Genomic DNA, 144,179 nt, shown 5'->3' on the forward strand with positions numbered 1-144,179 from the left:
TATCTATAGCTTGAAGAAGCGTTTCTTTGGCAAATCAAAGAGTTCCAGGGAAGATTCAAACATCATCCAGCTCAGGTTTGTTCTTCTTCACCACAATGATTAAGAATGTAATTTAGCATGTTATTTGAACAGATATGCTAGGTTCATTGTTTACCTGGTACTGTATATAGCCTATATATCATAGTTTACTGAGGCACTACTCTCTCCATTCTGTGTCACTGATTACCTTGCTTAGAAGCAGTGGTGGGAAAAGTACTAAAAAATTCAAAGTTACCTTCAAAAAGTAGGCTATTGGTATAAAAATGTACTTAAAGGATGACTTCACCACTTTTCAACCTATCTTCATGTAATTGGTCCTCACTAATGTTCATGATAAAATAGCACAATTTATTTCTACTCTGCTTGTGCCCGAGGGCTGTTGGCAGTTCAGGAACCTGTCTACCAGGGTTTCTGTACTAGATTTCTTTGTGCTTTTTCTTTTATTTAACTTTTTTGCTATTTTATCAAGAACATTAGTGAGGACCAATTATATCATATGAAGATAGGTTGAAAAGTGCTCAAGTTGTCCCTTAAAGTACCAAAAGTAGAAAGTATTCATTTTGCAGAATGTCCCATTTTACAATTTTTTACGATTTCAAATGTAAAAGTATAAAAATCTCTTGACAATAGCAGATCTACAAGCTCGCAATGGGCAGCATCACAACGCATTGTGAGCTTATAGTGTGGATCTGCTATTTCGAAATGGGTAACGTTGGCCTATGTTCGTAATAACAATCAAAACCTACAAAGTAACTAAAGTTTTTAAATAATTGTAGTGGAGTAAACGTACAATATTGTCTCTGAGATATAGTAGTGGAGTAGAAGTAAAAGTACAGAAAATTGGAAATACTCCAGTAAAGTTAAAATACAAAATGTTAACATGTACTGACTGTACTTACACCACTGCTAGAAACTGTAAATACCTACATTGTAATTGTGATTTGTAATTGTACCTTTTCTTTCATCAGCAGCACTCTACCAACAGTACCTCGGATCATCATCCAGGATGATGAACAGCTGGTTAAAGATGCTGCTAGTCCTGTCACAATTATTAAGCCTTCCCATAGACGTTCCGTTTCCTGTAAGTTATTTTTCATTTTATTTTATTTTTTGAAATGGTTTAAGTAGCTGAATTACAAGCTCTACGAGCTTGTAGATCTGGTATCAGATATGCTAGACAAGTATATACCATTATTATTATCAATCATCACTCATTAATGGATTTATTTGTCAGTTTCATAATCATTATTATGATTTCATTTGGTTATGTTGGTTGTTTATATATTTGGTCATTGCACAATCACTGGGGTACTGGTACATGGATAACTGGGTCAGAGGAATATAGGGTGGACACATGGTTACCTCAAAAGTATCACATGCACACATGCTGAGAACAGACAGAGAGGGGGGCGGGGGGGGGGGGGGGATTTGTTGTTGACTGCTTTAAACGCTTTATTTATTTTACTTTACTGTTTTGATCGCTGTGATTATTACTATAAGTTTGAGCACCCTTTAACTAAGTTCTTTATGTTGCTTTAAAACCACTTAAAACACAATTGTTTGGATCCAGTGGAGTACGTCAGACAATAGACAATGGCCCACCCGTTATTTGTCATATCTTCTCTGTGCAATTAAGTGTAAAAGGCAAACTCAAATGTAATTTCTTTTTTATATATTCAATGTTCAATGTCAAAAAAGTAATTAAATCGTAATTATCTGTGTTGACAACTAATCATCAACTTCAATTTACCAGCGGGGAGCTTCTTCTGCCCAAAGCAAACTCCGAAGAAGAAGAAATTCTTCTTCAAGTTTGCAAGTGTGAGGATGAGGAAGAGCAGGGATGCTGCCGCTGCTGCATGGATAGAGCGCATCGCGGGTGACAATTTACAGTAAGTACAAGTACTATCTGACATGTTTACTGTGTGTTCTCTTATTAGCTACTTTGTATTGCTCTATATCAGGGGTTTTCAAAGTGGGTGACGGGGCACCCTGGGGTGCCGTGACGGCAGTCCAGGGGTGCCAAGAGATCATTTGATAATATTTGGAATTTATTTAGTATAATTTTAAAGTACAAAGTTATTTTCAGTCAGTTCTAACCAAAATGGCTATTATCTCAACATTTTCCTTGCAACATAATCACTAAAATATCGTCACTGTCGGGCAGAAACCTCGTATCTCCAAGTTTCAAATGTGTACGTCTTTTGGTAAAGCAAAGCCCTGCTTCATCATACAAGACTGTCGATGCGAGCGTTGTGTGCTTGTAGATCTGCTGTTTTCACTAGTTTAGTACATTTTATAGATGATAAATACAAAACGAACGGTTTTGGACAGTCAAGGTTTCCTATAAATATAAGGTGCTGGGAGTGAAAATTATAATGTAGGGGTGCCTCGGATTAAAAAAAATATTTATGGGGTGCCCTGAGACAAAAAAGTTTGGGAACCCCTGCTCTATTTGAAAGCACTGTTGACAGAGTGTTATGTTTTGTTCGTTATTGGTGTATCTTTTGATGTGTAATGTCTTTAAACAGGCTGTATCTACAATATTTGTCTTTGTCCTACAATAGAGGGTATGCGTGTGACATCATTGTCATACCCGGAAGTTATGCGGGAACGCCTACTGAGTGGCAAAAAAAACGACTTTCTGGCCTTGACAGCCCATACATCCAAATTCCAAACAGAAAAGAACTATCCGATTAAATGACACTAAACCACGTTAAATGACATTAAACTCACTTTGCCACTCGATTTTCCATTCACTTTATGCATGCGCATACCCTCTATTGTTTTAGCTAAAATCAACTTAATCTTCTCTTATCTTGATGTGTTCAGGTGTCCATGGACCCAGCTGATTGCATCAGCCCATGAAGCTGAGCTGTCCACCTCCACAGACCATGACATCACGGCTGGGAGGAGGAGGAGGACGACAGACCATCCAGACTCCACAACTCCTCCACCAACCTCACCTCATGTGGATGAACAGCCGCTTGAAGAAGTCAACAATCTGTTGGTTGCATCAGCTCACACAACTGAGCCATCCTCCACCACAAGCAACAGTTCATTACAGTAAGTACACTATACTGACATTTGAGGTTTACCCTCATCTGCAGCGCTGTCGAGATTACCCACACAAAATCAATAATTAATACACATGCAGATACAAAACACATAGCAACAACAAATTGAGACCAATATACAGTAGAAAACTATAGTTGCAGTTACAACACACACTTACTTGTGTCTTGCACTATGCATGCACTCAGAGGTGTCATTTCAGATAGAAATAGGGGTGGCAAAAATAAGTTACCATACTGTAGCCCCATTTCTAAAATGTCAAAAATAGTCTGGAATTCATTATGAAAAAAATAATGGAAGCATTTTTAGTGGCCCCAGAATATTGTGTTCATTATTGATGGTGTTTCTTTTTGAGTGTGATGTCCGTTACAGGGCAAGATGTCTCTTGCCCTGTGTGATCTTAAGCTGCTGCGCTATCTTTGAATTTCCCTGGCAGGATCGATAAAGGTATTATCTTATCTTGTCTTGTCTTATCTTCAGCCCTCCACCAACATCATCCCGAGTCCAGAGTGATGAGCAGTGGCTTGAAGATGCAGGGAGCTTCACCTCAGAGGAAACTTGGCTTGATGCTGGATGCAGAGAAAACATCATAATATATTGTTTCTTGTGTAGTTTTATTCTTTTACTTTTACTCTAGTAGATTCCTAGTAGATCGTGTTAGGCCTAATTGTAAAAAATCAATAATGTAAGCCTATGTATATAACTTGTAAATATCAATGCAATGCGACACATTGTGAGCTTGTTGTTCGTCTGTTTTTATACAATTTTTTATACATTTTATACATTTGAAAACTTGTGAAATGGGAAATTCTGCATAACGCGTACTTTCTACTTTTGGTAGGCCTACTTTAAGACATTTACTTGTAATAGAGTATTTCTACATAGCTGTAAAACATGTGAGTAGCCTACTTTCCCACCACTGTGTGGCATAGCTAACGGTAATTGTATGCAGTCAACCTGCCTGTTGCCTGTTCAGCAGACATATTCCAAATAGCCTATATTAATATGTAAGACTACGGGTAATTAATCATAATTATGCAGTGTTGAATCTAAACTTAATAGTAGAGGATGTAATATTTAATTTGTGTTGTTTATGAGATGTGTTATTAATTTATTTTATCTGTTTTTCTCCTTTAAGTTTTTTATGTCAAATAAATAAAATGTATCAATCAATCAATCAATCAATCAATCAATCAATCAGTGAAGAGGGCTTCCATGATCAGAGACAGTCATAATGCGACAATAAGGCTGGTGTGGTTCATGTGTGCATATTTATGAGAAATTTAAACCACCACACACACGCGCATGCACACGCACGCACACGCAAGCACGCACGCACGCACGCACACACACACACACACACACACACACACACACACACACACACACACACACACTCACTTTTCTGAGTGAAACAGTTAAGAGGAGTTGTCACGTGACGTCAGAGATATAAAAACAGAAGTCACATGACTGTGGTTATTTTCCAACATGGCGACAACGTTGCAGCAGCTGGTTTCTGCTCTCCTGCTCTTTCAAAGTGGTGTTTTATGCTTTCCCCTCGGCCAAGATGTTCACCATACCTCGTCCTGTGGATACCAGGTCAGTCATTAGTATTCAGTGTATATAGAGTTATTTTGGAAGAAGAAGGCAGAGTTTCTGACGCGTGAAATGGAATCTTAACTGCTGAGAGTTAATGTACTGTACTTTCATTTTCATAGTGGTAGGCTGGTAGCACAGTTTTCTCATATGCTGTAGCATATTACAGTATAATGCATTACTTACTGGTTTTCTTGCCATGTTGGTAGTGTACTGTTATTAACGCCAGGTGTCTTATTTACTAAGGTGTTTCATCCTGTCAGTGGTGTCTGTTCATTAAGAAAAAGAAAAAAAAAACATTTCATGCAAAGAAACTGCCTTCAAGTGCCTTGATAGCGACATACCGAAATTGCTCACTTAAGGGATACATAGAAAGTTTACTTTCTATTTCGCAAATAAACTTGTTTTGTTTTATTCTTAATACTGTAATTCTATATACCCTCACAGTTGATATTGAGTGTTTTAAATGAATAGCTAGCTGCAACGTTTTATAAAACTTGTAGATGCCGACCTATGGCACCTTCATTTTCTGTGATAAAGTTTATTTCATGACTGAAGAAAAGAGGGAATTTCAGATTTTCAACTGGTTTCTATGTCAGTAGTGTTTGGAAAGTCCCTTGACTTTCTGTATGATGTATTGTGTTGAATGACCAACCAAGCAGAGAGAGTTCAGCCACTGCTTAGCATTCAGAGAGACTCTTTGCACTTGCAAGTTAACACCTGCAAACAATTTTTCTGCAATGTTTTTGTGCTGTTTTGGTGATAGCTTTCTGTGTGTTGTCACTCCATTTATAACAACATACCAAAACACTTTTTTCTAAATCTGAATGAAGCATTCTACTTCATACTGATATCTCTTTCACTTCATATCTTTCTCTGAAAAGTTGTTAAAATTAGAATCTAGAATTGATCTTTTACAGTCAGGCAGTGACAACATAGTGACTATAGTACATGAGATGTACTCTGATTTTCATATAAATAATAAACAAAATATAGTGCAAGTGTGTAAGACGATATCCAAAATAGATATTCCTGATGTTAGATATTTTTTATATTGGGTCAATCTCACAGGTTTAGGTCAAAGTTAATGTTGACCTCTGGGAGAACAACACATGGAAATAACTTGATGCATTCACATTCATGGTTCACTTTAGTCATGATTTCTTTTTGTGAAACTGTCATTAACATGTCACAAGAACCGATATTCATAATAACATATTAAGTGTAACTAAAAAATATAAAATAAGATGAAAATGTTTTATATTTTGCAACTACTTTCAATATCTGTATGCTCCAACTCATAATCAGTATCAGAAAGTCCACCCACCACATCCTCCTGGCCCTTCCCCTCCTGATTGGCACGCACAACATTATCATACCCACATCCTGATCTACCACATCCTCCTTATCGACATCACTCCTCATCTGTAGCTTGAACATTATCGTCTGTAACCATCTTCACCAGAGCACTTACCATACGCTTAGGGCTGTCACGATATGACATTTTAAATGACGATTAATTGTCACTCAAATAATTGGCGATTAACGATTTAATTGTGTTTTTGTCGTTGATAATTACATTTCTGTTTGGCTTTTAGGCTTTGAAGTCACATAACCTAAATATACAAAGAAATTACTGACATATTTGACAACTTAATACTTAAAAGTAAGTTTGATAGTGGAAATAGCCGATCTACAAGCTCACAACGCGTCGCGATGCGACGCGTTGTGAGCTTGTAGATCTGCTATTTCCACTATTTCGGACATTTTTCAACATTCACGATTATGACGATTATGTCAAAATAATTGCGATAATGTCAAATAATCACGATTAGACGATTATGTAATAATTGTGACAGCCCTACATACGCTCTTCTTACTCTGTGCCCTAAATGAGATATTGTCACGTAGCTCTGGCGGTGCCAGGTCACCCTTAGCAATGACAGGAACAGAGATACTATCCTGATCTCCAATCCAAATTTTGTGACATCAAATGTTTTGTCAGTTGGAGCTTGGTGGTCTGCCTCTTTCCACGACATCCCTTGTAAATGCCCCTAACATGTGGAGCAACAGGTTGCTCGTTGTTGGAGGAAGTACCTGACCCAGCACATCACCCTCAGGGTAGCCTGGGAAGTTGCACAATTCTGCCTGCACAATTCTGTACTGGCTGGTTCCTGCATACTGCTACACTGTAGGTTACAACAACAAACAGCTGCATGTCAATGGTGAGGTGATACTGTAAATGTCATTCCCATGTCAACCAGTGACAATATATGCTGCCTGCTTGGACACCTGGTTGGATGAGAATGTGCGAGATAGACCTTGACCTGACCTGAGCACATAGGCCTAAATCTGACCGGCAATTGAAAATATATCAAACTTCACTTTTTCTATTTTAAATCAGATGTGGCAGATATTGTGTTAATTAAAAAAAAGAAAAAAGGTTTGCTGTTTTTACATACTTTAAATTAGTACAATGGAACATCATCTTGGGGTGGACGGCTGGACAGCCATCTTAAATTTGGCAATAAATTGTTAACTGATTGTAATTTCACTGATTCAGCCACATTTGAACCCTAAATCAAAATCAAATTACTTGACTTGATATACTGACCCATGCATGACAGCACCCATAAAGCTACCACTGGTGGAAGGCTATCACGTATTTTCTAACTCTAGACATGTACAGTATACCTTAACAAAAATCACTATAAGCATCCCTCAGGTGAAACCAACCAACCCCCCCCCCCCCCCCCCCCCCCCTCCTAGCTTCCTAGTGAGCGCGAGGACACAGGTTTCTGTTGCTTTTCTTGTGACAATTAAACATGCCTTCGTATACCCGACACTACACTGACCTTTGTAATGGCATTCAGAGTGGTACTGTAGATGACGTGTTAAATGGTGTATATGTGTGTGTGTGTATTGATCGTCTAGTCATGCCATGCTACCATGCCCGACATGTTGAACGTCCACCTGGTACCACACACCCACGATGATGTAGGCTGGCTCAAGACCGTGGACCAGTACTTCTATGGAGGTCAGTGTGCTATTTTATGCATAAGGGTGAAATATAGTTTGGTGGTGCTCAAACGTGGAATCAATGCTCAATTAAATTAACTGTTTAACTTAAGTTATCTTAAGACATCTTGTCATCTACTGAAGAGTAAGAACTCCTGATCCTGATTTGAAACTAAACTCAGCGGTGACACCCAGGACACAGCAACTTGTATGATCAAGTTCACTTCCTCACACATAGTCAGTCATGCATAATAAGAACATATTCATATTGTGTCCAGTCACATCACATGCTTTTTTGTGTGGAAAAGAACAATTGTAAAAAACAGCCTTTGGTGGTGTTAAAACACATGTTAATGTATAAAAGGTTTTACATGAGCTATTGTCCTATGAAGATGGTCATTAGGCCTATATAACTTGCACCTTGACCAAATGGCCCATGGTTGTGAAAAGAAAGCAGAAAGCCTCCATGTGTGTATCCGTTTGTAGAATTGTGTATAATCTCTCTTCTTGAGTATGCATACCGGTATTTAATTTCTTGTTTTTTACATGGGCTATGTATTTTAGATGCAGAAAATCGTAATAAAATTGTGATTTTCTGTCACATCCTGGATGTTTAACAGTTGTCTTTAACTCCTATAAAATATTCAGTATGCTTTCGTGAATGCACGCTTAAGAGCACTTGGAGCACACAGTGGCTGCTCGAGTGGAAAGCCAGGTTGTTAACAGAGCATCTTCTATTGGTGACTAAAGGAAGCCATCGCAAAATGCAATGGTTGCGGCTTGTTTGGTAACATTTGAGTGAATTTAAAAATGTGGAATTGGCAACATTAGTAAATTAACTGATATGGGAGTACCGTATGACGTCAACACCAGAGAGCGCTACTAAATCAGCATTCTCAGAGGGTATTTACCTTATGGATGACTGTAAATGACACATCGATCATGTGATAAATTGCATGGTATCGGAATGGCATAGACTGACATACTCGCTGATACCAGCACTTTAGGCAGTATAGGTAGCTTTTCCGATACTGGTTTTGGTTTGGGCACAACTCTAATAAAAATAATGGTGAACAGAATCGGGCCTGAATCAGAATCTGTGTATGTCTTTGTGCGTGCTCCAAATGCATACGTGTGTGTATGTATGTGTGTGTGTGTGTGTGTGTGTGACTGTGTGTGTTTGTACACCCATGCAGACCGTAATGACATCCAGCACGCGGGGGTCCAGTACATCCTGGACTCGGTGGTGGACCAGCTGCTGAAGAACCCAGACAGGAGGTTCATCTATGTGGAGACGGCCTTCTTCTACCGCTGGTGGAAACGGCAGAGCTCTACCATGCAGCAGACTGTCAAACAGCTGGTCAATGAGGGTACTGTACATAGGCCTGCATGCATGCATACATTGAAGTCCCTAGATTACGTTGAACCAAAGATTATGATTTATTCTATCTTGATGTACCCCTGTTATATTCGTATGATTTAATTTTGTTTTCAAAGTGGGGTCCAGGGGGACCCACAGGGTTCCTTGAGGCGGTTGTCCTACAGGTCTGTAACTCTTGAGAACCAAACAGAAACCATTTGGTTCCATCACTGAGAACCACTGATTTATTTAGATAAACTAGCCCTTACCCGTTCAAAGATATGAGCTCCGAAATGATGTGCAGTGTGTGGGTTATGGGATGTGCACTGTGCACACAGTATATGAGGGATGGAAAGTAACTTTAACTGGTGCTTGCATGCTAATATGTAGGAGCATCAATGTAAGAAATACCCGTTCCATTTAACGGCTACAGAGATACTGTGTACCGATCTGCATGATTTTTGGACAACATCTGTAACAGGGCCAGAACCCCCCCCCCCCCCCCCCCCGTGTGTGTGTGTGTGTGTGTGTGTGTGTGTGTGTGTGTGGGTTTGTGTGTGATTGTGCATGGCCTGAACAACAGCGCCCCTCCCTTAACATGTGTGGTCACAAAAGGTACTGTAGGCTAATATAGATACACCATAAAAATGCTAATATACAGCATACGATTTGTGAAAGTGACAAACGGGCTTCACAGTTATGTCAGGTGTGTTCATATGCTAATGGTGATGCGATTTCAGATCAATTGCTCCAGCCACTGAGGAGAAACGCTGAGACAGACAGACAGACAGACACACACTCACTCACTCACTCACTCACTCACTCACTCAGACATTCGCAAAATTATAGTATAGATAGGTTATAATTGCAGACGTGTAAAATAAGAGATGGAGGAATAAGTCAGAAAGAGGAAGTTAGATAGAGGAAATGTGGTCTCGTAGACAGAACAGATTTATTCATGTATAACCTTACCCGTCGTGACTCGTGATTTATTTGCAGTGCTTTTATTGCTGTCGTTTTGACTGGACCACGGCTCCCTACTTGCCTTTCATTGCCCATACTGTATTTACAAGACTTGTGTAAACCTTTGGTTGGTCAGGTGTAGTTGCAGATGGCTGTCACTGGATACAACCACACATTTCAGCCAATGGACTTAGTAGTACCAGGCCAGCCAGCACCCACAACAGTAACCGTGGACTTATATTTTGCCTTGCTTTATGATTGTAGTTACTGCTGACTGTGCAAAAAAAAAGACCCCTCAGGGATAATAAAGTTACCTTGACCCCAACATCCTTCATTATCTTACATTTTTTATGTCTGCCCTTTGCTTTCCCCTCCCTCCCCTCAGGCCGTCTGGAGTTTGTGAATGGTGGTTGGTGCATGAGCGACGAGGCAGCCACCCACTACAGTGCCGTCATTGACCAAATGACCATGGGCCTGAGGTTCCTCAATGACACTTTTGGGCCGTGCGGCCGCCCTCGCGTGGCCTGGCACATCGACCCCTTTGGACACGCCCGGGAGCATGCCTCCATGTTCGCACAGGTAGCTGTGAATGTGTTCATTATTCAAAGGGGACTGAATGTTTCATGTGAATTCAGAGTGCACGCGAGGCAACATACTCAGAATCTCTGCTGTCTATCGCCATGATCTCTTTATCGTTAAGTCTGCAACTTCCCCTCTAACAGTTTGTCTTTCCTTCCTCGTTTCAAACAGATAGGAATCATCCCGTCCTACCCTGTTATTTGGCAACATTTAGCATAGATTAAAGGATTAAAGGAATTCAGTCATAATAATAATATGGAGGCAGGTTAAATAATCATATTATGATTACAGGTATATGGAGAGGTTGTTTTTGTGATCTGGGGGCGGCTGTGGCTCAGGAGGTAGAGCAGGTTTTCCAATGATTCGTGGGTCAGCGGTTCGAATCCCGGCTCCTCCTGTCCACATGGCATAGTGTCCATGGGCAAGACACTGAACATTGCCTCCAATGAGTCAGTCTGTGCTTGCTTGCCACCATTGGTGTGTGAATGTGGAAAGTGAGAATGCTGGCATCGACTGTTCCCCGCTTCACCTCCCAATGTATGAAGTTATGAATGAATGGACCATTGTACAGCGCTTAGAGTCGCAATGTGCTTAGAAAAGCACCATAAACATGAAATCCATTATTATTATTATTGATCAGTGTAGACTGAGAAATGATTGGGGCACGTCAATGAGGAGAGAATTGCACATTCTTGAACCCTACCAGTGTTTCTCTCTATGGTCCTGGGGTTTGAACAACAACCTTTTGGTCTCAAGCCCTTCTCTTTTTACTGAAGGGTAACAGGGTTTTTATTTTTTCTAGATGGGGTATGATGGCTTTTTCTTTGGCCGCCTGGACTACCAGGATCGGAATACCAGGATAATGAATTTGGACCAAGAGCTGTTGTGGAGAGCATCTGACAGCCTCACACCCCCCATGGCGGACCTCTTCACTGGTACCCTAATATGCCCATTAAACTAACATATAACCCTAGATGTTTTGTCTAATACCTGATCTTGAATGACTTACCATTAACCTTTATAACATAAAAACCTTTGCCTTTACCATCTAACCATTTAAAAGGAGGGTTTCTCAAAGTGGGTGCTGCCAACAGTTTTGTTTGGACATGAATCCTCAAATTAACTAACGCTATATTGTTAAGATGATAATAGGCTGACTTGTTGACTTGATGTGGCTATTATATGTGAACCCATGATTACTCCCAAGATTTCTGGCATGCCCTTTTAGGCTTCAGAGAGTCAAAGTTCCTTGGCAAAGTTCCTTGGCACCAAAGACATTTGTCTCAGTTTTTGTAGCATTTTGTAAATGCACTTTTCAAATGTGTGTACCATTAATTGATTGACCTTTCCATCTTCCATCTTTCCTCCAGGGATTCTGCCTAATGGATACAACCCCCCAGAGGGTTTCTGCTGGGACCAGTCCTGTGACGATCCACCAATCAGAGACGACCCAGACCTAGAAGATTATAACGTTGATGACGTGGTGATGCGCTTCCTCAAAATTGCCACCCATCAGGTCAGGCATCCAGACAGACATGAAACGTAATAATACATACTTGCATGCGAGGGCATTCACAAATACAGATTTTTAGTATTCGGCTTTGAATACCAAAAAGTATTAGAATAGCTGAATATTCGTGGGTGATATATCATATTTCTTTCATCCAATAAAGATGCATTTCTCATTAAAACGCTGCATTGCAAGGGTAGAGCCTTTTTATCTTTCTGGCATGAGTGCTGCTGTTTTAGAGCCCCACCTGCAAATGTAATTATTTAACCATGTTAACTTATGTAACAGTTAACCACGGATTAGTAGAACTACTCAACACCAGAGCCCACTCCAGATATTTCCATTGCTTTATACAAATATTTTTGTACAGTGTCAAATGGTGGTTTTGATCACTTTTGAATAGTCAAATATTAAATTATTCTGTGAAACTCACATACACACACATTAAATCTAAAATATGTTTTGAAAATTGCTAAATACGTTGCGAAAGTCATAGAAAATCTGCCCGAAACAGGGATTCCAGGGTTAATGTGGTTCATTCTCCTTCCTACAGGCCTCTATGTATAAAACCAAAGACATCATCATGACGATGGGCTCAGACTTCCAGTACGAGAACGCCAACCTGTGGTATAAGAACCTGGACAAATTGATCCTCTACGTCAACGCTCAGCAGGCCAACGGCAGCAAGATCAACGTGTTGTACAGCACCCCCTCCTGTTACCTACAAGAACTACACAGGGCCAACCTCAGCTGGTGGGAGGACCATCATCTCTTATGCTCTTATTTATTACAGTGTCACGATAAAATAGCTGATCTACAATCTCTGGACGCAGGAGCTTGTATATTTGATCAATCTTTTTAGGCTTTTTTCCTATAATGACTAGGGATGTCCCGATACCACTTTTTTGCTGACCAAGTACAAGTACGAGTACTTAATTTGAGTACTTGCCGATACCGATACCGTAAGTTACGTTTCTGTACAAGTGCTTAAATAGTGTGTGGCGCTCCAAAATAAAATGCTTTAAATAATTATGTTGTCATGCCTAGAGTGAGAGAAGCCCAAATTAGGAACGCCAAGTTGACAGTTGTTAAGAACTTGGCAACTAGGTCCAGCTGCTTGTGAATTCACAGCCAAACCAGTAAAACATTGACTGCAGTTATAATGATTGGGTTATATCTTTGCACTCCAAACTCTTTATTTTGATCCGTCTGTCTTCCCAGGGCTCTGAAGACGGATGACTTCTTTCCCTACGCTGATGACGCACATGATTTCTGGACGGGTTACTTCACCAGCCGGCCAGCCCTGAAACGTTACGAGAGACTCAGCAACAGCCATCTGCAGGTTGTCCCTCATTAAATATACTCTCTGACTGTTTGACCCGCACTCAGAATATTACAGGGTTATTGGAGTAATTGGAGTAACTATTTGCTATTATGTTGCAACAGGAAAAGAAAAGTGTAACTCTGAACTTATTTTTTTAAAGATTTTGTGTAGAGGGCCAAGTATAGATCCCTGGGGGACCCCAGTCGATGAAGGAATTCTTCTAAACCATCAGCTCATGGAATTCATTGTTTAATTTTGAAAATTCAGGGTGGTTAGTCTAAAGATGATTTCAGCCAATCACTGGGCAAGTGCAAGTTTGTGGCTTTTTTGTTGTAACTGTGTGACTTTGCTTTTGGGTTGTAACTGTGGAACTTTGTGTTGTAAGTTAACTGTGTGTCTTTGTGTCTTTTGTAACTTTGTGACTTTGCTGTTTGTAGACGTGCAACCAACTGGAGGTGTTGGGTGGGCCAGTGTCCAGGAATGGTGTCTTTGGGGAAGCAGACAGCCAGACCATGAGTAAGGCTTGAGTTTAACTTTGCCTAAAAGTCTGTTCTTTAGTCCCAAACAGTTTGATGTTTGCCCGAGACCTAAACTAGTGAAAATAGCAGCTCACAATGAGTCATGTGAATTGATGTTTCCTGTGGAAATAAGTCTTTAAGCTCCTTAATCTCCTTTTAGTAGATCTTGTACCAGTGAACTGTACCGTCATGACACTGTACCTTTTCCTATGCAAACTTCTAATAAAGTCTTCAATCAATCAATCAATCAATCAGTGTCAGTAGCTGACACCAATACCCTGTCTCTGGTCATCAGAAAAGGCTATGGCCGTGGCTCAGCACCATGACGCTGTGTCAGGAACATCGAAGCAACATGTTGCTGACGACTACGCCAGGAGACTGGCCAATGGCTGGCAACACTGTCAGGTAGGGCAATATACGTAATTTGACTTTTAACACGAGAAGTCTGTCCCTCTTTTCTGGCTCCCAAAATGTGAAATGACTCGTAAACCCCAGTCAGAACTGCAGACTCACTCTTGATGCAGCCTACAAACCCACCTCTTCATATTCTACCTCATCCCCTACTAGCACTCCTCATTCATGGTATGACTTCTTGTCACCTATAGCTGCTATTTATAGGATGCAGATGTATCTGATCTTTTCAGTTGCTCTTGATAAGAATGTCTGCTAAATGCTTAAACTCTAAATTGTGGGGATGCCCTATTGGTTCATAGAGTACCATATAAACGAGGCCATTAATGCAGCTGACCCCAGTCCAAATCCTACCTGAACTACTTCACTGCATGTTATTCCTCATCTTTCTCCTGCCTTTCCTGTAATGTAATTCCTTGACATGTCCCACACACTAAGACTACTGTTTGTAACACATTTTCATTGCTATTTATCTACACTGCATAAGGACGCACAATGCTTTGATATTGTGCACCGGTAGAACCATGCCTTTTCCCCGTCCTCCTCAGGTTCTGGTCAGTAACAGCCTTGCTGCCCTCACTGGCTCATCTGCCCCAAGAACGTTCTGTGAGAAGCTCAACATCAGTGTGTGTCCTCTCACTGAGACCAGCAAAAAGGTATTACAGTAGAGCAGGGGTCTTCAACAGGGGGTCCGGGAACCCTAGGGGGTCCTCAGAGTTACTACAGGGGGTCCTTCAAATCGCGAGCTTATAGATCGGCTATTTTCAAAGAGGTTTGGTGTAGAGGGGAAAAAAGAGCACACTAAGTACAGAGTGAAAGGTCAAGTTTATTAAGTATTGACGGTTCAAGTGGTTAAATATCTGGAAACACAAATTGACATGAATCCAAAATACAAGGGGTCCTTGGCCTGAAAACGTTGAAGACCCCTGCAGTAGAGAGACACATACTGTATAAGACCGGTTCCCAAACACTGGATCGGGACCCATTTGTGGGTCGTGGACACATTTTTATGGGTCCCTTGATCTTTGGTTTCCTAAAAAAAATACATAGATTTTATTTTTATTTCATGAATAAATAAAATAAATCTCCAAGAAATTCCATAAATTAGAAAACAAATCTTTAAGAAGTACTGAAAATAGTGATCTACAAACTCACAATGCGGCACAAAGTCTTAAAAGGTTAAGGAACGTGTACTGTATAACATACTATGCACACTAGCCCTGGACTGAGGTGTACACGTCGAGTCACTAAATTAAATAATGTTAAACTCTACCCCTCTCTTTCAGTTCTCAGTGAATGTGTACAACCCCTTGGCTCGCCCCGTCACAAGGGCAGTTAGGCTGCCAGTCAACGGAACAGTGTATTCTATATCAGATGCTAACGGCAAACCTGTGGACTGCCAGGTCAGTGTGTGTGTGTGTGTGTGTGTGTGTGTGTGTTTGAGAGAAATAAAGAGGGATTTTATCAGTGTACACAATAAATATAATACTGGTGGTTCTTTACTATCTGTCTGCTGCTCTACAAAACATCAAGTGAATAACAAGCTGGTAGAAATCCAACAAATATCATAGATTGCTGAAGATCACACTGGTTTGCATGTGATTTCTTATGCACAGGTGCTCACTGGAAATGGGAATAACTTGAAATTCTGCATTGTGGGTGTATGCCACTGCCAACCATTTGCAGTTTACATCCATTTCTGCCTAGATTCTGAAATGCATTAAAGAACTTTAAAGCAAGCATTAAAGCAATTTAATGACACATGCTTTGTGAGATCACAGTGTCCTTGACATTTGAGCACCTACTTTCTAATCCTTGAGTCCAAGAGGGTGTTTGTGCCAGACATCATTATGTTCCCATAAAGCGTTCCTGAGTTATCACACTCACGAGGTTGGGACGGGCAGACAGACCTGAAAACACAATGCTTTCAGCCACAGCTGCCCACTGGCAGAGGCATAAAACTCTTGAAGCATGAACTATGGCGTCCGCTCATCTCAACACCTGCAGGAATGAGGGCAGACGAGCCAGGACCACAGCGCTAAAAATGACAAATAAATGGATAACCCTTGGCATAGCTTGTCAATGGACAGTATCAACCTAACAGGTCTTAATCATTAGGACACACAGGTTATTATATCCTTAATATTGTCCACAATAAAGTATAGTTTATAATGTGCCAATATTGGGTTTAATTTAAAACGTCTCATTGTGGAAACGGATAATTATTTACAGTGAGTACGGCTGCTAATTACAGCTGTTCCACATCTGTCATTCAGGTGCTTAGCAGAAATGGGTGCACCGAGCATCTTGCTGGAGGGATAGACTGATTAATAACTGTGCTCACAATATGTGACAAAATAATCATTTAACAACAGTATAATTTTTGGTAATACCATTTCATCCCTACCTTCTGCTTGTAACACACAGTCAAATCCTGAGTGTTAAATGTTCATTTGGAGTGTACATGTTACCAATTGTCCATTTGTTTTCCTTTGTACACTCTCAAGAGTTAAACTCAGGAAAGCTTAAATTGCATGAGAGAGTAAGAGTAAGTTTTCCAATACTGATTGTGGTGTCCTGTCCCAGGTGGTCCCTGTGTCGGAAGCAACCAAGAAGGTGAGGGGAGGAAGGGGGCATGCGGTTAACGAGCTGGTGTTCCAGGTCCAGGCTCCTCCACTGGGCTACAGCACCTACTCTGTGTCCCTGCTTCAGAGCAGGCCCCCACCGGCCCCCACACAGCCCCGCCCCCTGGCTGGAGTGGCTGCCATTGAGAACAAGGTATGCTACAATAGATTATCAAGGGCATAATACCATGAAAGTTGTCGATACTTAAGAGCTCAGCAGCACAGTATGAAAATGGATGGATCGTATTTTTAACGTGGTTTGTGTGCATTGCACGTCACCAGTTCCTGCGTGCAACCTTTGACCCAGAGACGGGACTTTTGAGCAGCCTCAGCAACCTGGAGACTCGACAGACCATCAAACTAACACAGAACTTCTACTGGTCTCTGTCTCACACACACGCACACACACACACATACACACACACACCTGCATACACACAACACTTGTCGTGTTTGTCAGTCTAATGACTGCGTTTTGTTTGTGTGTATGTGCTGCGTGTATATTCCAGGTACAATGCAAGTGATGGTAACAACTCGGCCAGTATCCAGATGTCAGGTGCTTACATCTTCAGACCCAACTCTTCCACCCCATTCATCATCAGCAAGACGGCCAAAACTGAGACAATACAGGTACAGACAGAAACACACTGACACATGACTACCTCCATATACAGTTGTGAACAAAAGTTCACATACATTTGTAAAGAACATGATTGTCATGGCAGTTTTGACTTTCCGATAATTTCTAAAACTCTGGGTTAATTAGAGCAAATACTTCTTCTGGAATTTTACAATGTGCAGTATGTAAACCGTTGTTCACAACTGTACATATCGTTGCTCTCGTCTCGGGTACAAACCTTGTATCTCTTTTCAACCTAAAAAGAATTTGAAAAAGCCCTACTAGCCTAGGCTATCACGATTACAAATTTAAGTTCACCCACCGAAGCCATGCTTTTATAATAATAATAATAACGCTTTATTTGTATAGCACCTTTCATGACATGAAATGCAGCTCAAAGTGCTTTAGAGAGCAGAAAATGAAGCACAAGTGCTTAACAGAAAAAATACACATGATTACAATAAAGCAGAAAATATTAAAACATAAAACATTTAAGAACTTTATTTAAAACATCAGTAAGGACTCTACCATAAAAAACATTTTCAGAACAGTGCAGACTTATATAGCAGCACAGAGATTAAAAAAATCAGCTAAAAGCAAGTGTAAAGAAATAGGTCTTGAGATGTGCTTTAAAGCTATCCACCACGTAATACATTTTCACTTAACTCCCCTAAAATCATTACAGTTCAAATATCTCTTCATATCAGATGCAAAGCAAATGGCCTTAGATCTGTGTCCAATACCCAGAATGCCACCAAAAAAGATTCTGCACTCTTGTCACATCCAGAGAAATGTGAAAACGCTCACTGAAGATTGGCCAGTTGGCCGATATGTGTCTCTGGCCAGTTCATAATCACATCCGTGGATCACTGCGTTTTGATCTGGGCAAACAGTTTGATACTTGAATCAAAGATAGTTAATTTATGAAGATCCACCATCCCAATTGTAGCCAGATTAGCCACTAGAGAAAAAATGGTACTCAAATCCCACAAATTGTCTCCTAAGTTTGTGCCAGCGTCTTGACGCTGACAGCAAACCTCGCGAATGTCCTACAGTATGTTTACTGCTGCTAGATCCCACGAGAGTGTGTTGCTTAACTCATGGGATGCCCACGAGGTGTCTACACGCCAATCTCTTTAGGCATGTTTTCACTACAGTTCCGGAATTTTTCCTGCAAAATAATTAGCATAATCATTTTCAACTTGCCGGGAGTTTTGTTTTTTGGGTGTTTTCACATGAGCAAAAATGCTGGCATCGCCATAAAATACATCGTTTTCACTACTAAACCGTCACGGAATGAAAATCCGTGTTGCCAGACTTTGCGAGAGAAATAAGCAACCAGGTGTACGAAAATAAGCCCCAAAAAGTGATATTATCTAGGCCACAAAAGCAATTTAAAACTATAAGCATCGCCACATCATCAGCTACTTGACAATTACCGATCTAAAAGATCACAACAAATAAAAAGCAGCCAGAAACGATCAATACATACAAGCAACTTTACGGAAATCAAGACCATAGTCGCTTATAATTAGCAAACATGGCAACCAGTGCTTACCACACCGTCTGCGTCTGGACGCTTGGTCGCTTGCTAAAGCAGCAGCGATGGATATGGATTTAACAAATTACAAGAAATATTCTTCATGAAACAACACATGTGAACCTTATGTGTGTCACATAAGGTTCAGAAAGGATGGCTTATGCAACGTGTTGCACATGTGGGATTGTGGGCTTGTTTTTTTTTTTTCTTCAGGCGTCACCGATGGATGCTGGTCATCCACTCGCTCGCTGCTCAGTAAAACACTTTACAACGAGAAACTATTAACTAATGATGCCGCTCTTTGAGTTGGTAGCTTCCAACTTTCATCACAGCATAGGCCAAATGAGCGCATTGTGTCTCACTCAGACAAAAAATAGGCTATAGCACCGTAAAAAAAGTTGGTAAAGATTCCAGCTTTTATCACATTACGAGCGCATCGCGCTCCTGTCTCCAGAGCGGACTTGTATCAAAACCCACACAGCTTAATTACAAATAGGCTATAGAATAATTTTGAACCATGCATTGATCTAGCATTAAGCTTGCATTTCTCGACGTCTGTCTTCTGTGTTTGGCTGGCTTACATATGCAATATGGATTCTGAAGCTTTCAATCCCAATTACAATGCTTTAACTGTTAATATTGTCTCCTTGCGTGCACCTGCTTGTCCGAAAAAAGTAAAAATCACGGTATGCCGTTTTCACTGTGGGGATATTTCTATTCTGCCGGGACTTTAGGCAAAAATTACTAGGTATTTTCCCGTCCCGTTTGGGACACCAAAACTAACGGAAGACAAAATGAGTGGCCGTTTTCACATGGCGTGAATTTCAAAATTGCCGTCATTTTGGAAAAAACTTCCAGAAGTTTGACTCAGTGAAAACGGGGCTTTTGATGTCTCTGGAGGCCCACGACGCGTTGACGTGTTTACTGTATTTACAGTATTAACTTTAAATCTCACCGTTAGGTTGAGGCTACGCATGGATGTAGCCCATTAGCCGCTAGTCGCTTCGAGTCGACGCTGAGAGCATCGCGCGGCCGTTTTTCTCCATATACTCCAATGCATTTCCCCATCTTTAACGCCCTTTATCTCTGATGTTTGTTTTATGGCTAAAACTGAGGCGGGGTGCTGCAAAATGTCATAATTTTGATCGGCAATGTACAGTTATGATCAACACTGGTCCATACAGAAAGTTACACAACAACATCCTGTCTGCGCTCATGTGACCAAGTGACGTCATGACGCATGCATTGACGCAGCAGGGCCGGATTCAATACAATGGTGGTGGGCCTGGGCAGCGAGAGGGGATAAATGGGGCAATCCAGGGGCACCCGATGTGTTAATCAATTTTAGTATGAAAATCTTCGATTGGGTCCAATATCTAGTTCAGTAACCATGGGGCTAAAGAATCGGTCAGAAGCGTTCACTCTTCCATTGGAATGAATAGAATCCAACCTGCTTCCGTTCTCCTAAAAAGGCAGCTGCCTACTTCATGCAGATACTGTACATGAAGTAAACCAGAGATGGCAAGGCTTAAACCATTCATGTTGACCATACCAGCCCTGATGAAAAAGGTTAAGTCATTTTGTATTTTAAAAGGCCAGAGAGTACTGAGGTTAGCATGCTTCTGATCCAATAACATGTTTCCCCTTTACAGTATGTTATTTTTTTCCCTCTTTCCCGATCCCTTTCTTTGACGTTCTTCATCTCCTGTCCTGTCCCTCCTGGGCTGGCTCAGAACTCAGTGGTCCAGGAGGTCCGACAGTGGTTTGGTCCCTGGGTGTCTCAGGTGGTACGCCTCTACGCCCACAGCAGGTCTCTGGAGTTGGAGTGGACCGTTGGACCCGTACCCATAGAGTGAGTACACACAGTGATGGGCTATAGCTTCTGTTTGTGAGTTATGACAAAAAACAACTGCACTCACAAGTACAGTAGAAGTCTTTTAAGCATTTAATATGCAGCAGCGATCACAGAAACAGAACGTGTTTCGGGCTATTGGCCTTTGTTTCGTGTATTTGGGCGTAAACTCCCCCATCTGAAAATATTTTGTGCGAGGGACCTGCATAAGAGAAGATGAAAATTTTGTGAATAACTTAGTAAAGAATTCACTATAAGAATTAAAAACAAATAGCAGATCTACAAGCTCACAAGCTGTGGGCTTGTAGATTTTCTATTTTCAAACAGCCGAAGTTTAAAATAGAATTCAAGTGGTTCAACTTCTTTTTACAGAGACAGGGAACTGGGTTAGTGTCGAATCAAGACACTGAACCCCTAACTGCTCCCAATGAGCAGGTTGGTGATTTGCATGGTTTCCTTCAACGTTTGTGTATGAATGTGTTTTGAATGGGTGAACGTAATGCACAGCACTTTAGATTAAGGCGCTTTAAATGCACCATTTACCATTTCATTAGATCTGATGTGAGGCAAGATATCTGGCGATAGAAACAGAAGGGGGCAGTCATTAGCCGCACTAAACGTATAACTCACAGTTCTCTGTGCAACTCTGGAGAAACTGGCACTCTCTGTCTCTACATTTGTTTTTATTTCCCCCGTCATTACTCAGCCTTTTATTCTCTTTTCCTTCTTGTTGTTCGGTTGGGACTGAATGCGTTGGCAGACGTAGGCTTTGATTAAAGAGGTGGATGACTCACAGAGGAGCCATAGAGAGACGTCCGTTGCACCAAAGTCTATACAGGTTCTGATGAAGGTGTATTTGTTAAAGATAAGAGGAACCATGAACAATGTCTGCATTCATTTATTCCTGTTCCCTCTAGGTCACATTATACTCCTCTAACACCGCTGTTTCTCTCTCTGTCTCTTATATTTTCATTCTCAGTGACGACCTGGGTAAAGAGGTAATCACGCGTCTAGACACCAGTATCGACTCTGCAGGCATCTTCTACACCGACTCCAACGGCAGAGAAGTGCTGCAGAGAAAGTAAGCTAGATTAGGATCGAAGACCTGTGTCCTTTTCTGGTTTTCTCATCTGATTGTAAATCGTAAGGATTTGTGTGGTATAAAGGTACGGCCCATTCCCTACTATTTACAATTTAGGCATTTAGCAGACGCTCTTAATCCAGAGCGATTTACAATAAATTCCCTAGTCAGCATTTCTGTTGGGAGTCTTGTTAACCACACCCCCACAGCCTCAATGAGCATGACGTCGCTGTCGAGTGGAAACCTTGTATGTCCAAAACCGTTTCTTTTTTTTCTTCCTTTTTCTTTTTTTTACACATTTAAACTGTGAAGTGTGTGTGTGGTGAATTGTGTGTTTGTGCTGTTGTTCTGTCCCAAAGGAAAGACTTTCGCCCAACATGGAATCTTAGACAATCAGAACCCATCGCTGGCAACTACTACCCCATCAATTCCCGCGCGTACATCAAGGTGTGTGTCTGTGTATGGTTCTATCCTGCACCTGCTGTAGATTAATTTGTTTTTACTTAATTGCCCATGACAATATTGATCATTATTTAGAATGATTCTGCAACAAAGAAGCCCCACATGGTTTGTTGTAGTTAATCACCCCTTTTACAGGAGAGGGAACAAGTAACTATATTAATAGAAAGTACTGTTTCTATATTACTAGAAAGTACTGTTTCTTTATTATAGAAAGTACTGTTTCTATATTACTAGAAGTACTGTTTCTACATTACTAGAAAGTACTGCTCCTGAAGAAACAATGTGGGATTGCTAAGAATGTTGATAGTGTCAAGTATTCATGGGTTTCAAATGGTTGAGGATCAAGATTTCAGATTTTCTCTTTTGAAAATGTGTGTGCTTGCGTGTGCAGGACAATGACGTTCAACTGACGGTGGTGACAGATCGCTCTCAGGGTGGGAGCAGTATCAACAACGGCTCCCTGGAGATCATGGTGAGATAAACACCACACTAACACACTTCACTCCATCCCACATGTACTGCTGAACACTAACACACTTCACTACATCCCACGTGTACTGCTGAACAAACTGGGGTTTACTTCAGGAGTCTGGGGGTTCAAATCCACCGCAGCGTATCCAGCTTTGTGGAGTGCCTAGTGGGGGGTGGGGATAATTGTTAGAGCACGTAATCCTACACGGGCTGGGGGGCGACGCCTGTCAGCAGGGAGTGTTGGCTGGGGGGAGTACTCCGTCCTCCCGGTTGGGGCTCCTCACTGGCAGGTGAGTCAGTACTACTGACTCACCTGCCAGTACTGACTCACCTGCCAGTGAGGAGCCCCAACCGGTAGGACGTACTGTCGTATCCTACTGACTCAGTAGGATACGACAGTACATACGAGTACATCGATCTTGTGCGCCACGCGGTCAAATCTGATCATAGTCACATTTTGTGAATGAGGTTTATTGTCTTCCTAAACATACACAAATAAATACACTCAGCCTCTTAGTCGTCCCACTTCCATTCCTCAGCTCCACCGACGTCTGCTGTACGACGATGTGCGCGGGGTGGCCGAGCCCCTCAACGAGACCTCTGACGAGTACCCACAGGGTCTGGTGGTCCGCGGCAGCCTTCTCCTGTCCCTGGAACCCCCGCAGAGTGCTGCCGATGCACACCGGCCCCTGGCGCAGGAGACGGTGCTGCAGCCGCTGGTGACGTTCACCGATGGAGACCTGCACCCCAACACTAGACTGGAGGTGAGAGAAAGAGAGAGACCTGCACCCCAAGGTGTGGATTATAGTCTCATATACCACAGCGATTAAAGGGAAACCAGTCAGAATCAAGGAATGGAACTACTAGTTTTGTACTTTTACTCAAGTAGATTTTGAATTCCTGAATTCTTGTAACGTAGTATTTCTGCATTGCACTATAAAACCTCTCTCCCTCTCCCTCTGTAGTTCTCTGGCCTCCAGGCTGCGCTGCCCCCTGCTGTCCACCTGCTGACGGTGTCCCAGTGGGACAGAGAGTCGGTCCTGCTGCGTGTGGAGCACCAGTTCCAGGCCAGCGAGAGCAAGGAGCACTCACTGCCTGTCACTGTGGACCTGCGGGTCTGTCACGCCTTCCATTAAACACCTTGTAACGTTAGGACTTGTTAAAAAAGTTTAAATGGAAAATACGTTTTTCTTTTTGACTTTCATTTTGAAAGTAAGCTTGGTGGTTTGGTTTTTATTTTGCAAAGTCTTAGTTGTAGTTTAGTTTGTGTTCGTTTTAGTGATGGCTTTTTAAAATTATAATAATATGGGGTAGTCGGGTGAGATTAAAGAGCCAATCTATAAGCTCTCAAGGCATTGTGTTGAGCTTGTAGATCTGATCGACTACTTTTGAAGATTTGTCAACAGAGCTGTAAACCATTGCAGCTCAAATAATGAAAGATTTAATTCCCTCCCATAATATTTGGCTTACAGTATGTATGAAATATAGATAGACTACAGAAACTAAAGTCATGTTCTCTTTTGTTCTTATTTTAGTTTGAACACACAATACGGTTTAATTATTACATAATCCTCTAATCGCATTGTGAGCTTGTAGATCGGCTATTTCCACTATCAATGTCCGTTTTTAATTATAAAGTTGTCCACTATGTCAGTAATTTCTTTGTATATTTAGGTTACGAGTCATATCTGCCATGTTGTGCAACTTCAAAGCCTAAAAGCCAAACAGAAATGTAATTGTCAACCACAAAAACACAATTAAATCGTTAATCGCAATTATTTGAGTGACAATTAATCGTCATGTAAAATGTCATAATCGTGACAGCCCTACTGTTCCTCTGGATGTTGCAGAAGCTGTTCTCTACTCTGGAGGTGCTGGGTGTCTCTGAGCTGAACCTGTCGGCCAATCAGTGGAGGGATGAGATGAAACGTTTTGATTGGAAGTCACAGACAGGTACAAGACCCCTCTGAATGGTTTGGGATTAAATTCCAGTCAAATGTAGTCCTTTTATATAGCACTTTTTAAAATGTTTACTCAGCAGCACCTTTCGTGTTCTCAGACAACTCGCTCGCCACATTGTTGGGAAATCACAGTGGTACTCCCTTTTTGTTCCTTGATAATAAAGTTAATTGATCGACAATTTCCGTCTTGTAAGGCTATGGGTATGTGGGGAAACTAATTGTCTCCACCAGCCGAAAGACATGGGAGAGACTATGTTTTCGTCTCCGTCTGTCCGTGGCGTGTGTCCATCCGTCTGTTACCAGCTAATCTCCGGCGCCGTGGGCCCAGTCGCTGCCAAACTGTGCACACACTCCCTGGATACCAATTCAGAACCTCTGCCCCAAATGTTTCACATGGGCCTGTTCTAGGCCACCAGGAGGCCGATTTTTGCAAAACTAACTTTTGCCAGTACTCCTACAGATTTTGTCCAAAGGTCACGCAAATTGGTAGATAGTATCTCTACAGTCATTTGATCGACATGGATCTGTCTGATTTTCCATATTCCATCCTGATTTGCTAAAACTGGCTTCCAAAGTTTGCAGGATTGGTCCGTTTTGAATACAATGCCTGAAATCATGAATGCAGTGTGCAATTTTGCTGAAATTGTGCATGCACATTCCCAATAGGCTGAGGAATAAATGCCACTTAAAAAAATTATATCAGCCTCATTGTGGTGCTATAACAGGCCGATTCGTGTTTTTACCTACAGTATAACTCCACTGATCAGTGTACAACTATGTGCACTCCTTAGAGGCCAAGGAAAAACCTTTACCCTGCATTTTTCATATCTGCCTTTTATAGCGCCACCAGGAGGCCAACTTATGTAAAACACATTTGTTCCTATTATTCCAAAAATTATTATCCAAAAATCATGCAAATCAGTACACAGTATCTCTATAGTCATGAGATCAAGACAGATCTGTCCCATATTTCATATTCCATCCTAATTGGCTAATATTGGCTTCCAAAGTTTGCAGGATTGGTCCATTTTGAACAAAATGACTTAAATAATGAATGCAGCTTGTGATTACAGAGAAATTCTGCACGCACATTCCCACTTACAATCTGGGTGATTTTATATACAGTGTATCTCTATATAGCTTAGTACTGGTTATTATTACCCTAGGCTTGGATGAAGAAAATGCACATTATGCCTTCTTTTCCCCCTAGGCTAGATAAAAAGGGCCACTGTCTAGAAAATGTCTTAATGTGCCCGTTTGTTTTTCAGGTGAGAAGCCCCTACCAAACCGGTCAAGAGACTCCTCAGTGTGGGAGGTGACATTGAAGCCCATGGAGATTCGCACCTTCCTTCTCCGAGTCAGCTACTGATAACCAATCACACTTTTCAAACCAACGTTGATTCAGCCAATCCCTGAGGCCTCACTGTTAAAGGGCAATTTATACTTTGTTGCGTGCCGGTGTCGCGGACCAAAAATAGCTGATCTATAAGCTCACGTGGTGACAGGATAAAGGATCCTTTTCTTTGCTAATGTAGGAGGCTTACATAGCAAACACTACCCACGGCACAAAATCAATTCATATCCGCTGGCTGGATTTACACTGGCACACAATCTACCCGCTGGATCTCCCAAAAGCATCCTGAAAGCAGCTTCATCTTTATGTCCAAAGACAATTTCATATTCCAGCTGTTTGTTGTGTGGAAACATCTCACCTGGCAACAAGGACACTTTGTCGAATGCTACCCGTTTAGATACAGTAGCTCTGTAAAGATCAACTCAAGGACTCAATGGAATACCATACCACTGGATCATGTTGACTGGCCTTGTTTTTACACAAATGGACATTTGCACAATCTTATAGTGCCATAAACATGTTTCTGAAGTTCTGCCAGGAGGTGCATATATTGTGACAAAGCTGCCTTTTCTATTGTACAGTATTATGAATCAATCCTTCACTGCCAAAGTTCACATGATACACTTTTCAAGCTCAACATTTCTATGGGTTGGTGGGAGTAGGACTGACAGTGTGATTTATTTTCTATTTCTCCAATGTGGTTTATTTTCTATTTCTCCAATGTGCCTATGTAAATAATTGTTTATAATTAATCATGTTGATTTGAAGCAAATGCCATAATAAAGTGCAGTTATTTATCTTTGTTACCTGTGTATCCTTACAATTACTGTTCTAGTGTTGGATTTTTCATTATATTTTAAGTTTGTTTGACAATTAATTCTAATTCAGTTAGTTTTAATTTGTTTGCTAGTTGAACATTTACATTTTTGTGAAGACGTTCTAGTGTTTGGGTTATTCGGCAGGATTCAGAAAAGGTCATAGTATTGTGTAATAACTCAACAAAAGATACCATTTAAAATGTTTCACCTAGTTGGTTTCTTTTAATACTCTCTAACACATGGCTGAAATTCGTCCCAACATGGCAACCCGCGTCTAAAGCGAGATGCCACATTCGGCCACTAGGGGCGCACTTTCCTAATTACATAAAATGTAAATATAGCCCGTTTTTCTAGAAAAAGTTGACTATAGCTCCTTTAAGACATTTTACAAATAACCTTGGTATCTCACCACATTCAAACCGTTTCAGACAAAAGATCAAGGTAGTCAGAACTTTTGGGGTTGATAGGAACTTTATTAGACTGTCAGAAAAGTAGAAATTAAACCAAAAGGCCAATGTTCCTGATGCTGCCTTGGGCACAATGGGCAGGCAGAACTCCCAGTCCCAATACTGTCCTTGGGCTGGTTCCCATCTCAATGCAACCCCATATTCATTACACAATGATTGCTTAGTCCAGACATCACTAGACCTGTACACGATTTGTTCTTCAAAAGAATAAAGTGGATAAAGTAACAACTAAAATGTAATGAGAGATCATCATCACTCCATCTTCTCCCCGTCCTTCTGCTCCACATCATGTGAGTAGCAGCATTTGTCTCCGTGGGTGCATGTTCCCTGCAGGAGAGAGGAACACATTGTTTTGTTTTCTGTAAGGAACCCCCAGAGAGGTCAGGGGAATATTTGTTCCCTCGCATTAGCTAATTTGTGCCCTCAATTTAATAACTGGTGCTCTTGAATTACTTTAGAGTAGAGTGCTCCGTTACTTTTTCTTTTTTTTACAGTATCAATAGTGCAACTCGTATAACTTAAAAGTTTACATCAGCTTAATCCTGCATGCTTTCAGTTTCTTGTACACAAATTGTTTTACCATATTTACCAAACCAAAGCTGTACGGTAAATCTCGAGAGATCCAAGTTTAACTTAAATGTTGTAGATTGATAGAACTGTGCAAAGACTTCTTTATAGCTTGCCTATCAAGTTGTGTGAATTGACCAACCTGTTTTTATACTGTATTGTATTTATATGGCCTATTACTATGATTTGGCAGTGAGCTTTCAACGCTCATTTCAGCTGCCTGGCACTCTGAGGCTCTCTGCCCACCTATATGGGTAGACAGGTGGTCTCCCATTCACACAGTCATTTACAACTCAATGTTTATTCACTCACTGACAGGTCAAATGAGATCCCATAGCCAGGAAAGCGCATATAAATTCCACAAATCTTTTAAAAATAAATACACTTGCTAATTTGAGGGCAAAAATTATTTAATTTCAGGGAGTGGAATCATAATTAAAGGGAACAAATGTCTTCATCTGACCCCTGGGGGGCTCTGTACTTCTGAGACAAAAACAGACTTAGGTAACCATTATGGATTATGTATATATATATTATTAACATTCCCATTAAAGCGGCAGTTCCTTGGATCTGCCACTGATCAATCCCACTTAATCCTTGGATCAAGTGGGATTCAAATGTGCCCTTGAAAATGAGGCAGAGTTGAAAAGGTTTGTCAAACTGATTAGAAAAGAAAGAAATCCGGTACTTGCATATCAGAAATTGTAGCCACTAGGATACAAATGTACCTGAATTTTCCCACCGTGTATAGAACCCACTTGAGCCAGTCCCTGTGGACTCACTGTTAAAGGGTGATTTATTGGTGTTGCGTGCACCAAAAATAGCTGATCTACAAGCTCACAACATGTCCCAGAGATGCGTCAAATTTCCCAGAATCTAAAATTAATTTCTTCAAAATACTAATCATATTGCCATTTCCGCCATTTGTCTCATGAAGTACAGTATATAGGGCTTAAGTCAGGGGTCTTCAACAGGGGGTCCTCCAAATCTTTGTGGGATAGAAGCTTTTCTCCTTTTCTATATTAACCACTTGAACCCATAGAGTCCACCTTTTCTATATTAACCACTTGAACCCATAGAGTCCATATTCTGAGAACTTGAGACAAAAATTGCAGATCTATAAGCTCACAACGCCTTGTTGTGAGCTTGTAGATGCTTCGTCTCTCAACTAAGGGGTCCTTGGCCTGAAAACATTGAAGACCCCTGGCTTAAGTGGTTAACTTTGGGATGGGGACGGGGGGTTTCCTCCTGAGAGGGGGACTGACCTTCTTGAATCTCTTGCAGGGGTGGCTTTTGAGCTGTGAGGAATCTGTGATCTGGTTCTTTCTCTTGTTCTGAAGCTGTTTCCTCTTGTCCTGGAGGTCCGTGGAGATCTTCCCACTGGAGGAGAGGATGAGACAGACGGAGGGGAGGGGGTTGGAGTCGGACATTGATAAAGACCTGAGGCCGATTCTATGAATGCCTTTTAAATCCCAACAGTTTTCTGCAAAACATGTGTTTCCTTGTCCGTGGTTCTCAAAACGTTTACCATGTCAAGGACCCCCCAAAAAATATGTATTTGGCCACGGACCCCCATCTCAAATAAAAAAAATGTTCGCTTTAAAATATTCAAAGGTTTGCACACATTTTCATGATCTTTTGAAATAAAAAGCAGATGTACAAGCTCGTAGCCTCGTACTGCGGCACAAAGTGACACGATATGAGCTTGTAGATCTGCTATTTTTGAATATAAAAAATATATAAAATATGGTTAAAGTGGTTAAAATGTTAAAATGACACAACATTTTACCCATTAAAAACCCAGTTTGAAAAACATGAGAGCGAAGAAATATGGAAGAAAAGGGCACAGAGGACGGGTAAATAAACCTTGTGAGCTACAGAGTAACTTTTAGTCTGAATGCACAACATTGCCAACTTCTTCCATGGAACTAGATTATTGGACTAATATTGGTGCTGGTTTCTAGGTCATAACTACGGCTTCTCTTCTCTCACTTGCTGGAGTGAGATATCATTTATTCCAAGGTTGATGAAGATAGTGCCAACACGTTTCTATTCAGAGTGCATATTGCCCTAGAATACGAACAAACACTACTTATTCATTTGCGAACTGTCCATGCTATAAGGGAGCTATCCCACCCTACCCACCCTATGCGTACTATAGGAAAGTGTGTCTAGTGGAGATAGAGATCTATCTACCCGGCCTTGGCACGAGCCTTGGGCCCCCAGTAGGCCTGTGGGTTCTCCTGGAAGCGGGTCAGGTGGCGTTTCCGGGACTGGGGGTTGGCATCCTCCCTCACAGTGAAACATGCCTCCAGGCTATGGAAACACAGCATCGCAAAACAAAAACATTTATTGTGAGCATGAGGACACACACATTCTTTCACATCGCTGCTGTCGGCCAGAAAACTCTCTCCATATTCGAACTTTTTGTGTTTTTCCGTAAATTAACGGCCTACTTGATCACATGACAGCGTCACACAAAAACATCAAAAGTAGCAGATCTGCAAGCGTAGCAGACTGTCGGCCTGCTACTTTTACCGTTTTTGAATTTCAATCCTGAAAAGTAACAGTTTTGGACATAATGAGGTTTCCACTCGACAGAGACGATATGATGTTGATATGCGATCCATGTCATGTCCCAACATTAGGGACAAATGTGACCATTTGTGGTAATTATGGTCAAAAAGTGTTGAACACGGTTCAAATTGTTGAACTAGTTAGAATGGGTGTTAAAATTACACCAACGGCATTATGCATAAAAAAAAAAAAAAAAAAAAATGCTTATTTTCTTAATTATTCAAGAACAGTCAACGTTGCCCAGCTCTATACAACAGCTAAGAGTTAAAGGTGTTTGACGTGTAGACTGACCTGGGCTCAGTTGAGAGGATCTTGAAAGCAGGACTACTTTCTGACAGCTTCTCCCTCTTTACAGGATTGGACTTCTCCTATAGTGCACATGGTACACAGTCACATTCAGCAGAGATATTACTATAAAATACTTTAAGTCCATTCAAAACATTTAGGATGACTGAATGCGTCAAGCATTAGTGTGTTTAAACTAAGCGAGGGTTACCCAGCAGCGCATGACGTCCCAGATGACAGCAGGCGGGGCATCTGTCTTGATGGCATTTTTGGAGGCGTGAGAGAGGGAGACCCTGTAACCTGCGTGAAGGAGAGCTGACCTGGGGGGAGGAGAAGGAGAAAGACATCCCATCAAGAAAAGAAACAGAGAGAGATGGTTTCCCCCATCAGCAGTGCATCTGGCTTGACCAGGCGCTGCCTCCAAAGATTTACTAGTATTCACGGGTGGGAATCCAGGAGGGTTTGTTTGTATCCTTGTCGCTGGGTGCTAGTGACTCCTAGTTGTTGGTCGGGGTGCCCGTTCAGCGGGAAGGGGAACTGGAGGTAAGATACGCTCTCAAGCTGGTTGCAAACTGCTGCGGTTTTTTTCGTTGCATTTTGGAAATCCGAAATCCGTTTTTCAGGCCAAGAAGAGCGAGAGAAGAGAGAGAGAGAGCGCAAAGGACCCAGTGGCGACAGTTGTGAAAATCGGGGGGGGGGGGGGGGGGGGGGGGGGGCGGGGGAATCAACCCTGGTCCGAAAATAAATACGAAATGGGCGGCAGTGTGCAATCGTGATTGACATAACGTGAGGTTGATTTATTTATTTACGTGCTCCGATATTCGTCCGAAAAAACGCAGCAGCGTGCAAAGACCTTCACAGTGAAACTCCTGGCTGTCTTCATGTGTATCAGCGAAGGCATATGTAGTCATCTATCTACAACACCCTCTCCCACTGGGGGTTGATTGACAGCGACAAGCACATTATTTTTGGCAATGACTCAATTTGGGGAACAGATCTAAATAATTATATACTAGAGTAAATAGAGCAAGAGCAGAGCGGGGTTAGTCATACTCACATCCTTGGTACAGGATCAGTGTGAGCACATATTTGGTAGCATTTGTTTTAACATGCTCCGAGGCTAAATCATGAATCACGGCTGGTTAATCATCACAGCAGAATAATGTCTTTATGTGTGCGAATGAATGAGTGTGTGTGTGCATGTGTGTTCCAACCTGAACTGCAGCAGAGGCGGGGTGTTGCAGTGTATGGTGCTGCTCAGATTATCCACAGTGTAATACAAGGGTACGTCCTCCAGTTCCTGTAACGTATGCCAATGCTGCCTGTTAGAACCTGCCGGCGAGAAGCTGACAACTACACAGCTACTGCCGGTTTAATGCACCGCCATCACAGTTCTCTGTGACCCTGGGCGACCTTCTGGTCCCCCTGTGCCCTCTCACCTCGGTGACCATGCTGAGCATCCCCTCGATGCGCCTGGCGGTTCCGAAGCGGGAAGGGTTCCCCGACACGGCCGAAAGAACCTTCTGGACGAAAGCTGTGTCGTGGAGGGGCTCCGCCCAGACAGGACCACCCAGCTATAAAGGGAGGACAGACAGACAGACACATAAATAGCGACGCAGAAAGACAAAGAATGTGAGCCAGCGAATAATTACCGGTAATTTAGCATATCGTTGTTGTTGGGCAGAAACCTATTACCTTTTGGTGATTTTTTTTAACTGATCTACAAGCTTGAAACACGGCGCAAAGAGATGTGTTTCAAGCTTGTCAATCTGATATTTTTTTATTTGAATCCTGAAAAGTAACAGTTCTGGACATATGAGGTTTCTGATGGATTATATGTTTGTGTGAAAACTTGACAGTGTGTTATAATGTGTATATTCAATGATGTATATACCTGATGTGTGAGTCCACAGTGTTGGCACTTGGGTCCTACTGGAGGACCAGTCGCGGCTGAGTATTTCATACTGGAAACATGATAAAAACAACTTTACTGGAGGAAAGGCATTAAAGAGGACCTTATTACTTAGCAAGAATTATGTGATTCTTAATAAGTAAATACTAAGTAAATATTGAGGAAAAAAGACAATACAATTTGTTTCAATCTAATGGCTTTTTTGCATGAGAGAAGCCTGTGGTCTGAATGAAAGTGGAGATTATTGGTTCCTTGGTAATACAATCTGCTCATAATCTAAATGTAGCCACCACTGATGGAGAAGTCAACTGGAGTCCTGCAGACAACCAAAACACAGCCTCCAATGATGTTCAGATACATTAACATGCAATCAATACGGTCAAATCTGTATGACTTCCATTCATGAACCATGTTAGCAGTAGCTAAATGTTGCTATTTGGTGTCTATATGGCCACCAGAAGAGGCCGACACAAACCCAAGCATTCCTGCTTTTTAACAGTGCCCTGAACACCCAAAGTTTGCCATGGCGGTTCGGAGTACGTTGCTTGACAGCAGCCGTGTCAGTTCAGAGCAGGCTGATTGTGTGGGCCCTGGGAATTGCTAACAACTGTTGAGAACAGTGCATAGGACTGACTTCACACTCGACACAGCACTCCCTTGGATCCTTGGCAATACACCCCATGCGCCATTTCACCCAAGTGTGAAGTCGATCGGATGACCGGTTCTCGCGATATGCAAAGGACCGGTATACAGACAAGACAAGAGATTCCTGGAATTTATAGATAACCTCAAGCAGTCTTGCACAAAAATACAGTGCGTCCCGCAGTGAATGAAAATAGCAATAGTACCTGCAATGCTACTGTAAGTTCTATGCTATGTTCATTACACTTCATCCATCCATCACATCGAATGTACATTTTATTACTTACGCAAAATATACAAAATTAGGAGGACATAATAACCTTGCTAAAACATAAAGAAAGAAAGAATCATCACATGAAGATGAACCCTACTTCAGTAGTTCCCAACCTTTTCTGGATCGGGGCCTACAGTACTTGAACATCTCGAAAGCATCCAACGGAGACTTGAATTCATGGATTTTTTTTTTTTTTTTTTTTGTTTTTGTGGCATTGCTAAGCCAATACTTTGATAACCAGCAGTGGTTTCTTATGGAGACACAAAGAGTCTGCTTTGTTCCCTATGGACACACAAGGAGTCTCCTCAAATTATTGGCTTAGGAATGCAACAAAAACTAGTCTGCATGAGGCGAGTAATCAATAGACAAAAAGTCATTTTGGGGGTGAGATTAAGTGGCCAGATGGGCGGGCCGTGTGCATTTTCAGAGCACATTTTAATGATACATTGATTGTGTTCTTGCTTGGATCAATGGAACTAATGTAGTAACGGCACCCTTATCACATTATATTTTACATTAATTGTTTTTATTGTTATCAATAAAGTCTTTGTGTTTGGCCAATTATTTGGGGGCCCACTTGTAATATCCTCTCGGCCCACCAGAGGTTGGGAATGACTGCCCTAGTTTATTCATTAGGCCATGGTGGAGTTGCTTACTTCTTTCCTTGGGGAGTTTTCTTGCCCATCCTCTGTAAGTAGAAAGCCCCGCAGCCAACACAGTTATATACCAGAGCCTGCTTGCTGCAACACACAAGCACAACGCCATGTTATGAGGAAACATGTATGACATACCATTTGAGCACCATCATTATGCAATTTGATTACGGTATGTGAATGCCCTCGTCCAAAGCGTTCCCAGCACAAGTGATTTGAATGCTTTAATGGAGATGAACACTTTAATCCTGGCCATGTTTGTGCCAACTTTGTACAGTACATGTGTGCATGCATGTACCTACCATTAACATATGTATTTTGTGCTCCTGCTTTCATGTACACTTATAGTAACATCTATGAGATGTATGTGAGTATGCCGGTAAGGGTCAAATGTAGCCATTAAGGGTTCATTTGGTTCCATTTGTACACTCTGAATTAAAGCAACACTGAGGATTTTACTGTTATGCGTGTACAGTGCGTGGGCCACACCTTGCTGAGTTCTTGACCATGGCCTGTCCTGTGTGGACGCGCACAAAAACGCGGATATAAAAGTCAACGCTGACGGAGAGGAGAGGCTGGATGTAGCGTTGGTACACTCCGGCCCTCTGGTCCAAACTGTGGAGGATGATACGCAGAGCCTAGGGGAGTGGGAGGGACACACACACTGAATTAACCACATGAACCCTTCATGTGAACCACATTCTGTGAAAGTAGCAGATCTAGAGCTTGTATCAACAGACTTTTATTTTATGATTGGATAAGGAGTGGTGGCTCATTCATTTATACTTTTGCCGGCAAATGCAACAACAAAAAAAAGGGGGGGGAATTGAAATGGAATTGAATCTGCCTGTCTATCACGTAGTAGCAGGTAACATGACAATATTGACTGATGTTTTTTATTGACAAAACAGGCATATACATGATCAGATATTTGTACATGTACTTATGAGTCAAACGGATGAAACCTCCTGGTCCCGTTTCTTTTTTTTTTTTTGCGGTATTAGATACATACAGAATAATACAATCCATAATAAGTACTCATACAATTTTAACACCCTAGAATGATTGCAAAAATCAACATGGGTACAGTAAAAGGAACCTGTTACAACTCTAATAAACATGTAATACCTAATTTATATATAGGGTGCGTTCGGAAGTGCGCACCGGGTGTGTGCTCAGTGTGGTGAGTGCAGTGGGCGGTGACGTTGAGAGTGCATTCTGTGTAGCAACCAACCAATCAAAACACCGCACCGACACACCACACCGCCAAACCCCATCTTCTGAGTAGGGTCGGTCAGTGCATGCAATCAGCACACCGGTGCACCGCACACTGGATTTCCGAACGACAACGCACCAAGGGCACAGAATAAACGAACTACAACATGGCACACCAGTGCGTTGAGTGCGTTGGCAGTGCCCCACGGCCAAAATAGCAGATCTACAAACGCTATGTTTTGTATAAACGTATATGAATCCTTCCCTCACCATCTCATGGCAGTATTTGGCCTTGATGGATATAGAGCCGTATTTGCTGTAGCAGGTCTCGCCGCTGTTACCAGCCATCACTGCCATGTCTGTGCACGTCACACACAACAATCCTAACAGAGACGGAGAGAGCCAGGGAGAAGACCAGAAGAGAGAGGTGAGTGAGGGATGCAATGAAATCCCATTCCAGGAAATGTTCAGAATATTATTGATCAAGTTGCATAAGGATATACTCGATCTCAAAAGCCTCTTGTCAGCAGCAACTTGCATGCAGTGGCATTTCGGAGAAGAAAAAAAAACTTTGTACTGTTAACAGGCATAATATATTTATGATCTTCTTAAGGACTCTTAAAAATGCAATTTATGGCCGCAGATCAATTGGGAGAAATCATTAGTAATATGTCAGTAGTACATAATGCTACATTGGGGAAGATATATTTTTTAAATGACAAAACTAGAGAGAGCAAAGGCCAATAGATTGGCTGATTCTACTTCATAAATGCAGGTATACAAAAAACAGGATCTAAAGACCTATCATAAGACCAACAAAGAGAGAGAAGTTACCTGTACTTTGATTTGTGATCAATACGTCATAAGCATAACGCCCCAAAAATACCAAGGCACACTACTTTATTAAAGGTTTTTAATAAATGGGCTTAGCCGAGTTTACAGCATGAGTAATGACTTTAATCAGATTGATTGTTTTGGACCTTACCATAATGAAACACTGTGATGGACACCTTCATACTACTGCTCTTCACAAGTAAACTGTTACTTAATTGCTTTAGGCAGATTTTTTAGGCTTTTCATCATCCCGACACATTCGACATCTTAAGAGGACCTGTGATCAAGAGCCAGATTGTGAAGCTAAGGCTAAATAAACGCAAACACGGTTTCTTCCAAGCCAATGTTATTAATGAGGCCTGTACTAAAGCTAAGAAACTGAGAAGACAGCGATCTCCTGCAACAGAAACGAAAGGAACCCGGAGAACAACAAAAGCAGGGGTCAAGTTCCTGGGGTTCAAATAAATAAACAATACATAAATTATAGTACAAGCTATATTGATTAATTACGACGGATTTACTACAAGATATTCATGCCTTGGTAGAATCTACCAACAGTAGCCTATGTTGCCCAATGCCCAGGCTAGGCTTGGGATAAAACTCCACCAATCTTTGTCCACATAATGTTGTATATTTATTTTTATATATAACTAATAAATGGAACCTGGAAGACTATGAGGCTTAGATCGTCCACACATAACGTATTATATTATTGCTTCATCAGCTATATTCATTCAGAGTTGCGCTGTCTATAAGAGGAAGTGACCGGCAAGTGAATCAGGCTGAAACGTCAACCAAATATGTAGCAATACATCATAACTGGCATCATACACTGGCCACATGAGGTCATGCTGTTATTATTAGTTGGTGATCTACAGTTAGAAGCTCCATAAGGAAGGCAGGTGAGTACACGCACCTCCTTCACTGACAGCCTGCACGGCAGCATCCAGGAAGGAGGCGGGGCTGCCGTACGGGTCCAGATCGATGACATCATAGCGCTCCTTCTTTCCTCGCTTTTCGTACATCAGCATACTGGAGAGGGATAGGGTTAGAGAGCAAAACGTTGTACCATGTAAAAGGGATGGATGAGACAAGAGTGTGACAGACAGGAATGGTGAGGTGAGGAGGAAAGCATTGAGACATTCAAGTTGGCAGCATACTTCAAAAGTTCACATTTGTTTTTCAGATCAAATTCTCTATGGATTGTTTTATAATTGATGCGGCTCCCTCAGAGTGCCAGGATGTTAGACCTTGCCTACTGTATACAGTGCTGGAACTGTGATTTGAACACCCGGATAAAATAAATCATGACCACCTGGGCTTGAATTTATGACCAATCACACACTGTTTGCATACTGTAGGTGTCTCTGTGGTGGTGTTCTGCTATTTAGGAAATGTGCAAGAACTTTGGCAAGTCAATGCATTTGCTTGATTTCTCTGCAAATACTTTTTCTAATATCAAATTTCGCCTAGCTTTGTTTCCGCAAGAGGTCTGCTGCAGCATTCGACCAGGTAGAGAAAAAAAGAGAAGGCAGGCGAGTTAAGAGTCTATGTGAATGCACAGTGGAAGTTAAGTGCACCTGGCATCCTTGCAGCTGGCCTGGAGCAGGTGCGTGACCCCGTTGTGCTGGGCATTCCTGGAGATGAGGGCCGCTGCCTTGGCTGAGAAGTCGTTGGCGGTGATGGAGCGCAGGCCAGGGACCTCCAGGGCAAAACGCACCGAGCGCAGGCCTGATGCTGCCAGCCCCTCCAATACATACAAGCCATTCTGAGTGTGAGTGGGGGGGATAATAAAGTAAATGCCTTAATTTCACTTATGAAAGCTGTTAGAAATTGACTGAAATATGATACGTTTTTCAATTTTTTTTAATAAAAGATTGCAAAATTAAATTGTCAAAACGGGAATAAAACTCACTATAATAAAATAAAGAGATAATTCAGACAAATGCTGCCACACATTTAGATTTCTGTTGGCATGTCGATTACCAACATTTATGTTGCCACTAAAATATTTTTATAGCAGGGATTACTGATGACTAGCAATCAGCTCGTATGGCTCTTTTAATGTTCTGGCAGAAAATACATATTTAGTTAAAACTTTTGATGAGATTCACACTGACTTTGTATGTGATGGGATAACATTTACAGCAGCAGCAATAAAAAAAACAGTCAACTTCCATCAGTGAGTGTTTATGTAATCACATATTGCCAGCGTGATTACACAGTTACCTCAGTCCAGCCTATACTGGAGTTACCATGCCAACGCACCTGGCAATTTGTGATTAAGTACATACAGTCATTGAAGGTTTACATAATGTTTAGTGCTGCTGTGAATGCCATCCTTTGAGCTTTGAGCGTTCTATAGTTTTATATGGAATACACAAGTAAGGAATATAAGCCGTTTTAGGGCCGATTCTACACCCTGTATGGAGTCATGTACCTCACATTTCTCCCCCACATTTGCGGTCACAACTGGCTGTCCATTTTTCTCTTCGGCTTGCTTGCCCGCCTCCCTGTCTTCCTCTGGCTCGGTTTGCGTGTCGATTTCCTTGTTTTCCTTTGACAGAGAAACCACCACCCTCTCTTTCTCTCCTGGCACCACCACTTTCACTCCTCTCCGAGCCATCTGCTCCCTTGCAAACTCTGTGACCACAGCACACCTGGAGAGGGCAAAGACGGAGGAAGACCCAGATATAACCTACCGCTGGCAGAGCCTCCAACTGCGGGGACACACAGTTCACTAGGTTTCATGTGATTAATGTTATGACAGAGTGCTACAATGCTCATTTCTTTATGCTAATTTGTAAACAAGCCCCATTCCATATTAAGGACAGGCTTTCACGAGGTTATCTTCCAGTTAGGAGGTAAGGCCACTGGCTCAAGAAAACGTTTGTAATCTACCTGTAATCATCTCTATAACCCAGGGGTGTAGTTGTCCCGATTTAAAATGGAGCAACACAGAACAAAAAGTTCCTATGATTGGCCGCTAATTGCGGTGTTCTGGCACCAGAAGCAACATGTTCTCCAACTTCCTCCACAGGATTCCATCCATTTCCCCTGAACTTTTACATTTGATTTTCTTACCTTAACAAACATTGTCATAAATACTTTATGGTTCCTGTCGCTAGTTTAAAGCCTCGTTTCAATCACCATGATATGCATTTTGTGAAAATATGGTCCAATTTAAGTTATATTACAATGTCCCATGTATCTCTGCGGTTGCACGTGACCGTTGGCAGCCAAAAGCATTCGAGATGGTACCATTTCTATTACCAATGAACGTTGATTTCTACAATGATGGCGTCACCCAATACAACGGCCAAAAAAGCTTAATTTGCAAAGCATAGAAACCAATGGCTTTCCACCGTCCATATTTTTTTACAGTCTAAGCTATTACCTTATATAACAGGAGTTTGTATACCTCAAGAAGGAGTTACATAAATCAAAACATTTGATCAATTCTACCTCCACATACGTCATCTCACAAGCCCATGTCTATGTTTTTACCCAGAGCATACCAACGCTGGTGATCATCTCAACAAATTACATCAGAGAGAGACTTTGGGGATGTATACATTTGATACTTTGGTGGATCCAGGTCTTGTTTAATGAACAAATTGATTTCGGAACATATAGAAATAATTTGTACACACTGTCTTACACTGTCTACTCAGTATCAGTATGTACTGCTTATTTTTGTATGATGGTGTAATTAGTCCTCCTGGCCGGACTGAACGTACGCGGACTATTCTTTTGAGCCACGTACAAAGGAAGACCCAGATTGTTGACATTCTCCTTATACAGTATGCCTTTTTATTATTTTTTTAATTGTCAACGTTATGCCCTAAACAATAGAGGGTATGCGCGTGACATCATACCGAAAGTTATGCCGGAACGCCTACTGAGTGGCAAAATAAAAAAAAATAAAAAAATAAAAAACACTTTCTGGCCTTGACAGCCCATACATCCAAACAGAAAAGTCCTACCTATTGCAGTAAATGCTGTTAAACTCACTTTGCCACTCGATTTGCCATTCACTTTATGCATGCGCATACCGCATACCCTTTATAAAGGCTTTTTTTCCCTATATCCATGGCTCAATATGAGTGGGCCTTGAGTAAGTTCAAGGGCTTCCTTTTTTTCTGTATGTAATATTGACTTGCATTCACTGGGACTTGAGTGTACCATCTCTGAAATCCATGTCAAAGATTAAAAATAATGAAATGCTACATCAGATCAGGTTCAAGTGCTATATATTCTTGGCTAACGAGAGCGAAGTGTCAAGCGGAACCCACTTAGACAAGAACTGAATCAGTGTTTACTTACGTCAAATCTCTGTTAAACTCCTGGACTGGGTTATAAAAAACTTCATTGGCACTGGGAAACAAGATCGCCGCCTTGCCCTCTCTGACCACCGTCTCTCCGGGTAACAGTTCAGTTTGTGGTCCTTCCCCTTCATTGTCTGTCAGACTCTGCCCTTCCCCATGTGGTGGTAAGATGGTAGGGGGCTGAGACTTTGTGTCCTCCAAAGCCACAGTGTTTGGGTCCTGAATAGCTCGTAGGGGCTCCATAGATCTCAGTCCCCTGTTGGCAGCAACAATGCCAACGGTCCACCTAGTACGTCTGCAGGACTGTCTCCAATTATGGCCAATGAAATGGGGCAGTAGTTGGGCTGTTCGCACCAGCATAAAGGATAGATTTCCTATCAACAAACAAGACAAACATCAGCACTCAAATCAGATCATTTGGTGATTCAAGAGTTTTGGTTCATATGTGACTGCCATAGCCTTGGATCAAGACTAGACTATCATATATTTATTTTATCGAGTCTGTCTTGACACTACTCCGAAAGTCGATATGATACATCAATGATAGTAGCAGCACTATGATTGCAGGAGATGATGACAAGGCAAGCAGATGCAACCAGACATTTGCATGGCAAACTGTTGCTGCATCTTGAGCGAAATGTGACACAAGCGACCCAGAATAAGCACTATCATGGTGGCATAATGTAGAATGACTTTATACCTTCATTAAAGAGGTCCGTTGGGTTAGCTTTAGCTTTTTAGCAAACGGTTGTTTAGGTTTTAACAGTGAAAAGGTAGCCTACAGTCAAGAGATAGACAAAGTACTTCAGTTGCATCATATAAAGATGGCTAACTCGCTAACTAGGACACATCAGATCAGATAAATACCTGCGGTGCTTTCTCCCAGACGGACACGCGTATTTGGTGTTGATTCTTTTCTTTTCTTTTCTAAAAAGTGACAGGTGTTAATGTTGGAATGTTTACTGTGCTGTGCAATGATTCAAGTGGCCGCACGTTAGCACATGGAGGCAGACATGACGGTCGGACCACAACTACGGAAGCCGCCCAAGTTCCAAATGAAAACAAGTGTGGAACAGTGTTGCCCGTTTTTGCGAGAGAAATAAGCAACCCGACAAAAATAAATAATAAAAGGACAGAAAGTACAGTTCAATACAAGAAAAGAAAAGAAAAAAGGATTGAACCCCAAAAAGCACCATGATTAATTTCCATTGGGGTCCTGTGTATTGAATTCATTAAAACCATGCAAAAACATCATATAAATGAGTAGTAATCAAAAAGAAAGTATTTACAGTCAACAGTTGGGAGGGGGGAGGGCATTTCTGGTGATAGGCTTGGACTTTAATGGTTGGTTTTATGGGAATAAAAATAGCAAATCTACTTTCAAAACATTTCAACAACACAAATCTGGTATGGGGGTCCCCATACAACACACCAAATGAAGGTATTTAAACACATGACTTCTGATGTAAACACTGCCTGCTCGTCGCTCGAGCAGCCCTCAATTCAATTCAATTCAATTCAATTCAATTCAATTCAATTCAATTCAAAGGAGCTTTATTGGCATGAGAAAACATATTTTTACATTGCCAAGTACGTGTCGAAATAAAATGAAAAACAGTTGAAAATGGGGAACATAAAATAGGCTATACAGTTGGAGGGGGTACAGCATTGTGTAAACAGCAGGAACAAATATAAGATAGATTTTTTTCTCAATAGGCCTACAATTAAAAAAATAGTATAAAAAAAAAAGAAAAACTCAGATTTAAAATGCGTTTAAAGGTAGCAGTTCTGTTTCATACTGTGTGTACAGTAGGTCTAGATGTCAATCAATGGTTTGTAGTCCTTAGGGTGGTTGTGTTCAGTCTCTAGCCATTTTATCGAAACAGTTCACAAATCTTGCTGCTGTGTTTAGCACATTGTTGTATGTAGACTATTTCTCCCAGTAGTTTTTTTTTTCCCCTTTTTTTTTGATTGGTCATGTTTTCATACTCACTATATCGTGTGTAATCTGTGGGAAGTATGTGTCTCTGATGTCTTGGGCTTGGGCAGGTGGTTAGAAAGTGTAGCTCTATTTCTTCAACCACATTTTGTGTGCAGTGGGATTCTCACAGTCGGATGTTGGCAGGCCTGTAATAAGCGAACATGGCAACACCGGTCATGGAATCGCCGTGTTGGAGAGAACGCCCCTCTGGGCGACGCAGCGTAAGGTAATGCAACTGGTGTAATGTAAGGACACGCAGGACAGAGGGGGTCATTCATTCAACACTGCACACGCACTCTGGCCTACTTTTAGTGCGCAGATTGAACGTGCCAGAACCAAAACATTTAAAACAATGTTAACATATACATAATCTAATTTCATCTGATCTCCTCCTTGTGTAATTATGGTGCATTTGGATATTGCCTTAATGCCTGGCTGGACAATATGGACTTGGGCCAGGGCCACATGTTCTAATTATCACAGGCCTTAAATGTATGCACGGATATTGAGGTAGAACTGCGTATTACTTTGTCACAGAGACATATAAATTGTCCATCACAAACGCATGACCTGTACAATTAAACAACAATTAATTATCTCATTGTACAATTATGCAATATTATCTATATATATAAATGAGGTATTCTTTTTTACACTATGCAGCAGCTTCGTTTAATGTGGTTTGCCACCTAGATAAGATTGCAATCAAAATGTAATGGATGTCTATTGTCTGTCTATCATTTATATTACCCTCGTTTATGATATTTCTATCTATGTGTGTACATTCGATCATCTGTAGGGGACGAAAAAGATGCCAACGGGAACGGAGCAGCAACAACAGCAGCATCATGCCATACATTTTGACATTGGAGAATTATAGAGTTAATAGCATTTGGCATGACAGAGGAGGAGAGGAGGGAGAGCCTCCCCCTCCTATCGTGCTTGAATGCAGTCACATCCTATTTAGTATTCTATGCGCGCTGCTATCTATAGACCCCTGAGGGTTCACCTGCCCAAGTCTAGACGCACACTAATAGCTCACTTTTCAACACAACCACGGCTCTGACTGTCCACGCGGGTAACACCGGGGCACGCGGGCAGAAAACACCGACAACACCCCGGGTGAGTGGAGTGTAAAAGGACTGGAGGGGTGTGTGGGGTGGGTGGGGTTGACTTGACAGACGGATCGGCCGGGGACGCCGTCTGTCTGTCTGTCTGTCTGTCTGTCTGTCTGTCTGTCTGTCTATCTATCTGCTGTCTGTCTCCACGATCGGTGGCTCTGTGATCTGTCGGGGGGGGAAACCAAACCGCTTTGCGCCCCCTCTCGATCGCTCTGCGCTCCGCGTGTCTCGCCTCGCCTCGTCTCTCCCTCTCCACTGTGTGCTCTGTTGTGCGTGTGCGCGTGTGTCTCCTCTGTGTGCACACATTCACATCACAATGAATGGCTGCCTGTAGCGAGGCGGAGGGAGAGAGAGAGAGAAAGAGGGAGAGAGAGAAGAGAGAGAGAACGCGTCCGCTCGCTCCGCTGCTCCTCCATTGAAACGCGCTGCTCTCTCCTACGGAATACAGCGAGGGGTGAGTTGAGTCGTTGCCCGGGTTCACTTCAGTCTAGCGGGGTCACGGAGGACAAGCGTTCCGGGGGAGAGGGGTCGTCTGGAGCCCCGCGATGCGAGCGGCTCGCTGTCTATAACGGATCGAATCGTGGATCGGTTCGTGGGGTTGTTGATTTTTTTTGGGAGTGTGTGGGGGGTGAGCTATTGTTTTTTTTTTTTTGGGAAGGTGTGCTGTGGGGGATGGGCTCGTAGGGACAGCACCAACAAAACTTTAACCACTACTTCGCCGACTCTTCACGCCGTCATCGCCCGCGGGCTGGCTTTTTCTCTCGGTGAGTGACTGTTGAGTTTTTAACGCTCTTTTCCCCCTCTCTCTCTCTCTGCATTCCTCAACTAAAAAAATGAAGAAAGGTGAACGTTATTATTATTATTATTATTTTACATTGTTAAAGACTTGATGTGCCCGTTTGTAACGGAGGACGATCAATAATCGCGGATTTGGTTAATTCAACAACTGAGTTTAGATGGATGGATGCATATCATATGATGTGATTGCGTGCTGTGCTGTCGTCGTTATAAACGGGTTAAGAAGATGTGCCTCAGCAGTCAACCTCTCTCGCCATGCTGGATCCATCCGTCTGGCTTCGCCCACAGTTGCAGAGCATTTTGTGTCCCGGGATGACCTGTTGATGTCGGTGTGAGCTGAGGAAGGATTACAGCCCACCGCCGCTAACGCTGCTGCTAGACTGTAGACCCCCACCTCTCCTTACCACAGTGGAAATAACACAACAATAACAACCTGTGAAATATGAATGTGGGGGGAATGGATGTATTAAATAGATAAATGGCTGTGATGGTAGAAAGATGAGACATCGGACGATGGGGGGCGAAGCCGAAGTGTTTTTTTTTTGGGTACAGTGTGTATCTGTCTGTCCCGTAGCTGCTAGGGTACAGCGTGTGTCTATCCTTTTGTCGGTGGCTGCTGCTAGGGTACAGTCAGTGTCTGTCTGTCTGTCCCTTGTCGGTGGCTGCCATAGCCTAGGGTACAGCACAGTGTGTCTGTCCCGTATGTCGGTGGCTGCCGAGGGTACAGTATGTGTCTGTGGTTGCTGCTGCTAGGCCGGGGACGAGGTGGTAACTCAAGCTACCCCGACATCACATCGCACTGGCAGTGGCGTCAGTTCGGCAAAAGCTAAGGTATGGCAACATGACAGGTCTTGCACGCGCGCCCTCGCCCATGTTGCCATACCGTAGCAACAGGCACGATAGTACTATTTCCCCCCTGAAGCCAAGGCATGGCAGCTGCCATAGCTTGCCATACCCAATTGACGCTTGCCATACCCAATTGACGCCTCTGCGCACTGGCACAGAGGGAGGGGAGGGAGGGGGGTGTGACTGAACTGCTGAATATTTTATTTGCTCGACTATTTTTGTGGCAGATTTCGTGCCCTGGTGCTGTGTGTGTGTGTGTGTGTGTGTGTGTGTGTGTGTGTGTGTGTGTGTGTGTGTGTGTGTGTGTGTGTGTGTGTGTGTGTGTGTGTGTGTGTGTGTGTGTGTGTGTGTGTGTGTGTGTGTGTGTGTGTGTGTGTGTGTGTGTGTGTGTGTGTGTGTGTGTGTGCAAAAAAAGGCAGTGCTGGTCCGTTGGAAATCCATTCCAGTTGCTATCATTACGCGTCGTTGTCTGTCTGGCAGTGCCCCCCCCCCCGGCCCGTGCCAGCCCAGGACTCCAAATCCTAGCGGGCATTGAGGCTGGCACACAGCGGGGCACGGAGCTCTCTCTGTCCGCTCTCTGACCAGACTGCCTCTCCTCTCCCCGCTGGCTGGCGGCGGTCGGGTCTCTCTCTCGGGGCGGCTACCGGCGAGACGTCGGCTTGGCTCCGTTATAGACTTCCATGTGAGATTAATTAATGTCTAATTAACATATTCCGTTTGAAGTTTTTTGTTTAATCGCGCTCAAGGGAGGCTAAATTATAGCTACATTGGTCAATGTGTCGCTGCTACAGTATAAGTCGCCAAGATACTTATGTTTCTAAAGTTGTGCTTGTCCTGTGAGGTGGGCATTTCTGTATGCATAACTATGGGTGAAATGTACAGGCTGCTGGTATTTCATGAATGTCCCTTTTAGCCTTAGCTTTAGCCTGCTACTTGCTAAGAGGCTACCTTTAACCTCCTAAACCAGGAAATTGAATATCAGACAGTAATCAGACTGTCTCATTCATATAGGGCCAGACTATATTGTGTGTATTGTATGTATGTATGTATGTATGTATGTATGTAGTATACATGCATGTATGTATACAATATACATGCATGTATAGTCTACATATGGTGTGTGTGTGTGTGTGTGTGTGTGTGTGTAAGACTCTGATATACTATTGATTATCCTTAATATTAAACACCTGTTTTCACAAAGTGTTAGTTACAGCAAGTTTAAAATGTGTGGATTCGAATGAGATTACATTTCATGAACTGCTCAATGTCTAAATGCCTTCCAGGCAGACCACTAGAAGAACAAGATGTCACTGAAATGTTATCCATCTTGACACATAGGCTGGCATTGTTGTTTCATGTCAGAACATAATGGGGCACATGGGGACAAAAGGCTAAAGGTCAAGTGGGGGGAAATTAACTGCCTTTCTGTTGCCTGGAAGTTGTTTTGAACCCGGTGACCTTATAGGAAATGGTAGTCCGTGTTTATACTTGCGGTGTTTAGTGACATGACATCCCAGTTGGAAATTTAAGCAGACTTAAATCTTATCTCACTTTCGAGGCATTGGCTGTCAACTCGAAACTCTTGCCTGTGTTGCCAGTTTTCATTTGACTGTGCACTATGTGCAGTGGTGTAGAGTAACAACTGTAAGTACATTTACTTAAGTGCTGCACTTAAGTACGATTTTGAGGTATTTGTACTTTACTTGGGTATTTTCAATTTCCAATCCTATTACTTCTAATCCAGTAAATCTTGGATCCAAATATTGTACTTTTACTCCACTACATTTATTTGAAAACTTTAGTTACTAATTGCATTGTAGATTTGGATTATTATTACAAAACATACATTAACCACTTCAACCCTATATACATTCTGCCATTTGAAAATAGCCGATCTACAAGCTCACAATGCAATTGTTTTCAAAATATTTGCACTTGAAAACTTCAAATAGGACATTCTGCAAAACGAGTACTTTCTACTTTTGTACTTTAAGTACATTTTGATACCACTACTTTTTTACTTTTACGCAAGTACATTTTGAATTCCAGACTTTTACTTGTAACAGAGTATTTCTACATTGCAGTATTGATACTTTTACTTTGAGTACTTTTTCCACCACTGACTATGTGTTTGTTTGAGGGAAGTTTTACTTGATTGTCTCTCTACACTGCTGCTAGTTAATGTATTATATCATGAATTTACAAGTGGGAGAGTTGAGCGTTGACAGTCACAGTCTTGCATTGTTTACCACTGAGCAAGCCACTGCAGCAATTGCTGGTTTTTCTGATTAAGGGCACCACAAGGGTAGCTGTTGAGAGAGCAGAGAACATTACTCATTCACTTTGAATGCCTCTCTCGCTATGTCTCATATATGAACCAGCAACCTTTAAAGCACTAGTTCCCAAACACTGGGTCGGGACCCATTTGTGGGTCGTGGACACATTTTTATGGGTCCCTTAATTTTTTGTTTCCTTTTATTTTTATTTTTAAGTAATTTCATCAATAAACTAGAAGCAGTGCTCTTCCGAGCACAGGTCTCCACCAGGTCAGGTATTACTGTAATTATTGTGGCCTCCTGGTGGCGCTAAATGTGAAAAAGTTGCCATGTCTTCTTTGGCCTTTAACGACAATGTGATGCTGCATGCATGATTTGAGGCATTTTGTTGCAAAAGTTTGTTTGGCAAAAGTCGACCTGCTGGTGGCGCTATAACAGGCCAATGTGAAAGGAGTGGCATTTGTTCCTTGACCGAGTGGGAATGTGCGTGCAGGATTTCTCTGTAATCACAAGCTGCGTTCATAATTTAAGTCATTTTGTTCAAAATGGACCAATCCTGCAAACTTTGGATGCCAATGTTAGCCAATTAGGATGGAATAAAAAATATCGGACAGATCCATCTTGATCACAGGACTTAGTATAGATATACTGTGTACTGATTGGCATGATTTTTGGTTAAAATCTCAAGGAATAATAGGAGAAATTGTGTTTTGCATAAGTCAGCCTCCTGGTGGCACTATAAAAGGCAGATATGAAAAATGCAGGGCAAAGGTTATTCCTTGGCCTCTAGGGAGTGCGCTTACAATGTTCGAAACTGATCGGTAGAGTTATAGGTAAAACCACAAATCGGCCTGTTATAGCGCCACCATGAGGCTGATTTAAAAACATTTAAGTGGCATTTCTTCCTTTGCCTAGTGGGACTGTGTCTGTGTGATTTCACGATAATTGCACTTCGTTTGTGATTTTAGGCATTTTGTTCAAAACGGCTCAATCCTACAAACTTTGGAAGCCAATCTTAGCCAATCAGGGTGGAATATGCAAAATCAGACAGATCCATGTCAATCACATAACTGTCGAGATACTGCCTACCGATTTGTAGGACTTTTCTACAAAATCTGTAAGAGTAGTGTACAGAAATGTGTTTTGCGAACATCTGCCTCATGGTGGCGCTAGAACAGGTCCATTTGAAAAATGTGGGTCAGAGGTTCTGAATTGGCATCCTGGGAGTGTGTGTGCTCATTTTGGCAGCGACCGGGCCAACGGCGACTGAGATTAGGTGGTAACAAACTGCGAGGACGCACGCACGGACGGACGGACGGAGGGGAAAACATACTTTACTCTCCCCATGCCTTCGGCTGGTGGAGACAATAACGGAACAATCTAAGAATCCCATAAATTAGAAAACAAATGTTTAAAAGTAGTGAAAATAGCCAATCTACAAGCTCTCAACACGGCGCGAAGTGAGCTTGTAGATCTGCTGTTTTCACTTGTTTGGGTCCTAGGCAAAGGTCTAATTTCTCTTTTGCGTCACAAGCTAAAAGGTTTGCAAACCACTGCTTAAGCTGCCCCTTGAACTGCTTTGCTATTGCCACTCCCAGCTCACACCATTAATTCCAAACCTTTTTTGGAGAGCTATGATATATTTAGGCAAGGCATGATTATCCATGGCAGGGAGAATTATTTATTATTGCTTATTCTTTTTCTTTTACATTTTCAGTTATGTAGTGCTAATATATGCAGATTCATGTTGGACTAAACTCAACATGGTTGGCAGAATCAGAATGAAGTTAATGACATTTATTGCAATTTCTTTACTGTAAAATTAATCGTCACGGCACACTGGCTGCAAACGAACAACTTGGTTATACCAAAACATTTTATATTTGATTGAACCAGACGAAAAGAGTAATGCAAACCTGGAACTTTGTTCATTTCCCTAATCAAATAATTTTTTTTTATTGCCACACAGTTGTTGAATATACTTGAATACATATTAAACTGCTCTGACATTTACACATAGCCTATTTCGGTACAAAATTGGATATGAACACAAGCCATGGACAAAGTGTAACTGCACCACAAATATGCAGTGTACCGACAGTGTATATTCAATTCAATATATTATACAATCCATTTGGGGACTTAAGTTAATGTTTTGAATCGATCTGCTGTGGATATATATCAGGTCAATACAACTGTGCGGAACTCTGAATGCTACAGGCTTGGCCACAGTTTGAATTTTAGGTGAAATTAAATTCAGTTATTGGTAATACAATGTGTTGGAATGAAATATAAGTAGCTATATAGGCTTTACTGCTGGCCGGTGGCTTACATTAATCTGCATAACCATCAGTAAAATGAAATGAATGAGTTGTCATAAAGAAGCAAACTTCATTGATTTGAATGAAGATGGCTCAATGGGATTGTAGTATTCAAACCAAGTGCGGTTTCTGTGTTGGAGGAATGCACTCCAATAATTTAGCAACTTTCCTAGTGTTTATGTGGAAGGACTGTGAGTAGGGATGGGAATATACACGATATTATCGTTTATCGTGATATAAAACACTCACGATAATCGTATCGTGGAGATTTAATTTATCGTGATATCGTCCTCCGTCATGCACTGGGATCAATTCACCTTTTATTTGCTGAGCTGCATATCCGGTACCACTTAAACCCTCTACAATTGGTAAAAGGTACCTACTTATAATATACATACTTGATTCAGACTTTTTTTCACTCTCTATCAAATGTCTTTGCCAAAAAATAGCTGTTGCGACGCGCGTTGTTAGCTTGTAGTCTAGATAGGCAATCTTTTGGCAAATGTTCTGCCCCAGGATAATGGATTTTGATTATCGCGATAATATCGTAAATCGTGATTTCTTTTGTCACAATAATCGTGATATGAAATGTTCAAATCGTCCCATCCCTATCTGTGAGCCTCTTTTACGGGTCACAAAGTTGAGTTTAGGAGTATTTTCTCATTCACTCAGCCTCCGGAGTCCTCACTCAGCACACCAGTCTAATTACTGTCATATTGTTTCCTATCTGCCCCCCCCCCCCCTCTCTGGACTCCAGCCAGTCTAGGAAATTACCACTAGTTACCAGCCAAATGCTGCTAAATCTTTGTATGTAGTTGGCTGCTGTATTCGTCTGTCATCAACTTTTTTGGCACATAACCAGACATTGCTTGGTACTGTCTGTTATGTATATTTAAAAAAAACTGATGTACTAGCCACTGTAGCCGTGTGGACAACAAAGCTAGTCTCTCTTTGTGCGTGTTGGACCACATAGAATAGAATGCAGCTTATATTTGCAACTGATTACAAACAAACATAAAAGACTGCATGCTGATGTGATGTGTTGATTCCAGAGGAGAGAAGAAAAAAAATGTAAAGCTTTCCTTCTATTTTCCCTTTGGCAAGTTTGACAGCTTCTCCCCTTTTGATCACATCTATTCTTTTTGCGAATGGTGATAAAGTCACAAAATGGGAGCGTTATATAAGCATTTAAAAACTAAATCAGATAGGAGAGAAAAGAAGACAGCAAAGTAGGACAAAAGCCACAAAAGTGCCTATTAACAGTGAATTAGACATAATGAAAGGAGGCTTATATAACTGCCGCTGGTAACCCAAAAATCGCCTTTGATTTGGTACATAGATCAGTCATTAAAGCTGTTAGTGAAAGGCTTAATTAATTAATCACACATTTCACTTGCCCTCTCTTTTTGACCTCTCGCTCTCTCAAATTTCATCTCTCCCTCGCCCTTTCCCGTTTCATTACCAACCTCTAAAATCCCGCTCTGTTTGTCGCAGTACCACACTCCTTTCATCCTTCTGTCCATTCCTCCTTGTCATCTCTATCCATCTCTCTCCCCTCTTCTCCCACCAACTGCCATCCCTCCCTTTTTTCCTTTCATCTTCCTCCGGTCCTCTGCTTCCCCCCGCCAACCTTGTAACCATGCCTGTTCCGCCCTCATCCACCCAGCCCTCCTTCACCTGCTACTACCGACTCTTCCTTCCTCTCTTTCACCGTTGCTTCCCGATCAGGGTTCATCAATATGTCCATACGCCATACACGTGTCGTAGACAAATTTGCCCATGGCAAGACTCAAGACGTGTCCTTGTCTGTGGCAAATCTTAGATTTACTTTTTTTTACATGACAGTCACACCCCCTGTTGTTTTGATCATAAGACCCAATTACTGAATGTCAGGTATCCAGGTTTTCTGATTTACCTTGCCACTATGGCACATTAGGAGTCCACTAGGACAGTGGTTCTCAAACTTTGTATTTTCAAGCACCCTCATAATGTGTACAAATGGAACCAAATGGACCCATACAGGGGGTCCTCATTTACTACAGGGGGGTTGCCAAATCGTTGTGTAATAGGGAATTCTTTAATTTACATGTACCACTTGAACTCTAGCATCCCTAGTATTCTGAGCAGAACATTAGCCAAAAATAGACGATCTACAAGCTCACGTGCGCTTGAAGATCGGCTATTCTTGGCAAATAGGTTTGGTGTAGGTAGGGGGAAAAAAAGAGAAGACCAAGTGCACGTTTCGAGGGTTAAGTGGCTAACTGTCTGAGAATACACATTAACACGAATCCAACACAATACTACAAAATGATAGAGCTGTCAAACAATCTATCAATGAAATCTATTGAGAAGTTTAACCTGCAACACAATTTGATACAATATGTATTGGGGGTCCCGGCTTCATCTCCACCTCTCAGCTAAGGGGTCCTTGGCCTGAATTAAACATTGAAACCCCCTTCTGTAATGTCTGGCTCCCCTCCATTTTATGCATGTTTTCTCCATTCGTACCACATAAGCTTGTAGATCATCTATTTCTCCAATTATTTTATGTATAAAATGATTATATACGGTATGTCAGTGTCAGTCATCTCTTTGTATATTTCAGTTATTTGACATATCTGCACTGTGCAACGTTTGATTACGAAGCCTAAAAGGCAAACAAATTGTTTTTATATGTTTCAATGTTCAATGCCAAAAACGAAATTAAATCATTATTGCCATGTCCTTTGTAAGGGTGACAGCCCTGACATTAACCCCATGCTCTCTTGTGTCCTCCCCGGTGCGTGCAGATTGTTTGGCGCTGGGTGGAGCGTAATGGCTCAGACCCTGCAGATGGCGATCCCCAACTTTGGCAACAACGTCCTGGAATGTCTGAACGAGCAGCGGCTTCAAGGCCTCTACTGTGACGTGTCGGTGGTCGTCAAGGGCCACGCCTTCAAGGTCTCCATAATAATATATACATATTTGTTAGTGTCGTTGGGCAGAAACCTCTTATACCCCATGTTTAAACCTTTTGTGTTTTTTCTTTCTCCCCACGTAATTGAACGCACTACTTGATCAAACTACAGCATCAAAAGTAGCAGATCCGCGGTACGAAGAGATGCACTTTGAGCTTGTAGATCTGCTACTTCTGCTATTCTTTTTTTAATTTAAATCCTGAAAAGTAACTGTTTTGGACATATGAGGTTTCCACCCGACAGAGAAGATATTTTAGCCCTTTATTTATCCAAGGTTGTTGAGCACATGGCCTAGTATTCCCCCCCAGTGCTGTTCTCTATCATATTAATGCAGTCATGGCCACTGAACTGTTGAACTGGTGGTGTTACTTATGGGTTAAATGCCTTGCTCAAAGGGACATCTTTGGTAGTTGATAGGCTTTACTTAAAATTAGGGCAAGTGATATTTTTGTGGTTAAACAAAAGGTTCTTTGTTAAAGTACTGTAATCTGATCATAATAATTGCTATAGTGTGTTTGTTCAGTAACGGGAGTCTTCCCGTCTCTCTAGCTCTTTAATAAACAGAAAATACATTTTCAGTTCGGTGACAAAATGTCAGCCAATCAGGAGAGCGTACCCATTTATCAGCTTCATTTTTATAGTGTTACAGTTCCAATTTTGTCTGCTCATCTTTGTAGCATCATCACTTCCAATTTCACTTGTTTAATAGTTCACTAACCTGTATTTTGGCCATTGTATCATTCAACTCCAGTGCAATGAAAGTAGTCATGAAAGGAGTAAAACACTGTTCCTGCTCTGCTCAATTAAGCCTGTAATTAGGTCCTGTCATGACCCACTGAAGCCGAAGGGCATGTAAGACTAGACGTGAAGTAAAAAGATCATGTTGTTTCATCTTTAGCCATTTAATCTTTAGCCATTTAATCTTTAGCCATTTAATCTTTAGCCATTTAATCAAGCCCTCCACTCCCCCCCCCCCAGGCCCACCGTGCAGTGCTGGCGGCCAGCAGCTCGTATTTCCGGGACCTGTTCAATGCCGGGGGGAAGAGTTCGGTGGTGGAGCTGCCGCCGGCGGTGCAACCGCAGAGCTTCCAGCAGATCCTGGCCTTCTGCTACACGGGACGCCTTAGCATGAACGTGGGCGACCAGTTCCTGCTCATGTACACCGCCGGCTTCCTCCAGATCCAGCAGATCATGGAGAAGGGCACAGAGTTCTTCCTCAAGGTGAGTGAGTGCATATTAGGGCCTGCTTTGTACTTGCATGCATTCGTGCATTTTGATGCACATAAGATAATGTCTGTGGTGGCAGTCCTTGGTGCCCTCTATTTTTAAATAATCTTAGCTGTTCAGTGCCAGCGTTTTCTGGTGATTTTTGTCTGGTGATGTTTTCCAACGCTGATTACGCGCACGCACGTCGTGGGTGCGTGTGCACGCTGTTCTGTTCTGCAGCACACTATAGGTGTAGTGGCTCAGAGTGAGGCGAAACATTTTTGCTCCTTGCCGTGTAGCTCCTCCCAGGCACCACTACACACTGTGTGAAGTGTTTACATGAATGAAAGGTTTTTGCATTTTAGTTATGTCTGAGGCCTGAGCACCCAGTTGATGTAAGCACAGGCTTTTATGATGTGTTTCATCCATTAGTAGAGAGCTCTACCATCTTTCAGACCAGACTGCTATTTAGGATTAAAGAAACATACTGTGTAAAACCTTCAAGTGGATGAAGATGACAGTGCACTGCAGATGGAGAATTATTTCTTTGATGTAAAGGACAACATCCTCTCAAAATTCAGAAATAGTTGCTACAAATGGATGGTGATGGCATGTGATGAACGGACTGCACTCAAAACTCATCTGTTGCTACATGGCTACATGAAAAAAAATATAAAATAAAACAAATGAATTGAAAATTACATAATTTATAGTAAAAGTAGACAACATTTCTGGCTGTTTTGTTTCTTTGTACAATGAAAAAGGTCTTTATTAGGCCGGTGCAAAAACATCGATTTACTATATTATCGTGATGTTAATGCCGGCGATTCAATTAATCGATTTTCAAAGTTCAGAATCGATTTTCCCAATTTTATTTATTATTATTTTATTTCTTTAAGGCGAAATTAACCTGAAGGTGAAATAACCACTTTCAGTCAGAGTAAGTACAGGTCCTAAAGGAACAGTTTTAGGTCATGAGGATGTCATGGTGTGGCTAAAGCTAGCACAGTGCTGTAGGCCTGCAGCTCAGCGATTTTTTTATTTTATTTTTATGACTGTTTTGTTCTGTGTTTTCTGGCATCTTGACCAGGAACATGTTGTTGTAATGTTGTACCACTGGCACTTTGGCTGAAATAAATGTCAGAAAGATTGACTGACTTTATTTGGCTGCATTGATTTGAAGTATATGATTCAACTTTTAATGTTTTATATTGTTTAGAATTGTTTTAAAATGTTTCAATATAAAAAAGCTGTAATTTTTGGGGAAAAATCGCAATAATCGTGAAAATCGCAGGAAAACATAATAATCGTGATATAATCGAATTGTCACCCTATGAATCGAAATCGAATCGAATCGGGAGGTAAGTGAATCTGTCTTTATACTGTAGTTTTGATACTTAAAGCTGTACTGTGGAAGCTGCTCAACTAGTGGTCAGTAGCGGTATTGCTTTTTTTGGCCGGAGTTGCCGCGGACCACCGCGGCCGTCGCGAGCACCTCCGCCTTGCCGATACGATTCCGTAGAGCCGTCTCCCATCATTTTTAGACCAGAATTGAGGGAGTAGCAAGCAAGATTCCTTCACCAATGTAAACACAGTTGCTGAGGGAAGCTACTTCCTTTAGAGACAGCAAGACTCGCTGTGATTGGCCGGTGGTGTATGATCGGCGCTGTGATTGGCCGGTAGTGTATCATGTGGGAGATGACATCATTTTGCCGGGAAATTCTCCCCCCCTCACAACTCATAGAAAACATATAAAGAGAAGGCTTCAGAAGCTGAAAATAACAGAGTGGGGGTTCTAAAACTTTAGCGATTTAACAGTTAGGACAATTTTAAGATTTGTTTTATAAAAAAAGTTACATGGTATAACTTTAAATACATTTTAACACCAGATACCTTTCTACGTGTGAACTGCAACACTTTGACCCAAGTTATTTTCTTATGGAAGAGTTTATCTTTTATCTGTAAGATATCTGTACTGTACTTTTACTCAAGTAATTAATGCATTTCAAGTATATGTGCCACTGTTTTCACCATGTTTAACGTGTAAGAAATAATGAAGCAGTTGCACCTGGAATCTGGAATGTGGCCACAAGAAAGCTCCTCAGGCCAGGGGCCGGATTTGGCCCACAGGCTGCCAGTTGAATATCACTGATTTAAACCCTCTATAATTGGTAAAACGAACCTGGAAATAACCTACTTTATACAGTCTTTTTTTCACTCTCTACCAAATCCCTTTGCTAAGAAATTGCGGATCTGGGGGCACCCGCTGGCCTATCGGTCAAGGCGCATACCACATAGGCTCAGTGTAGCCTGACAGCGTGTCGCTGGTTCGATTCCCGATCCCAACCAACCTTTGTTTGCTGCATGTCATTCCACACCTCTCTCCCCATTTCCTGTCAGTCTACTGTCCTATCAAAGGCATAAAGGCAAACAAAAAAAATAAATTGCTACAAGCTCGCAATGCGTCGCATTGCAACACGTTGTGAGCTTGTAAATCTGCTATTTTTCAGAAGTTTTATCCGCAATGGTGAAAGAAGTACTCCCAAGTAGAAGTACTGCAATGCAGAAATACTCCGTTACAAGTAGAAGTCTTGTATTAAAAATGTACTTACAAGTAGAAATTTCAAAATTTCAAATGTATAAAATCACGACGCATTGTGAGCTTGTTGATCGGCGATTTTCAAATGGCCAAAATGTATTATGGAGCTGAAGTGGTTAATGTATGTTTTGTAATAATAATCAAAATCGAACTAGTAACTAAACGTAACTAAAGTGCTCAAATAAATGTAGTGGAATAAAAGTACAATATTTGGACCTGAGATGTAGTGAAGTAGAACTAAAGGTATTGAAAATACTTAAAGTAAATAATCGTAAAAGTACAAATACCTCAAAATCCAACTTACACCACTGTTTTGTCCGTATCCCCAGGTTTCGTCTCCGAGCTGTGACTCCCAGGGCCTCCACACCGAGGAGACCCCTCCCTCGGAGCCCCAGAGCCCCGTCACTCAGACAGTGGGCGGAGGGGGCGGAGTGGGGGTGGTGGGCACGGCGGGCGGCAGGCCCACCTCCTGCCAGACGCCCCTCCCCCTGGTGTCCAAGGTGAAGACGGAGGCCACGGCCACCACTCCACAGACCCCGCAGACCCCCCCACAGCCACAGCAGGTACGGGCTCTCAGACCCCCCCACAGCCACAGCAGGTACAGGCTCTCAGACTCCCCCACAGCAGGTACGGGCTCTCAAGCCGCCGGACAACTATTCCAGTGTTTCTCAAACTTTTACATTTCAAGGTCTTCCCTTAACTCTGACAGTGTACAAATGGAACCAAATGGACCCGTTAGGGTCCATTTGGTTCCATTTGTACACTGTCAGAGTTACAGACTTGTATGGGTCAATTTAGACCCAACAGAGTACTTGGAATCCACTTTGAGAAACACTGAACTATTCCACGACCTCTGAACGCTACGTAGAGACCTGTAACTAACTACGCCTCCTGAAATCAGAGAAGAACGGACGAAACATTTTTTTTAAATGCATTTCAGAAAATCAGTTTCTGCTAAAAGGCAAGCCTGATAGTAGGACTAATGTACGTGACTGCAAAGACGAAATGGAAGATCTATTGCTGATCTGTACCTGCCCAAGTGCAGAAGGATAAAAATCCACCTTCAGTTAATTGGAACATGCTGTCACACTGAGCATCAGCATTCATAACCTGTTTAAGAAAAAGGTCAAATCTCCTAGATACTGTTGCCAGCGTCACTGGCACGGCTGTCTGTTTAATTTATTTATCTATGCTGTCTTAGTTTTATAAATAAAGAACAATAGGTTGCGCATCAACAATGGGGTTTCCCAGTGGAGTGATCCAGTATAAATATAAAAATAAATAGGAATTGAACAAATGCCCAAAAAGGTAGCACATCTCATAGTTCAAATCAATGGAGGACAAAGTACTCGCATTTCCACTTCTTTATTGGCACACACCAATAAATGTACGCTTACGCGTTTCGGCTAAGAGCCTTCATCAGAGATCTTAGTTTTTTAGTTCATAGAGTTGTATAGATTTTAGAGTGGGCTTACAGATCAATGTCTGTTCTTTGTTGTTCCGTATGTCTGTCTGTACAAGACCAAGGACCACAATAGAAATACGTCTCTTCTTATCCTTGATGTGTTATTTCAGTGAATGCATTGTATTTTACTTGAATCTCTTTTTTAACATAACATTCAAATCAATCAATCAGACTGTTTGGAAATGGGACCGAAAAGCACCATGCAAAAAAAAAAAGATTCAATAGGTTTCAATGCATGTAAACGAGCACAGTTCACGCTTTTCCTCAGCGTCACGATGCTCTACGCCAGGGGTTTTCAAAGTGGGTGACGGGGCACCCTGGGGTGCCGCGACGGCAGTCCAGGGGTGCAGCGAGATCATTTGATAATATTTGGAATTTATTTGGACACTTGAAAAAATATTTAGTATAATTTTAAACAGTACAAACGTATTTTCAGTAAGTTCTAACCAAAATTACTATTATCTCAACGTTTTCCTCGCAACATAATCACTAAAATATCGTCACTGTCGGGCAGAAACCTTGTATCAAATGTTTCAAATGTGTACGGCTTTTGGTAAAGCAAAGCCCAAGTTTCAAATGTGTACGTCTTTTGGTAAAGCAAAGCCCTGCTTCATCGTACAAAAACTAGACTGTCGCACAAAACTAGTGAAAACAGCCGATCTACATGCACACAAAGTACATTTTATAGATGATAAATACAAAACAAACAGTTTTGGACATACAATGTTTCCACCCGACAATGAATCGTCATTGCTATAAATATAAGGTGCTGGGAGTGAAAATTATAATATAGGGTGCCTTGGATTAAAAAAAAACATTTATGGGGTGCCCTGAGACAAATAAGTTTGGGAACCCCTGCTCTACGCGGCAACACGCGTGGCTTCAAAGAACCTCATTCACTCCACAGACCACAGCACCACTAGAATCAGAATCAGCTTTATTGTCACATCACAGGTTTACAGATGTAAAAATGTTCCCATCGTAACGTTATTTCCAAAGAAGGAAAATAAATGATCTACATATTATTTACACATGGTACTTGAGATAACAGCTGATGTATACTGTCTGTGCATGATATACATAGACGTTAGTTAAGGTGCTAGAAAAACAAAAAAGACAAAAAGTATGTTATACCGTGCAAAATGTCAGGGCGTGTCGACCGCATAATCCATATAAAGTAGACTGACACCGGTGTAATCTGCAAGTAGGTCCATGAGGAAGAATAAAGAAAAAAAAGCTGGTAGATTAAGCTTCTTTCATGATTGGTTGCACAACGGTTTAGAGCACAGAAAATAGCAGCCCTACAAGGGCTTGGAGGTCTGCTGTATTCTGCAAGCGAGTGACAAAGTATGAATGGGCCTTTACCCAGGACTGCAGAATGCATGTGCCTAAAGGCTCAGTCAGTATAGATTTTTAAGGGATGTTGACATCACAGCTACAGCATATAGCCTACAGATTCATTTATTTGCTTACTAACTGGACGTATATAGTGTTTCCCGAACACTATACGTCCATTTTGGTGGGAGGGGAGGGCATTCGTCGATATTCCTGAAGTGTAATTATTGCACTTTAAAAGTCCCATAATTTGTTATACCGGTAACCTTTTAAGCCATAACAAATCCATATTCAGGAGTCTCACATTTTGACACAAAAATGTAGATCTTACTTAATTGTACTATTATTGCACGGCTTGGTTGAGTGCTCGATTGCGATTGGTCAATCACAGCATTCTGTGGTCTATTGTTTGTCGATAGCAAACCGCTGCCAACAGATCGTTGCTATGGGCATAGTTCTGATCAATGTACTCGGCCCCTGGATCATATTAATCCACAGAAAGAAGTCTTGTCGATTCAGTTGCTATAGTAATAAGCTAATTCGCAACACCTCTAGCAAATCTAACAGAATATTCTCTTTAGTGGCAGCAAGTAAATCCTTTTTAACCCATTGAATCCAGGAAAGCAAATGTTTCATTTTAGATTGTTAGCAATTCAAAAATAGCAGATATACAATTACAAACTCACAGTGCATCACTTCGTGCCCTGCTGCAAGCTTGTACATCTGTTATGTAAAAAAAAAACACTGATTTTAGAAGTATGTAAATAATAAATAAATACAAATATTTGTGTTATATTTGAGAGCGAGATGAAGCAGATGCAAATGTGTGTGTCCAGACATTTAACGACTTAAACCCTCATATCAACACCTTTGGCCTGCTCTTTTCTCCCTGTACACCAAACCTCTTGCTTGCTTGTAGATCTGCTATTTTCGGCTAATGTTCCCCCCAGGATTGGGATGCGAGGGTTCAAGTGGTTAATGTAAAAATAAAAATAAATAAAGTCCCTATCACACACAAGATTTGGCAGATGTGGCTTTTCTGCTTTTATTGATAGTTCAAGTGAAAATGTACAGGAAACGGGGGAGACACGCAGCGAAGGTCGTCGGGAACAGGACTCGAACCTGTGAAACGCTGTCAGGCATTAGAGCCTATGTGGTATGCACCTGGACCGCTAGACCAGTGGGCCCTCCCCCTGCAGTATCTTTGAATAAACATCAGTAGAAGTCAGTGTAAACGTGGTTAACCAGTCCATGTGTTGTGGACTCTCCATCCACAGCCCGAGGCCTCCCCGTACTCCGTGGTGTGCACGCCCATGGCCAAGCGGCTATGGGACGGCGGCAACCGGGGCGACGGCGGGGGGTCCGGAGGGGGCGGGATGAGGAAGGCCGCGCGCTACTCCTCCGCCGCCGCGGCCGCCGCCACCCAGGACTCGGCCTCCTCCGGGCGGGGGGGAGGAGGAGCCACTGTCTGCAGCGTGTCCAACAGCAACCACAACCACAACAACAACAACAACAACGGTGGCACGCCCGAGGGCACCAGCCCCGGCACTCTGAGCATGTACACCAGCGACTCGCCCATCAGTTACCATGACGACGAGGAGGAGGACGACCTGACGGACGACAGCGCCGAGGAGCAGTACAGGCAGATCTGCAACATGTACACCATGTACAGCATGCTGAATGTAGGGGCTGCAGGTGAGACCAACACGTACTGTATATACTATACCATGTACAGCAGGGGTCTTCAACGTTTTCAGACATAGGACCCCTTGTTTGAGAGAGAGAGATGAAGCAGGGACCCCCCACAACCTTATCATAGATTCCATATAGTTTCATTTTTTGACAGCACGATCATCAGTGTATTTTGGATTCATGTTAATGTGGGTTTTCAGATGTATAACCACTTGAACCGTCAATACTTAATAAACTTGACTTTTCACTGTACTTAGTCTGCTCTTTTCCCACTCCAAAGATCTTTGCCAAAAATAGCCGAGCTCACAACGCCTCGCAGCGCGAGGTGTTGTGAGCTTGTAGATCTGCTATTTTTGGCTAAAGTTCTCAGAATATGGATGCTAGGGTTCAAGTGGTTAATATAAAAAAGGGAAAAAACAAGTTTCTATGACACAAAGATTTGGAGGACCCCCTGTAGTAACTCTGAGGACCCCCTAGGGGTCCCGGACCCCCTGTTGAAGACCCCTGATGTACAGCATGCTGAATGTAGGGGCTGCAGGTGAGAACAGCTTAACCGCCGGACTTTATTACCTTTGATAACGTGGGCGCTTGCGTGGCCATCGTGCACGGATCATGCACCGCGCGTGTGCTGTGCACGCCGTTCACAGCTTCCAAACGAGAAAAATAAATAAAAACGCTTGCAAATCGGTGCCTCCGTTGCCGAGTTAGCCGCGGCTGTGTTTACACAGTAAGCAAACGCAAACAGGATCAGAAGCCGATAATCGTCTATGTCCGCCTCCGCCGGAAACTGAATTAAGTCCGCCCGTCAAATGGGACCGGAAGCACTGTCTCTGGAGTACTTAGAAACGGCCCATCGGCGATCAGATTTTTGATTGTTTTATATCAATTAAAGCATATTAAATTCTCAGGTTTCTCAGTGCGTGGCGGCCTGGATCAACGGCTTTTTCTCTGGATTCTCGGGTTGGGGAAGTAAATGAGTTAAGATCAACATGTACTGTACAGCATGCTGAATGAATGAAATAGGGGCTGCAGGTAGGATTAACGTGTGTATATACCATGTACAGCTTAAGATCAACATGTACACCATGTATGTAGACTATGTACAGCATCAACATAGGGGCACATAACACAGGGTAAGCTCATGGCTGTCGTTTGGATTTCATAGAAGTCTGCATGTCTTCTGTGGAAGCAGCGAGAGTAGCCTACAGTATCTACAAGCTCTCAATGCGCTGCGGATGCATTGAGAGCTTGTAGATTGGCTGCTTTCGGTTATAAGATTAGAGCGTATTTAAAGTGGTCAAAACTAACACCCTAGGCCTGTGGTGGTCCGGACACCCTAGGCATGCAATGCCAGCCTGACAGCGTGTCGCGGGTTAGAATCCTGATGACCTTTGCTGCATGTCCCTCCTCATCTTTCTCCCCATTTCCTGACCGTCGACTGTCCTATCAATAAAAGCATAAAAGCCCTAAAAAAAGCTACTAAAAGTTTAGAGAAGCGTGTTTGTGAACCAAAAAGTCCCCCGGTTCGCACTCCCGGACCGGGAGGAAAGATCAGGTGAATGGCCACCGCTTCCCCCTTCCCCCAACACAGCTGAAGTGCACTGAAGCAGGACACTGAAGCAGGACACTGAACCCCCAACAAGGGGGGCTGCTCAGTGGGCAGCAGCATAAGACGGTGGTTGTACACTGGGCAGTTCCCAGGTTTCAATGTGTGTGTGTGTGTGTGTGTCTGTGTGAATGTGAAGCAGGGCGTTGCTGAAAAAGAGCACTCATGCTCAGCCAACCTCCTCTGAGTAAATAAAGTCAAAAACAAAAAAGGCAACCCTGTATTTGGGCACTTCTGCGGATCCTTGAAAAATTATAAATTCATTTATTAAAAAAAGAAGCCCTTAAAACAGAGTCACAAAAGTCCAAAAGAGGAATTAGACGTTTGCCCGGGACCCAAACTAGTGAAAACTATTTTCACTACTAAATATTTGTTTTCTAATTTCCTTTATTAGAATGTTTTGATTAATGAAATTACTTGAAAAAATCATTGCATTTTTCTTTTATTCATGTGAATCTTAGCTTTTTAGGAAAATGTTTTGAAAAAACCTTTTAGGAAACTAAATATTAAGGGACCCATAAAAATGTGTCTGTGACCCACAAATGGGTCCCGACCCAGTGTTTGGGAACCAGTGATGTACAGTATATAGCAAAAATATTTTTTATATTTCTATATTCTATAGTCTATATTTCTATATTCTATATTTATATTATATTTTCATATTTCATTTTTCAGAAAAGATTTAGAAGGCGTTTTTTGAAACGGCCTCAGGTCTTAATGTCAAACCTCACTCTCAAAAAAAAAGTTTGAGCACCAGAAAACCATTAGGACAGGAGGAGTCAGCAACCTTTTTAAAATTAAGTGCCATGTATTTATTTTCTAGATAGTCAGTGTGCCATGTCAATTTTAATGACACCCCATCAAAATTCTGACATATTTTGATTGTCAGGACATTGTTATACCGATCATTAGACTCACATATCTCCCCGACCCCCTCCCCAGTCAAAGTTCAGATTTTTAATGAATGTAGAATTATGTGCAGGATGTAATTTGCTGCAAATTAGGTGACTCAATTTAATTTACAACGTTTAAAACAATATCCGATTTGAAAATATAAATCCTCTCTCTCACACTTCTGTCAGTGTGCCACTGTGCCAGTGATCACCCTCCCCTGTGCCAATGTTGGCACCTGTGCCTAAGGTTGCCTACCGCTGCGTTAGGATTTAGTAGACAAGGTATTTTCAGGTCTTTATAGCTCTCTCTCTCTTCCTTCCAGTGGCGGGGGAGCGTGTGGAGTCCCTGCCGGACCTGGCGGCAGAGTCGGGCGGCGGCGGGGGGCGGGGCAGGGGCGGCCGCTCGCGGCAGGAGCTGGCATCGCTGCCCGCCGAGCTCATCAGCCAGATAGGCAACCGCTGCCACCCCAAGCTGTACGAGGAGGGCGACCCGGCCGAGAAGCTGGAGCTGGTGACGGGCACCTGCGTCTTCATCTCCCGCGCCCAGCTCATGAACTGCCACGTCAGCGCCGGCACGCGCCACAAAGTGCTGCTCAGACGCCTGCTGGCCGCCTTCTTCGACAGGTGAGGCCAGAGGGGGGGGGGGGGGGGGGGGGGTGTGTGTGTGTGTGTGTGTGTGTGTGTGTGTGTGTGTGTGTGTGTGTGTGTGTGTGTGTGTGTGTGTGTGTGTGTGTGTGTGTGTGTGTGTGTGTGTGTGTGTGGGGTACGGGTGGGGGTGTTTGAATGGATGGTGCTGAACAGAGCCCAACCGATGGCAGATTTAATGGGTCCAATGCTGATCGCAATTTTGGAGAGTCCTAGACCAGTGGTTCTCAACCTGTGGGTCCAAATTATTTTGGGGGGGGGGGGTCCCCAGATGATTAACTTAATGTGCAACATTGTTTTCTCACTCAGCAGTAAAAGTTTAAGTTTATAGAGGGTATATGCACGTTTCTAAAGTGACAATTTATGGACTTTTTAAATACCTCTTAAATTACAAATTAAACATTGACCAATTAAACATTGACCAATTTGTCAAATATTAGAAGCAGAAATTGTGAGAATAGCAGATCTACATGCTCACAACTCCTCACAATGCGTCACAGGTCAGTTAATTTCCTATTGTGTTGGTACCGTTTTGCTCAGTGGTGGTTAATGAAAAGGTGGGTCAAATATAACCTGCAGTCAGCGACTGTGGTGGGATTCTGGAGCAGTCACCATTTGTTGGCAAATGTAGTCAGAGACGGTTCTTGCCCTGACGAAGACGTTAACTGGTCAAAACATGTTGGCAATTCTTAGAGTATTCTTATTTGTTTTAACTTTACTTGTTCTCCTCCACATTTTCTGAGTGCTCGGATGTTCACATCTCCTCTCCCCTTAAGTCTACTTTCCTGATCCCAGAAGCACCCTCAATACACTTTAAAGATTTGTTTTGGGGTTTTTATGCCTTTATTGTTAGGACAGTAGACTGACAGGAAACGGGGGGGGGGGAGATGGGGAGCGACACGCGGCAAAGGTCATCTGGTTTGGGAATCGAACCGGCGACACCGCTAGGCATCCATGCCTATGTGGCAATGCCTAAGTGGTATGCGCCTGGACCAGTAGGCCAGCGGGCGTCCCACCCTCAATACACTTTTAATACATTTTTATCTCCTGTGAGCACCTGGTTAACCTCAGTTTTTTTTAAAGAGTCAGAGACACTTTAGTGTTAGAGGTTTATGTGCATCAGGCACAGGGCACGGAGGGCAGTGTTTCTCCCTTGAAAGAGAGATCAGACCATATTTATACAAATAGGGGAACCTTATGTTATAGCCACAAGCTGTAATTATCTCAATTAATGTCACACAGTGCCTGGTCAAAATGAAGTGTTGGCGTCTCGTCTGGAGTGTACAATATTCATATTGTTGGGCCATACTATTATGAATAACACCCTCATGTCACAAGACAGCCCCCTGTCCCTAACCCCACACAATGTCCCTCTTAAGGAGATGTAAAAGTGGACCAGTACTTGCTAGTCAGCAGAACACACATGACTGGAAAGACAAACAAATTCCACCCTCTTTGATTTGAAGATCAACTATTTAAAACAACGTATGGGAGGGGGGATGAAGATTAGGAAGATACAAGGCTTCTGTCTATATGCATGTATACATTAAATACAACTAGAAGCTCAAAGGGCGCCGAGCGTCTATGTTGGAGACCGGCATACTCGGGAACGATGTAAATGGGGAATGAATGCCCCACCTTTTTACCTGTTGTCATAGGACCCGTTTTAACCATCTGTTTGCCTGTGTGAATTAATGCCCATATATGGAGATATCTGTATCTGTCTGTGTGTGTCCATTTTATGCCCATATATGGAGATCTCTGTATCTGTCTGCCTGTGTCCCTTTTATGCCTGATATGGAGATCTCTGTATCTGTCTGTGTCCCTTTATGCCCATTATCCTAAAGGAGTTCGCTATGAAGAATGTTCTCAGTAATGCCCTTGTCATTATCCACAATGAAAACTTTTTCCTCTGGAGAAGGCTGTGTAGAGTTGACCATGAGCGAACACAGGTTGAGGCAAGTAGATGCCAACTCGTTCATTCTCTTGGCCCTGACACTTATTGATGGTAACAGAGAAAGCTAAACGGATAGGGAACTGTCGTCTAATGAAGGTGAGGGGAAGCTCACCTCTGTCATAGTAAGGTATTCTTGGTAGGAAGAATACCTACCCCTTCTTCTTCTTTCATGTATCATCATCCTTGATGATTGGTTGACAACATTTTATTTCACAACATTTCTTGTTACTTAGGGGATGCCATGGGGCTGGCTGTTTGTGCCTACTGCAATCTCACACTCAATGACTCTGTCCATCATTTGCATTACCACCATTCTGGTGCCATTCTTGAGAGTGCGTTCGGGACCTGCTTGCAGGTTTCTAAGCAGCATGACTGGTACGCCTACTTTCAACTTGAGGTTATGATCAGGGATTCCAGAGGGTGTCAGTGAATTGAGGAATTCCACAGGCACGTAATTCTTGTGGTCGTACTCTTGAATTGAGTCGGCTGAAAGGTAGACTCTCTTCTGTAGGTAAGTCAGCCAAGCATATGTTGATGATTTCTCGGTGCCATTGTTCAGAGGAGTGTATACAGTGCCTTTGAGAAGGTTGTCTTTGTCGATACATCCATTTTGGGTCAGGAAAGGTGTTAGAAATCAGAGTATTCAGATCCTTAAACAAGTGTTGTGGTGGAATTTGGATTTGAACTTATGTGTCCTTGTGAGTGAGTTTTCCGTCCCCTAAAGCAAGGAGATAGTTGGAGAAGTCCTTTTCAGCTGTTGTTGTCCTCATGTTGATGTTTAGTCCTCGTCCCCTTTTATGGGCATATTGGTTGGATCAGCGGTTCTACTGAAAAAAATGTTCTTTTGTGCAACTGTACATCATGCAAGTACAGTAACGACAGGGGAAATAGCTAAGAAATTAGGCAAAGATCTGAGCTATCTGTGTGCGAAATATCTCCATATATGGGATCTCTGTATCTCTCAGTCCTTGTCAGAGTGATGTCAGGGCATATTGGTTGGATCGGCGGTTCTACTGAAAATGTTGTTTTGTATAACTGTACATCATGCAAGTACAGTAACGGCAGGGGAAGCTAAGAACGTAGGCAAAGATCTGAGCTATCTGTGTGCAAAAGTTGGAGTCTGTAGAACCAACCATGTGCTGTGAGATCTGTTTCATGCGATTCGGGCCAATTCGGCCTTGGCTTCAATTAGTAGTCAGGAAGTAGTCAGGATATACAGTATATTAATAATAATATAATATATTGTCATCCGGTCCATCCAGTCACCAAATTTCCTTTTTTGTAGTCTCATATAGGAGTGCACAAGTGCAATTAGTTGGTTTCATATAGCTAAGTATGTACTGTACATTCATCCTAGCACACCTGAACCTTTCAGGAACCCAACGCCCTTGGTCGACGTTGGCATCAGAAGTCCATGGCTGGAGTGCTTAGGCCCTACACAGGCTGTAGACTGTCCTGTATATTTAAAACTGTGTGCTGTTCTCTCTCTTTCTCAGGAGCACCCTGGCCAACAGCTGCGGAACAGGGATCCGCTCTTCCACCAACGACCCCAGTCGCAAACCCTTGGACAACAGAGTACTGCATTCAGTGAAGTGTGAGTCCCGCTGACACCAAGCCATAGTCTAGAGCAGGGGTCTTCAACAGGGGGTCCAGGACCCCTAGGGGGTCCTCAGAGCCACTACAGGGGGTCCAGCAAATCTTTGTGCGATAGAAACTTTTTTTCTCCTTTTTTATATTAACCACTAGAACCATAGTGTCCTTATTCTGAGGACTTTAGCCAAAAATAGCAGATCTACAAGCTCACAACGCCTCGCGCTGCGAGGCGTTGTGAGCTTGTAGTTCGGCTATTTTTAGCAAAGAGCTTTGGTGAAAAGTGGAAAAGAGCAGACTAAGTACAGAGTGAAAAGTCAAGTATGTTAAGTATTGACGGTTCAAGTGGTTAAATATCTGAAAAACACACATTGACATTAATCCAAAATACACTGATGATTGCGCAGTCAAATGATGAAACTATATGGAATCTATAAAAAGGTTGTGGGGGTCCCTGCTTCATCTCTCTCTCAACTAGGGGGTCCTTGGCCTGAAAACGTTGAAGACCCCTGGTCTAGAGAATTCTTCTCATTTACGTCCAAGCAGTGCAAATAACGTTTAATAGATGTCCCCTCCAAGCTTCAAAAAAAGTGCTCAATAGCTCTCTCTCTCCCATCTCTCTCTCGCCCCTCTAGTCTACTGCCAGAACTTTGCGCCCAGCTTCAAGGAGAGCGAGATGAACGCCATCGCGGCGGACATGTGCACGAACGCGCGGCGCGTCGTCCGCAAGAGCTGGATCCCCAAGCTGAAGCTGCTGATGGCCGAGGGCGACGCCTACTCCGCCTTCCTGGCCGACAGCGTCAAGATGGAGGCGGACGCCCTGGGTGCGGAGCACGGAGCCTTCGACCCCGCCTCCCTGGAGGCGGCGGCGGCGGCGGCGGCAGCCGCCAACAGCGAGGTGGCGGCGGGGGGAGGAGGCGGAGCCACGCCACAGGACGGCCTCCAGGCGGCGGGAGGAGACGGCAGCACTTTGTTTTAGAGTGAGTTTGGACGACGGGACAGGCGGACGGACGGATGGGAGGAAAGGACCGAGGTGAGGGAGGGAGGGAGGGAGGGTGGGGGAGGGGAGGGGAGGGGAAAGTCGTCACTCCTCCCCATAACAGTCATGTGTGTGTGTGTGTGTGGGGGGGTGTTTTCCCCCCTTTATTCCACTTACACTTGTTGTTTCTTTTGTTCTCCTTTTTGCTTTCGTTTACCCTATTTTTATTCCTTTTATTGTTCATCCATCTGTTTCTCTCTCTGTCTGAAAGAAATGGAGAGAGATGGATGGATAGAGGCGCTGAGAGAAAGGGGGCGGGGCTTGACGGTCATAATGATGGCACCTGCACCGCTCTCCTCTCACCTTTATGACTCCTCGTGTCAAGGTTTTATTTGTGTCTACATCGCTTGAGGCCCTGTTTTATTTTTTCTATATCGAGTCACACACATTCCCTTGGGGAACGGGACGGGGATGAGGGGTGGGGTAGGTTCTTGGGTGGGTATTAACCTTTTTGGGGGGAAAGCGGGGTTTTTGACCCTCCCCCCCTAAAAAGAAAAAAAAAAAAAAAGTCCGATAACACTGTCGTTTTGATAATGAATGTATGCGTGCTGAAGCGTCTGGACCGCAGCGTGAGAGTCAACAGACGTGCAACAGATTGTATGGAGTGGGTTTTACAAAGACGCTGGAAGTCGGGGAAACCCCGCGGAAAGGCTGCCGCTGAGGGAGCAGAAGGGGGGTCGAAGGGGGTTGGAATTATGTAATATTGATGTATAATAAAAATGATGTATATTTGCACGGTTTCTAAATCGCCACTTCCCCTTTTTTTGTATCCCCTCTCCCCCCCCCCTCCCCAAGCATCAGGGTGGCAACCGACTAGGTGACCCAGAGGCCCCCGTTGTGTTTTAGAAAAATGTTTTTGGATGGTAAAACTTGGCCATTGGAGTGGATGTATCAGCCACTGTGATTTTTAGATGTTGAAAATAGATTGTTCCTGCCCTGCTGAGCACCTTCTTGTTTTTTTTTTTTCATTTATACGCCCACTCTCCCTTAAACATATTTGATTCTTTCAACAAAAAAAAGACAGTTTGTTCTTTGTATGCTTCCCCCCCCCCTTTTTTTGTGTGTTTGATTTGCCAAGGCTTCCGCGCGTGAGAGGGAATGTGTTACCAATGATTGTCAGAGGTAGCAAGGGATGGGTGGTGTTTGCGGATAAATGCACTGTGTTGTTATTACATGCGGTATGAGTACAATCGAATCACCTTTTGTATCAGTAAAGAGAAGAGCGGCGAGATAGGTTAGGTTAGAAGTGAAATGAAGAATCTTGCTGAAATCCAATTGATATCCATCACCCTTTTTTATAATCTGAAGGAGTTACAAAAATTCCAAATATGTTTCTGCCTGTTAGTTAGGCATCAAAGTGTGCTTGCATGCATGAGGACAGTGACATTTAATGTTTTCGCTGTGCCCATGTCTGTATTGTTCTCCCTGAGAATATATATATACTGTATTCTTTGCCATATCCAGGAGAAGCAGAAGCACTATCAAAAGGCTCTGCTCTTTGGATGTATGCGTGCCTGGCTTGGACAAAGGTACTAATTCACCCGTTGGTGCGAGCCGAGGCATGGATCACAGCAGTGTTTGTGTGTATCTGTGTATGGATGGACAGCCTAATGGCTTGCGTGTATAAGTCATCACGTGTGCTGCGGCAGAAAAGGAGAGAATGGGGAGAGCTAGGCCAGACGGTGTATTGTCACACACGCACGCACACACACGCTTGGCCAGATTATTCATCCGTCAACGTATGCACAGAGTCACGCACACACATGAGCAGGCGGACTTGTGTGCAGCGAATGGGCTACACTACAGTAACCAGGCTGTGACAACCTTTAGTTAGGTGCTCGGTCTAATAGAAGGCTTGCCTTTCAGATAGGGGAAGCAGCACATAGACATTGATCTGGTATAGACATTGATCTGGTATCAGTTGTGCAGTTAGCGGAGTGATTTTGTCTCACCTGTTCTGATGGCTGGAGAGAAGCGCCACCGCCTTCCCACAGCTAGGGCTGTCACCATTGCTAATTGAAGTTGACGAGTTGATCGTCACGCAAATAGTTGCGATTAATGATTTTAATTGTGTTTTTGGCATTGAACGTTGGAACATGTGAATACAATTGAGATTTCTTCTGTTTGGGTTTTAGGCTTCATAATCACAAATTGCACAGGGTGGATATGACCAAAATAACTTAAATATACAAAGACATTACTGACTAGTTTAATCATTTTATATCTTTAACAAGCTTACAACACGTCAATCTGCTATTTCCCCTTTTGAAAATATTTCAACATGCGAAGTTAATTTGCTTGTTTGAGATTATCTCAAATAATTGTGATTAGACAATTTTGTACTAATTGTGACAGCCCTGCCCACAATGCAGCTGAAACTAAATCAACTTCCTTTTGAGATTCATCAGATGGGTTGCCTGCTTTAACCCTGCTGTCGGTGCTGAAGTGAAATTCTACTGAGTCGTTGCGAATCTGCCTTCTGTGTCTGTCGGATCTTAAGTGCTTACAGTACGTGTCGGTGGATGCTATGGGAAACCACAAGGGATGAGAAAGAGATGCCTGAAAATGTTGTGGTTCTGTGCCCGTTATACATGCGACTAAAGAAGGACCTGCCGTCTTAATATAGTGACTGTTAAAAACAGCCACGATGGGCATATGTTGTTTTGAAAAATGGCCAAAGTCCAGCTGAGAAACTTGAACACTGATGAGTCTGGAGTTTTGTAATAGAATTGTTTTGTTTATGTCCACTGCATGTGTGGGGGCTGTGGTGAGAGGTTTAAGCGTGAGTTATGCTTTGTTGCATGATGGTGTCACGTGCTAGACATAACAGATCTACACGCTCACAACACGCTGCATCCGCGACCCGTTGTGAGCTGGTAGATCGGCTATCTTCAGCGTGCGACGACGTCGTGCGATGGAGCACAGATTTGGCATAGACATCAGCGATCATTTTAGTAATACATTTTGTGATAAGATTAATGGCCTTGCCACCTTCGAAAAAAGCACACACATTATGGTCTTAACGAATGAATTACCGAAAGATAGAAATACTATAATTGAGTGGAAATCTACCCTTTATTACACATACACAATGTTAAAAATATACATAATATCGCCACTGTCGGGCAGAAACCTTTTATCTCCAAGTTTCAAATTTGTACGTTTTTTCACAAGTAAAGCCCTGCTTCATCTCACAAGGCCGTCGCACAAAAGTAGTGAAAACAGCCGATCTACAAGTACACAACCCGCGAGGCGTTGTGTGCTTGTAGATCTGCTATTTTCACTTGTTTAGTTCATTTTAAAAATGATAAATACAAAACGTCTTGGACATACAAGGTTTCCACCCGACAACGACGATATGCATAGAATTAAAAAACTAAATCCAATAACGACAAAATGTAGTAAAAGAGAGAAACTCAAAGAACTCCACATCCACAGAGTATAGTTGAACTCCTGATCCATGAAGGTCTGATATGAACCAAAAGAGCCCAGCGTAGCACCGCCCCTGGACTGTAAGTCCAGAGGCACAATAGAGTGAACATGGCTTCAGGAGTGTCTGTGCTTGTGTGTGTGTGTGTGTGTGTGTGTGGGGGATGTTACATGTTGGCGTTGGCCTGCTCAGTGTCAATGTAGGTTTATATTGATGCTTGGATTGCCAGATGCCTGTCTGTGTGTTTAGGACAGAATGTCACACACGTGTGTCCACGTACACACACACACACACAGGTGAGGGTTGGGGTGGGGGTCGGTCATAAACCCCTCTCTGGATCTCTCAAGCTAAACACAGGAACAGCATAGCATAGCAGAGATGTGAAATTATTGTTTGTTACTCTCCCCGGCAATTTAACCAAAAGAGAAAGCCATCAAGATGTTTTATAACAAATTATTTGTGTTGGTTGGTTGGTTGAGCGGTTTTTCTTAGGTTTTTCTTTCGTTAGTGTTGTTTCTCTCCCACGACCAGTGTTATTAAAACTGTTGGCTTTATTGGGGCCATGCTTTCAAGAGAAGGCGAAATTGTTTACGTAAATATTTTTTTTCTATTCACGTATATGTAATATCATTTTGTTTTATTTCATTAATAATATCAAAGGGTCAAAGAGGAAAGCATAGGCCTAGAGAGAGTGGCAGAGTGGTCTGTGTGCACAGGGCTGTAGTGGGTGGCCAAGCTTTGTTTCTCTCCTTAGTCAACCCCCCCCCGGCCCCTTCCCATCCACCCCCCGTCAGCGTAGCTCACTGCTGGTTCTCATACATTTTAATGTCATGGACCTCCAGTTAGGTATCCGTTTAGAAGTCAAATAAGCACGCACATCTTTGCAAAATTCTCCGGGTGTTGAGCAAAAATACGTACAGAGCAAGAAAGGAGTAGGCTCCAAGACCCATATGGGGTCGAAACATTGCCAATAATTAGGTATCCGTTTAGACCACCAACCGTAGCCGGGGAACCGTCTGGAATCCTCTAAAGGACCCCTGGGTCGTCCCCCGGACCCCACTTTGAGAACCCGGCTGGCTTTGGCCGACAGTGGTGGAGGAAGTACTCAAATAATACTCTGTTACAAGTAAAAGGCCCGTGTTCAAAATGTTACTTGAGCAGAAGTACGAAAGTATTGTCCTCAAAATATACTTAAAGTACCAAAAGTAAAAGTACAAAAATGTTTGAAAATAGCAAATCTAACAATGCGACGCGTTGTGAGCTTGTAGATCGGCTATTTTCAAACAGCCTTGGTATGAAATAGGGCTAAAGTGGTTTATGTATGTTTTATAATATCATAATTTATATCTGCAAAGTAAGTAAAGTTTTCAAAAAAAAAATAGTGGAGTAAAAGTACAATATTTGGATCCGAGATGTAGTGGAGTAGAAGTAAAAGTATTGGAAATTGGAAATATTCAAGTAAAGTACAATTATCTCAAAATTGTACTTAAGTACAGTACTTACTGTAGGTAAATATACTTAGTTACTTTCCACCACTGCACTGAGGACGGGGAGAGGGAGAGAGAGAGAGAGAGAGGGGAAAGTGGCAAAGCGGCAAAGCAAGGAGGAGAGATTTGCACATATTGTTGAATTGTTTTTTTTACGCGTTGTTTAAAAACTGCCGCCTTAAAAGAGAAAAAGAGCTTAGAGTCTGTGCCTGAACGAGAGAGAGAGAGAGGACAGTTACTGTCTCCCCGGGGAGGAGGGAACAAGCCGGAGGGGAGGGAGGGAGGGAGGGAGGGGTGTGGACGGGACGCTTGGATGATTCGGTGTGAATGCATGCATGCGTGCTGGTGTGTGTCTTTGCTTCGTCGCTGTGTGTGTGTGCGTGCGTGTGTCTGTGCAGGCATATATAAATGTGCACATGTGTGCGTGTGGTATGTATAATGTGTCCCCCCCCCATATCTTCCCTCCATTGCCATTTATGGAGTCATGCGTGTTAATGTTTGCTTCCTCACATGAAGGGGTTTTGATGGGAGCACAAGTGTGTGTGTGTGTGTGTGTGTGTGTGTGTGTGTGTGTGTGTGTGTGTGTGTGTGTGTGTGTGTGTGTGTGTGTGTGTGTGTGTGTGTGTGTGTGTGTGTGTGTGTGTGTGTGTGTGTGTGTGTGTGTGTGTGTGTGTGTGTGTGTGTGTGTGTGTGTGTGTGTTTAATGCGCATGTCTATGCCAGGCTGACTCTGCGTCTGGATGTATGTGCTGTATACGTGTGTGTGTGTCTGGCTCCAACTGCGCATGCCTGTCACTGTGTGTGGGTGTCTCAGTGTTCATCTCTGCACAGCTATGCTGTGTGTGTGTGTGCGCGCGGGCATATGCGTGCAAGTGTGTGTGCGTATGTGCATGCAACATGCATGTGTGTGTATTTCAATCAGTGTGCATATATGAGTGGGTGGATGTTGAAATGAGAAGCTGTTGTTTGTTTTTGTCTGAGAGAGAGAGATGGAAAGAGAGAGAGAGACATACCACACACACGCTCACGGGCGCGCGCACACACACACACACACACACACACACACACACAGTCATCTGCAGAGTCACATATCCATTGTATGCAGCCCCGTACATCTGTGGCATATCAAAACTGCATGCATATGCGCTTTCAGTCGACGGCCATATTGCAGAGTTAAACCACAGCAAGGCAGGAGGGCTACCATATTTAGTAGCATACACGTTGCAGCGGTTGCACACATGTACATGTACACATACACGTACGCCGGTTTTAATCTGCATGAGTGCATCGCGGGAACCGAGTGACACTAGTCACGCTTACGAGCACTTTAACAAAAAAACATGTCGATAGGCTTGTGCTTCAGTCGTTTCTCCTTCCGCACACGTCCACGATGTTCCAGACGAGCACACGTGTGTACTGTGGCAATCATCACGGCACCGGAGACCCCTTGAACGGGACACTGGAAGAATGAATATGTCTTTCCCCTGTCTCTCGCTTGTTTCACTGCACACACACTCGCTTGCGTTCACTGTCTTGCGTGATTTCCCATCTTTTTCATTCCCCTCATTTTTAACCACTTGAGCCTTATTTTATAACTTTTTTTAATTCTAAAATAGACGGCCCACAAGCTCACCACGTGCCACTGCCGCAACACGTGAGCTTGTAGACCGGCTGTTTTCAAAACACAATGTTCACCCATAATGACATGCCCACAATAAGGACACCAGGGTTGAAAGGGTTCAAATAAAGAACTCTCTCTCTCCCCCTGTGTGTGTCTGGTCTCTCTACCACACACACACACACACACACACAGCTCGCTGGCTGAGAGGTAGACAGTGTCCAGACAGTCATCATCACGCAGTCACGCCTTCGCTAAACAAACCCATCAAATCCCATTCAGTCTCATTGTTGGGCAGCCTCACTGTTTTTGGGTGGGCTTTGATTGACACCGTTTGTCCTTAGGTTCCCAAATCTCTGCAGAACGTCTGCCTCAAACCCCCCCCCCCCCCCCCCCCACCCCACCCCCGACCTTGTGGTGAAAGTGAAGTTGAGCGCATGCAGGTGTGTGTGTGTGTGTGTGTGTGTGTGTTGTGTGGGCGAGAGTGTTATTGTGCGCCTCAATTTCGGGTGTGTGTGTGTTTACTACAGTGTGGTTACTGTGTTAAACAACAGATGGGACTGTGTGTGTGTGTGTGTGTGTGTGTGTGTGTGTGTGTGTGTGTGTGTGTGTGTGTGTGTGTGTGTGTGCGCGTCTCCTGCAAGTATTAACTGTGTCAGTGTGTGCATGCATGCATATCACAATGCACATCTGTGATTGTGCCTCATGAGAATGCAAATATATGAGTCAGTTTGTGTGTGTGTGTGTGTGCGCTGGCGTATGTGAGAGATGGATTGCGTGCGGTCCACACCCCTGGGAGACAACAATGCTCTGGCTCTGACAGTGTGTTCTGCAGCACCTTTTTAAATAATCAGATACAGACGATCATAGATAACGATTATAATGCTGATGATGATTATGATGATAACGTTCCAGTCTCTATATCCACCCCTCCCCCCAGCCAATCAGAGTAGCCTAGCCAATCACAACTTGAATATCGATGGAGACTGTTGTTGAACCAACTTCAAAATCGAATTATAATCTTTTTATATATATATCGTCGTTGGCGTGCAGAAACCTTCTATCTTCATGTTTAAAATGTGTACGTTTTGTCATAAATTACAGTCCTGCTTCATCATACAAAAGTGTCACACAAAAGTAGTGAAAATAGCCGATCTAATGCGAGGCGTTGTGTGCTTATAGATCGGCTGTTTTCACTATTTTAAATAGTTTTTTTAAGTAATAACCTAAAAGAAAGGTTTTGAACATACGAGGTTTCCATCCGACAATGACGATATATATACAGTATATATAAAATTGTAATTATGTTAGGACTTGGGGTGCAGGGTGGGGGTTAATGATGAAGGAGACGGGAGGGGAGGGGAGGGGCGGCTCTCCTCTTTCCAAAGAGGAGCAGACCTGCTTGTTAAGAATCTCCCAGGACAGATGAGGCATTGCGGCACTGTGTTGTCACATGAGCGAAGCCGCAATCCAGACAAAGAGGCAGAGAGAGAGGAGGCAGCGTGAGGGGGAAGAAAAGAAATGACAGGACAAGGCGGTCTCCCTGGACCCCTGCCATCCAGATAAATATGTGGGTGTTTGTTTATGTAGCGTGGAGAGAGAGGGGATGGATGGAGGTATGAACTGGCTGGAGGGATTTTTTTTTGTAGGGATGCTCTTGTGTTGCATCCTCAGATACTTCCAAAACCCCCCTCTGTTGATTTTTAACCCATTTAGGCCTGAACACATTATTACACAATATTTTATGCTTTAAATATTTAAAAAAATAGAAGATATACTGCGAGCTTGTAGATCTGCTATTTTTGAAAAATCTTGAAAATTGAAATTTTGACCCGAAGTGTCTTTTTTTGAAAAACCTATGTTTCTATGTCAGCAATCTGGCCAGCCATCATCAAAGAAAAGTTCCTTTTCACTTAAATGGAGCTCAGTTAGTCTGTTCTTGAGAGACTACCATGTCAGTGGTTCTCAAACTTTTTCATGTGAAGGACCCCCAAAATATTATTTGGCCACAGACCCGCAACTCAAAATATTTAGTTCCAGGGACCACCCAGAAGCAAAATTTGAGTTACAAACGTTCGCTTTGAAAATACATATATTCAAAGATTTGCACACATTTTTGCACAACTTTTTCAAAAATAGCAGATCTACAAGCTCGCAGCGCGGCACTCGGTGCCGCGCTGTGAGCTTGTATATCTGCTATTTTTCACTGGTTAAAGCAGTCAATAATTCTAGGCCTAAATGGGTTTAATAACACAGACTGACATGTTTATCTCTAGCCGAAAGAAAGATTACGGTCCAGAGAAACCGCATGCTTGTTTCAGACTTGAAAGGTTACGTTTCCCTGTCCTCCTCGGTCTAGCTTTTGTGTGCTAGGGCCTGTGTTCCCCCCGGGTGCATTCATTGGCTGGATAAGTAGTGTTGAACGCAGGGAGGCTACTCTGCCTCAAACAAAGCTTTCTTTAACCACTTTAGTCTGCCCCTACGCACAGTAATATACATCATCGTACGACAAATGGCGAAAATGCAAACTCACAATTTGTGGCATTGTGTGTGAGCTTGTCATTGTGTTATTTTTTGCTATTTTAGGAAAACTTTGCGAAACGCATTTGAAATTGTTGAAAGTGGTAAAGAAAAGCTCTTTGTCATCTTCTTTTCTCTCTCTTTTAAATTGTGAGTGACTGAAAGACCAGAAGAGCACAGTGCTACTGAACTGTGAGAGAAGAGGTGCAAACAATTTGAGTGTGCCGGTTTATGACTTAACCCATTCAGAACGGGTAAACATTATAGTGTATTGTTTTTTTAGGCTTTAACTATTGAAAAATAGCAGATATACAAGCTCGCAGCACGGCAACGAGTGCCGCCCTGCGAGCTTGTAGATCTGCTATTTTTGAAAAATCGTGAAAATTTGAATTTTGACCCGATTCTATAAGTGTCTTTTGAATCCTTTTAAGACTTTTTTGAAAAACCTATGTTTCTGTGTCAGCAATCTGGCCAGCCGTCGTCAAAGAAAATGTCCCTTTCACTTAAATGGAGCTCAGTTAGTCTGTGCTTGAGAGACTACTATGTCAGTGGTTCTCAAACTTTTTCATGTGAAGGACCCCCAAAATGATATTTATTTGGCCACGGACCCGCACCTCAAAATATTTAGTTCCAGGGATCACCCAGAAGCAAAATTTGAGTTACAAACGTTCGCTTTAAAAATACATATGTTCAAAGATTTGCACACATTTTCACAACTTTTTCAAAAATAGCAGATCTACAAGCTCACAGCGCGGCACAGTGAGCTTGTACAGTATATCTGCTATTTTTCACTGGTTAAAGCATTCAATAATTCTTGGCCTTTAAACGCTGTGGGAGGACTGGGAGGGTCAGAGAAGGAGTTTTTAAAACGATACAAGCTAGATGATGCTTCTAGAAAGAGCTTTGTAGACATTTCAGAAGAAAAAAAACGTATATCTACAGACTTGTTTTTGTTACTTAACCAAGTCCTATTTTCTGTTGCTGGTGGGCTTTTTGTTTTTTTTATTTTGTATTATTTTTTTCTACAATTGAACTAATGTACTGTAGTTGTTGAAAGTTATTTTTTAAAAGAGATGCTACTAATAATTCAAGCATTAATGTGTACCAAGAGTTGCCAAGTTATGTTTAAAAAAAAGAATTAAAAAAAAAGGAAAAAAATAAAGAAGAAACCAGAAAATTGAGAAACCAGGAGCTGTAAACTAGTTTAGAGAAAGAGAAAGAGAACCACATATTTTTGCATTGTGATTGTGTATGAGGTGCTGGGGGGAGGGGTGGGGGAGCAGTTCTGTTGCTGGACCAGAGTGTGGATTACTGTACTGTTTATGGGGAGGGTTATAGATCTCAGACAGATGATGGAATGTCCAGGCAAGACGAACACTGTCAGGCTCACTTCATTTAAGGCTGTATGCCTGAATGTCTGTCCTAAACATTCTTACCGGGCAAAGTGTGACTATCCATGTACGCTGTCTTGTGAAGATTTTTTTTTTTTTAAACCTAGACTTTTTACTCATCTTCCATTGGAAATCAACACAAAGAGTTAGAAGTTTACTTGACCAATAATTGATAACAAAAAAAAAAGAAGTTTACTTGACCTGGCTTCCATGCCAGCTTTTCCATACAGAATAAGCTACTGGAGGGTTGACTCCATCCATCCATGGTCACAATGTGACTGGGTGGGTCGCCATCTGGTGGCGAAATGAAGCTACTACAGCTTGTGCGAGAGGAGGACGCACCCACTCCGCAGCTGCAGTAACTGCACATGGCCAACAGAGGGCACAAAAAGACCAAGAATCAGTGATCTCAGACTGGTCTAAAGATTGTAAATTCTGAGTCTTGATCACTGTATTCATCCAAGCACCTTAGGGTCAGGCCGAAAGAGGGCACTGCTCCTGATTTTACCCATCTGACACCAGACTAAAGAATCCATGCGTTTGCCAGCAAAGGCTGTCTGACCTTTAAAGCGCCAAATAAAGGCGGTCGGTTGATTGAAACTACTGACCGAAACTTCCTAAAGAGAGGGCACTGCAGTGGTTCTGTGCTTAAAGTGCTTTTGCCTCTTCCATCCATCAGTCTGTCTGTCTGCTGATCTCGCTGTTGACCACCGTTTTGGCTGCCATTCCCACAGGCAGAAGAAGTGACAACGGGGGAGGGTGGAATAATCTTTCTAAACGAAACAAAAAGCACCTTTGGGTGAGTGCTCGCCAGTCCCACGCTGTGTGGAGACGCCACGAGCCAGAGCCTCTGCACCTTTCTGAGCACGCTCCCTAGGTCACTTCTGGTCTGCGTTTTTTTGTTTTATTTTTTTCTTTGGGGACGCCGGTGTCAACAGTGGGATTTGGGGGAAGGGGAGGGACTTTGGGGAACGGAGTTCTAAATGTGAGGGTTCTTTTTTGTAGTTTTACTTATTTTTGTTTTGTTTTTTTTTTTTATCCTTTTTTGTACTATTATTCCTTTTTTTATTTTGTGTTTTGTTTGCTCACACTCTTTGGCATTTGAAAAAGAAAAAGAAAAGGATTATTTTATTGTAAACTGTTGATGTGCCCGTGGGCCCCCCTTTCCCCCCAGGCAGGAACTGGGAGTGGAGACTGTACAAACTCTTCTGCATGGGGGGTGGGGCTGAAGAGGGGTTCAGATGGAGTTGGGGTATTAAGGTGCAGGGTGGGGGGCATATTGGAGGGGAGGGGGCATGGGGCAAAGAGAAGGATAAGTCCGTTCAAACAAGGTTCCTGCCCAGGCAACCCTCTTCCATACAAAAACCTGTTCAGTTTCCACAGGTGATTTGACGTGATTTGTTACTGTAGAACAGCCATTCCCAACCTGTGGGCCTCCCCAAATAATTGGCAAGACTTAATTAATAAAAAATAAAGGTTTTCATAGGGATACCAAGCCGGAACACAATCGAATGATTGATCATTAACATAAACATTCCCTGAAAATGCACACACAGCACTTTTCAACTGTTCTCCAAGTGGGCCCTGGTCCAGAAGAGGTTGGGAAGTGGTGCTGTAGAACTAACCATGCGCTTTAAAGTCAAGTCCACAAGTTAAAGTCAAGTCCACAAGTTAATGTCTGCTGGAGAGAACAGAAACACATTGAAATGGTTGAAAATGAGCAGGAAAAAAAGGATGTTAACTGGATGTTAACTGCTGATAGCTGTCAACATCCATGTATGTGTAATGTAGTCCATAGCGTTGATTTAACTGTTGAGAGTGTAAAAGTAAAAAGAAAGAAGAAAAAGGAACCTGGGTGTTTGTTTTTTACACTCTCTGGATTGACTGAACACTGAGGACTTTGACCGTGTACTTGAGAACAGAGGAGGCGAGGGCTCTGAGGTGGGATGTGTGTATTATTATTATTATCCACAGTCCCCTGGAGAATGGGTGTCTTATCTTTATCCTATAATAAGCTATCACTCTGCATCCGTGCTCAGCTCTCCTCTCCTCTAGTTTGACAAGAGGACAACCCCTCACCCCTACCTACCCACCCCTTACCCCATCCCAGCTCCTCCACCTTGCCCGGGTCATCGTTGTCTTCTGCGCTGCGGCCTAAACTTTTTAACTCCACCACGTCGCGTTGTTTTTTTTTCCCCCCGCGCTCCCGGAATTCTGTGCGTTCTGTGCATGCCGCTGAAAGGCAGCAAGCCTTGTAGTCTTTCTATCCAGAAACATTTTACTTCTTCTAGTACTCCTCCTCTCCGCTCTTTTCAAAAGGCCCCACGCACCAGAGACAAAAACAAACAAAAGGAACAGGCACACACACACACACACACCACATTAACATGAAACACACGCAAAACCTCTGAGATAAACGCACACTGGGAGCACACCCAGTGTGCGTGTCACTGATGCAGTAAAAAAAACGTTACCAGTTACCTCGGGAGCTTTTCAGCCATAGCAGACCCTAACCCTCACGCATACCTTCTGTCAGTTAGGCTAGTTGGGTCTCAGAAGGGCTTTTAGGCTGTTGTTGTGGCTGTTGTTTTTAAGCAGGTACCATTTCTTTCTTCAGGAACAATGGGACGAGCTCAGCAGAGCTCGCTCCGAACAGTGTATGTAATACTGCAGGGTATTTAGCAAAAAGGACGGAAGACGAGAGTCAATGTCAACTCAAAGACACTTTTACCTCAGAAATCATATAAGAAAGGAGGGGCGGCGCTTACATATTAACCATATAGCAACCGTGAATGACTATACTTTTTTTTTTCTCTCTCTCTCTCTCTTGTCTCTGGTGTCGTAGGGTACAAATATACTCTGCAGAACTATTTTTTTTCTTCTCCTCCCCCACTATAAATATATAAATATATAAACTGTACATTCTTACATAGAAGCACTATCGAAGTTTGATTGTTAGATGTGCACTCGCAGCATGAGGTATTATTCTTATGATTATTATTATTCATATCCCAAAAAAACAGAAAGAATTAAAAAAATGAAAAAGAAAAAAAAAACAGAAACACAGCTTTTGGACAGACACCCCACCCTCCCCCAAAATGCAGTAGCGTCTCCTGATGTCAAAGAAAATATCCACCCCTCTCAAACCCTACTGTGTTTCTCCCCCCCCCATTCCCCCAACCACTTGAACCCCAGCATGCCTATTCTGGGGGGGAACATTCATCCCAAAAATAGCGGCTCTACAAGCTCAAGGCGTATTTTTTTTTCTTCTTTTTTTTTAGCTTGTAGATCGGCTATTTTCTGGACGAAGACATTTGGTGTAGACGGAAGAAAGCGGCCCGAGGACCGTTGTTGTAACTCGGGTGGGTTTCTCTCGAGACTAGAGCAGGGGTCTTCAACAGGGGGTCCGGGACCCCTAGGGGGTACTCGGAGTTACTGCAGGGGGGGCAGCCAAATCTTTGTGCGATAGAATCATTATTTTTAAATGAACAACTTGAACCCACGCATGCCTATTCTGAGGTGAACCATAGCCAAAAATAGCAGATCTACAAGCTACTCGAGCCGAAGCGTTGAGAGCTTGTAGATTGGCTATTTTTGGCAAATAGGTTTGGTCTAGAGGTAAAACAAAAAAAAAAGAGCAAACCAAGTACAGAGTGAAAGGTCAAGTTTACTATGTTTTGACAATTTAAGTGGTTAAATGTCTGACAAAATACATTATTATGAATCCAACACGGACTGACGACAGTGCTGTCAAACAAGTCTATGTATCTATGGAATCTGCAACACAATTTTATACAATATGTAGTGGGGGTCCCTGCTTTATCTCTCTCTCAGCTAAGGGGTCCTTGGCCTGAAAACGTTGAAGACTCCTGGACTAGAGGGTTTAGTTAAGTGGTTGACCCTTAACCCCTCCTCCCCCACCTCCACACATCCCTGCCCATCATGTACATGCCAGTGTTTCCCCCATGTGTTCCAAGTGCCAATAACTTTGTGAAATCCTAACTGTGACCCGGTAATAAAGATAATTGCACATTAACTACTGTAAAGAAAAAAAGAAAACAGACTGAAAATGAGAAGAAGAAAAAATCTGAATATCTTAATAAAAGGTTTGTAACAAAAGAATGGGTTTATGGCTGTTTCATTCTCTCTCTCCTGAGTGTAAATCCAGAGGGATTTATTTGTCACTTAACAGTGTTGATTTCGTCGACTAAAACTATGACGAAAATTGTTTGTCGACTGCGTTTCTTTCACTGACGAAAACCAAATAAAAACTAAATAAAAAGTAAGCTGTGATGACTAAAACTAAGACTAAATATATTGACAATTTCGTTAACAAAATAAAAACTAGACTGAAACATTAGGGAGAGAATAATTTTATGTTTGGTTGCTCTCAGATGTGTGCTGAAAATAGCCGATCTACATGCTCACAACGCGTCGCGCTGCGAGCTTGTAGATCTGCTATTTTCAAACACACATCCAAGTGTAAAATCAGTCATTATAAATGCAATGATATCTCTCGGATAACTTTAAGGATTGTGCTCATTCAAATCCAGTCACTACCACCTCGAGTGAATATAGATAGAAGGGCAAATCAGGAAAAAAAACTGCTACGTGTGTGTGTGTGTGTGTGTGTGTGTGTGTGTGTGTGTGTGTGTGTGTGTGTGTGTGTGTGTGTGTGTGTGTGTGTGTGTGTGTGTGTGTGTGTGTGTGTGTGTGTGTGTGTGTGTGTGTGTGTGTGTGTGTGTGTGTGTGTGTGTGTGTGTGTGTGTGTGTGTGTGTGTGTGTGTGTGTGTGTGTGTGTGTGTGATACGTACGTACGTACATACATATACATTATGCGTTTTTATTTACATCAGAGATGCCTGACAGAGCTGTCTGACAGATTCACACAGTATTCTGAGTGACATACATTCATCAGCATGTTTGTGTGATTTTCCAGGACGAATGGCTGCCAGAACAACTGTCCAGCAGACATTGTAGTCACATGCATGCTGTAACTATGGTCAGATAGGCACCAATGGCATCCAGTACCAATGGGTACTGGATGTTTAAGATCAGACTCTCAGTGCAGAGGTTACATGTTCAAAATCAAATCTCAGTCCTCCATTGCTATATTACTCCTATTATATAGGAAATCTTCAAGGTTATAATACAAAAGGAGTACTCAAAAGCTCTGGGAAACACCTGTATTGAGAGACAGTATAGTGGTCTGAGGATCAGACTCTCAGTGCAGATGTCCCATGTTCAAATCTCAGCAGGGCTGGATTAACCATTGGGCCAGTAGGGCCATTGCCAGGGGCCCTTGGCTCTCAGGGGTCCTTGGGGGAACTGGGCCGCCTGGTCATTGACAATTTACTATTACATTTCTACGTTAATTAAAACGTATAAAAGTGTGGGTCCGTCCTCGGTGGTCTACAGGTGCTTTCTTGGCCCACAGATGATCATCGTGGCTTAAAATCCGAGCTGGGTAGTGCGCGTCACGAGGGAGGTATGCATGAGTAACTCAAAATGTCTTTGAAAATGCACTGGGCTCCCAAAGTCAGGGCTGCCAACATTGGACTGAAGAAGAAGATTAGAATTTTAATTTTACAAACTGACGGTTAAGATAAAGGGACATATTTGTAAAGTGTTGTAATGATGGTGTGGTGGTCTAATCATCAGACTCTATGCACAGAGATGTTCATATCACAGTCTTCCTGGAGTTCACTGTTGGAGTCTTTCAAGTAACTTAATAATTGAAGGGTAACATACAAATAACTATTCAACCATGCTAAAGCCCACACCAATGCGTGTCATGCAACTCCTCCAACAAAACTATTTTCAAGTCAACAGCACTTGATCATTATCAGACTCTCAGAGATGTTCAAATCCCTGTTCTACAGTTCAATGGTTTCAAGAAAAAAAAACTAAAGAGCGCTTCAACAGTAGTATTAACAGTAACAGACATGGGTCAAACGTGACTGATGGTATAGTTCCATTTTCAAATCAACAGCTTAATTTAATTTGAATAATTGAAGACTAACATACAAATGAATAGTAGGCTACTAAAATGAAACTGAGGAATGTGTCTGAGTGATCTGATTTTATGTGCAACCAGTCCTTGTTCAAACCCCACGCCTCCTATTATTCAATGCTGGAGTAAGTGGAGTTTCAACTTAACTTTACTAACTGAAGACAATCATACAAAATAACTCTTGAATAGTAAGATACCATTGCATTAAACAAACTGAGTTATTATAGTGATCAATGATCAGGCATCATGGCAATTAATTGCTATTTTTGGCATAACATAGAGAAGGCAATATCACTTGTTTTCATGAGTTATCTAGGCTACAGCCATCTAAACACTTCAATTTCAATCCAAAAGCCATAATTCAATCACTTTTCTCCAGGTGTTTCGCCTTGATGGGACTCACTTTTCTCCGGGTGTTTCGTCTTGATGGGGCTCACTTTTTTCCAGGTGTTTCGCCTTGATTTTGGGACCCACTTTTTGGGGGATTTTGGGACTCACTTTCCTCCGGGTGTTTCGTCTTGATGGGACTCACTTTTCTCCGGGTGTTTCGCCTTGATGGGACTCACTTTTTTCCAGGTGTTTCGCCTTGATTTTGGGATTCACTTTTTTGGGGGTTTTTGGGGATTTTGGGACTCACTTTTCTCCAGGTGTTTCGCCTTGATTTTGGGACTCACTTTTCTCTGGGTATTTCGCCTTGATGGGACTCACTTTTCTCCGGGTGTTTCAACTTGATGGGACTCACTTTTCTCTGGGTGTTTCGCCTTGTTTTTGGGACTCACTTTTTGGGGGATTTTTGGGGATTTTGGGACTCACTTTCCTCCGGGTGTTTCGCATTGATGGGACTCACTTTTTTCCAGGTGTTTCGCCTTGATTTTGGGACTCACTTTTTTGGGGATTTTGGGACTCACTTTCCTCCGGGTGTTTCGCATTGATGGGACTCACTTTTTTCCAGGTGTTTCGCCTTAATTTTGGGACACACCGTTTGGTTTTTTTTGGGGGGGATTTTGGGACTCACTTTTCTCCGGGTGTTTCGCCTTGATTTTGGGACTTACTTTTTGGGGGATTTTGGGACTCACTTTCCTCCGGGTGTTTCGCCTTGATGGGACTCACTTTTGTCCGGGTGTTTCGCCTTGATGGGACTCACTTTTTTCCAGGTGTTTCGCCTTGATTTTGGGACTCACTTTTTGGGGGATTTTGGGACTCACTTTCCTCCGGGTGTTTCGCCTTGATGGGACTCACTTTTGTCCGGGTGTTTCGCCTTGATGGGACTCACTTTTTTTTTGAACTCTGAGGCACTGTACCACTGTGGTTCTTATTTAATCTGTTCTCTTGCAAGCGCTATGATTCTGAATTTCTATAGATCAGACTCTCAGTTCAGAAGTTCCATGTTCAAGTCTGGTCCTCCTACAGATCATGGCTATATTATTTGGACCTTTTCAAGGTTAAAATACAAGAGAACTCAAAAGCACCAGGAGATACCTGTTAAGGGCCCAAAGGTGCCTTGGCTCAATGGTACCTCTGTGTCTTATTTTTAGACCACTATACCATCTCTGACTGCAGGTTTGTTCTGGTGCTTTTCAGTAGTTCTTTTGTATTTTAACCTTGAAAATGACAAAGTACTACTTACTAGAACATTGGAAGAATGAGTTTGAACATGGAACCTCGAGAGTCTGATCTTCAGACCACTACACTAGTCTCTCAATGCAGGTGTTTTCTAGAGCTTTTGAGTAGGCCTATTCCTTTAAATTTGTATTATAACCTTGAAAATGTCAAAGTAATATAGCATATCAGGGCTTAAATATTTTCTTCAGTAGTATATCTCTTTAAAAAATGCCCGCTAATGTTAGTCGCCGAATTAGTTACATTTTCACCAGAAACAGATGAAAACAATTATCAAATATGAGTGTCTGACTATCATAAACGATACAGACACACCTCGCCGACAATATTGCTGAGACAGTTTGTTTATTTTTGGACCACGATACTTATATGAGAGGATTTTGAGATGACTCAGTGTTATTCTCCATAGAGAATTACTTCTGTGAACCATGGGATGAGCCAGCAACACACTGCTCTCACTGAAATATAAACGGGAACAGACATCAGTCATTGTAAAAGTATAATGAGATTTATTAACAATTGGATTTTCAACCCAAGAAAAGTCCAATAAAAGGCAACCACTTCATTATATTACAGTATTTAGAGTATAACATTTACAAAAAATGCAGGGCATTATACAGACAGAAGCTGGTGCGAGTTGTGCAACAGCAGAGCAATCATGACCAGGATATTGTATTTATGTTGGGTTAAAATTTTACAAAAAGGAGAAAGAATAATTTATATTTACACCATACATTCTGGGCAGTAAAATATTTAGTAGAATACAGTAGCTAGTACATTCCGAATCCTACCATTTATCCTTCCAAGTTTTACTAACCAGGTAGATTTTTGTGGTAGTTACTGAAACAGTACTTGGCTAGTTGGCTGGTAGAAGAGACATTTCCCATAATTTGGCTAGTAGATAGCATTACTTTTCCACATTCATCTGTAGTGGTGACAACTAACTTCCAACTCCAGTCTGTACTGTATAAATACAAATACTGATCATTGGCCCTGGAGTGCATGAGAGCCAACCTTAAAGCTGCAGTTCTCTACCTAATGGCCAGAACAAACCAGACTCAACCAGATTTGTCACAGAATGACACCATCTTGATCGATGTCTATAGCTATCATAAAGCTCAGTTGATTGTAGGTAGGCCCAATATCTAAGGGGTAAGGAACATGAAGGAGGAAACAAAGATTTTTTAACCAATTTAACTTGTTTTAGTTACCAAACAGTAATGGCAAATAACCCATCCATTTGAATATCTTTTTATGAGACTGAATGTATCCAACACTGAGAACTAAAATGTAACTTAAAACCGTGCGTGCGCTAGCTGTAACATTCTCTTAAGCCTCATTTGGCAAAATTAGGTGTTAATATATGCACAGGAAAGCATACCGAAACCGCACAAATGAACGCTAGAGTGAACAGCAATAGTGATGGGAGGCTTTCTTATGAAAGCTCCGACTGGACGCCTCCTGACCTTTTAACTAACCTAAGGAAACTGTTCATCCTGACAAGTCCCAGATCCAAACACTTCCTCAGGTTAAAGCATCCGTCACAACGTACTAGGCCTGGTTAGAGACCAATCCTTAGGGCCTTAAGGTCTAGGTGTTCACCTGACTCCAAGGCTGCTGCTGTTCAATGTGGTGAATCATGTAACGACAACAAACCAGCAATAAACTGTTAAAAATATGTAGTTATCTCCGCCAGGCCTAAGGCAAGGATGGAGATGTTTTCACCCGCCTGTCTTACTGGGGCATAATCTCACATTTCTTGTGGACACTGGCACGGCAGTAGGCCAAGGAAGTACCTTTTCATATATTGTGTCTTTTTCTTAAGTATTTAACAGTCATTTTATAACGGAAGTCAATGGTGGTCAGAACAGGCTGAACCCTTGTCCAACTATGGACTCATCATATGTCGTAGCTGACTGACATCAAAGACTTGTCCAAATATGGAGTTCCGCCTGGCCTGGCGGAGATACCTGTTCAACTGAGAGCACCGTTCTAGTTCCTGATAAAAGCACAGCCTTAGTAGAAGCATAAAATCAATTTATGCAATAAATTCAAAGTAAAAGAAAATAGTCCTATTTACACAATCTTGCAACATACTATGTGAGCAATGATAACCTGACATGACACAAGGAAATGCATGACCTGCACACTCCACCAGAGGGAGCTTGGAACCCAAATCAACAGCAAGGCTTGGAGGTCCTGCCCAGCAACCGTCTCCACCTCCTCCTCACATCAGTCATGATTAGACAAAACCCATTCAATCAAGGACACATCGCTCAAGGTCAAGGACACCACTAACCATCCAAATGGTTCAGCAAGCCTCAGGGCCTGGGGGTTACCGCATCGCTCCCAAGACTACCTGGCTGCAGACACTAGGGTCCTGTTGATGTCCACGGGAGACAGGAACATCAACAAGTGGCAGGAAGTGACCTCACACCTCTTTCTTGCTCTACCCCATGGAGGTTCTGTTTAGGGTTAGGGGGTAGAGTTGGGTTGTCTAAAAGATAAAAGATAACATGTACACATAGCGACAATGCGGCTCAAAGGGACTGTAGTGCCTTGGACTGCAAGGCAGAGACGTCACGTGACCTCCACAAGCGGCATGAAGTCACTTGACACTGTGAGGTCACTTCCTGCCACTTGTTGATGTTCCTGTCTCCCGTGGACATCAACAGGACCCTAGTGTCTGCAGCCAGGTGCTGCTCCATCATTCTGAACACAGTAGTAGACCAGTGGTTCTCAAACTTTTTAATTTTAAGGTCTTCCCTTAACTCTGACAGTATACAAATGGAACCAAATGGAAAGGGTCCATTTGGTTCCATTTGTATACTGTCAAGAGTTACAGACTTGTAAGGGTCAATTTAGACACCCCTAACGGAACCCACAGTCTCTGGAATCCACTTTGAGGACCACTGTAGTAGACGGTACCCCGACCTGATCGAATGTGATTCATAATAATGGGGGAGGGACATGGGACTCATTTGTCTACTGGCTTGACAAAGCAGAGAGAGGACAAGCTGAACAGCCACAGCCACAATTTACCAGCATGTGGCAGCTGGCTGGGGTTACTCTCCCCAACCCACCCACCCCCGATCACGATACAAAGATGTAGGCACGCGACATACTGCACTTTACACAAAAGGTAGAAAAATATACTTAAGGCAACACTGACGTCCCCGCCCCCTTCTCGTGTTCTCTGAATCTCCCTCTCTATGTCTGCGCTGACGCGCCAATGAGTACCATCATTCCAGACAGTTAAGAGGAAAACACGTGCGCGTGAAATAACAGAAGTGTCATCTATCTATCTCCCCATTGTTCAGCCCTCCACCCCTCCACACAATAACTATGAAGGCTGCGGCGTACGTGCATTAGAATCACTGAAAGAAAACAAGGAAGAAAAACAAAAACATTTCACTCTGTGCGATTAGAGAAAGGGATTTTGGGAGGTGGGAGTGGTGAGGTGTGTGTTCTTCGGTAATCCGCTATAATTCTGTGCATCTTGTCCATTCGTCTGTCCGTGGATCATTTCCATTCTCCTCCGCCCTGGCTCCCCGGGGAGCGATGGAGGGCCAGGTGTAGAGGAGACCATCAGAGAGCAAACAGCAGGATGAGGACCACCGTCATGACAGCCACCAGGATACCGATGGCACACCACTGTCTCCGACCTGAAGCGCACGAACACACACACACACACACACACACACACACACACACACACACACACACACACACACACACACACAATCAACTTTCATTGTCACACCACAGGTTTACAGGTGTAAAAGAAGTGGGTGATCGCATAACGCATAATCAGCCAAATGCTGCAGATTATTCGAGGGTCACATATTTTCAAAAAGGCTGCATAATCGCACATTTCCGCCCTGAACTACCCACATATTTCACCGCATAAAATTGCATCTTTTTGCATATTTCGTGTTTATTTCGCAACTTTCTGCATATTTTGCATGTCACATATTTCTGAACTTTTCGTATATTCCGCAACTTTCCGCAATTTCACTGCATAAAATTACATAAAAACCTGCATATTTCATTGCAAAATCAATGATTTCTGCCCGCATAATCAATGATTTTAGTCCGCATAATCAAGGATTTTTGTCCACGTTTTTCTGGAGGGTCTAATTTAATGTGGGCATCATTTTGTAGGCTTCGCTGAGGAGAGAGAGTAGTAAGAGTAAGAGCAGCGGAGAAAAGAAAAACTGACAGAACTAAATAAAATAAATCAAATATTTATACATGGAAATACAGATAGCATTGCAGGAGGAGCAGGTATGTACATTACATTAGGGTTCAAAATGGTGTGTGCGTGCATGTGTCCATGTGACCGCTGGGTCCTTTATTTCAGGTTAGAAAGAAAAGGACTTCCAGATTAAATCACACCCAGGTGTGGGTAGATGAGATCATACGCATTCTTAAGAACATCTCAATGTTCTTAGCTAAATTAGGCAAGCTCTTAAGAGACTCGAGTCTCCAATGCAGTATTTCTATCCACCGCAGTTGCATTAAGGCTAGTCAGGTACAGTGCTGGCCTGGGAAATATTACTCAGGAGAGTAATATGTTACTTATTACAAGTAATACTATTATATTACTTGTTACTTGGAATCAAGAGCAATACATTACATATATTATATGATATTACATATTACTTTTTCCCCACGACCAGCAAAAAAAAAGAAGAGACGTACAACAACACAATCTGTTTAGCCAGCTCCTTTTAGAACTGAATCCAAATGTTTTTAAATAATAATCATAGTCACCAATCAGCCAAAATGGCAGCCAACATAATATAGCAGTAATCTCTCTTGAGCTCTTGAACGAAATGTTAGCCAGCCAACAAAACCAGAGTAATATGTAATATCTAATTTTTATACATAGTAATATGGTATAATATTACTGTTTTGGCAGAGTAAACCCTTACACTACTCGTTACTTGGTAAAGTAATAATATTACAGTAATTACAGTAATATATTACCAGTAACTATTTAGTTACTGCCCAACACTGGTCAGTCATATATACTTGGTATTATTTCGTTGCTGGTGGGGCAGAAACCTCTTATCTCCATATTTAAAGTGTTAGTTCAGCTATTTTTTATATAAAGCTGTGTGAAATACTTTAAAATAGTAATTTAAAATAGCCATTAAAATAGTGGTTACAAATGTATTAATTCATTACCAGAGTCCTGTGATCAGAGTTCTGGTCAGTTTTAGATGAATATAAAGTAGTTCCAGTGATTTGGCAGGGATTCATCATTAAAAATAGATGAATCCACAAAACTAGCGTCATTTGTATTGTTGACATATTTCTACCAAATAGACCAACTTTCGTTCAACTTTGACCCCTCTGTCACATGGTACTATTCTTTGTGTCCAGTATCACTACACCGCTGCAACGTATTTCCCCAAAACAAGGTGCTTTGCAGTCAGCTGATCAGAACGAAACCTCGCTCTATATGGTAGAATTAGGCCAACAATACAAATGACGCTAGTTTTGTGGATTAATCTATTTTCAATGATTGTGCCACGCCAAATGGCCCCCACCCCATTGGAACTACAGGTACTTAACTCTCCCCACGCTTTGAACGTTAACGTTCGCCCCATTTTTTACAGAACCTCGATGCCAATACGGCGCTCGTTCGGTTCGTTCGTCTGATGACTGTAAGCTGATGAGGGGTCGCGCGGCCGTGTACTATAAACACATTTTCCGCGGTGATGGTGTAAAAAATCCATTATGCGTTAGATCAACGGAGAACAACTCACTTCCTTGTTGATTTCCTCTGGCTGTAAGGCTCTGTGGCCAGTGACTGGTCTTCTTCTTCTTCAACACATAACAGGCAAATTCACATTCATTCTCGCATGACGCCGCCCTCTGCTGCCTGGCAGACCAAAGTGCACTATTGCACAATTAAAAAAATAAATAATAATAAATAAATAAATGTCTGTCTATCTGCTATAACGTCGCAAAGGTAAGCCGCTTTTTGATGGCACCAGACCCAATAAATAAATAAATAATCTGGCAGTAGGAGAGTTAATATTCATTAGAAACTGACCAGAACTCTGACCACGGGACTCTGGTAATCAATGAATACATTTGTAACCACTATTTTAATGGCAAGTATTTCACACAGCTTTATGTCAAAAATAGCTGAACTAACACTTTAAACTGTGTAACATCCTATCTGATCGTGCTAAAGCATCACACCAAAGTATCAAACATATTTGTTATGTGTGTCAATGTGTAAACTTACTGCTGGTCATATGTGAGACCTTCTCCAGCTTTTTGAGGACAGAGTCCATGCGGGTTGAAGTTTGGTCCATCTCGTCTCCAAACTCCCCCAACATCCTAAACAATACAACACAACAGCTGATGAAACACGGACGCATTCACTTACTGTAATTAAGCAAAGCCGGTCTCCTTTCATCTACAGAATTTAGACTCATCTAAGTTCAGTCTGGGATTTTGTCCCTGCACCTTGAGAAAGGCCCTTAGTAATGGGGGGGTTTAATGGTTTCGCAGTTACTGTGAAATAGAAAAACTGACATAATCGAGAACTGAATCACAGAATGAGTTTCACTTTGTGTTTTACTGGCCTTTGCCTTTAAAACTATTTATCAGATGTAAAAAAGGGTGAAAAAATTAGATTTGATTCGGTTCAAGTGATGCAGACAGACTCAAATGGCTCCTCGAACATTCGCCTACTATTTCAGTCCAATATGGGATAAGAAAACAAAGAGAACATACTGGTTTACATCTGACATCTATTTCGGTTCATGCGATACAAATCAATTAACGCTCACTTTTTCTCTCTGTTTGCAAACTGTGTATCATCATGCAGCTATGGGTCATTGAGACGTGACTGTATAGAATTGTTGTTGGTGTCTTATAATCCCCTAAGGGAAAGGTTGTAAGACAAGACACCAAAATAAGGTATCATTTATTCACTCACTCAGCCAATGTACCAACCTTTCAGGTTGTGCGTGCGCACACACACACACGCACGCACGCACGCGCACACACTTCCCCTCCGGGGATCAATAAAGAGTCAACTTACACAGGAAGTGAAACTGGTTCCTGAGAGTACTTGACAATTTTCATTATCGTTGCTGTCGGGCAGAAACCTTGTATCCCCATGTTCAACTTTCTATGTGTTCTTCGTAATTGAATGCCCTACTTCATAATGCAAAGAGTGTCACACAAAAGTAGTGAAAACAGCAGATCGACAAGTTCACAACGTGCCGCGATGCAACGTGTTGTGAGCTTGTAGAGCGGCCATTTACACGGCATTAAATTGTTAATCATACGCTTGTGATGGGTTCCCACCGTCCAACATTTTTTACAGTCTATGGTTTCGACCCGACAGCAGCGATTTGAGAGAGGCAAGGGTGTGGCAAGGCTCAGGAGGTAGAGCGGCAGCATGGGAATTGGAAAGTAATTCATTTACTTAAGTACTGTACATTAGTAACATTTTGAGGTATTTGTACTTTACTTGAGTATTTCCAAAACTTTTACTTCTACTCCACTACATCTCGGATCCAAATATTGTACTTTAATAATGGCTGAATCAAAAGCACATTGTAAAGTACTTTGGAGAAGGACGCTAGAACTGCACCGTTTGCCAGTTTCATTACCACAGGGTTCCCACCCATTTTTACCAATTAATTTCCAAAACGTTTCCAGAATATTTAACCCAATTTCCAGGACTATATAACAATAATTCAGCTCAATAACAGGTCTCTTACTCCTATGTGCAATGCCCAAAGACAGGTAGTGTATGCCAGTGGTTCTCAACCTTTTCAGGCCGTGACCCCCGAAATAATCATATTTTAACTGGGGACGCTGACGATGGTAACCCTGTTACCATGACAAAGCCAACAACAGTCAAGAGTCGGTTCTATTAAAAATATATATTTTTGATTGATCAAATTCAAATCAAGCTTTATTTAGAGCATTTAAATCCCGATTGGCCAAAGTCGATCTCGATTGTGTGCTAGAATTCAAATCACGTTTGATGAATGAAAAGGTTAACTCACTGCCCTGGATTTGTGTGGATGCATGTGCACACTCCATACTCACACTGTCTGCTCGTCGAGCTCATCCCCGATGCGTCCGGACATGTCTTTAAGGACTCGGATACTGCCAGAGACCAACTCCAGCTGCTCATCCTGTTCCTGCACAATGAGCTACGCACGCGCGCATGCGCACACGCACACGCACACGCACACACACACACACACACACACACACACACACACACACACACACTTTGTTCTGAAACATTTCATGTCAAGGACCCCAAAATATATATAATTTAAGGTCATAGACAGCCATCTGAAACGATTTAGTGCCAGGGGGAAGCCTATTTAAAAGAGCAGATCTAAGTCCAAGCTCACAATGTGTCACATGGTCACGTGTACTGTAGTGAGCTCAAATCAGCTACTGTATATTTGAATAGCCAATGTATAAAATAGTGGTTAAGGTGGATGGACATATTTTGATGCTATATTAACCAATTTGATGAGGAACCACTGGCGTTGTGAGCACGGCTATTTTCACATTATTTGAGGGAATAATAAGGTTTAAATTTAGGTAAATTCTTTTTATGTGTCACATCCGTTGGGGGTTTCTTCATATAGTAACGACTTGAACTGTATATATACCTGTGTAGGTCAATAGAGAAAATATACCTGGGTGTACGTCAATAGAGAAAATATTCTGCTTTTTGTACATGTATTTTCGCCGAATGTTCACATATTATATGACAGGATCAGAATCTGGTTCATTCCTGTGGTTAATGAAACAAAGGCCACCAGTTTGAGGTTGGTAAACTAGTGCACTCTCAGAGTACCATGCAGAGGCTCCAATTACATCTCTTACAAGAGTAGCGATTCATAAGTATTGTGAGCCTGAACTGGCTGCAGCAGCAATATTCCCCAGGCTGACAATAGTATACATAAACCACAAATATTTACATCCCTTTTCCCCTTCATTTAGAGAATCACATTCACTGGGCAGCAGGACTCACAGACTGACGATAAATGGCAAAGATTAAATGCAATAAGAAGCCAGCATTCCTGTGGTGGGTCGTCCCCTCTCATTACGCTCAACATATTTAATCCATTAGCGCCTTTTGTCAAACTTCCAAACCCATCAGCTGCGCTGCCAATAAACATCATAACGACACCGCCCTCTAACAACAGGCCAAAGTCTTGCTTTTGATTATCGGTAAATAATATTAATACATAATTAAGAGGAGGCTCATAAATATGGGATCAACGGAAAACTGTCTAAAAATGTTGAGTCATTATGATCAGCTAGCTTACAAGTTACAACGCATCGCGATGCAGCACTTACACATTGCGAGCTTTTAAGTCTGCTTTTTTTTCGGGCCATCTGTCATACCATGACATGGATAAGTGGTTAAAGACTTCTACTCAAAAGCGGACTCTGCTATTCGCTGACATGTAGTGTGACAAATATCTAACTGAGTGTACCATAATAGGGCTGTCACAATTATTACATAATCGTCTAATCGTGATTATTTGACATAATCATGATTATTTGACATAATCGTGATTATTTTTCATTTTCATTTTTGTATTAATCGTTTCCATGTCAATAATAGTGGAAATAGCAAATCTACAAGCTCACAACGCGTCGCATCGCAACGCGTTGTGAGCTTGTAGATCTGCTATTTCCACTATCAAAGTTATTTTTTAAGTATAAAGTTGTGAAATATGTCAGTAATTTCTTTGTATATTTAGCTTATTTGTCATATCTAACATGTGTAACTTCAAAGCCTAAAAGCCAAACAGAAATGTAATTGTCATCGACAAAAACACAATTAAATCGTTGATCGCAATTATTTGAGAGAAAATTCATCGTCATGTAAAATGTCATAATCGTGACAGCCCTATACCATAATGATATACAGTAAGCACCATGAGCTCACCTGTTGCTGTTCCTGCTGCTCCTGGATGTACCTGGAGTTGGCAGACACCAGGTGAGCCTCCATCCCTGTGGAGGAGCTGTCCTGGCCCGATGGAGCAAACAGATCCTGCACCCACAGAGAGAAGGGTTTTTTCTTTTGTTTTGGTATGCGTCAGCCAGTGTTTGCAGAAATTGTATGACTAACCGAGTGTGAACTGTAAACTGTTGTGCGTGAGAGTGTGTGTGTACCTGTTTGTCCTTCTTTTCAGCCTGAGCAACAACAGAAGGGCTGGCCAACTGTTCCTTCATCTCCTATAAAAAAAAAAGGGAAAATAAGATAAACAGCTCACACTCCTCAATGCTGGTTCTCATAGCACTGAGCAAAAAGACAGTGTTCCCATTTAGAACGGGTACACATTATTGCGTATCATTATTTTATGCTTTAACTATTGAAAAATAGCAGATGTACAAGCTCACAGCGCGGCACCGAGTGCCACGCTGCGAGCTTGTAGATCTGCTATTTTTGAAAAATTAACTGGAGCTCAGTTAGTCTGTTCTTGAGAGACTACTATGTCAGTGGTTCTCAAACCTTTTCATGTGAAGGACCCCCAAAATTATATTTATTTGTCCACGGACCCCCATCTCAAAATATTTAGTTCCAGGGACCACCCAGAAGCAAAATTTGAGTTACAAACATTCGCTTTGAAAATACATATATTCAAAGATTTGTAGCTTGTAGTTCTGCTATTTTTCACTGGTTAAAGCATTCAATAATTCTAGGCCTAAATGGGTTGACTCTGGAGAGTTAAATGAACTATAATCAGTGTGCACTTCTAATAGTGATATTCTCATTTGTTCCTGTGCCATGGTTTGATAGCATATGATATAGGCTGTGTGTTAAAAGAAATAACAGAAAGTGTATGTTTCCTCAACAGCAGTCCTGTTGAGGTCAAACGAAGGGACACACACACACACACACACACACACACACACACACACACACACACACACACACACACACACACACACACACACACACACACACACACACACACACACACACACACACACACACACACACACACACGTACCTGTACAGCTTGTCTGGTCATCTCCACAAAGGCTCTCCTCTCCTGCAGTTCATTCTCCCCAAGTCGGAACTTCCCAGGGTTGGACTCCACGATACCTGGCACAGTCAAGGACTCCATACCCCAACCATAATACTTGATCTGCTAACTAAATGTTACTAAATGCAAAGCAAACAATACATTACACATACAAACAAAATAGATACCTTTTTTTAAGCAAATTAAATGAAGGAGTGTGTTTATAACTAATGTGCTATACTGCAGTTGTTCTCAAACTTTTACTCTTTAACTCTGACAGTATCCAAAACTAACCAAATGGACCCTAAACTATTTGTAGACTGTCCGAGTTACAGACTTGTAAGTTGTAAGGGTCCTTAAGGAACCTAGAGATTCCCTGGAATTCACTTTGAGAACCACTGCTATACTGTTCATTCCTCCCCAGGTTAAACCCTTACGTTTTTTTCCCGACAAAAGTCTGTATTTCGGCAAAGTAATTAATTATACATAAAGCATAGAGTGTTAAAGTCAAAAGCAAAGGGTCCCAGACAGAAAGGCCTGATCACACCCTGCATCTGCAAAGCAAAATGTGACCTGACATCATGACTCATCGTGACTTTCCCAGTGACATAACCATAAGTCTTGTGTAACCACTGCGCTGTACCACAAGGAAGAGAAAGCATGTCTGTCAAACAAGCTTTCATTGAGGTTAAATGTAGCCTTCAGTAATGTACATATCTTGCTAAAAGAAACGCTGGGTTTGTTTGTTCTATTCATCGTTTTGTTCATAATTGAAACAAGCTTCAGTCTCTTCAGATATGCTGGCTGTTGTTGCCATTACTGCAGTATAACACAGCAAACTCCTCAGTCTTCATTTGGTTTCATTTCTACTCTCTTCCGAGTTCAATAAGGATTTTAATCGTGTATGGCTCTCGCACACTTGCTTTTGTTATTTGTGTAAACAAGCACAAGGTCACTGAGTCTACTTCCTCCAGCTCTGTGACTCACACTCAATGTGTAAGAAACTGGAAGAAACCAGTCTGTATGCTGTGCACACAACAGACTGAAAACAAAGGTTGACCTCACACAGTAGCTCTGGTCGTGGACAGGTTAATAATAGCTTAAGGGCGCCACTATTCCACACATGTCATTACAGGTGACAGGGTCACAATATCTACAAGCTCAACGTGTCTGAGCTTGTAGATTGCTGTGCGATTCTATCAAGGTATGGCATCGCACAGTAACTGAGTTTCTATGTTGCATGTTTGAGATATTATCTATATCTATATAGCAAAAGTAGCAGATCTACAACCTCAATATGCGTCGCTTCGCTCTGTGTTTCGAGCTTGCAGATCTGCTACTTTTGATGTTTTCGTGTGATGCCGTAGTGTAGATAGATAGATAGATAGATACCTTTATTATCCCAAGGGGGAAATTCAGTTGTCCAGTAGTAGCACAGCAGTATACAGTTATTTACAAAGTTACAGAGACGTAAGAAAAAATAGATAAGAGACGTAATGATCAAATTATTTGATCATTACGTCTATTTGATTAGTGTGATCAAATAGGGCGTTGCCGTTGATTTACAATAAATACAAAAGTTTAAAATACAGAGTTGCGTGGTTTCTGCCCGCCACCAGCGATATACTTGAGATATAAAAGAATACTAATAGTCTCGCTGAGGTCCTCCAGGTCCCAGTCTATGGCTCGTAGACAGTTCCTCAGCTCATTGGTGCTCCAATCCAATTCATCTTGACTCACCTGTGAACACAAAGCCGCAACAGCTGATTATCTCACCAGAAGCCAAGTTAGGCTGTGTTCACAGTTATCAATGGCACATACAAAGATACAAAGCTAAACAGCATATTTGTAGCTTTTTATCTTTGTAGCTGAAGTTGAAACCAGCTCAACCTTTTTGTAGCTGTTGTAGCAGCTACATTGAATGTATCTTTGTATTTTCATGCCACTGACTTCAATTGAAAATGAATGGTAAACTGTATCTTTGTGGCTGCCTGGCCCTGTAGCAAGCTGCAAAGTAGCCACAAGATAACCCTTCCTTCCCCCCCCAGCCACGGTTCACCTTTGTTCTTAAATCTCATGTACACTTCTAAATTATACAGCAGCTCACCTTATGTTTAATTTCAAACGGAATAGCTAAATCAGATCACAATTTGAACCCTAGCATCTCTTCTCTGGGCAGTTCACAATGCGTTGTGATGCATTGTGAGTTTGTAGATTGGCTATTTGCCACCAGGGAAAAATGGGGGGGCGATTAGACAAAATATGGGTTTAAGTTGTTATACGTGACAAAGCCACAATCACTTTGATGTTTCAGAGTTACTGTAGTATTTACAGTACACAAGCTCAGACCATTTGAAATAAGAAGAAATATAGTTAGAGCTGTCAGAATTGGCCATAAATGACTTTCGAACTACGTGGGTTCGATCCATTCCAACCTGTTGAGAAACACACTCTCTTGCTAGATCAAATGGATGAGACAATCATACATAGTTTTATATCACTTTTTCAACCAAGTCCCATTGTAAATGGTTTGCCATCACAAATAAATGAATCGCCCGTTTCAGCTAATCAGCTTTACCTGTTATTACAGTATTTTTAATCAATTAAAGTTACGTGTGATGATAAAGCGTATGTGCTTTTTAGAACCGTCTACTGAGCAGCGAGTGAGTCTGGTTACTGTGTGTGCGTTTGCCATGTGAAGTCTGTGTGTTTATCCTTCATTTGACAGTGTTGTGTGGCAAACACAGCTAATCTACAAGCCAGGGTCCCCACACATTTTTACCAATGAATTTCCAAAACCTTTCCAGAATATTTAAACCAATTTCAAGGCCTATATATGAGTAATGCCCAGAGACAGGCAGTGCAGCAAAAAATAAAGCATAAAATGATTTGCTACATCACCTATACTAGGGCATTGATTACGTGGCGGACTGTTACATCACAGTTGCTTGCCGACCGAATTCAGTTGGGAGAGTATTTTTTGCAGGTCTTTAAGTCAGAGTGTATCTAAAAAGCAACTGGGTTAAGCACCGTTGGTCCGACCAGTTTAACATTCACCAGGTTAACATTCACCTGCGTTGGCAGGTTAGCGTTTCACCAGGTTAGCATTCACCAGGTTAGCATTCACCAGCGTTAGTTTGACTGAGGTTAGGGTTAAGGTTAGGTTTAGGTGTATCTCTGTCCCCCAGACTTTCGTCACCTCTGCGCAGCCAATGACAAGCTTCCGCTGCCTTAACCCAGTTGCCTTTTTGATACACTCAGACGGCAAAAAACACTCTCCCGAATTCAGTTACCTACCCCGATACCTGGATGTTGTGATCACATGGCAAACTCACATTTGCAAACACGCTGGAAAATTACAGCAGTGTCCCCATCCCCCCCGCTTCTTCATATACCAACAACACCAAGCATCAAGACCTATTTTCCTTGCTCCGCGAAAAAAAGAAGCAATCATTTAACTGCCACAAACTTCACGCGTGCGTCCCTGCAAATGAATGGAACCAAATGGACCTGTACAGACAGTAATGATGGCCGTGCGTGTTTGTATCAAGCGACAGCCGACAGCTGCAAGCACCCGAAGGGTGCAAGCCTAGAATGAGGGCGGCAAAGCCACCCTTACTTCTAGTTGCATACATTAGTATCACAATCACGCAGCCTGTTCGGCGAAAAACTACTTACGTTACATATTTCGTGTAATGTTATACATGTTTTAGAAAATGTTTTTAACAAAATCAAATAGCCCAAAACTATGCATAGCTAAATATTTTTCCATGACTTTCCAGGACCCTTGATCAATTCCAAAACCTTTCCAGTACTGGAAAAATATCTTTCTAATTTGAAAATTCAAGCCCACAACACATTGTGGACTTGTAGATGGGCTTGCGTTCACTCGACGCACCGCCATGAAGGGGAGACTTCTCGACTTCTGCCTCACAGACTGACGGCTCTGTGATCTCGTGAGACCAGCTGCCTATTTGAGGTTACATGCGAGAACTCGTGCGGCAGATTATATTTTAATTCTAACATTCTTCTTAATATTCTTAATATACTCTTTAACTCAAACTCTGCCCTCAAAATACCCCTTTGTACCCCTTCTCTGCCATGCCCGTAGAACCCGTAAATGTAATAAAAATTAATTTAAATTTCTTTTTTTTATCGAAGCGGAACTAAAATAGGCCGGAACTAATGCTCTGTGATCGGTTTCTACACGGACACATTATTGAGCGGACAACTTAACATTGAGTCCCTTGAACCGGAAGCGGATGTCCGTCCTCTATTTTGGCCCGTTAGCTTTCTGTCTAAACTCCGCGGCTTACAGATGGAGAACTTATTGATCAATTGAAAAAATGTCAACGGATTCGAGAAGCTGATGCAATACGCGAACACACGATGCATAGCAGTGTCCGATCCACGCACGATGGGAACTGGACGAGCGCCCAAGTTAACAGGTAGGAGAAGCCGGCAGTGAAAGACATAGAGAAATCTACGGGCTTTACGGCCGTAAACTACGAATGAGTTAATATGGAATATTCATTGAGTTAGTAGAGTGCCAGTCTCAAAAGTTAGTCTGGACTCTCTGTGCCTAAACCATTGTGTATAATTGTAGCATTGTGGGGTGTTAACCGGCTGAGGAGGGATTCCCACCATGCCTCAGCATGCCCACATTGTTGTTGTTCATTGTTATTATGTGTGAAAGAATGTGGTTATTATGGGGTTCACGTGTGCTTTGTCATGACTGTATTTGGCGTGTAACCTTGGTCCGTGTGACACAGAGGGGTACTGCAAGCACAAGCACCCCTCTACCATTTCCCTTATGGGTACGTTCGCTGGAGTCACTTGTGTGTGATCAACAAACACTTGTTTCCTATAGCAGGGGTAGGGCTGGGATCTGGAGGAATCGGATCCAACATTGAGGAACCGGCATCGGTTCCATCACATTTGGAACCGTTTCCAGAAGTGTTTTTATCAGCTGTCAGAGCTGGACACTACTAGTGGTTATCAATTGAAACGATTTAAATGTCAAGGACCACCATAACTCAGTGTGTACAAAAAGAACCAAACTGACCCGTCCATTTGGTTCCATTTGTAGTTTTGTACTCTCACAGAGTTACAGGCCTTTAACGGTCCATTTGAAACCCTCGGTAGGAATCGCTAAAGAAAACCGTTAAAGGGGGAATCGTTATGGAACCGGAATCGTTACCATCCTAAAAAGGATCCCAACCCTGAGCAGGAGTTGTCGTGCCAGATCCGAACCCACAATGTATCAGAATATTTGGGGATCACAGGGTTTCACTGAACTTAAGTTCACAGCAGCACAACTCACCTGTGGGCCCTCCTGCAACAGCTCCTCCCAGCGATTATACAGACCCCGTGCTCGGGACAGGGCTTTCTGCACCTCCCTGGACACACACACACACACACACACACACACACACACACACACACACACACACACACACACACACACACACACACACACACACACGGCAATGTCAAAACATTGACACTTTAAAAAAGGAAGTAAAAGTAACAGCTTAAGAGAAGGTGATTACGACCAAAGTCACCTGGTGGTGGTCTCAGACCGTCTCACTCTCCACAGCAACTCCCCCCGTTTAGCCAAAACAAATCTGAGTACATTTCACACCCTTCCGCTATCTCGCGACCCTCTGTGAACTGCTTGACTGCAATGATCAGGGCCCCCAGGCCACACATACCATAGAACTATTATAAAACTTTATATATATCGTAAAGCTTGTAAAGTTTACAACCACAACCGTTAATAGTGGAAAGACTCTACAGCTTGAATCCATAACAACACTCAACACTGTAGAGTTTACACAGAGGGCGACACTTTGGTGTGCAGTGGTGTAACACTTAAGTACTGTACTGTACTTTTATTATACTGGAGTATTTCAAATGTTCTGTACTTTTAATTCTACTCCACTACATCATCTCAGAGGAAAATATTGTACTTTTACTCCACTACGATTATATGAAAACATAAGTAGGCCTAACTAGTTACTTTGTAGACTTTTGATTATTATTACAAAACATACAAGCTCACAATGTGTGATTTTTTTTAGACATTTCGAATTTGACAACAACAACAAAACAATAGTACTTTTACTTTTGCTACTTTTCATACCAATACTTTTACTCAAGTAATACATTTTGAATTCCGGACTCTTACTTGGAACAAGAGCATTTCTACATTGCAGTATTGATTCTTTTACTCAAGTAAAACATGCGAGTACTTTTTCCACCACTGCACTTAGGTGTGAAGCCGCACCCCCGCTAAACAACACTAGCATCTGATGCTAGCTATAGCTATACAATGTTACTGAAGGCTATGCGGAGACGGCGGTTGCTAATGGCAACATGAAACGCCAAAGCCAAAGTGGACATTGAATAAAAGGAGCTGTCTTCCATAAAGCCTGGGTTATTAAAGCTCGTCTCTCACCCTTTGACAACGAAGAACGGGTCTTCAAGCGACATGTTGGTTTCTCTGCTAACTTCTGGGTGGACGCATGCGCCTACGTTACGCAGACGGTGACGCAATGACGCACGGTTGGATGGATGTGGCAGCACGTGGCATGAACCAGGGCAGGGCCTGAATGTTGATATTGCAGGGGTCTGTACGTTTTCAGGCCGGGGACCCCTTAGTGGAGAGAGAAAGAGATGGAGCAGGGACCCCCACAACCTGTTCATAGATTCCATATATGACACTAGGGGCTTTTAAGCCGTGACATCATTTTGTAGGCAGAGGAGAATCTGCCCCCAGAGCATTTTCTGTCCCTCGCTATTTTCAACAGATCCGAGACAAAAATAACGACTAAAGTATAATTCTAACACTTTCCGTTCAACAACAAAGAGAAGAAAAATGTGTAAATAGTAAAAATAGTAAAAAGATTCACGGAAACTGGGGGCAGAAATGCTCCTCTGCCTACAAAATGATGTCATACTTTAACAGCCCCTCATTGTTTGACAGCACAACCATCAGTGTATTTTGGATTCATGTTAATGTGTGTTTTCAGATATTTAACCACAGTCTTGAACCGTCAATAGGCCTACATAATAAACTTGACCTTTCACTCTGTACTTAGTGTGCTCTTTTTCTCCTACACCAAACCTCTTTGCCGAAAAGGCGTTGTGAGCTTGTAGATCTGCTATTTTTGGCTAAAGTTCTCAGAATATGGACACTATGATTCAAGTGGTTAAAATGAAAATAGAGACAAAAAACTTTCTATCACTCAAAGATTTGGAGGACCCCCTGTAGTAACTCTGAGGACCCCCTGTTGAAGACCCTTGATATATTGCATTTATTGAGTGGTGTGGTGGGAAAAGTACTCAAATATTTAACTTAAAGTAGCCTAAAACTTTGATATTAGATATGCATACATAAAGTTGTTCCTGTGTAAACAAGACGAAAAGCTTACTAGGATCTAGTTTAGATTAGTAGATTAGTTGACCTTGTACCAGTGATTCGCAATGTCATGAAACTGTACTATTTCCTATTTTCCAACCTTCTAATAAATTATTCAATCAATCAATCAATCAATCAATCAATACAAATCTGTTAAGTACAAGTCTGGAATTCAGAATTAAAGAGTAGAAGAAGAACTAAAGTATTGGCATCAAAATGTAGGCCTACTTTAAAGTACCAAAAATAAAAGTAGACCTACTCATTACTAGGCATAATGTCACTTTTTAAGTTTTCAAATGTATAAAAAATCTTTTGAAAATAGCAGATCTACAAGCTCACTAGATTAATTGGCTATTTTCAAATGGCTGAAGGTATAGGGCTGAAGGGGTTAATGTATGTTTTGTAATAATAATCAACCTAGGGTACAAAGTAGGCTAGTAACAAAAGTTTTCAAATAATTGTAGTGGAGTAAAAGTACAATAATTGCCTCTGCCTCTGATGTAGTGGAGTAGAAGTAAATGTGTTGGAAATTGGGAATGATCAAGTAAAGTACAATAATCTCAAAATTGCTACAGTATACTCTTGTGTAGGCTTAAGATACATGTAACAATAAAATCATGAAATTGAAATTCAATGTTCAAGATTTGATTGTTACATCAATATACATGATAATAAAAAATAGCAAATAATGGTAGCAATTAGTCAAATAAAAAGTAGGCTATATGTGCCGTGGTAAAACATGATTATAATATATGAACATAATGATCTGAGGCAGGACAGAATATTGTTAAACTATATGAGCCCTCAAATGATTCATATATTACACTTATAAAGATAGCCTACAAAGAATGTGGACCAGCCCTTCATGGGCAGGGTATGTAGGCCTATTCACTAAACCATGTAATACCATGTTACTACCACAAGCCTTGAGATTTGCAGCCTCTGTCAATATTTTTAAAAAGAACCTCAAAACGCTATTATTTGAACAGGCATTTGTTGTTGGGATTTGATTTTAATTTATATTTTTTTAGTAAAGTAACTGTATTAGCTGTTTCCTACTTGCCTTGTTTTTATTGTGTTTTTCTTTCAATGCCGTACAGCACTTTGTGAGATCTCTCTCTAAAAGGTGCTATATAAATAAAATGTACTTACTTACTTACTTACTAAACTGTGAATTTGGGTTAGAACATCATCACTAGTGCATTGTGTGCTCTTTACAGTTCGTATTTAGACACTGAGACATCAAAAATGAACACAACAGAACAATAAACTCTAGAACTAGTAAACGATTTAATTTACTAGTCGTGCAAAGTAGGGCTGGGGTCCAGGGATCACCAGGGGTCCTTGCATGGGGTTCTAGGGGGTCCCCAGAAAAATGTGTTAATAGTGTAACGTAAATATTATTACTTTATTATTTTACTTTTAGGTTATTGATTTATTATTAATTTAGTAGGCTATTCATCTTACTTCAGTTATATTCATATATGAATGTATGCTGATTTGTCTCTCAATGTAATATCCTATGGGAATTAATGAGTCTGATCATTTTGTTTGTGAGTTTAGTAGACCCTCAGTGTTAATAATAATATTAATAGTAATATCCCTCTGTAAGCAAGCAACAGCTGGTTCATACGGTTCATACAAGGTTAAGTAGCTATTGCTCTGTAGTCAAGCGGCAGACCCAGACAGCAAAACAACAAGTTACAAGGTTATATTAACGCATAGAATGTGTCTCGTATCAGCATCAGTATTCTGGTTAGGGCAGTGACCATGGCCTTGGCATATAGCAGTAGAATGGAACACCTTTTCATAGTTGGTCAGAGGAGTGAGCTGAGTGGAGCATTTCATAGTCAGGCAGAAGAGACCTTCCATTCTCAAGTGCTAAGAACACATGTTTAGGGTCAGACAGAGAAATGTCAGTCCTCAGAAATATCATAACAATGTGTATGATAGATAGAAAGACAGACAGACAGACTGTATGACAGGCAGAGTATGGTAGATAGATTCTTTATTAATTCCGAAGGAAATTTGTTCTCTTCAACAGCTCCAGTGCAATGCATTCATACAGATTGTCAATAAAAAAGAAGCATGAAGAATACATTTCATCAATGTAGAATAGCAGAATCTGTATTTAAGCCGCACCAACAACATCCACACCGGTGTCAGCCTCCCATTGCCTTCCGAGGCAATCAGACCCATGTTATGTCCACCTTTCCTTCTTTACTCTCAGTGTGGTGGCTGTAGGCAACCAGACTATTGTTCTTGTACATTTTTATTTCACCTAGAGTAAACCTTTTCTGTAACCCCTAAAGTCCATTGAGGTTAATGGATTGTTTATGTCCCTTTCTGATTGGACAATGTCCAATCACTCAGACAGGATTGGTTAAGATTCACGTGACATCACAATATGTAACAAAATGGTAAGGCGGAATTCATCAGGAACAGTATAAAAAGATTTCCCAGTGGATTCCTCGCGACTCGCAATTTCCCAGAATTGCATGTGAACCCTTCTAGTTACTTTATTATTGTATGACTTATTGTCATATTATTGTCATATTTTGTATTGAATAAATCAACTAAAGGGTAGCCCTTTTGTTTAGATATTTTGCTATTATTTCAAACTATCTAGTCTGAGGCCTTCATTTGAAATCTGTAACAGTGGTGCCAACAAAATAAAACAGTCTATTTAATTCAATCAATACTCACAATAGGCCATTCCAAACACTTTTAAATTAATCAGGATTTTGAAGCTGCCTCTATGGAACAGGAAGATTTTTATTCTATTCAAATGTGCACAGATTAGACCATTTGTTTACATTATGCTAATAACATCATTCGACTATATGCTTGCTTGATCAAGTAAAGTTCTCTCACAGAGAAAATGTTACATGTCCACGACATGAACATAGCATCAAAACCAGTTTAACCACTGTAAACCTAATTGCCTAATTGCGACCATAGGTTGCAAGTATAATGAAAACACAAACAGATGTTGTCCACGTCACGCCTGACACTGTGGTTCTATGGGTTTGTCTGTGGTTCTATAGGTTTGTCGCTCTGACATCATTCTCTGATGTCACTGTGATGTCATGGGAACCACTCTTAACAGAATGGGTTTTCCGCTCTGGCATCACGCTTGATCCCTTTTATGCCCATATATGGAGATCGCTGATGTCATCACGAGTCACACTTGCAAATGAATTACGTCCTTGTCCGTTTTATGCCCATATATGGAGATCCCTGTCCCGATGTCATCAATATTAAAGGCATATCTGGGCATGCCCATATTTGGTCATTTCTGACATCACAATGTTGACTATCATGCAGGGGTCTCCATATATGGGTAACTGGTCCCATATACATCACTGGCCAGATGGCCAAGAATTGGTGTGACCTCACCCTTTAGGTTTGGTCGTTAGGAGTTGAGGATGAAGAATCAAGCATAGAAGTTGTGCGTATACCATTATGTGGTGTCCATAACTTTATATCAGCTCTTTTCACCTTGCAGAAAATAATATAATTCACAATTGCAATACTGTCAGAACTTAATATAACTGCATGTAAGCTTATGTTCAAATTCTATTTACATTTATGTAGGCTAAATAGAATACTATGTTTAAATTCTATTTAAACACAGCCATCCCAAAATATATATATTTTTTTCATTTTAATAATGTTGAACTATTTAAATATTTTTGAAACGAGAGCCCAAATGGGTTGGTTATGTATGGCAGGAAAAGAGAACAGACAGATTTCTACCCATGACGACAATGTGCCCCTCAGTGTCTGTCTGTCTGTCTGTCTGTCTCTCTCTCTCTCTCTCTCTCTCTCACACACACACACACACACACACACACACACACACACACACACACACACACACACACACACACACACATCCTCTCCCCACCCTCCCACCCTTTCCTGTCCAGCTCTTTCTTCCTCTCTCCCTCCCTTCCTGTTTCCTCTCCTCCCCTCTGCTGCTCCTCCTCCACCCCACTTCCTCCCATCCTGTCCGGTGAAAATTCACAGACCATTGATGACTGTAGTGTTATTCTTAACACGCAGTGAGGGAGACAAACAGACACTGCTATAGAGAATGGGGTTACATTTTCAGCAGCTTTTCTCAACGGTAATAAGCAATTATTGTCCCCTGATCCTTTTATTGAAACAAAAACAGACGTCTCTCTCCAAAAGACACAACTCAGACACTATTTTGGCAAGGTCCCAAATGTGCTGTCTGCAGTGGTGGAAGAAATACTTCAGTAGAAGTATCAATACCAGAATGTAGAAATACTCTGTTTTCAAGTAAAAGTCTGGCGTTCAAAATGTACTTTAGTAAGAGGACAAAAGTATCAGCGTCAAAATACACTTAAAGTACCAAAATGTGAAAGTACTCATCATGCAATAGGCCTATGTTCCATTTCACAAGTTTGTCATGTATACAAATCTTTTGAAAAATAGATTGTGAGCTTGTAGATCGGCTATTTTCAAATAGCCAAAGTATATATAGGGTTGAAATGATTCATGAAGGCTATGTTATGTAAAAAATCTGCAAACTAGAAACTAAGTTTTCAAATAATTGTAGTGGAGTAAAAAGTACCATATTTTCAATGTTCCATTAAAGTAAAAAGAAAGAAGGAAAAAGAAGTACAGTACTTGAGTAAACACTTTCCACACTGACTGCAGGTCCCAAATGTGCTGTAAGTTGTCACCATTTTGACTCTGCAGCAGTGTCAGAATAAGTGTGGATTGTATAGCCTACAGCATTATTAAAGTGATCCGGATATACTGTATGAACAAAACAGACTACCATATATAGTCTAGAACTGGACCACTTACAAGGTTTCTCCGAATGGAATCTGTGGAATGACGGCATATGGCAGAGGTTCAAGATTCAAGAGGTTTTGTTCGTCCCATGCTCAAGAATATGTGCTGTGAAATGTTGGCGTGGCAGACTGAGTGTCAGCTGTGCTAACAACGTAGTAAGTAGGCTATAAAATGTGTAATAAAAAAGGTATACAAGTTGGTAATAAGGTTAATACAATGGTACTAACTTAAGCAAAGCAGTGATAAGTTGTAAGGTGAAGTGTGGAAAATAACTTTATGGGTGTGCACAAAAACATACACAGGCATGGCCATTTTTTTATATTTGTTTTGGGGCTCTTATGCCTTTATTGATAAATGGGGAGAGAGATAGGGATTGGGGGGTGACATGCAGCAAAGGTCATCGGGATCGGGACTCGAACCCGCGATATGCTGTCATGCATCAGAGCCTATGAGGTATATGCCTGGACCGCTAGGCCAGCGCGCGCCCCAACATAGCCACTTTAAGTAGTGTGTGGTCTTATTACACCCTTAAGGCAACTAAAACAATGATTTTGCCCATTTAACCGCAGTCCAGTGTTCACAAAATTTCCTAAATTGAATGCATGTCTGCACCGTTAGACCAGATGGAAGTTTTAAACAATCAGATTTCAAATCCATTCATCATGCCAATTATTGATTGATTTATTGAATACTTTATCAGAAGTTTGCATAAAAGTACAGGACAGTACAGTTCACCGATACAAGGTCAAGATAAAAAACACAAGAAAGCTGTTATAGGCTTTGTTTGCATCATGCCATGGGGTCCCTTTGTAGCCTATACTCAATTCATACAAGTCTGAGCCAAGTATAGTTACTATTACAAAATAGCATTGATTGGGACTGGGAGTCAACAATGATTCAATCTGAATCCTGAATGATGTGGAGAGAGTTGCTAAAAATAGAGCTATTATGGCCTTTCTCTCTGGTGCTTGAGAGTGACAGCTGCCTCTAGCGTTTGACCTCAATCATGCCACTGCTTGGTAACCCCTTGGACCGGTGACAGGTCCTTATTTGGTGTTGCGATGACGTCACCGCTGTGCAGCGTGTGTGCTCGCCGGGCGGGCGTTGAGGCGCCTCTCTCTCTCTCTCTCTCTCTCTCTCTCTCTCTCTCTCTCTCTCTCTCTCTCTCTCTCTCTCTCTCTCGCTGTCTCGCGTGCGCGCGCGGGGCCAGCATGGGGGGAAGTGAGCTGCGGTTGAGCGCGTTCACGTCATGGCTTTTCCACTGCGCGCGTTCCCCGGGGACTTCCTGCTGCCGGATGAGCCATATATGGCGGTGGAATGTGACGCGTGTTTGTGTGTATATGCGCGCGCGCATACATTCTCTCTCACACGTGCGCGCGCGTGTGTGTGTGTTGAGAGAGAGCAGCAGCAGCAGAGAGAAGAGAAACTCCCTGGAAACTGGAGACATTTCCGCCTCCGTAAATTCTCTGAAACGCTGACTGGGTTTTAACATATCGTAAACACTGACATGCTATTCTTTTGATAGTAGACAGAACTGCGGGCTACAGTGGGCTAGTTGTAGGTCTAGGCTACACTGGTTTCCAAACACTGCATGGCCACATTGTTATATCGTTCCCTTCATTTTTTCCCCTGTATTTTGTCTTTAATTATTATTATTATTTCAAAACATTTTCAAAAAACATTCCCCAAAAAGCTAAGTAGACCCGATATATATTATAACACCATGAGTGATCAAAGTCATCGAACTCTACTTGATCAAGTAGGCCTATAAATGTAGCCCTGAAACATCACTGTCATATGACAGCCTAATGAATGATGTTATTAGCATAGTGTAAACAAATGATCTAATAGGTGATTTGAATATAATAACAACGTTTCCTGTTCCACAGAGGCAGCTTCAAAATCCCGATTAAGTGGTTGGAATGTTCTATTGTGCGTTTTGATTGAATTAACACTATAGACTGCATTTTATTTTGTTGGCACCACGGTCACAGATTTCAAATGAAGACCTCAAGCTAATTGTTATGAAATAATATCAAACTATCTAACCAAAAGGGCTATCTTAGCAAAAGCAGAAAAATGAATAATAATGTAATAATAAATGTAAAAGGGAGAGAAATAACTAATATTGTTGTATGTAAATGTTTTTTAGCCCCCTTTTTCTTTCAATAAAGACATTCATTTATTCATTAAATATACCGTTAAATATAGCCTAGTTATTAGTATTTGTTTTTTGTCTTATCATAATGACTATATGGGGATTTCTCTTCTTGCAACTGTGCGTCCCGCAGTGACAAAATAAACCTTCTTGATTCTTGAAAACATAGTGCAGTGCAGCTAGCTACTAATAATAACCCTGAGAGTGTACTGAATGGAACCAGTAAGGGGTCCATTTGGTCCCATTAGAGCACCCACTCAGGGTTAAGTCCCACCATTATATTTGAGTGCTTGTTTTGTTAGGGCAGACTAGCAGGTCTGGGCGGGGTCTGTTGTTAGGAATGAAGTCCACCTGACGTCACAGTGGAAATATAATACCGCCCTGTTGCTCACTAATTCCCACTACTGTGAGAACAACAGCCGGTGACACACAACGCACCGACTGGGAGAACAGGTCCACAAGGAACCGAGAAGAAAAATAAAGTAGTAAAAGTAGTACTACTACAAGTTCCGTCGACTTTTGTTTGGAAGCACCCACCGCGCGCAATTACGCAAAGATGAACGCCACAACAACAACAACAACGGCGACGACGACGAGCGCGCTGGACGTGAACGTCGAAGCCAAGCGGATCCTGGCCGTGTCCATAAGCAAGCTGTACGCCTCGCGGAGCCAGCGAGGGGGTCTGCGGCTCCACCGGAGCCTCCTGCTGTCCCTGGTCATGAGGTCGGCCCGGGACATCTACCACTCCGCCTGCCTCCTCGCCCAGGAGGAGGAGGAGAACACCACCACCACGGAGGAGTCCATGGACACCAGCGGCTCCACGGCCCCGCCGCCCTCCCCCGCTGCCCCGGAGGAGCCACGGAGCACGGAGCTCCCTTGTGACTCCGACGACGACGACGACGCAGAAATGCGCGACGACGAGACGGATAAAGAGAACATGAGCCCGGTCATAAGCCCCAGGAAGCGCCGGGGCAAGGCGTCCGAGGCGCCGGACTTCCTTCCCAGCAAGCGGGCGAGGCTGGAGCCCGGCGAGGAGCGGCACGCCGTGCCTCTGGGAGTCGGCGGAGCGTCGGGGGCCGTCGGCCTCGGGAGCTGCCGCGCCGGAGAGTCCCTGGCCACGTTGTCTCTCAACAGGATCATCCCCGCGTTCTGAACTGTGAACTGTGCCCCAAGAGCAGGGCCTTTGATATAAAGGATATCTACAAGAAACCAAGAACCCGGAGGGCCGATCTGATCCCTCGCTAGTACCCGGCAGACAGGGGCCAAGAGCTGGCCTAGATCTGGGACTATGGGATTTACTGGAGCCGAGTCGCGACCTCTCAGCCGATGATCCGAGGTCGTACCGTTGCCAAACCCCGCCAGCAGGGCTCTCTCTGTGGACAAGAAAGAAAATGTCCGACGGCGACGACGAAGTTGGACGCCAGAAAAAGTTTGAGGAAGGAGCCAAAGAGACGGGGGGAGGGAGATTCTCCCCCCTCTCTCCTGTGGTTCAACGTTGGCCCGTTAAACGGGGTTCTTTTTCATGAAATGACTCAAAAAGAAAAAAAAAAGTGCCGTGCGCGAGAGACTGAAACGTGGAGTTCAGGGAATTTCCTGCTGTTGTAGCTTCTGGGAAATGAAGTCATCATCGAATACAAGACCAGGCAAACAGAAGAAGGGACATTTTTGTGGCTCACACTCGATTACTCACGGATGAACAATAGCTACTCTGGACTGATGAATCTTCTGTGTTCATGATGACGAGGCTAATGTGCTGCTTAACTCAAAGCGAGCGCAGAAAGTCTCCTGCCTTGATGGGATTCATGTTACCACGGCACTTAAGAAAATACTTTTTTAAGATACTTTTGTAATGTCTGACCTGTGACAATGATATACATGTATATCCCACTTGTTACCTCACATTCAAAGCTGCTAAACGTTTTGTATTATCTCTCAATCATGGTGTGTAACATAATAAATGTTATTGAAAGATGGATTTCAGTTTCACGTTGACTTTCTTTCTAAGGTTTTTGTGGAATGATGTTGATAAACATTACGCGCCTTATAGGCGAGCGTCCAGTCGTAAAATCCTGAGGGAGGTTACTAGGCTACATTCTTGAGTCAGTCTGCCTTTAATCTCATGATCTCGCGCACTTGGAGACTGGTACACGCACGGGCGCGCGCACACAACACACAGTTCCAGCAGTTAAAACATTTCCGGTGGATTATGATGGAATTATGAATCATTTCCTTCCTAGCATGAGGAAGGAAATAACTCATTCAGAGCACAATGCCAATTTAGGCCTGTTACATCAACACAAGTTATAGTAGGGCTACAATGTGACATATAGGCCTCCTTGTCTGAATATAAAGTCTTAAAGAAGTCACCCACATGGACTGACTAAAATAACCTGTTTTAATGATGCAACCGATGTTTAGCCTATAATCATTATAAACAGGATATGTTTATATAATTATTATAAACACCATAGATAGTGTGTTTATGATGGTAATGATTATCATCACTGGAGCTGTTGAAGGTTCCTCCTGACATCAGCGCTATATCCTTTATCACATGTTTTTTGCCATGGACTTGATCATACTATCACTTATCTAAATCATAACACATTGTTCAGCTTACCATGCTTCAGCTGCAGGGTCAACAATATGTACATACACAGACAATTGTGTTCCTAGCAAGATTTGTCTGTGACACATTTTATTTTTTATTTTTTGCATAACATTACAATGTTAGACCCATTTTAATAAAGACCCAATTACTGAATGTCAGTCAGGCTTTCTTCAGAATATGTATGACACACATTAGGAGTCCACCACAGTGGTTCTCAAACTTTGTATTTTCAAAGAGCCCCATTACTCAGAGTGTCTACAACCAAATGGACCCTTCCATTTGTACACACTTAAGAGTTACAGACCTATAATGGTCCATTTTGACCACCTTCAAGGAACCCAGGTCGCTCAACCCACTTTGTGGACCACAGCATTAGTAGTATATTTAAGGCTAGCTCTGTTTGTGGTACGTTTTGTATGTCCATGGTAAAAATAGAAATTTGACCAAAAAATTTCGACCACAAGCCGACAGGGCGATGAACCCTGCGCCAGACATTATATGTAGGCTAAGCAGGAGTAACACCATATACAGTCACACCATGCAGTAACTGCTGAGGCTTAACTCCCTATAATCCTCACCGCATAATAAGCCAAATGTACACATAAGCCCCTACATCTGAGTTCTAGCCTTTATATGACCCATATGTAGGCTATTACAGCAGTCCACATTTCTGATTTATGTATCCATAACCTATAACATCTGTTATTACGGCACAACAGTCCAGGGGTTGTTCCTCAAAACGAAATAATAGGGTCATACAGCATTTCAGACGTATTTGTCCATGACATAATGTTGTTGTGTTTATTTTTTACTTTTAACTTGAATCAGTTAAATGATTGATTTCTAATATATTTTATCATTCAAGATTTATAAAATATAAGAGAGTGAACAATTGTGTAGGCTAATAGTCACTTATCCATTACACAAGTACCATTTTATTTGATTATTTGATTTAAATTATATTTCATCATTATCAGAGTTATGGCTACTTTTTCCAAGTGTCGTTTTGAAATAGAACTCTGCAGACGGATAACTATACAGGTACACATCGGTATAATTTCACCAAATGGCTGCTGTGCTGTGTACAATTTAGGCCTAGAATTAGAAGGATTCAAAAGACACTTATAGAATCGGGTCAAAATTCTAATGTTCAAGACTTTTCAAAAATAGCAGATCTACGAGCTCGCAGCGCGGCACTCGGTGCCGCGCTGTGAGCTTGTATATCTGCTATTTTTCAATAGTTAAAGCATAAAATAATGATACACAAAATGTGTACCCGTTCTAAATGGGTTAATAGTTTCAGTCAGACAGGAGATATGTGAACTCTCTGAATAAGTTTGATTTGTCACATCACACACAGTCTTACCAGTGTAAAGCGTGATAATCATTATTTTGTGCTCTGGGGTGAATTACCACATTTATACACGAAGTTATTAGCATTGACTCAGATAAATGGAATTGTACTATTATGCTGCATGCATACATTCAAAACTGGCATATTTGGTCTCTGCCATTGCCATTCCAGCAAGTTATGCAAATTGATTTGCTGGAAAAATTCTATCACTATAGTGAAAACACAGCTGGTCCTTGTGTACAAGCTGCAATTACCGTGGCTATTTACAGATAATGATAACAGCATGACAACAATACAGCCGTCTTGTGAACAATTATAGCACAAAAGGTTCTTCCACAAAATATACTGCATAAACAGCTGGTAGACCATTGTCTGTTTTATTGTTTTGTTTTGACAATATGAAATGTGTCTAAACCACTTTTTTTCCCCTCCCTAAAATATTATAGACCAGTAGTGTTCAACAAATTGAATCATAATGTCAGCAGTGGGTTCTCAAAGTGGGGTCCAGGGACTCTCAGGGTTTCTTGAGGGGGTTCCAAATGGACCCTTGCAGGTCTGTACTACTGAGCGTGCACAAATGGAACCAAATGGACAGGTCCATTTGTACACCCTCAGAATTATGGAGGCCCTTGAAATAAAACGGGTTTGAGAACCGCTGGTCTAATAGTGTCTGCAAATGTCAACAGATGACATTGCTGCCACTTCATGTTTAGTCATTAGTAATTACTTATTACTTACAGCTGTGCTCAGAGGAACCAGTAGAACTACTAGAATCTGGAGTCAGTGGAAACCAGTTGTGCAAGTCTTGCTATTACCACAGCTGACATTTTATAGTTTGTTCTTTTTTATTAGGTTTTTAGCACAGTTTGAAAACTTGATTATTTGTGTCAATAAACATTCCCAATCAGGGGTTCTCAAAGTGGGGCCTATGGTCCTTGAGGGCCGGGGGGTTCCAAATGGACCCCTGACAGGTCTGTAACTGAGCGATTTATGGGGATTCTTGAAATGAAAATATTTGAGAGAACCACAGTTCTATATGAAATGTAATAATGTGTCTTATTAGTTATTTCGAATAGAGACTGACCACCTCTGTAAAAGCCTCAGCGTTCATTTGACATACAGATGTGTACAAATGGAACCAAATGGACCGGGTTACTGAACAATTTTTGTTCTATTTCTACACTTTTCAGGGCTAAATGTTCACTTGGTATTTTACAGTTCAGCAGTGTGCAGGCATAGGCCTATAGCCTATATGATGATGAGTAATGTTCCGTATAGTATCTATACGTGACAGGCTGTTTAAGATGCAGACAGTGTGGGTGTCTGCCACACTGTCTGTCCCAGTGACGTTGTTGCTAACAGCTCAGAGCTATTTATAAATAAGGAACGATCCAGCCAATGCCTTTACAGAAGCCACATGCACATGCATCACAACTGCACAATTATACAGTTATGTTCCTGACGTTGTGAGGAGGTATATATATATAATTATGTTTAGCTTATGACATAACTGCTCCTTACTGCAAATGCACAATTATCCTGGTTCTTGCGAGATAGTTTTCTAATACAGTGTGTCACTCACAGCTCTGTTTACACTCTTTATTAACGTTCCCTTTTATCAATTCCATTTTAGTTTTTGTACTTAACCAACATTTAGTCTTGATTTATGTTTGTTTTGCTTCATGTTTGCTTTGGCAATGCAAACATTTCCTCATGCCAATAAAGCCCCTTTGAATGGAATGAATATACTGTAGGTTGGTTGTTGCGACCGAAGGTCGCAGTATACTATGAGAAATGTCGTAGCTTGTCTCCGTCTGTCAGTCCTTCAGTCAGTAAATGTTTACAGTCTATTGGTTCCCTTGTCACTGTGACATCACTCTGACATCATGCTCTGATGTCACTGTGATGTAGGGGAACCACTCTTAACAGAATGGGTTTGCTGCTCTGACATCACGCTCTGGCTTCATGTCCCTTTTATGCCCAAATATAGTCGACAATGTGATGTCAGAACATGCCCATATATGGGCATTCCCAAATCTCACTTGCAAATTAATTACATCCTTGTCCGTTTATGCCCATATATGGAGATCGCTGTCCCAGTGTCGTCAATATTAAGGGCATATCTAGGAATGCCCATATATGGGCATGTTCTGACATGCATTCCCAGATCACACTTGCAAAAAATTAATTACGTCCTTGTCCATTCTATGCTCATATATGGAGATCCCTGTCCCGATGTCATCAATATTAAGGGCATTATCTGGGAATGCCCATATTTGGCAATGCCCGTGTATGGGCATGTTCTGCCAATCTCAACAGGCACTGTTGAGATTGGGTAACTGGTCCGATATACATCACTGGCCAGATAGCCAAGAATTGGCACAACCTCGCCCTTTAGGGCAAGGTCGCATGTCGAGGCGTCTTACTAGTGATATTGATGTGGTGACGTAGTCTGGTTGTGTAAACGTAGAGGCAGGTGTTTTGTGTGCGTATGTAGGCCTACACGCTATTACAGCAGTCCAGGGGTTGTTGCTTATAACAAAAGAACTGGGTCAGTTTTCTGATTTGTTTATCCATTCCATAACATCTGTCATACGGCACAGCAGTCCAGGGGTTCCTTATAACAAAATAATTGGGTCATACGGTATTTCAGATGTATTTATCCGTGACATAACATCTGTGTTTTGTATGTACCCAAACACTAACCCTGCGATTGACCAAGTGTGAACTGTAAACTGTTTTGGGTTTGTGTTGAAAATCCTTGATTGAGGAAAAAAATAAGATATAGGCCCATATGTTTTTGAGTGTGTGTGTGTGTGTGTGTGTGTGTGTGTGTGTGTGTGTGTGTGTGTGCGCGCGCGTTTGCGTGCGTGCGTGCATGTGTGTGTGTGTGTGTGTGTGTGTGCACGCGTTTGCGTGCGTGCGTGCATGTGTGTGTGTGTGTGTGTGTGTGAAAGAGAATAAATTCAGTGTCGGTTAAGAACATTTGTGCATGTGTATGTGTGTGTGTGTGTGTGTGTGTGTGTGTGTGTGTGTGTGTGTGTGTGTGTGCGTGTGTGTGTGTGTTTGTGTGTGTGTGTGTGTGTACGCGTGCGTGTGTGATTACAGATGTCACGTGCCAAGTGGTCATGATGAACATATGACCTCATTCCTCTCTGGCTTGTGTAATGTTGACTCTGTGGAGTGGTTTCATACAAGCCAGTGAGCGGTGAGCTGACTAAACCCGTGAGCCCTAGATGAGTAAGGGAAGGCTAAACTATGTGTTTGTTTGTGTGTGTGAATGAATGAATGAATGAGTGAGAGAGCTAGCACACAAGAGAGAGAGAGAGAGAGAGAGAGAGCAGTGGTGCCAGATTCTGCGAGAGAAATAAGCAACCAGGTCTGTGAAAACAGGCCCAAATGAAGCGACTAAAAAGGTCACATGACCACTTTGAACCTATATGCATTGGATGTTTGAAAATAGCCGATCTACAAGCTAACACAACAGGAAAAGTGACACATTTCAAATATGTTTGAAACACAAATCTGGTAGTCTACGGGGGTCCCTGGTACAAAATGGGGATGGGATGGGGATACGAAAATGTTTGAGACACACTGGGTTTAAACAACATTAGGAAACAAGCCCAATTAATCAACTATACATTTTAAAAACAAGCCCACCCAAAAAAACTAAAAACTAAACAAAAACAATTACCAATATTTACAAGCTACTATGCATAGTAGCTTGTAAATAGCTACTATTGGTTATAATAAACAGACATGACAACGCTGAGAGAGAGAGAGAGAGAGAGAGAGAGAGAGAGAGAGAGAGAGAGAGAAAGAGAAAGAGAAAGAGAGAGAGACAGAGACAGAGAGAGAGACAGAGGGAGGGCTGTCAGAGACAGGAAGTGATGTGTATGGGGAGAGAAGGGCGTGGGAGGAAAGTATTTTAAGACACAGCTGCTACAGGGTAGATTTCCACTGTACATCTGGCCTTGAATGACTGTGTGCGCGCATTGTGTGCGAGTGTGCGTGTGTGTGCACATGCGTGCGTGCGTGCGTGTGTGTGTGTGTGTGTGTGCGCGTGAGAGAGAGAGCGAGAGAGAGAGACAGAGAGAGCAAGATAACTTTTATGCAGATGACCGGTGGTGGTATACATTTACTGTACATTTACAATTTTCAATATTTTTACTTTTCCACAACGTCTCAGAGGTACTTTTATTCCACTACAATTAGGTTATTCGAAAACTTGAGTTACTAGTTACTTTGTAGATTTGAATTATTACAAAACATATACATTAACCTCTTCACCCCTGTGTAAACGGTGGCTCTTTGAAAAAGATTTAATAGATTTTATATACCTGGTGAAATGGGACATGCTGCATAATGTGTACTTTTGGTACTTTAAGTGCATTTTAATGCCATTACTTTTGTACTTTTCACTCAAGTAAATTTTGATTACCGGACTGTAACTGAGTGTTTCAGTATTGATACTTCTACTTCTACCATGTGCTGTGTGTGTGTGTGTGTGTGTGTGTGTGTGTGTGTGTGTGTGTGTGTGTGTGTGTGTGTGTGTGTGTGTGTGTGTGTGTGTGTGTGTGTGTGTGTGGTGTGTGTGTACACACACTGTCAGAGTGAATGAAACCTATGAACCCTGAGGATTTTACTGCCGTCAGGATCACCATGAAAGGAGAGAAGAAGCTCACAATAACATGCACTGGATTATGACCAGTCTGATCATAATCTCTGTAAAAGTTGCTTCAGAAGAACGTTTGCAAATTATCTGTACGTTTTATTCGCTGAGAGGAGAGGAGCTTTCTGGTTTACATTGTTAAAGGTGCCTCAATACATGTACTGTGATCCCATTCTATTTTTATTTTATTTTACACTATAATAAAACTCTCTTGTGACACGCCAGGCGCATTTATTTTGTGCCATTAATTTAAACATGGTGTTTGTGTCAGGATGAGCACATCCACAAAGAATGCAAATATTATGAACTAGAAGTTCAAATATTTATTGTCAAATATTATGCTATTGCGAGGCGTTGTGACCCGTGAGCAAGTGAATTGGCTATTTTCACGATATTTATCTGTGGAACTTGTAGTGGAACCACAAGCTCAAATATGATTAGGCTATTTTGGGGGGTCGCGGCCTGAAAGGTTTGAGAACCACTGCTTTATCAAAGTACTGGATTATTATTGTGATGTTACGAAAGTGAAAACAGACATTGTGACTTCCAGTGCAAGAAACTACAGCTACAACAGCTACATGTACATGTCACCTATAGTTTAGTTTAGTTTAGTTTATTTCGATCCTCATCAAAAGTTTCACAAAAACATAAAACATTACAGCAATTTCTAGCTGATCGAAAAGGCATAGGCCGAAGCTCAGAGCTTATTAATGCCTATCCTTTTCCCCTATAATTAACATTTCAATTTAAAATAAAAGTTCATATTGCATGAACACTCAAACATCCGTTTTACTTTAACAATGTCACTGTTCGTAATAAAACGAACCTTTCCAAATTACTTAAATTATTCAGAAAAATAAAATAAGTCAAAAATCAAATCAAATAAAATATCTTACAATTGTATACAGTACATCAGTACATATAGTTTATACCCACATTCTGTATGCTTATTACCAACACCAATACTGCCACATCACACCCTGTCGCTCATCTAAATACTATACTTATAAATGTAATTATTTGTTTTTATTTAACAATTTAATTATTGAATTCCTTTAGGTCGCTAGATTTTCATTTCTATATTTCTCCAAAACAATCTCCTTTAGCTGTTTTTTAAATTGTCTCAAATCTTTGCAGATTTGGACCTGCTCCGGTAAAACGTTCCATAATTGGACTCCTCTGACAGATATGCACATGCTCTTCATGGTCGTCCGAGCCCCAATATGTTTAAAGTTCTTTTCCCTTCTCAATTCATACCTCCCCTCCCTATCCTTGAACAAACTCTGTACATGACCAGGTAGTAGTTTATACCTTGCCTTATACATAATCTGTAATGTTTTAAATTCAACTAGGTCATGAAACTTAAATGATTTGGAATTTAAAAATAATACATTTGTGTGATCATGATAACCTACCTTATGAACTATACGTATTGCTTTTTTTTGGATAATGCATAATGGATTTAGGTTTGTATGATAGGTGTTTCCCCACACCTCCACACAATAGGATAGGTAAGGCAGTATTAGTGTGTTATACAGCATGAACAGTGAATTGTTGTTCAAAATATTCTTAACCTATAGGCAAACAAGAGAAGGGAATCATACTATAGGGCCTCACTCAATACCTGGATTGTATTGATTACTCACGCTATGGAGACTTGAGTTCAATAATGCATTTGGTCCCCACAGGCAGAGGTTCTGAATTGGCATCCAGGGAGTGTGAGTGCACATTTTGACAGTGACCGGGGCAACGGTGCCAGAGATTTGCTGGTAACAGACAAACTGACACACGGACGGACCGACGGACAGACAGGGTGCAAAACATAGTCTCGGCCATGCCTTCCGGCCTGGCGGAGACAATGAAATACACACGCCTTCTTATTCCTTCCCAAAGCTGGTTTCTTTTTGGACAGCTTCTTTTTATTTTTTCTCTATGGTTACTGGCCTTTCTGTGCCTCTGTGTCCCATAATTGCTATCTTCAGTGTGTCTCCCGCAGTGAGCAGATGTGATGTCAGGCTGACCTGGTTGCGTTTTGCTCAGGCTCACCACGAGTGTGCTGTTCCCACCGGATCTGAGGAGAGGAGGGGGAGGACGCGCTGAGATTGGTCAGTAGCCAACCGCTCTCGCCAAAACATTAGTATGCAGCTCATGTCCATCTGTCTGTCTGTCACACCTCATGCTCTTCTGACATCACAATGATGTTGCAAATGAATGGCCAAGACAGAATTCATTTGCATTCATTCGGAGATCACAATGATGACTTGACCAGCTCAGCAGACAGCAGAAGGATATAGCTGACCTGTTCTGACAACACAATGATGACTCGACCAGCTCAGCGTTCTCAACGGGCCCGAAAATTTAGGCCTGGCCCTAACTGGGCCGTCCCGAGGCCCCGTCGGGCCTTACTAATTAGCAAACATTGTACGCCGTACCCGGCCCGAATTCGCCCTTTTAGGTGGGGCGAGGTCGCTTCACTTCCTTAGGGCGTCTTACTGGTTCACTATTCTGTCCCTATCAGGACGCAACTCGAACGGCGCTGAGTTGGCTCAAGCGACCCTCACAGTGTTCGACACTGCAACTCGCTCACGTTAGCTCGCTTGGTGGTGCCTCTCGTGGCTCAAGGTCGCGGTCAATAACTTTATCGGCCAAAACAGCGAGAGGCATTTCCCTTACATATTTATCCCACAATTCTGTAGCCCATTTTCACCTAGTGCCAATGCCTAAATGGAAACACACACCGGATGCGGAGCCATCAAACCATACGCGCCCATTATTTTCAATGAACTAACCCACACTGGTGGCGTCAGACGCACGCAGGCGCAGGGTGTGTTCCCCTTAAGCTGTAATCCTGGACGCTAGCTTCCCTCTGCCAACCTGGGGAGGGCCCCGAACTGAGCTCATGCAAGGAAGGGAGTTTTCCCGGTAGGACGTAGCGCGTGGAAGGAACACGTTATTCAAACCAGTTCCTTTCCCCTCAATCAGACATTAGTCTGGGATCACTTCACTTTTCTGGGTTGTAACCGGTCTGGAGCGGAAACCACAACACGTCATGTTGTAGTACTCAAAGGACTACAATTTGCCGGAAAGATCAAACCGGATTCAGTTTTAACCCAAAATATTCCCCTGCGCTCAAGGACATACTTTTAGGGCCTACCTAATAAACTCTTTGATGCGGAGAAGTTTTGCTTTTGAAAAATGTGTTTGGTATATATTTAGTCCAACTCGTAGCGACTGGCAAGACTACACTAGGCTACTCGAGCATTTTAATAGGGATTGGGGAAACAAACAGGGGGAACCAAATCAAAGCAACGCCGCTTCTTCTAGTGGTTTCCGCGTTTTAGGCGGAAACCAAACGGCCTGTTGTGAACGAACACCAGGCTTTCCCCCAGAAAGCCTGGTAGGCGAGGTTAATCAGGCATTATAGAGACCAGGATTACTGCATGTTTTTGTGAGGGTATATACCCTAGGAGACACAGGGAGAACATGCAAACTCCACACAGAAAGGCCCTTTCGCCAACCCCACCTAGGGTATGGGCACTGATGACATGGAGAAGAGAACACACCCCCATGGATCCGGTAGGAAAAACCAACTCGCAGGCTGACCCCATTGCGTCATCCTGTTTAAAAGGCCTGTCATCCTTTCTCCATTCAGGGATCTCTTCAGAAATTCTCCACTAAAAGGGACAAGGACAGACAAATATAGAGCTCTCATATAGGGGCATAAAAGGGACACAGGTAGACAGACAGATACAGAGATCTCCATATATGGGTATACCAGGTGGTCAGGGACACAGAGAGACAGACGGTTACAGTGGGTAGCTACTCTGACAGGGATAACGGGTATTGCATAACAGGTTTGGAATGCATTCCCTTGGACATTCCCTTGGGTTGGACATGCATTCCCTATTCGCATTGTTCCCAACTTGCATGGGTGGGATGATTTTAAGTTTGTTTTGTTGTATTGTTGCTGTTGTTGTTGTTGTTGTTTTTGTATGTATTGTCTTGTATTAAAAACAGTATATACTAGTAAGACTATAGACTAGTAAGACACCTCAGGGCGACAAGCACCACAGTGATGTGGACATCAGGGATCTCCATATATGGACATAAAAGGGATTAGTTCCCCTGGCATCACAGGGATCTCCATATATGGTCATAAAAGGGATTTGTTCCCGCTGGCATCTAACAGGGCATCATTAATATTGATGACATCAGGGAACTCCAAATATGGGCATAAAAGGGATTCTGTTAGTGTGACATCACAAGGAAGCCAGAGTGTGATGTCAGCGTGGCAAACCCATTCTGGTAGAGTGGTTCCCCTGACATCACAGTGACATCAGAGCCCAGGTATCTGTATTACAATACTTTGATTGATTGATTGATTGAAGTATTTACTAGAAGATTTGCATAGGAAAAATGTACAGTTTCATGACAGTTACAGAACAGAACAGTACAGTTCACTGATACAAGGTCAACTAAAAGAAAACTCAAGTAAGGCAAAGCTTATTTCAATTGAGCTCCTTAGCTTTGCACTAGGACAGAAATACAAGAAACAGAAATGTGCATGTGACTGATTGATCAATCAATCCTTGGACCCCGAAAAGTATTTACATGCAGGGGAGACATTAAAATTCCACAAAGAAAGTAAAAACATAAAGAAAGCTAGGTTGACCTGGCGGTCACCTCAATGGTTAAACCCATAGCCTTCATTACACAAACCAAACTATAGGCTAGCATAATAATGTAAGTATTTTGAGCATGTGTGTTAAAAAACATTACTAACCTGAATAACTGTGAAAGAATGAGACAAATGCAGGTTAGTTGTTCTCTGCTTCCTGAAGAGAGTTCACCTGACCTCACGACCTACATAGAACCTCCTGTCTCACTATGACGAATCGCCCCCTTGTGGCAAAGAATAGAATGTATGTTGTACTTTACAACACAAATCTCTGTTGCTCTCTATTCAAGAGTAAAGCTGGATACCGAGTCAAAATGTACCAACGTGTTCATTTGAACCAAGAGCCTCTGAATCTGATACAGTTATTACATTGGAACTGGACGTGTTGATGACAACTAAATATTTAATAACTGTCTTTGTTGCTGAAAATATTCCATTTGTTACAATTGACCTCAGAGGGACTGGAGTAGGCCTACATTTACCTATCTTCTATACCCCCATCGAATAGTGAAAATGACCACTGAATGTCTAATCTTATTTATTTTCTCTCATCTGAAAAGGTTCTTTAATAGAGGAATTTAAAATATGTAAGCCAGAATATCTAGGCCTATAGGTCTGCCACTGACTGCCAGTGTGACAGAGTCTCTAGGAGGATACAGTCATTTGGGTCTATGGTCTAATGAAAGTCAATAAAGTTACCTAACCCATGTTCTGGTGTATTGTGCACATCTCAACATGAGGTGCGGACATCACCAAGAGTCCTATACCTATAGGCAGTCCCTATTGCTAAACGATTGATAGAACCAAATGTTGGTCTGTAACTCTGACCCTCATTTGGTTCCATTCCCAAAGTGAGACATCTTTAATAATGACTTTTCATATTTAAGTCATTACATAAGTAAATATCTGTATGATCTTGCATGCATTGTCCCTACCCCTAAAGCAGGGGGTCTGGGGGTCCTCCCCCAGAAGAAAATTAACATAGTAGATGTAATTTCCTGTGTTCTGTTGAATTTGGGAGTTTGATACCAAATCCAGGAGAAATGCCAATCCAGGAGCATGCCAGGAGATGGGGTACAAATCCAGGAGACTCCTGTCAAATCCAGGAGCATTGGCAAGCCTGAGCCTTAATGCTGGGGGTTTATTTGACAGACAGTGTAGGTGTTCCAGTCAGATACATACGTGTGTGTGTGTGTGTGTGTGTGTGTGCGTGCGTGCGTGCGTGCGTGCGTGCGTGTGTGTGTGTGTGTGTGTTGGCCATTGACCATCTTGCATATCAAGCTGGGGGTCCTATAGAAAAGGTTAAAAAAAGGGAAGGAGAAACAAATAATAAATAATACATCTAGAGAATCACTGGTGGTGCCGTGCAGAATCAAGAAGGAAAGGACACTCAAGGATGGGTAGAATGCATTCTCTCTGGTTTTATTCACGTTCTTAGGAAGAGATCCGTTTGGAGTTACAAAATGCACTGGTAGAAATAACAGAGAGAGAGAGAGAGAGAGAGAGAAGAGAAAGAGAGAGAGAGAGAAGAGAAAGAGAGAGAGAGAGAGAGAGAGAGGGAGAGAGAGAGAGAGAGAGAGAGAGAGAGAGGGATTTCATAGCCAGAATAAACGGGAATAACATCACCAGATTCAGGGTCAGGCAGTTCTTCCTCAAATAGATTGTTTTTCATCAAAGGAAAAAGTTAATATTCCTTCTCCCATTTTTCTTTTTTATAACCTTTTTTTTTTTACTCGTAACGTTAGATAAAGTGTTATCTATCATCACCCCAACAGGTTCCCTGTGAAATAACTGGCAATATAACAAACAAACATTCTTTGATTTCATCCCCAAAGTCATTTTTGTCAGCTGTTTTTTTTTTTTGTTTGTTTTTTTTTGGTCAGATTTTTTTACATTTTTTGTTTTTAAAAATAGAAGAAAAAAGAAACACATTGCTCTTAAAAACATCTATCTATATATATATATTTTACATATATATACTTTTTTCTTTATATTCTTTTTCTTTTAGTTTTTTTTTTTTTTTTTTTTTTACATTTTTCTTTTTTTTATTCCTGAAGTTGACTTACCCCACATAGTGGCATGCACATTGCACATGCAAATCTGTAATTAAATACTTCTCTTTTTATCTTAAATTGCCATGTATGTTGTATTTTATTTTATTTCTTTTTTTCCTCTTTTTTTTCACCCCCCCCCCCCCCCCCCCCCAACCTTGCTTAAGTGAGTCCTGTATGGTTTTCTACTGTGGCACTGGGTTCTATGTGGGTGTGACTCGATGGGGTTGCTATGGGAAGGAGTTGCTTCTCAGAGGGGGTGGGGTCATGTTGTATGATGGGGGCGGGGCTTCCTCAAAGCATCTCAATCCTTAGATATAGGGTGCGTTCGGAAATGCGCACCCCGAACGCACTCACGTATTAGTTTGTATTGGCCAGTGCGCTCAGTGCGGTATTTCCGAACGCACCCATGGTTAAAGTGGTGGAAGAAGTACACTTTTCTTTTTTCAAGTACAAGTATCAATACTACAATGCAGAAATACTCTGCAAGTCTGTTTAAATGTGTACTTTAAAGTATAAAAGGAGTAGTTCAACCCCAAAATGACTTTTCTTTTCCCATATTGATTACTCACGTCATGGAGACTTGAGTTCAATAATATTTTTTTGGTATTTGTCGCATTCCTAAGAGAATAATTTGATTACAATAAATGTACCCCGTGTTGATTCCGGATGGCATCCTTGAAAACCCCAAAATATTATTGAACACAAGTCTCCGTGGCGTGAGTAATCAATAGAGAAAAAGTCATTTTGCGAGGTGAACTACTCCTTTAAAAGTACCAAAAGTACAAGTATGCGTTTGTGAGCTTGTATGCAGATTGCCTATTTTCAAATAGCTAAAGTCTAGAAGTGGTTAATGTACGTATTGCAATAATATCTGTAATAGTAGTGAAGTGCCTCTGAGATATAATGGAACTAACTTGAAAATTGGAAATACTCAAGCTGTGAGCTTGTTGATCGCCTATTTTCAGCGAAGATATTTGATGTCTAGAGAAAGCAGAAAAATCACTAGTGCAGAAGCCTGAGGGGTTATCGGTTGTGGGGGGAAAACAAAGAAAAGAGAAAAATCAGAGAAGCCTACTTCTTCCACCACTGGTGATGATGAGAGCCTGCAGGACAGACGGTCTGGAAGCAACTCCACTCCTTTGTGGTCATGATGATGATGATGATGATGAGGATGAAGATGATGGGAGGCAATGGAGGGAGAGGAGCCTTGAGGGTTGCCATGGCGACAGCATGAGACAATGCTCTGTATCTCTCGGGAATCAATTAAAATCGCTGCAGAGTGCGTTTTGACTCCATCGCACGCACGCACGCACGCACGCACCACGAACGCACACACACACACACACACACACACACACACACACACACACACACACACACACACACACACACACACACACACACAGTAACATAATACATACAGTAACAGTACACACTCAGTGATGTCACTGACCAGACAAAGCTCAACCACACCGCCCTGTGTTCATTCATGAAATTGCATGCATACTGATGTGGCAAAAACCATAAAGTATGAGAGCTAGAGGGTTAGTAAGAGAGAGAGAGAGAGAGAGAGAGAGAGAGAGAGAGAGAGAGAGAGAGAGAGAGAGAGAGAGAGAGAGAGAGAGAGAAAGAGGCAGGCAGGCAGGCAGTGAGTGAGAGAATGAGGAAGCATATTTTAGCCAGCCTGGGCTGATTAGCACAAACAGAGCCACAAGGATGACAAAAATGAACGACATCAGATGAAACACTGAGTTTTCCAGAAAGTTTATGGATTATGTACAGAAGAAGTTACAGAGCCAAAATGTACATGAGGGGCATGAGAGAGAGAAGGAACAATGAAAGAGACCATAGTCCACAACGTTTATCGTTGCTGTCAGGGCAGACACCTCTTGTGTCCATAACCTTTTGTGTTTTTTCGTATATTATAGCAGTATAGCCGCCTTTTGGGCTTGTCGATCTGCTTGCTATTTTCAAATTTGAATCCTGAAAATAAGCCACAGTTTTGGACATAACGAGGTTTGCACCCGACAGAGACGATATACCATCATCCTCTTACCCGCCATCTGCCCAGGCAGGCCAGGCCAGGCCTGAGTTGTCAGTCCAGTCGGCGGATAAGGATGGTAAGACCAAGGATGACCAACATTGTACGCCTTAGAAAGCAGAGATGGTGCTGATAAGATGCTGGAGAGAGGAGGAGGAGGAGGAGGAGGAGGAGGATGGTGGTCATGAACGTTAGTATGAAAACCATGTTCAGTGCAGAGTGTGTGTGCGCAGTGTTATTTATCTATAAAGAGGAGACATCGTGTCCTGTACAGTGTAAGGCACTGAGGGTGACCTACTGTAGGTGATGGTCAATGAGTCTCGGCATGCTTGTATGCAACACGCACGCGCACGCACGCACACACACACAAGCACGCACGCGAGCGCACACACACACACACACACACACACACACACACACACACACACACACACACACACACACACACACACACACACACACACACACACACACACACACACACGCAATCTACACTCGAGCACACCTGCGAAGCGCAGACACACCGTCACACACATGCACACGCACGCACAGAGGAATGTCTCCCTGCCCTGCACCAGTGAACCCTGCCCCTCCTGGTGGGTGTATGTTAAGCATGGATGAGTGACCCTCCATTTCCGACAACGAGCCACTGATGGATGCAGGTGGAGGTGACGATGACCAACAATGGAGCGTGTGGTGGCCGACGTGACAATGACAGCGCCGGTCGTAACAGCCCCCCCCCCCCCCCCCCCCCCATGGTGGTCCAGTGCCATTGTGAAATCGTGTTGTGACTTGTGACATTACTGAAATGCCTCTGCTACACACCCCCTCCTCCTCCCCTCCCCACGGCAGATTCTCTCACAGTCCCCCAACCCCCCCTCCCACTATTGACCCCTTTGTCTAGCCCCCACCAACCCCCCACCCCCCTCAACCTTTGACCTTAGTGTTTTTCTGTTTTGTTGTACCCCTCTACCCACACGCATGCACACACCTAGTGCTGTACAAAGGGGGAGAACCACGGCTTGGTGATTTTTTTTTCTTCTTTTAGCTACATACGCACAACTTTTGGCAGCACTACTGTACAATTAAACCCATTGTGTAGTTATTTTAGAGAGCCCTTATTCGTGCTTTTCGACACATTATAGCCTCACAACTGACCAACTGACACAATTTCACAGACGATCGAGCGGATGGGTTTTCTCAAGGGTGTGCGCTGGCTCGGGGGACAAATGAGGAAAGAAAAGAAGAAGAAAAAAAAGAGGGGTTAAATGTTTTGGGGGGGGCCGATGGAATGGATGAGCCCGACAGCCTCCCCCACCCCGACTCAGCTAAAATGAAAGTAAACAATGAAGGTACAACAACAACCAAAAAAAAAAGAAAAAAAGATTACATGTTCTTTTTTTTTTTTTTTTCTTAAGCATGGGATTTCTTTTTTCTTTTCTTGGAAAGCACACACACAACATGCGTCTTTATACAATAGCAGTGTTGTGTGCCGGCCATTTTGGATCCGCTCTTACAATTCTGGACAAGCATCATGTGTTGCTATGGTGGAGCCAAAATGGAGTCGGTTTTCCTGCCGTGTCTTTCGACACGTTGCAGTGTCAAATGCAAGGTGGTTATTTTGCGCTTGTTTGTCAGCAGGCTGTGAGTGGGGAGGTGACGGTCAGAGTCTGTAATGTGGGTTACTGACGGAGAGGGGGGTCAACATTACGACGTCTGACTAAATGCCCATGCCAGGTAAAACCATACAATAAGTCATAAACTTAGGCCTACTGTTTTCATAGCTGTCATATTCCTACATCTAGCTATCTAGCTACCTAACTCTAGAGGGACCTGAGAAGTAAACAAACCACTTTTCACCCCTGTAAAACTCTTCACTACACCGCCTGAAACTGGACCCAGGAGATTTCAAAGATGGACACAAAATGGTTCACTGTGCCTATGCCCATATTAGGGAGGTAAAGCAGACAGCTAATAGCCAGCTCATAGGCCACATCCGGTATTAGTGTTAGCCATGCTGACGTATTCCTGTCAATGTTGACTTATGAATTGACAACTTGATTAACATTCTTCAAAACTACGAGGCTCCGCATCACGGACAATCGGACGTCGCAGACTTCTATAAGGGAAAGTCGTAAGCAGAAACAGAGTGGGGGGGTTGGGGTAGCTACTATACTATAGCAGTGGTTCTCAACCTGGGGTGGGGTCCCCAAATTATTTTGGGGGGTCTCCAGATGTTTAGCTAAATGTTAACATTGTTTTCTCACTAAAGAATACAGACGAACATAAGTGTATACAGGATATCTGCACATTCCTAAAGTGACAATTTAAGGACTTTAAAGACCTTTTTAGTATCTCTGGTCAAACATTGGTAAAATTGTCAAATATTAGAGGGAGAAATTGTGAACATTTTTCACAATGGAACAGATCGAGTCAAACTAAATGTAATGCCAACTCCTACAATTCTACATACAGTGCTTGTGCAGGGTGTGCGGTCCCCGGTTGAACTATGATTATTTTGGGGGTCGCGGCCTGAAAAAGTTGAGGACCACTGTACTATAGGATGGGTAGCTACTATACCGGATGTGACGTTTGACTTCAGCTCCCTATAGTGTCATGGGCCGTTTGCCTGGCTATGTTCTTCTCACCAAGGCCCAGTCTTAAAAAAACACGCCACTCTCCCAGTTCCTGTGCTAAAAAACATGGGAGCCGGTGGGACTCTTTTAAGGCGTAGTGTGTGGACGATCTTGTCTACTACAGAGGAGAAGGGGTAGGAGGGGGAGGGGGGGGTGTAAATGTGAGTCTGATACAGAAGGCACTGTGGCTCTGTAGGGGGTCCTGTGGAAGCAGCCCCACCCACCCACCAAATCTCTCTGGATGCGAAGTGAGGCGTGAGGGGGTGGGGGGTGGGGGGTCGGTTGGGAGAGAGTGGGGCAAGTGTTGTGGCCACACCAAATAAAACGGAAGGAAAAGTATACCTATAGGGTGGGAGGGTGAGGGTTGTAAAGACAGTGAGAAAGTCACATGAAAAAAGGGATTTTTTTTTTACTCTACACGTGATTCTATGTGATTGTGCAAAAGTTTGTGTCGATCTCACATTCACATTTTCACGCATTCCAACGTGCTTCTGGTCTCGTCCGTTTTAAACTTTACAGCATTTAAGCCTAGTTTCATGCTTCGCCGACGGCGGTGTCGCATGCCAAAAAATCATCCGGCAGCTTGTAGGTAGAGTTGTTCGCGACGCGCGAGACCATTTTAGTGTCGACGAAGTATGAATTGGGTTTTTCGTATTTTCTTCTATAAAAACAACACGGTACGAATGCTTATGAGGTCTGCATAGAGTTCGTATACATCTGGTGTGCGGGGGGATGCTTTCTGGCGCTACCATGACGACAACAGTGCAAGATTTTCGGAGTAGCTTGAGCGCTGACTGTATCATCATGATGAGCAATGGTATGCAAAATAAATATCTGAATCTATCTAATTATATTCTATGTCATTATGTATAACTAAATCTATTATCTACCATATTAGATTTAAATGTATCTGTACTTTATATATCGCTATTAGCTATACTTTATCATCGCGTCCTAGAGTTATTGAATATTCAATCATCATTGTTCCTTCATTGAGCACGAGGCTAAAAAATATTCTCAAGTTGTTTCTGTCCCTATCATGCCATATTGTGTCCTTCAACGTTCTTTTCTGGCACGCTAGAAGACCTGATGTCAAAAGCATAACGTCGTTGTCGGGTGGAAACATCGTATCTCCAAGTGTCAAATGTGTACTTTCTTTCGCAAAGTAAAGCCCTGCTTCATCAGACAAGGCCGTCGCACAAAAGTAGTGAATACAGCCGATCTACAAGCACACAAAGCCTCGTGGTGCGAGGCGTTGTGTGCTTGTAGATCGGCTGTTTTCACTAGTTTAAATCATTTCTATAATGATAAATGCAAAACGAACGGTTTTGGACATACAAGGTTTTCACCCGACAACGACGATAATGAAGAGAGAGAGAGAGAGAGAGAGAGAGAGAGAGAGAGAGAGAGAGAGAGAGAGAGAGAGATAGAACTCTAATGACACTGGGTTGGTGAGGTTATTGTCATGCTGAGTGTGGGGGGGAATGGTGAGTTGGTTGACTTTCTACCATTTGGCTGTTCTCTAGTTGTCCTGAGCTAATGGGGGAGGGGGGGGCAGCATTGGCACAGTCGGATGGACAGACATGGGGACAGACTGACCCCCAGCAGCAGGCCGCACTGCTTTTTACGTCTACTCTAGATTTGGCATACTAGATCAAACGCCAGCGTAGAAAACCAGGGTGTGTGTGTGTGTGTGGCCAGTCACAGAGGACAGGCTGTGTCCCGTTATTAAGAGGGGGGAAAGGCAGGGCCGATGATGTGCTGACAACCACCCCCTGGTGGCAGAAAGGAGAACAGCACCACCTAATACCGCGCTAATAACCAATACTGTTACTTGGTGCTATATCAGCGGTCAATCTCAGTACAAAGTCCTACAGAGCCGGAGAGGAGAGGATAGTAACATACAGCAGTGTTTCTCAAACTTTCCCTTAACTCTGACAGTATACGAATATATTTGTATACTGTCAGAGTTACAAGCTTGTATGGGAACCCACAGATTCTCTGGACTCCACTTTGAGAACCACTGACATACAGTAAAGAGAAGACAAAACCGGTACTTCTTTTTTTTTTGGAGAAGATTCTCAGGATTCACCCTCCCTGCAGAATCCCTCTGCATTTCAGAGACCAATTGTTTTCCTTCCTGTGAAACATGCCCGTCTGAAAACACAAGCATGAAAACAAAAAATCTTCACACTTGGTGTTAGTCCATTTTCAGTGACTATAAACACAGACATATCTCTTTCTCTTCTAAAGACTCTGTACAAAATAAAAACTCTCCACTCTCTCCACTTCTGGATTTGTTTTGAGAAAGACACCCAAACACTGAATCAAACAATCTCTACATAGCATCTCTCTGGCTTTTCCAGCTGTTGTACAAACCCCTCACTCCCCCTCACGTTTTGAAGAGTGTAGTGTCAGAGCTTAAGAGTTGTGCTACAACACGCAACGCTTTTCCCCCCCTTATCTTTTCTGTCAATATTCGACACCCAGTAAACGTTGCATGTAGGCTTTTTGGGACCCCAGTTGTTGGAACAGAACTCACAAGAAAAATAAAATAAACAAATAAATCATGGGAACAAGATGGACACAGATTAATTACTCAAATATAAAACAACAAAAATGACACAAATCTACAGCAACAATTCCATTAGTCAATCACCATCATCATCATCACATAATCATCATCGTCTTCATCATTTTGCATTGACACTGATGTCATTATTCGTAAGACTATCATTATTAACAATAGTTAAAGTCAGTTCTCTCCTCTCGCCTCTCTCTCTCGTTACTCGGCCATGCATAAAGGGGGAAGCGTTGAAATGAACCAATACTGTGTTCCCAAATCAGGTTGTCAAAAAAAATCGCTTTGAAACTAAATGTCTATCACCACTGTTTTCAGCTCAACAGAATCCAAAACTGTTCTGACTACGGCTAGATGTAAAACAGAGATAGAGAGAGACAGAGAGAGAGAGAAGGAGAAAAGAGAACTTCTTTGTAAACCTAAATCGTAGAGTGTTCTATAAAGCCCCTAGGTCCCACCCGCGCCATTTAGAATTCCTCTCTAGTATGTATTTAATCGATCATGCAGATTTCCATCAAATTTTCGACTCTGGAAAAAAGATCAAAGGAGGCTGAGCGAATGCAACAGAAGAACCAAGCTCCAATGTCCGAAGAAGAACAAGAAGGAGAAGTAATCGATAGAAGAAATACTGAAGAAATTTGTCTTTGTCTTTTTTTTTTTTTTACCCCATCCCTCCGTTCCTCTCCTCCGCCCATTTCAGACGTGTGATGTCACTCCCTGTCGTTCTATCCTTCCGAGTGCGCGGGGTCAAACCACCATAGGGGGAGGGGCCGTAAACAAGTGTCCGACTCCTCCCCCAAATATATGGCCCCACCCCCCAGCACACTGGAGCAGGAAGCCAGGCCACACCGTGGTGCCCGCTCCCCCCCCCCCCACCCCCACCCCACACACACACACATAGGAAGTGAAGTCACACCAGTTCCGTCAGCATTAGGTGAGTCTTTAACAGTAAACAGAGATGATAAAACTCATCAAATATCAGCCAGCGCTGTGATTGGCTGGTTTTTGCAGTATAGGCGGAGCTTCCTGGTTCTGTCCCTTGGAAAGGAAAAAAAAAGGTTTTAAAGTTGAAGTGGTTGTTCTCCCTTTTTATTTCTTGTCAGAGTGTTAGTGTAAAGTTTTCATTTTGTTCTTCAGAGTTCAAGTTTGATTTTCTGGAGGCATAGCTTGGCGTGTAAGGATAAGGGGGTCCTGGCTTTTGATTTCGTTTTATATTCTTTTCTCTTTTAAACAGGCCTGTAAAGGAGGAGAGCCGAGTTTGAACTCTAACCTGTCTCCTCTGGGTTTTCCCGAAAAACACGTCAGCAGACGTTTTGCAGTAGAAGATCAGGCTGGCGGTTCGGGCCGCACAGGTCTGACGTGACTAGTAGCCAGTTTTACACCACAGCCAGGGAGAGGCGCTTCGGCCCTGGCCACTTTACAATGACGTGTTCCACACCTGCCCTTTCCCTTCTACAGCCTGGCCTTGCTGGTCAAGCAAAGAATACTGGATACCGTAGTTCTGAAGCAGAGAGAGAGAGAGAGAGGGGGGCTGGGGGGGCCTATGTTGTCTGTCTCTCTTCTTTGTGTTTGTGTGTTGCTCTGCCAGTGAGTCTTTTTAGAGTCTCACACACACACACACACACACACACACACACACACACGTGCACGCACGCACGCACACACACACTCATGCAGTGTGTGAAAGGTTAGCAGCACCACCACTCAGCCCCCCTCTGAACCCCTCCATCCGAACCCCCCCCCATCTCAGAGTCAGAGGGGTGGAGGTAGAGGGATTGGAGGAGCTTTCTCCTTCTCCACCCCCCTTCATTTGTGTTAAAGTCTAGAATCCAAGGCCAGAGGATGGGAGGCCAACACCCCTCTCCTCTCCTCTCCCCTTGTCTCATGTCTCCTCGTCCCATGGCTCCTCGTGGGGTTTTGCTAGCACCAGTCGTCCTCGTCCGTCTCGCTGTAAGGTTCGTGCAGGCCCTTGCGGGGCCCCCGGGCGTGCGGGGGCCGGTGGTGGGGCGGTGCATGGGGGGGTGGCCCCCCGCCGGGCGGGCCGTGCCGGTGCGGCGAGGGCGAGTTGGAGCGGTACCCGTTGGGCACCCTCCGCGGGTGCGGGTGGGGGGGCGGAGGGGGGCCGTGCCGGGCAGTCCTGGGGGAGCGGGGGTGGGGGTGGGGGTTCCCCCCGGCGTGCGGGTGCGGGTTGCCGTGGGAGAGGCTCTGCTCGTAGGCGGGGGGCTCGTGGTGGCGCTCGTACTCGTAGTCGGGCTCGTAGAAGGGGCCGTCGCCCTCCAGGCTGTCCTGCGGCGGCGGGCCGCTCCAGCGGCCCCGGTGCGGGGACCTGGGGGAGCCGTGGCGCGGCGAGCGCGGGGACCCGTGGCGGGGGGAGCGCGGGGAGCCGTGGCGGGACGAGGACCCCCCGCCGTGGTGGGGGGAGCCGTGGCGCGACGGGGGCCGGTGGTGGTAGCCCCGGTCGAGGTCCGGCGGGGAGAAGTGGCGCGGGGAGGGCGAGCGGAGGCGTCCGGGCCCCGGGGGGCCGTAGCTGGGCTTGCGCACCGTGGGGGAGTAGGTGACGTGCGGGCGGGGGACGGCGGGGGTCGGGGGCAGCTGGCGACGGCCTCTCCGCGGGGTGCTGGTCCCAGAGGTGGAGGGGACGGGGCTGCCGCTCACCGAACTACTGCCCTACAGCAAAATGTAAACAAGGAAAATCAAACCGCACCACCACCACCACAACAACAACAAGCACCACAGAGACCAGGAGAGGTAGAAAGATAGGAGAGGAATATAGATAGAACAAGAGATCATGGAGAAAGTAGAAGTAGAAGAGGTTGAACACAATTGAACCATCCATAAACACAGCGATGAGGCAAAATATTAACATCAAGAAGCCACACGTCACATTGAGGAATAATGGACAGAGAGAGAAACAGTGACAAAGGAAAAACAGAAAGCGTAACACAAAAAGGAGAGATTGATATCCATAAGTAAGTGTACGTGAAATGACATCGAACTCTTGGACTTATTGTTACTGACTGGATAAATTCACATGCTAAGCGATGCGCACCTATGGCTTTCACATTAACTTTACAGAACATATAAAAGGCGACAGAAGCCTGTATGTGCTCAAATGATCACGACTGGCACACTGTACTTACTATGTCAAGGTAGATGCATGTTGGGACTCAGAAGAGAATGTGTTTCATGCTGAAACAACGTCATGCCCCCCTTGACAGAAATATTTCCAATGTTTCCAAAATGTTGTTAAAAATGTGTTGTCCATTAATAGACCTGAAGTAATTTGTCAATAACTACAGGTATGGTTTGTCCCTGCATGCCTTCAGTGCCTTCTGGGGTAAAGTACATATTCTTTTTCTGAAGAAAATAATGTTAAAGTCCCCCTTAATGAAAAAGAAAAGAAAGCCTGCTTTGGAGTCCCGGCATGCATCTATGCATTATTGAGACTGAGTACACAATAAAATCCTGACTGTGTTAATCTAACCATTTGTAACTCTGAGAGTGTTCTAATATAAATAACGTTCGGTCACTAGACATCTCACTTGCAACACCTCTGTTCACGTCTATATTATCACGTCTATATTATAAGGCAGCAATCAAGTAATTTGCAACATTGTAACCTGATAGCTGACTCCAAAGAATTTCTTTATGGAGAAACGAAAAACTAAAACAGCAGGAAGCATGTATAATGGCTTACAGATCTATAAGCCACCATTATAGAGTAATGAAGTTTGACGTCATTTACACATCCTACCTGGTTCACATTTTTTTCCACCCCATTCTGAATTCCCATAGACTATCACGTCATATAAGAACGGTGTTCCAAACATAAACAAATGATCTCAGTGCGGTTTGACTCATATGGATATGAAGAATCAACTGATGGTGAGAAAACGCTAATGTTACTATTGCCGAATTAGTTACATTTTCACCAGAAACAGAATGTATCAAATATGAGTGACTGACTATCATAAACCATACAGAGACACCTCCCCGACAATATAGCTGAGACAGTTTGTTCATTTTTGGACCACAATGCTTATATGAGACGATTTTAAGATGACCCAGTGTTAATTCTCCATAGAGAAATTACTTCCGTGAACCGGGGGATGAGCGAGTGACGTCATGACTTCGTTACTCTATAACAAGAACTAGTAAGACTCCCTAATCGGGAGATAAGTGCACAGACGGCGCACGTTCACGCCTCGCCCGCCAGTGGCGTATCGGAGAAGCACAAGGCAGCACAAGGCGTTACCTTGTGTTGTCCTTGCTTATTGTAAGTCGCTCTGGATTAAATAGCGCCTGCTAAATGCCTGAATTGTAAATTGTACATTGTAGGGCGCCACTACTGACTCATCCTATTTACTGGGTGTGTGTGGCTGTGTGCGGAGCCCCACCTGTCTGTAGCCCGGCCCGTCGGGCCCCTCGCTGGGCGAGCGTGACCAGTGGCGGTCGCGGTCGTGGGGGTGCCGGTGGGGGTAGTCGTGGCGCTCGGGGCCGTAGCGCAGCTCCTTGTCCACGGAGCCGTGGTGGTGGTGGTGATGGTGGTGGTGACGGCGGTCTTTGGCGCGGCCGCGCTCGCGCTCACGCTCCTTGGGCGGGAGGTCTCCCGACTGGGTGGTGGTGCTGAGGTCCGTGCCCAGGCCTGGGGGGGAAGATGCTGGGGGGGTTACCGTTCACTTTCCAACAAGTCTACCATGGCAACACAGACAGGGTCTTCAAAAGGGGGTCAGATTTACTATAGGCTAGCTCATTTAAAAAGAATCACTGCACAGCAGGTATTAATTACTTAATTCAGTAGCAGCGCTTTTACCTTATTTTCGCCGGCAACTTGAACGCAACACGTGTCCATTATGTAAACAGAAAGTATCGTTCGCGGCAGACCACCGTCTTTTCTTTCACCCGGAAAAGAGAAATTATAACCGCAATCATCCGTGCTTTAGCTATGGTCCGTAGAAAAAGGCTTGTTTTGAATTTCACAACATTGGTCTGGGCGCAAAGGCGGATTTCTGGATGATGTAACTTCCGGATGCATCATGGGAATTGGAGTCGTTGCACTGGGTGCGGGAGGGTCTAGGGCAGTCTAGGGTAAACCACTGAAATGACCAATTGATGTGTTTTGGCATCAGTGGTGGCCACTGTATTAATATAGAATGAAAAGTATACCTGTGTGTGTCTGCGCACATGTGTGTGTGCATGCGTGCGTGCGTGTGTGTGTGTGTGTGTCTCTGAGAGCACGCGTGTGCGCGCACGTGTGTGTGCGTGCGTGCATAAGTGAGAGAGCTACCTGTGTCTGCGTCGGTGTATCTGGTCAGCGAGCGCTGGGAGGTGCGGTGGCTCCTGTCCCGGTGCCGGCGTCCTCCCCCGTGCCGCGCGTCCTCAGACACCACCCTCTCCAGGGAGTAGTCGTCCAGCCGCACGCCGCGGCCCGAGCGCCCGTGGACCAGGCTGGAGGTGGAGCGACGCATGGGGCTGGTGTCCGTGATGGTCTGTGTGTGAGATAGCAGGACAGAGAGAGAGAGGGAGAGAGAGAGAGAGAGAGAGAGAGAGAGAGAGAGAGAGAGAGAGAGAGAGAGGGGCAAGCAGGTAGAAAAGAAAGAGACAAGATAAGACGAGAGGAGAGAGAGTGAGAGAAGGTTGGGGGGGAGACAGGCGAGATGGGAGAAAAGGAAGTGAGGCTCAAAACATCCTGAATTCATCATCATAGTCATCATGATGAGCAAGCACTCACATTAATACACAACTGCCTATCGTCGTTGTCGGCTGGAAACCTTGTATGTCCAAAACGTGTTTTGTATTTATCATTTTTTTAATTATTTAAACTAGTGAAAACAGACGATCTACACACAACGCCTCGCACCGCGAGGCGTTGTGTGCTCGTAGATCAGCTGTTTTCACTACTTCTGTGCGATGGCCATATGATAAAGCAGTGCTTTACTTTGTGAAAAATATTACACATTTGAAACTTGGAGATACGAGGTTTCTGCCCGACAGTGACACTATATACTGTAAGGTGCAGCTGCAGATTGAATATTCGTCAGATTGTGTGTGTGCGTGTGTGCACGTATGCACGCGCCTACGTGTGTCTGTTTGTCCAGCACATAATATCAGACCGGGGTCAGAAACAATAGCCATTTATAATAATGATTTGAGTTAGTTTTAACCTGCTTGTGGCACCACCCGGGTGGGCTTAGTTACATCATCCAGACAAGTAAATGGCAGGTGAGTTTACAACATGGCAGGTACGATTACAAAAAATGTAATCTTCCAAGAGATTGGTATGATTTCTCGGGCACTCATTGTCAAGCAGGTTAAAACATCCACGAAGCGGGTTTGCAAATCGTCACTGTCGGGCAGAAACCTCGTATCTCCAAGTGTCAAATGTGCACGTTTTTCCGTAAAGTAAAGCCCTGCTTCATCATACAAGACTGTCACACAAAACTAGTGAAAATAGCCAATCTACAAGCACACGACGTCTCACACCGTGAGGCGTTGCGTGCTTGTAGATCTGCTATCTTCACTATTCTAAATCATTTTGACATACAAGGTTTCCATCCAACAACAACAAAATACTCAAATGTCTGAATGATAACGTTTTATGGCTGAGACACTGGAAGCCCGATATATACCTCGGCAACAGTGTTGTGCAATGTGTTGCTTGACAAACATAACACATTCTCAAATGAATGAAGTGTCGCTGATGCACCGCGTCGATGCCCACATTAGCACAGGTTTGCCTTTAGCGTTCACAGACCTAATGCTGCAGTTGCTCACATGTGGAACTACGGAGCCTTTGACAAGCACATTTACTAACCATGCTTTATTCCCCCTGAACCGGGGAGAGAACACATATAGAGAGAGCGAGAGAAAGAGAGAGAGAAAGAGACATCCAGAAGAATAGGATATAGAGTAAAGCAAGCATGAAGGCGGGGCATAGAGACCATGCCACACATGCACAAGGCGGCTAACAACACACAATACATGAAGCCTCATTTATGCTGTGTGGCGCGATGGCGACACTTGTCGCAAGGAACAGATCTTCGCAACTTCGTAAAATCTATCTCGGAGATCTGGCCTTACCGGCAAGCAACACCACAGTAGCCATGGAGTATAAACGATGCTTCACATAGTGCATCACCTACATTCCATATCCCTAACAGAGCAGCTTACTGGCATTCCGTCATATCTCACAGACCCTCACTTCTTCCTTCATGACAAAGCACACAGGTCAGTCTAAACAAGCAGCAGGCCAGATGGAGACTCAAGGCGACCGCGACGAGGTTCGACCTGGCTGCGTGAACTTCCATACTACAAGCATCTAGACGCCTTGGATGATGATGGGCAGCCTCACGCAAGCCATGCATGCCCAGTTGCCCACGTGTTGTGTCCTCCCACACCCACGCACACGCACCCATGCACGCACACACACACACACACACACAAACACACCCTCGGTACGCTGCCACTAACAAGCTGTCACACCAGATGACATGGTGTTGGATGACAGCACTCGGCTAAAGCCTCAGCTCCGTCATGGCAGCGCAAAAAGCAACTTCTTCATCGCGCCGCGTGTCCAAGTCAAAGCTCTGCAATCATCAGTCGTCATGCATGAGGAACGGCATGCCAACAAGGTGCCAGTCTTTCACTCCTGCGTCGCCGACAGTTCACGGCAGACAGCTCATGCTTAGATCATTCACTCGCGATCCAATCCGCAATACAACAGACCAAGAAGACATACCCACACACAAATACTGTACATGTGTATGCATACACCCGGTAGTACGCACACACGCACATACCATATGCACAGACACTCTCTCTGTCACGCAAGCACACACACACACACACACACACACACACACACACACACACACACACACACACACACACACACACACACACACACACACACACACACACACACAGACAAAATACAAGCGAAACCCTTGGGGAACTCTTGAAACACATACAATGGAGAGCAATTGTAACACAGGCAAACGGGACAGAGAGAGAGAGAGAGAGAGAGAGAGAGAGAGAGAGAGAGAGAGAGAGACAGAGAGAGAGAGAGGTTGGGGCAGCACACAGAAAAGATCAGGATGATATATATGAGAGAAGAAAAATAGAGGATATAATAGAGAAAGAGAGAGGGATGGAGAAAGTGCTTCTGCTTTAGCAAACAAGCAGGCAAGCAAGGCAATTGGTCTTTCAAAAAAGGGTCTGCAAATACTATGTGACCCAGGCCTTCGTGGGAGGCTGATCTAGGGTTGCTTTTAAGTTTAAATGAGGTACACCCACCCGGCTCTTTCCAATAAAAAGGAGGAATACCCAAAAAAAGACAAGATCTCACTGTATGTGTGTATGTACAGTTTTTGTACGGTATTATATTAACAACCACAGTGTCATTGATGGCTGGATTGATTCCCGAAAAAAAAGCATATTCCTTATCAGGTCAATGATGTTTCATAAGCAAAGATTTGAGATGAGAAGGAAGTTTAGACCAGATCTGGGTCAAATAGCAAATAATAATTATTAGGGCGGTTTGCACCAACACGGATTAAGATTATTTGAATTAGAGTGCTACAGTTTGTAGTCTTAAAACACAGAATTCTGTTCACAATGGAAAGGCTGTCCACAACAAGAGTGGTATGTAATGTAAGCATCCACAGTTCCACACCCATGAGCCATGATGCTCTGGAAACATATTGAACACGAGCCATGTGGTTAACGTGAATTCGGTACTGGATTCGGATTGGCCGGCA

General features: G+C 42.7%; 6 protein-coding genes across 9 annotated transcripts in view; 3 read left to right on the top strand and 3 right to left on the bottom strand.

Moving 5' to 3' along the window:
- Positions 1-4,606: 4,606 nt before the first annotated feature.
- man2b1 (mannosidase, alpha, class 2B, member 1) lies at positions 4,607-27,074 on the top strand. Its single transcript, XM_080720996.1, has 23 exons — positions 4,607-4,710; positions 7,642-7,744; positions 8,922-9,095; positions 10,434-10,627; positions 11,430-11,562; positions 11,998-12,143; positions 12,691-12,890; positions 13,359-13,479; positions 13,899-13,977; positions 14,275-14,384; positions 14,939-15,046; positions 15,677-15,793; positions 16,977-17,168; positions 17,297-17,394; positions 17,524-17,644; positions 20,907-21,025; positions 22,005-22,106; positions 22,466-22,553; positions 22,960-23,040; positions 23,579-23,803; positions 24,005-24,154; positions 24,890-24,992; positions 26,269-27,074. Exons 2-23 carry the CDS (start codon positions 7,657-7,659, stop codon positions 26,367-26,369), a joined length of 2,850 nt encoding a protein of 949 aa, XP_080577122.1. The 5' UTR covers positions 4,607-4,710; positions 7,642-7,656; the 3' UTR covers positions 26,370-27,074.
- A 589-nt stretch (positions 27,075-27,663) lies between these two features.
- Positions 27,664-41,944, bottom strand: trmt1 (tRNA methyltransferase 1). Of its 2 annotated transcripts, none has more exons than XM_080721319.1 (16): positions 41,794-41,944; positions 40,925-41,300; positions 39,039-39,258; positions 38,179-38,366; positions 37,515-37,630; positions 36,035-36,147; positions 35,039-35,187; positions 34,553-34,636; positions 32,963-33,032; positions 32,508-32,642; positions 32,283-32,368; positions 31,280-31,388; positions 31,075-31,151; positions 30,403-30,522; positions 29,472-29,586; positions 27,664-27,966 (listed from the first exon to the last, which is right to left on the bottom strand). In XM_080721319.1, exons 2-16 carry the CDS (start codon positions 41,284-41,286, stop codon positions 27,892-27,894), a joined length of 2,019 nt encoding a protein of 672 aa, XP_080577445.1. In that variant the 5' UTR covers positions 41,287-41,300; positions 41,794-41,944; the 3' UTR covers positions 27,664-27,891. The 2 variants fall into 2 exon arrangements, with proteins under 2 accessions (XP_080577445.1, XP_080577446.1); XM_080721320.1 differs by lacking the exon at positions 41,794-41,944 and adding an exon at positions 41,627-41,711.
- A 2,751-nt stretch (positions 41,945-44,695) lies between these two features.
- nacc1b (nucleus accumbens associated 1, BEN and BTB (POZ) domain containing b) lies at positions 44,696-69,193 on the top strand (the record flags this gene model as incomplete). 3 transcript variants are annotated; one of them, XM_080721835.1, is made up of 8 exons in its annotated part: positions 44,696-44,792; positions 53,059-53,209; positions 54,205-54,447; positions 57,361-57,594; positions 61,109-61,526; positions 64,346-64,646; positions 68,121-68,218; positions 68,850-69,193. In XM_080721835.1, exons 2-8 carry the CDS (start codon positions 53,084-53,086, stop codon positions 69,191-69,193), a joined length of 1,764 nt encoding a protein of 587 aa, XP_080577961.1. In that variant the 5' UTR covers positions 44,696-44,792; positions 53,059-53,083. The 3 variants fall into 3 exon arrangements, with proteins under 3 accessions (XP_080577961.1, XP_080577960.1, XP_080577962.1); XM_080721834.1 differs by lacking the exon at positions 44,696-44,792 and adding an exon at positions 46,220-46,354; XM_080721836.1 differs by lacking the exon at positions 44,696-44,792 and having other exon boundaries at positions 53,072-53,209; positions 61,112-61,526.
- Positions 69,194-90,424: 21,231 nt separating this feature from the next.
- Positions 90,425-104,902, bottom strand: stx10 (syntaxin 10). The gene is made up of 9 exons (XM_080721208.1): positions 104,843-104,902; positions 103,706-103,781; positions 100,029-100,122; positions 98,368-98,462; positions 97,526-97,588; positions 97,299-97,403; positions 95,423-95,529; positions 93,597-93,691; positions 90,425-90,996 (listed from the first exon to the last, which is right to left on the bottom strand). Exons 1-9 carry the CDS (start codon positions 104,875-104,877, stop codon positions 90,920-90,922), a joined length of 747 nt encoding a protein of 248 aa, XP_080577334.1. The 5' UTR covers positions 104,878-104,902; the 3' UTR covers positions 90,425-90,919.
- Positions 104,903-113,212: 8,310 nt separating this feature from the next.
- On the top strand, positions 113,213-114,749 carry ier2b (immediate early response 2b). Its single transcript, XM_080721885.1, has one exon. The coding sequence runs from the start codon at positions 113,350-113,352 to the stop codon at positions 113,944-113,946; it is 597 nt and encodes a 198-aa protein (XP_080578011.1). The 5' UTR covers positions 113,213-113,349; the 3' UTR covers positions 113,947-114,749.
- A 22,591-nt stretch (positions 114,750-137,340) lies between these two features.
- Positions 137,341-144,179, bottom strand: part of cacna1ab (calcium channel, voltage-dependent, P/Q type, alpha 1A subunit, b) — a gene marked incomplete at both ends in the record, with an annotated part of 204,523 nt that continues 197,684 nt past the window's right edge. Inside the window, 3 exons of the mRNA XM_080722505.1 lie at positions 137,341-138,087; positions 139,818-140,065; positions 140,708-140,909. Of these exons, the coding sequence (XP_080578631.1) occupies positions 137,341-138,087; positions 139,818-140,065; positions 140,708-140,909 (1,197 nt within the window). The remainder of the gene's footprint in view (positions 138,088-139,817; positions 140,066-140,707; positions 140,910-144,179) is intronic.

This window comes from Nannobrachium achirus, assembly GCF_963921795.1.
Source record: "Nannobrachium achirus genome assembly, chromosome: 3".
Taxonomy (NCBI): domain Eukaryota; kingdom Metazoa; phylum Chordata; class Actinopteri; order Myctophiformes; family Myctophidae; genus Nannobrachium; species Nannobrachium achirus.

Excerpts from the sequence above, each read along its gene's own strand:
- man2b1 (XM_080720996.1), top strand. The coding sequence starts at position 7,657 with ATGCCCGACATGTTGAACGTCCACCTGGTACCACACACCCACGATGAT. Across the intron at positions 12,891-13,358 it reads CACAGGGCCAACCTCAGCTG|GGCTCTGAAGACGGATGACT; the intron begins GTGGGAGGACCA and ends CTGTCTTCCCAG. Across the intron at positions 17,645-20,906 it reads CCAAAACTGAGACAATACAG|AACTCAGTGGTCCAGGAGGT; the intron begins GTACAGACAGAA and ends GGGCTGGCTCAG.
- trmt1 (XM_080721319.1), bottom strand. The coding sequence starts at position 41,286 with ATGCTGGTGCGAACAGCCCAACTACTGCCCCATTTCATTGGCCATAAT. Across the intron at positions 36,148-37,514 it reads GCAGGCTGTCAGTGAAGGAG|GATTGTTGTGTGTGACGTGC; the intron begins GTGCGTGTACTC and ends CGTCTCTGTTAG. Across the intron at positions 31,389-32,282 it reads CCGCCTCTGCTGCAGTTCAG|GTCAGCTCTCCTTCACGCAG; the intron begins GTTGGAACACAC and ends TCCTCCCCCCAG.
- stx10 (XM_080721208.1), bottom strand. The coding sequence starts at position 104,877 with ATGTCGCTTGAAGACCCGTTCTTCGTTGTCAAAGG. Across the intron at positions 98,463-100,028 it reads GGACCTCAGCGAGACTATTA|GTATCGTGGAGTCCAACCCT; the intron begins GTATTCTTTTAT and ends TGACTGTGCCAG. Across the intron at positions 97,589-98,367 it reads TGACCAGACAAGCTGTACAG|GAGATGAAGGAACAGTTGGC; the intron begins GTACGTGTGTGT and ends TTTTTTTTATAG.
- ier2b (XM_080721885.1), top strand. The coding sequence starts at position 113,350 with ATGAACGCCACAACAACAACAACAACGGCGACGACGACGAGCGCGCTG.